Source organism: Hetaerina americana, unplaced genomic scaffold (assembly GCF_022747635.1).
Source record: "Hetaerina americana unplaced genomic scaffold, ioHetAmer1.1.p SCAF_9, whole genome shotgun sequence".
Classification (NCBI taxonomy): Eukaryota; Metazoa; Arthropoda; class Insecta; order Odonata; family Calopterygidae; genus Hetaerina; species Hetaerina americana.
Window position 1 is genome coordinate 32967774 of NW_027287538.1, and position 118582 is coordinate 33086355.

General features: G+C 37.5%; 5 protein-coding genes across 5 annotated transcripts; all 5 read left to right on the plus strand.

Moving 5' to 3' along the window:
• The first annotated feature begins 7928 nt into the window (after positions 1 to 7928).
• LOC139698890 (UDP-glycosyltransferase UGT5-like) lies at positions 7929 to 14191 on the plus strand. The gene is made up of 4 exons (XM_071597842.1): positions 7929 to 8766; positions 10760 to 10988; positions 11599 to 11818; positions 13550 to 14191. The coding sequence occupies exons 1-4, from the start codon at positions 7933 to 7935 to the stop codon at positions 13845 to 13847; spliced, it is 1581 nt and encodes a 526-aa protein (XP_071453943.1). The 5' UTR covers positions 7929 to 7932; the 3' UTR covers positions 13848 to 14191.
• A 15342-nt stretch (positions 14192 to 29533) lies between these two features.
• LOC139699044 (UDP-glycosyltransferase UGT5-like) lies at positions 29534 to 35941 on the plus strand. The gene is made up of 4 exons (XM_071598046.1): positions 29534 to 30370; positions 31632 to 31860; positions 32517 to 32736; positions 35632 to 35941. Exons 1-4 carry the CDS (start codon positions 29534 to 29536, stop codon positions 35924 to 35926), a joined length of 1581 nt encoding a protein of 526 aa, XP_071454147.1. The 3' UTR covers positions 35927 to 35941.
• Positions 35942 to 40721: 4780 nt separating this feature from the next.
• On the plus strand, positions 40722 to 65118 carry LOC139699045 (uncharacterized). The gene is made up of 10 exons (XM_071598047.1): positions 40722 to 40924; positions 43782 to 44620; positions 47540 to 47768; positions 49086 to 49305; positions 50227 to 50516; positions 50759 to 50791; positions 59848 to 60689; positions 60940 to 61168; positions 62237 to 62456; positions 64716 to 65118. The coding sequence occupies exons 2-10, from the start codon at positions 43784 to 43786 to the stop codon at positions 65116 to 65118; spliced, it is 3303 nt and encodes a 1100-aa protein (XP_071454148.1). The 5' UTR covers positions 40722 to 40924; positions 43782 to 43783.
• Positions 65119 to 73117: 7999 nt separating this feature from the next.
• Positions 73118 to 84601, plus strand: LOC139699046 (UDP-glucosyltransferase 2-like). The gene is made up of 5 exons (XM_071598049.1): positions 73118 to 73231; positions 77819 to 78667; positions 79789 to 80014; positions 81595 to 81814; positions 84298 to 84601. The coding sequence occupies exons 1-5, from the start codon at positions 73118 to 73120 to the stop codon at positions 84599 to 84601; spliced, it is 1713 nt and encodes a 570-aa protein (XP_071454150.1).
• A 7085-nt stretch (positions 84602 to 91686) lies between these two features.
• Positions 91687 to 116931, plus strand: LOC139698654 (UDP-glucosyltransferase 2-like). The gene is made up of 5 exons (XM_071597512.1): positions 91687 to 91738; positions 107943 to 108792; positions 109814 to 110039; positions 112261 to 112480; positions 116016 to 116931. Exons 2-5 carry the CDS (start codon positions 107947 to 107949, stop codon positions 116317 to 116319), a joined length of 1596 nt encoding a protein of 531 aa, XP_071453613.1. The 5' UTR covers positions 91687 to 91738; positions 107943 to 107946; the 3' UTR covers positions 116320 to 116931.
• Positions 116932 to 118582: the final 1651 nt, after the last annotated feature.

The window sequence follows — 118582 nt, forward strand, 5'->3', positions numbered from 1 at the left end:
CTCTTACCTCCCTAGAGATAACAATGCAACTGATTTTCGTGCTCTGGAAGTAGAGTGATGCTTTCTCTCGATAAACGGCACTGAATCGAGGCAGGCCGCTTTCATAAGTGGCGGTAATCCTCCTCCTCGATCTCCCTCCCTCGCGAAACACAACCGCCACAATAAGTTTTACTAAAATGGCCGTAGAAATTCTTTTTCGCTACCCTGCCTCTATGAAATAGCAACCGTTCTTTTACCACGAATTATTATTATATTTTCGATGGGCACATTGCTTAGTCATGCAACTCAAAGTAATTGTCCTACTCTTAAAACCCCGAATAGAAATCAAGACTAATCCTGAGGCAAATCTCCATTATTTCATGTCAAATACTAATCCCCACCTCTTTTAAGGAAAACTTTAATTTTGCTTTAATAAATTTCAAAATTAGTATTTATTATATGCCCGGTACCAAATTTTATTAAAATTAATATAATCAAGTTTGACTTCATGGTTAAGATGGATTATCATGAATAAATTATAATTTGGTAGTTTGTACAGGCTATGTTAGCTACTTAATTTAACTGCTTCCCTCATTATGTGGGTAAAAAGAAACTTAACATTTCCACCAAAAGGATTTAATATTTCACGACCATAGTTTTGCTGCTGCGCATCATCATCAGGTGTTGGTAATGTTAAGTTCCTTTTTACCCTCATAATGAAGAAATACCACAAAGTTAAACCTAAAACTGTTACGCTTTCTTCGTCTCAGAGAATTTATATGACTATGGGTTAAATGGAAGAAGTGACAATTAGATCTCAATTTCGCCCAAATAAAGACCCATATCTATTTTTCCATAGAATTATCAAATGAAAGCACCCTTACAGGCTGTGGTCTATAAATTAGTGTATTTAGTTTCAAATTTAACCTTGTTTTTAACAATGCAGAAAAATGTTATAAACATTTTCTAGGTACGCTACTGGCATGTTGTCCTCTCAGGCAATGCTATCTTTATTCTATTAGTTTGGCGCAAGTGTTTGCTCTTTGGTCTTATTTTCGGACTATTTTCCCTTCTAACACGTCAGCAAAAACCAAAGGGGTGCCTAATGCAACTTTTCCGTGCAGTGCTCCAGCTTGAATACTTTTCTATCTTTTTGAATGCTTTCTGGTTACTTCGATTAACTGCCTTCCTCTTGATATTCTGCATTTATTTTCATCACTACTTTCTGAATGATCCTCTTCCACCGTGGCCTGTTTCTCCGATGATAAATGCCTCCGATACATGCAGTACCACACTCCACAAAAATGTTTAACATATTATTCTCTTGTTTACGACCATCTAGTTTTTATTTCAGAAGTTCCCTTTCATCGAGAACCCCTTCTTAACTATTCTAAATTTGAGATTTATCCAACTTACTATCCATATTACACTGCGTTCGAGTTGTGGGAAATATTCTACTTTCTCTTATTCTTCTCCTCGCTATTCGAGGTTTTCCTTCAGGTTTCTTCTTCCGCAAAGTTAAATTTCAATTTTCTTCCTATTGATTTCCACTTGGTATTCCAGAAATACTTAATCCATTTCATTCAAAAAATTACTCGAGACTGTTAGATACTCTATCTGCGTTGCTAGCTGTAATAGGAGGAATGATGAGTTTCACTTTCAATTTAATTTCTTTGATTACTATTCGCTGCCGTTCTTATCGCTGGTCTCTGTTATAGTTAAAGATAAACCACTTAAAAAATCTTTTTATCGTCACCGTTTTAGGAATTAATTGAGTGTCAGAATTTTCTCTAGAGTTCTATTCAAATCATACCGTGAATAAATTCTTGAAGCATTGGGGAATCATCTCACATAACTCTTTTAATGTGCCGTTAGTTAAGGCGCTTAATTCATCTTTGATATATCAGAAGAGGCCACAATGATTTAGTTGCCACGAAAAAACAAACATATAAATCGCAAAATAACACTCGTCTAAGAGGCTGGGGGAATGGATGGATTCCATCACGATCTACGCAAAATTTGAAATCTGTTGTCACGAATGAGATTGAAATTATGCTGAAAGCTGATAATATATAGCACCCCATGCTACATTCCCTACCGGCGGATTTTTGGGAGTTTATTTATGTTTAGTACATTTAGTGAATGTATTCATTCAACTATTATAGTGTGCAATTTCCGGGTTTCGGGTGGGGGGCCTCGGAATTTTGAAATTAGGAGCGAAATAAGCGGGCACATTGGATTGAGCACGACAGTTTTGAACAACTTGTAACAGCATTGAAAGGATATGTCCTTGGATAAGATAAAATTCAGACGTGGATTAATAGATGCTTCAAAAACCCTATGATCGTGACGTCACCCGGTGAGAGCCTGCCGCGTACCAATAAGCGGCCAATTAGAAGGACAGGGAGCCTAGAAGCCTTCCTTCGTATGATTGAACGTTGAGGCCAGCAGTAATGGAGACTAACTGAATGACGGGTAAAGATTGCTTTTTAGGTATTTCTTACTTGTAATCGTTTCGTATTTTAACTGTTACTCAATTTCTACTCGTGTTTTCAGAAAATATGAGTCATATTTTCGCAATTGTTTAATTTTTATTTTACTCTCGCACGATAGATCCAATTCTGTTTTGGTGGAATTTTTTCCTGCTTATGGAGGAGGACTGCTTTCCCCATCGAAGCCTGCAGTTTCAAGACACAGTTCTCTTCAAAACCTTCAAGAATAATAACCTATAAAAACCAACCATAATTATAAACCCGAAAGTCGATTTGTTAGGTGAGGGTAGAGCACGCCAAGTATTTAGCTCAAAGGTGCGTGAAACTCACGCATCAGCGTAATTAGGGGGTCAGTTCCTTTACTTGTGACGCCTGTGGTTTCTCAGCAAGACCTGGTCGCCGTAAAATCACACAATAATCTCACAGCTTGGGTAAAGCTTAGGGCCCCCTGACTGAGGGGTCAGTAGACCATTACGCTGCCCCCTGAACGGAAATATACATGTATCTTAACTAGCCATCTATATATTTGTTTAGCATCCATTTTTAAATATATTAACCTCTGCTAAAATACTAACTTTAAACAAAAAGATCATAGCAATTTCTTCTCGCACAGAACCCATTACTTACACCCACTTTGATTACCAAAATAAATGCCAAAGAGTCGTGAGAAAGTTAATTTTGATGGGTGAAAGACCTCTGAAACATTTTCGCCCAACATGCCAACGATTCGACCGTTTCAACTAACTCCTGTTCCTCGCAGTTGTCGCAGCGAATAGCGATGACCAGGCGTTCGCACACTCTTCTATTTGGACGGACATCGCGGGGAAGGGGTAGCCGTTCACCGCGAGGCTCAGTCGTGACCTTTAAAACTCATGATTACATGCGAGAGAGATCAAGGCACTTCCCCCCTCCCCTCAGTGATTCGACCTTGCTCTCGACTTGCGGGAACGCCTGCCATTGCGTAACGACGAAACATAGAATTTGAGCATACCCCGAGGAGGTGAATCAAAATTTTGGAGACGACCAAAGATATGGTGAGGAGGGGGGAATGGAAGGGGACCTATGAATAGAGCTAGAGATAAGGAAGGAAACAACGATCCATTCGATAGCGAAGGACACACTTGAAACTCACAAAAGAAAGACCCGGATCGCTCTTTGTCGAGTTCGTTTTTGGCAGTGAGGAGTGGAGGTCCGCAAAATTCTCTCAAAACGACCGAGGAAGTATAACATTGCTTCAGGTAAGCAATTAGCAACACCGTCAAGCAAAACCCTTAAGTCTTCTTTTCCCCAAGCATGCATAAAAATAAAGTGGCGCTCTTTTGAATCCATCGAAGTTCAGAGGAATATTTATAGCCAATCCCTGCTTCGCTTGCTCCTGTCGAATGGGCATAAGGAAACATTTTTTCTTATCCGCCGAATCTCGCCACTCCTCCGTGATTTTTGGATATTGTAACTCCTGTGGGGCCACGTGAGTGGTAGGTTTTCAACTGACTTCCCTCGTAGACGGCTAGGACGGAGAGTCCCACGTTGACAAGTCGGTAACGTGACAGAATGGAAAACCGACGGTGGTGGGCTCGAACATCGCCTCTGACAGACGAACGCCATGTCTGTTTTATTAGTAAATTTAGGCGTACGATATGACCTTAGCCGTTGGAGTGCTAAAAACCCTAAATATACCAATCCAAGTTCGGTGGCCAACTTTTGGGGTATTTCGATCCCTCTTCTGGAGTCATGTGGAGAGCGATCCAGATTCAGTAATCGGTTCGTTGAAAACGAGGTCAAACCATAGGTTCCGTACTTACTTAGGTACCCCATAGTATTTAAAATTTGGCCGATGCCGACACCGGTTTCCTCTCTATACTGTCTCCTCTACATAAAATCTCTTCATAATCACTGCTGAGCATTCCTTGGATTGGTTTGGGCGTAGCTCTCTTATCAATCGTCCTCCATCGGCCAACCTCTTCACATCCAACATGCACACTAATTTTCTCCGACCTGTAGTTGCCTGTTACTTGAATCATTGCCGTGAAGGCTCTTCTTTATCCACTTTTCCCTTGATGGCTGACTTCTTCAGGCCATGGTGTCCAATAGAACAGTCGAAATTTTCAGAATCTTCACCAGACTTCTTTCTTCTCATTCTATTTGTAGAACTTAATCGGTGGATACATGATCCGGGTCTTGACACTTCATTTTGCTCCGAAAATGCCACATTTCAAGGGCATCATGGTCACAAAATTCTACCCCTTCTGAATTGTTATCTTAGCCTCCAAATGGCCGAACCTAATAAATAGTCTCCTCTTGTAACACTCAGAGGTGATAAAGAAATACCAGTGACGGAATATTACATAAGAGCAGTCAATATGTGAAGACCCGATTGCCAGGAGAAAAACTAACAAATATAAACGACAGATAATTTAAGTTTAAATCCTAGAACATGACCATGATGTGTTATCTGGAGATAAAAAATATGGAGTGGACAAAATTAAATCCCACATGATGGTAAAGATTTGTTGAAGAATCTCCTGGTCCATTTCGGCCAAGGCCATTGATTAATCTGAGGGACTTTAGGAACACCCAGCGATTGCAAAACAGGAAGTGAACATTTAAGCCCGGGAAGAATTTATAGGCATTCGCCAGTGGAACTTTCAATATTCACAAATCAGCACTCAATGATTTCGTAATGCAAGACCAATGGAAATTTTCGCTCTTAATAATTTAGCAAGTTCTGAATGATTAATTGTGTGACGCTATTTACGACAGCTGCAATATATTCATTATTTAAATTAAGCAAATAACAGTTATGATATTTGTTTATCAAGATCCATTTAAAGTAAATTCTCAGGAAAAGAATGATAATTAAATTATGGATAGAGTAAGGATAATTAAAAACAGTCAATTTTTAAGCACATAGAACTATCTCTAACAGCATTAAGGGTTATGTATGCCCAAAGGCTTAAAATGCTTTTTTTTAACAGCAAAGGCTGGTGCTTTTGTTGCTAGATGAGGTCCCATTATACCTTTTTTCCCAAGAAAATAGAAGTGTATGTAACTTGGAGGGAAGAGTGAAAATGCTACCCAAAATTGTAATGTTTTGTGCACCCTGCTGGCTTAAAAGCTATCAAGGAAAAAGAAGCAGTTGGAATGTTCATGTAGTTGAAGCACCTACCCAGCATTATAGAATATCCTCTTCTTTTATTAATGGGAATAACAAACAAGGAGAACTGTGGTACAAGCCACTCCTAGTCATAATCCTCTCCGACACATTATCTAATCCTCACTCAGTCGTAATCCTCTCTAACTTCATGATCAAGGGGGAAGTTGAATTTCCAACCTTCCGATAAATTCAGGTGGTTCAGTCTGGCCAACAAAAGTATTATCAAAGCTGCTCATCTGGATGCTAGTGCCTCATGGATCACCATAGGTGGGCATAAAACAAAACAAATAAACATGAAGTGAACATCTGCCTTTTTACATAAGGTAGGGCATATTTAGATCATTCCTTTTGTGTCACCATAAAGGGCACCAGCCTGAGAGTGTTAGGGTATATCAAAGTTATTATGTTATAATAGGAAATTAAGAATTTACTTAATGAAGTGCTTGTGAAAGGAAGATGAACAACAAGTGAGCATATAGACCAAATGTTAATGAGAAACTCACCATACCTAGCCTCTTAGCTTTGTGGAATAGTTCCTTCCATCACTTTCTTCAGTCTAATATTTTGCCTCAGGATGTTTCTAATTATTAGGCTTGAGGATATTAACTGAAAATGTTAATACAGTTATGTCAACGGCAATATATTTCTAACTGAGTTACCTGAGTCAAAAATTTTATGGCAATAAAATGAATATCAGTAAAATTAATTCAGTGTTAGCTTCTAAATTAATTAACAAATACATTTTTACCCCTACAAAAACTGTTTTCAAAATATTTATCTGCTTCTGAAAGTAAAAATTCATCATTATGGAAGATGTGAGGCAGGTACATTTCTCTTGGGCTTGGTTTAATGTCTCATTAAATTTAATCAATAATTTATGTGAATGTTAGCAGCTGGGAGATTACCAGTAAATCCAATTTTATAAAAAAAAAATTGGTCATTAGTGAATGTGAGCAATTTAACCATATTAGCACTATCTCTAAGTTATTAATCAGGTTGTCTGTTTAGAACTAACTTGCAATGATAAAAATGAGTTAAACTGTTAAAGTTAAAAATAAGGCCTAAACTGGAGGTTAAAGTTAACCTTCATTTCAATGAGACATCATAAAACCTGGCCTAAGCATAGTAGTGTCTTTGTTGAAGCTGAAGTCTTCTCATTTACTCTCTAATTGCCTTTCATTGGTGTCTTCTGTCATTGTCATTTGATTGTATTTCTTTGGCTTAATTCATTCTGGAAGTTAATATGATGAAATATTTTTGAAGAGTAATGCTTTAAACTTTAACACAAATTTTCTCCCATAACCCATTGAAATTCTAAGGAACCACTCATTTAAAAAATTCCTTTCTTTTAATTAAAAACTTTCAGGTAGAAATTGGTACGTTTATAAGAGTCCGGCATGCTACTGATGTTCGTTTGTTGTGTTTGGGTGATTTATGGGTCTCAAGGGTCATGGTTTGATTTGTCTTCCAAAACCTATCACCTTGGCTACATCATTGATCTCTTCCCACACTATAAAGTATGCTGTGGGATCATTATTCTCCCTCAGTTTCTCCCTCCTCTCCCAATAATTTTTGCTTCAGTGGGTCAGAAGTAAACCTGAAACCGCCTCAATCTTTCAAAGTTTCACAGGTTAAGTGGAGGGAAATTCAATTTGGTCTAATTGTGAGGCAATTTATTTTGGAGTCAGATGATGTATGAAGCACTTCACGTTTCAAAGAACCTGAAGGAAATAATATTGATAATCATGTAAAATACTTCGTTTTACTACTGAAAATTTATGTTCTTTTAATGCTGCAATGAAAAATATAGCAGGAAAATCAGAAATTACTCGAATCTCATAAAGTTCTACACTGGAAGTCATTGTGTTCTTGTTTCATATTAAAACAAATTGAAAATTATTCTTTTTCTATTTAATTAACACTTGTGGTTCCTTCAATAATCTAAGACAGTGAGATAAGGCTTTCATCCCAAGTTAACACACAAGTTTCAATTTAACTGATGATTGTGGCCTTATGATTCCCATGTATTCATGGTAACCCCTAAATTGTGCAAACCTTTATTTTAGGTAAAAAATGAAATAATCCAGAGTTGCATTAAATATAAGATTTAACATGTGCAGGAAATGTTATTACAAAAATATATGTATGTAACTTAAAAATAAATGTGTGTTCACAGAATACCCATATGGTATTTCCTATAGTTGATAACTGCAAATGTTCTCATCTAAAGATTGTCCAGATCTTCATTGAATATGGCACTTAACTATTTATTTTTTTCTTTCTAGGTGCTCATAGATAATTTCAATCATGGGGTGTAATACCTGTGTGGTCATGTTGGTAACATCATTCATGCTACTGCAATGTCAGAACTTGGAAGGAGCCAACATTCTTGTACTGTTTGGTCAAGGAAGTCGGAGTCACAATAATATCTATGTTTCTGTCACAACAGCTCTAGCAAACAGGGGACACAATTTAACAGTCATCACACCTCTCCCTATTGCCTCTCCACCTCCCAACTATAAACAGATTGATACTTCAAGTACTTCATTAAGCCATTTTTCAAACTTTACTGCTTCAAAGAGGGTGTCAATTTTTGGACTTTTTAGAAATTTTTCTGGATTGGCTTTCGATAACTGTAATGTTACCCTGAGTGATCCACGAGTAAAATTATTAATGGACCCCACAGTTGAAGGAAACAAGTTTGACCTCTTAATCACCAGTACTGTGCTGGCAGAGTGTTTCTATGGATTTGCACATGTATACAAAGTACCAATTGTTCTCATTTCTCCAAATGGACCAATACTCACTACAATTAGTGCAACAGGAAATACAGCGTTGCCATCTTTTGTCCCACATATGCTGCTAAGCTACACCGATCACATGACATTTTATGAGAGATTATTGAATTCAGTTTTTTATTGGGGAAGCTCTTATATGTACTCATTGACATCCATTAGACAAATGAATGCTGTCATGAAACTTTCTTTTGGGGAAAGCATACCTTCGATTGCTGACCTAGAAAAATATGTCAGCTTAGTCTTGGTGAATACTCATTTTTCTTTCAATTACCCACAGCCACTATCACCTACTATAGTAGAAGTTGGAGGAATACATATCAAGCCACCTAAAGATTTACCAAAGGTCAGTGAGCATCTCTACAGATAATTTTAATAAACAGGGTGTCTGTTAGATGAGAGATAAAATTTCTGTAACTGGGTCATCATCAATAGTAAGCATCCAAAGATTCGCTAATACATGGCAGCCTCTCAACTGTGTTGTTTTCTGTCAATCTTCTCCCCCCCTCATAGATTATTGAATTCATTCCCTGTGACATTGACATAAATACTGTATATGTCGATGTTTAAGACATTTTTTTGCCAAAATAATGGCTCAAAAATCACCTACAAGTCTTAAATCTGAAGGTAAAGCCTTCTGCAAGCTACAGCCATCCTAAATAATCACTACTCTGAACTAATTTTACCTGAGATGGTCAGCACTATGTAGACCTATTCCAAAATAATATCATTTGCTTAAACAATATGTTGTTGTTATTATTGTTGCTGGTGAATAGACAGAGTAACAAATGATATGGTACAGAGATCTATACTTTTGTGCTGACTGTAAAAACGTTTTTTCCAGAATATACCCTTCTTAAATGACAATGCATCTTACAACCTATGTGTCAATATGCCCATTATATATATATATATGCTGGCAAACATGGCAATTCATCTTTGGTCTCTATATATGTTTTTTTCAATGAGATCTTTTCAAAATTAAAAACGTAACTGGGAAATAAAGCACATTTTTTTGTAGCATTGGCAAAACAGCAGAATATCATGCATGGTGAAATATATATCCATTCAATACTGATGCCGTACTTAAAAAAAGAAATACCTACCTCAATGAATATTTTGGAGAAAATCTTTCCCAAAAACTGGTGTCCTTCCCTCAATATCAACAAAAGTAATGGCAAATAATTTTATAGAATCAATAGAAACTACAAAAGAATATTAGTTAAGTCATCCTTTGCATCACCTGGCTGATAACAAAGGCTGATTTTAATAAGAGATAGTCTTCATTGCACTCCAAACCAGGGTTTCTTAATATTTTCAATGAACCCCTCCATTAAGGATAGTTTTAATGGCCATAACCTATGGGCATTTAAGAAACTATTTCAACAGCCAAATGAAACGTTAAAATCAACTGCTTATAGTTGAATGGAATATCAAATCCACCCTTGAAACTCTATGCACAGAGATAAGGGCACATATATATATGGTCCATCAGGATAATTTTTCCTGTGTATCAATTTTGTATCTTTTTGCAAACAAAATTAGATTCCTCTTACATCATTCATTTCTCTTAAGGGTTAGGGGATTTCAATTTCCAACAATGGAGACCTCTCTAATTAGGGCTCCACCATGAATCAGGTACTCAAATGCTGATAATAACAATGAACCCTATTGGTCACAAAAGATATGCTTTATGTACATACAAATTTCAAATGCACATGTAACAAATAATCGGCATGTAAAAAATATAATTGATGTTACAATAAGTGTATGATATTCCAATTCTCTACTAATTATTTCTATTCTGAGAATTGTCGTTATCCAGTAATTCATCCCCGGTGTCAAAACAGTTGTCCAAAAGTTATTGCTTAAATATAATTTTGAATTTGCACTGCATTTCTAACATTTATGGAATTTGGAAGCTAAATATTTAATTTGTAAATCGCTGTCTCAGGTCTATTCGTATTGCCAACAAAATCAAAGTTATCCTACTTCATTTATGAATTCTGCTTATTTCTAGTTTCATATTTGTGTATATCTTGGTTTGTTAAAAAATTAAATTTTTGTTTTTTACCTATTTTTGTGTTTACTTTTCTTCCCATCTTTTTTTTGCTCATGACATTCTCTCCTTGTCTTCCTTTCCAATTACTATCATTATCTATTGCTCATTATTCCAGTGATGGAATTGCAGTTTCCAAATACATTTTTCAGTTGAAGTAATCATCTTTATTAATAGGTTGGGTCTCAAAATTCTAGTCACTTTGGTCATTTGTTTAAAACTTTTAACTTATAACTTTTGACTATTTATATGCATTAATGATATAAAAACAATTTCACAGGAATTGAAAACATTTTTGGATGATGCTTCAAAGAATGGTGCCATATATTTTAGTCTTGGGTCCATTTTGAAAAGCTCAGGATTAGAAGATGAAACAAGGGATGCATTTATTAATGCATTTTCAAAGCTTAAACAAAAGGTGTTGTGGAAGTGGGAGGGAGCAAACCCTCTTCCTGGTCAAACCAAAAACATTCGACTGGAGAAATGGTTACCGCAACAAGATGTGCTGGGTGAGTGTCTCTGGTTTTCAACCTTTACATTTCCAAGTAATTTTATACATCAGTGGTCATCCATACCAGAAAATCCAAGGAAAATGGTGTTCACGGTCCATTAGATATTACAAAGTGATGAAAAGGTTTTAATTAAATCTGAAATTAGGCCCTTGTTTAATATTACCACAATTTACTCAACAAAATACAATAAGCAATTACTTTTCATTTTGGAAATACTTATAGAAAGGCAATATTTTTAAATTCTGAAATCTATCATTACTAATCAAATGACTTTTAAGTAGTTTTCCACAAAGTATGTTTCTAAAACAGTTTTTCAACATGAAAAAGACCTCACTAATTAAAACATTACTAATCAAGTGAATCACTAACTTTGGCTTGCATTAAAGAAAAATAATATTTATTCTCTTTTCTTTTCGAACTGTTAAATACTACTATGGCTTTATAACATGAAAAATAAAACTCGATCATTTTTATGAACCCATTTTTCAAAAATATGTAGACATTTGGAGAAAACTGCAACATGCGATGGATTTTGTGGTATCCAATATTAACTAAAGACATATTTCATTTCCATGTGTTTTCAGATAAAAAATTTTCTTTTTTCCAGCTCACCCTAATGTAAAACTCTTTATCACTCATGGTGGGCTCCTTAGTTTGCAAGAAGCAACAGCAAGAGGAGTTCCTGTGGTAGGGATCCCTTTCTATGGCGATCAGGATTCAAACATGGTCAGAATCAATGACTTAAATGCTGGAGTAACATTGGATGCAAATAACCTGACTTCAGATAATATTCTAAACGCAATCCAAACTGTGTTAGATGATCCCAAGTAAGTTCACAGAAACTTTTCACATAATTATTTATTGCATTACTCTCATTATCTATGGAGATTAATTCATACCAAAACAAGTTGTAAGGTTAATTTTAAAATGTCACAAAAATGGATCCAAAATTTCTTACCATGATCTGGGTTTTATGATCATTTCAAAATGCATAAATTGAAATGTTGCTCAGGTGATGATATTGGTAGTGTTTTTAGGACTATTTAACTTGATATTAATGTTGTCAATACATATATAAATCCATCTTGTATTGTTGCAATGAATCAATCAATGACAAAGCAAATCTGAACTTTGTGAAATTTTAACTGATTTGGGAAAAGTTGAATGACACGATATTTTTGAGTTCCCAATGTAAACACAAGACCAAAAGTGTAGAAGACAGTCTCAGATGTGGAGGGAAAGGGAAACTATATAGACTAGATGTTATGAAAAACAAAGGTTAACACTCTCTGGTGAGTGGGGTTCCCTAGAGCAATATATTTGTTGGCAACAGCTGCCACCATGTCTGTATGGTTCATACTCAGGCAGAATGAAATATTTAACATTTTCAAAATTCAATTATAGTCATCTTCATGAATTATAATTTACCATCTACCTTCAGACATAAGGTGATGTTAAGGGCCATCTAAGAGTTGTAAAGATTAAAATAATCTCCCCGCAAATGCAAATTAACTCATTGTATGTAAGGGATTACTTTTTATCTCTCTCTTGCATTATCCATAAATATTTTCATATTGATAAGGATAATGCCTTATTGAGATAATACATCTTCCCTGTATACATATTCATTTTTCTATGCTTGCTATCTTAGACCTTAAACAACATTTTACTTTTCAAGTTTAGGCCTAAACAGTCTATTTCAGATTTAACATTCCTTAATGGTAATACTTTATTAATTGAAATTGTTTACTTTCACAAGAATTTTCATAGGGACTGTGAGTCTTCATATTATACCTCTTCCCCCTCAACTACTTCCAGGCCAAGTTTTTTTAGTCCTCCCCAGGATTTACTTAAGTAGGACACTTCCCTAAAAGTTATTACTGTAATTAAATAATGAGTGGTGCAGAGAGGACAAATTAATTTTTGGCATAATGGTCCAACATTTAAAATGTAAAATTCTACTGTATAGTATCTTATAATTTCAATTTTTCCCTGAAATATATCAGTTATCAAAATTTGAAATATTTTTATACTTCAATATTTATCATACTGAAGATGATAGAGCAGTTATGATGATCTTCAAGTTAAAGGTGAAATGAAACCTTATGGGGATGGTAAAACTGAAATAACGTGGAAATCAACTTCACAAGGGGGAGGATGTGGTAGGTTTCTTTTGAGAATGGCGCCGAGAGGAAGGGTTCCCGTAGGATCTTAAAGGAAGAGCCGTGTTTGTGGGGGAGGGGGGTGAGGAAGGAAAGGATTGAAAGAGGATGGGAGGAGGGGAGAGAAGGATTGAGGGTGTGGTGTCTATGAGGGGAGCCTATACGAGGGATGTTCGGGGAAAGGAAGGGCGGACGCGGAGGTTGTTCGTCGGTGGCTGAGATTTTTTTTTTCTTTGGGTTTTGGAGAGGGGAAAGGGCGGGGCATCTCTTTTCGGTTTCGTTGGGATTATCTAGTAGATATTTACTTTAAATTATCTTTCTTTGTTGAATTATAAACTATGAATAAGTAAAATAAGAACTAATGCTTATTAAATAATTGCATGCTTATTTATCCAGGTATGCAGAAAGTATGAAAAATCTGCAATCCATAGTGACCGACCGTCCTCAAGAACCAATTGACACTGCTATGTATTGGATTGAATATGTTTTAAGGCATAACGGAGCTAAGCACATGAAACCATATTCATCCGAACTCCACTATCTTCAAATATTCCTGGTGGATGTTGTACTAATTGTGTTTGTGCTCCCAGCATTAATACTTTTAGCCACAATTTATTTTATCATCAAAAAGTGTTTATCAAATAAAAGCATCAAACACCGAAAAACGAATGCCTTATCAAAGAAACGCCAGTAGTGAAATGAACGATTAACACATGATATTAGTTTTTTACACTGCCAGATAATAAATCAGCCTATGTTCAAGCTCCACTTGTATAAACCAAAGATAAACAACTCAAGTCAGCTAGTATTAGTGGAAAACCTCTTGGAGAATCACTAAAATAACATGAGGATGAACAATAATTTATATTGATTACAAATAAATTCATGAGTGTAAAAGTGTAAAACATTCATTGAGAATTAAATCACCAAGTACTAAGCTGGATATAGTGAGCAGAGTATACACATTCCCCATTCATAAAAGTGATTGCGGTGGTAAGAATAAATTATATTTGAAATCATCAATCCATACAAAATGAATAAAAGCCATCAATGTATTCCCTTGTGTCAATTATTTTCTCTCAAAATGAATAAGAGCCGGGAAATGTTGGATGTGTCAAAGGTAACTTCAAAAATGTTCTAAATTAATTTTTAAGGTTGAATCACTGCAAACCTATTTTAACACCATTGCATATATTCACTTTAGCCTGCATTAAATATCATTTCTTTATATCACTATACAGTTTATATTAATTATCACTATACAGTTCTTGTATATATTCCTTCCATCTCTCTTGGATCTTTCCTGCGTCAGCTACTACCTTACCCACCTTATCTCTAACTGTTAGCATAGATCTTCCCTTCTTACTTCCCCATAAATATTTAACTTTGCTTTAACTTTTACCTTAACTTTGCAACTTAACAGAAAGTGATTATGATCTCTAACAAAAACCTTTCGATTCGAATTATTTTCCACTTTAAGAATGTCAATTATGATTGCCCCGAGGTCGACTATGGCGGTATGTTTCAAGTAGAGCGTACCCATTTAGTGTTTCCCCTCTCACCCCTCCAACAGTGATCTCGTTGGTCGTCATCCATTCATTGAATGGAAAGAGGGTTCTCAAGGTCATCAAGGAAAGAGGGGAACGTCCGAATGGAGATGGCCAGTCTGAAGCGAAGAAAGGCGACTAGAATACGCCTGTATTGGTTGCCATTGAGTGTGGTTAGTGTTGAGATTCCGCACTCTACCATGTGATAGTCAGTTATGACGATGTTTTCATAATGGAAATCATTCGAGACATGCCTAGCTTTGGTTAAATGCACTCTTCGCTTGCCACTTTTATTTTCATTTTTTCCTTGAAAAAATAAATCAAGATGTCCAATTACATGGTTAATTATACGTGGCATTATCACCAAAAATACCAAAGCAAAGGAGAATAATGGAACGATATGACTCTTCGAAATTGAGTGTCTATGAAATGAAAGTAATAGTTATTATTTTTTAAAGAGTGAATACGCCTTTAAATAAAATATGAAAAAATTTCACAGCTATTTTTTGGCAGATATGTTCATGGTTTACAAGGCATTAAAAATTACTTCCGGTTTCTCCGTACCCAGAATTTCCCATGGCATAACTAGAAGTAATTTCACTTAATTTGTTTTGCAATATTTTGAATACATCCTTCTTCAGGCCAAACAGCATACTCCAACCGTTGAAAACTTACCAAAATATATCCCTTTCATCTTTACGAACTGTCTTCCCGACGAGGACGCTACTCTGAAAGGAGAACTAGGCCTATAAATTTGCTTATCTACGATCCGGCATAACTTTCGACTCCTAAATTGCGTAATGAAAGGTGTAAGGAAACGAAAATCCACAGACGTGGTTTGATTTAAGCCCGGAGAACACATTTAGAAAAGGTAAACTCAAGGCCTCATAATGAAACTCTTATCTATTGATCTTCCCATCATGGTCACCGGCTGTTTAGATAAGTTGAGGCCATCACTCTTTGCCCAATATCATCGACAATCTCATTAATTTCTGGAACCATCTCATTAATTTCGTTAACTAAGCGTAGAAATCTGGCGATGGTATGGACCAGAATAGAAAGATATCCCTGTTAAAGGAGTGGAAGGGATAAAGTGAAATGAATGATTATTGAAGTCCTTCTGTGTCTTTCAACGTAGATTAATTTTGCTGGTACTTATGTTCTTATATAACTCCAGACAACCCTACTTAAAAAATCTTCGACTTATTATCAAAGTTGGTTCCACTAATTCCCTATTTTTATGATCTTATAGTGTCCCCTTGGGGACCCAGCCTTAATCCAAGCTTATATACGCATTTATATGCCAGTGGCCAGCAATTGTCTCCTAATCTTTCCCGGTAAGTGGATGATATTTCCATCGCCTCGGTACTTTTCCTCACAAATTTTGCCATTGGTATAACAATGGATCACGTCATAGACTTGGAACGCTGGCTGGGACAATGGAATCAGTTTACGACTGCCAGGATCAAATATTATAATTGATAATTTTTTCTTCTCCATTTTCTCTCCATATTCTAAATACTTCCGAAATGACATAACTCTGCGCATTTAGGTCGAGTCTCAACAAACGGTTGGTCTTACGTATTCCATGAGCAATTACGATATATTTTTAAAGGAGATATATCGACACGATTCATTTATTTCCAGGAATGATTATGCTATCATGACGTATTTTAGAGCATTTTCATGCTCTTAATGAGTAAATTTTGTCAAGAGGTGAAGGATTTTAAAGTTGTCTCGACACGCCATTAATCAGCTATTTTGGTCATAAGTTATGCATATATATTGAAACCAACGCATCTTGAACCGTATGCATCACCTTTAATGATAGGCATTGGGTTCGCTATTCAAGTACGAATATCTTCTTGGGTATTCTTGAGTTTTATCGCCTCAATCTTATTGAAACAACAAACTACAACCCATATCCATAATAACAACAAAGGTAATCAACGTATGACGGATTGGTTAAAGACAACAAATTAAGTTATCACGTGAAAAAATAACTAAACATCTAAAAAAATAAGTAACGTAGCAGTATACCAAAATTGTCATCTGAGGACTCTGTCCCGATGCTCTGGAGAAACATTTCATTACAAATAAATGGTCCATAATTTCCTTATATGCTTACTGACATCGTCTGCGTCGTGTCCATTGGGCGAAGGAAAGGAAATGAAAATAGCTGAGCAGCAAAGCAAATCTTGGGCTAGTCTTGGTTTCTCAGTCTCAAAATCGCTGATTATTTATTGAAGCAGAGGCTATATTTCCTTCCGGGATTCTCTGATAAAGCATTTCCAGTATTTTTAAGTGTTGGCGAACTGCACCGTCACTGTCTCCAATCGATGAAGAAACGATTTGAGGCAACGTCCGCATGACACACAGATCCTCCGGAGATATCGCGAGGAGTGCACATCAAAACATGCACGATACTACTCAGGACTTATGAAAGAGGTCGATAAGATTGTAAAGAGAAGCGCAATCCGTAAACTCATGAAAACCCTCGACTTTTGATTTGACCGGGACGTCTCAAAACGCTCACTTTCCCCTGCATCTCGAATGGTTTAGCTTGGCTGTTGCACATATATAAACTGATGGATGTTGCAATTTTTCACTATACTAAGCAGATGAGAGGGAGGAATAGGAGATAAAAAGGTGCAGGAGGGGGGTATTCAATCGGCGTACACCTGTTTTACGTACACATTATATGAGCAGATGATCACTTCCTCCACCTTATACTTTTCAGAACATCAAAGTTGCCTAAGAGGTAGACCAGTATGATCATATTAACGGGTTCTCAATCCGAGAAATATCATAGAATTGTAGCAAGTCTCCAAAATATCCTGTTGCCTGTCAATCTCTTTATTTCCTTGCACCAATATTTTCCGATACATTCTGTGCTTAGTCCTCCGTCTTTCTCTCTAAGTGTTCTCCTCCATATTTCCTTCAATAATCATTTATGATTTATTTAACCATCGTGCCACGGGATATATTCAATAAATGTCCCTCTTCTTCTTTGAAGTGTCTTCCAGGAACTTCTTCACCAGTACTTCCTCATTTGTTCCTCTGTCTATCCGTTTTGCTTTCATCATTCGTATATTGTGCCACGTTTTCATTGCTTCGAATTCCCTTCTGGTCAACCGCCCCTATCGCTCACGTATTACAATCGTAAAAAGTAAACTCGTAAAAAAGTAAAAAAAAAATAATGAAATGCTTCCTTATGTCTACGCTAGGATTATTTTCCCTTAGCAATGTCTCCTCAGAGAAATCATTCGCCATTCCTATTCTGCTTTTTATATCCCTCTTCCTTATATCTCATCGCTAATAATCCTTCTGTCTTAATATCAAAACTCTACCGGGCGTTCACGTGTGTCGTTTGCCAACCTTACTTGAATATTATCTTCTCTATTTCGACTGAAGACCATAGCCTTGCTTTTAATCTTGTTTATCTAAGGATTGAACTTTTTCACCCACTTCTTCAGAGTGACATACATGTATTCTGCCGGTAAGTACAACATACTTATCGTTTCTCCTTGTAATCGTATGCGGCCTCTTATCTTATCCTTGATCTCATTAATTACATTCTCAGTGTAAATATTTTAAACCGAGTGCAGCAATGAATGACCCTCCCTTACTATTATGTTTATTCTAGCTTTTTCTCTGATTTTAACAGGTCTTTATTGTAGCTTTGTCTCTGCGCTCACCACACTCAATCACTGTCGTCTGCTTGGGCAAGCTTTATCTAGATTACACACATGCATCAAAAGTGTTATTTTCTTTTCGTCTTTATTCCCTTCGCCTATATTCCCACCGCTACAATGGTCAGATGGACTTCAGTCGTTTATTTTCATCCTGCTTACAAGTGTCCGATTAGATCCTGATATGATAAAATCTCTAGCTACCTTAACAACCTAACGTTATTGTTATAACTCCAAACTATGGAATTTTGTGACCAAGATGATCAAAGCAGTACAGGCATTAAAAGAATTTCGTAAGGCAAAGAAACTTACCCACCATTTTTGTAATATAAGGACAATGTGATCGAAATATTAACTAAATGATAGCCGTAACCTACAAGGAAAGGCTTTTGGAAGGTGTCGCCCGGAATGCTCCTAAGCTCCCTCGTCACGGTCAGTTGTATTGCTTCCACTGACCCGTGGTGACGTCCTTTCAGCATGGATTGGAAAACGAGGTCAGAGGGAGAAGTCCGGTGGGGCATTGTATAAAAAAATTGGATCCTCACATGATCAAGAAGCTCGTGGCAGATCCGCATGCGAGTCTTCTTATTTTCGTCCGAGAGCATTCGCGGCACCAACGTCTCACGCAACTTTCTAATGCCCATATTTTCAGCCAAAATTCGATGCACATCACTTATAGGGATGTCAAGTTCATCAGCAACCATGCGAACACTTAATCGGCGATCCCTGTCCAAGAAAAATTTCTTCTTGCAAGATTTTCGTCACTTTTTAAGTTCGAATGGCGTCCTGAACGTTCGGCGTCTTCAACATCTTGTCTACCCTCCTGAAAAAACTTGTGCGACTGAAAAACACCCGATCCACCCATGGCGTTATCATCATAAGCTGAATTTAGCATATAATGAGCCTCTTTCCCGGTTTTGCCCAGTGTTACGCAAAATTTGATGGCAAAGCGCTGTTCGAATAACCGGTTCATGACGGAGCGTAACGAGGTCTGGTAATAGAGGTTTCGCAAACGAATGATCCGCACACCGCGAAGGCTGGGAACCAACTGTCACTGGCCTCCAGCCTTTCCTGAGACTCCCCTCCCTCGAACCCAGCCGGAGAAACCGCTGCCCGCCCGTCCGCTTATCTGGGAAAAAATATGTTCAACTACTTTTGGGGCTGACCGTATATTCGCTCCAGCACACGGGCCAATTTTGATAGTGAAATAAGTGCTGCGATTGGAGTAAGCATCCCAAACATTTCTGATACAGAGGACCTCATTAGCTTACTGCAGTTGAACAAACAATTCTTACTTCAACACCTCCGTCGCCTGCTTCTCAATTTGAACGGTGCCTAAAGACCTCATTATCATATCAAGGCATACGTTTTCTGGCATTTCCAAAACGGCTTCACGCCTTCATCCCTTTTTGACCAACTCCATTTCGTATGAATATATGCCCTTTCCCCATGTATATTTTATTCTTCCTCCCCGACTCACCTACAAGTATGTTATCTCACCTCCTTTCCTCCTTTCGCCGCATTTCGAACAATGACCCATTCACTTTTTCTCCCAACTGCTATTAATCTAGATAATGGCTCGCAGACCCTTATCTTTTCACCTTGACAATGACATTCAGCCTCAAAATCTGGGCGGAACTAAAACTTGTGCTCTGTGAACTATACAAATATATTTTTATATCGATTTTTATGACATATACGTTAAAAGAGGCGGGCTAAAACCGGAGCCGGTGGAACAGTTTACCTATCTCGAAAGTGTTTTGGACCAAAATGGTCAAAGTAGCAGGGGCATGAGGAGAAGAATTGCGTTGGGCAAAGAAGCTTTCACATTCAGGAAGGAGTTGATGATAGGGATGTTGAGAAGTGATGTTAAGAAAAGGATCGTCAGCAATTTTATATGAATCATAGTTATTTGCGGCGCGGAAATATGGTCATTGAAGTAGGATGATAGGCATGTATTGGAGGCTTTTGAAAAATGGGTACGGAGAAGGATGGTGAAGGTGAAGTGGATAGAATGGAAAACAAACGAGGAGCTGCTAGGCATGGTGGGAGAGGAGGGGAACTGTTAGAATAAATCCAAAGGAGGCTGAAAAGCTGGATGCAGAGCATTTTGATCGGCAATGGGATGTCGAAGATTGTGATAGAGGGGGGAACATTGTGCAATCGAGGAAGAGATAGGAATGGTATAGATATGTTGGAAGTTATACGAGTGTACAGGGAGACTACATTGAAAAATAAAAAAGTTTCACTGAGGTAAGTCATTTATTTCTATTCCATTCCGAGAAATTTTCAAATTACCCTGGTATGAAGAGAGAAAGAAAGTATTTGAAATTGAGAAAGGGAATTTTGCAGTTTTGGATTTTATGAGATGAGGAAAAGATATTATTGTTTTTCAGTTAGTGCCCATCCAAAACCTACCTTAAACGGTAGAATAACAAAAAAATAATTAATTTCCCATCAATAGGGGAAGTTTTTCAAAAACTTCAGCAGCTCTCCCGGACCTATCCTATATTCCGTAAACTGGTCATATCTGCAAGTCACCATCTTCAATAGGAGAGGCTTAAGCTCAAGTACCATATAATGAGCTGTTTATCAGGAGTTTTCATTTACAGTCCGAACGGGCCAGTATAAACCGTCCCGGCGAGTGAAGTCTCGCCTTAACCAGCCATTGTAGGTAGGAAATGCATGGCATTGAAAGAAAGAAACATGACTGAAGTGTGGTTTACGAGAAAGAGAAACTTAAAACTTGGAATAAACTGAGAAATCTTAACCCAAAAAGAAAGAAAAGCCAACAGGGGAGGGCTTTTAACAAACAAGTACAAATAAGAACCTTATTAACAGTACCAACTGCCCACCGGCGTACTCTGAGCGTAGAGCGGTACAAAAAGGAAACGGAGGCGAGGGTCGCCCATTTCCCACAGCGGGAAACCACACTTGGGCAAGGGGAAGAGGGTGGTAGCAAGACCGTGAAGCGGATAAAACGATACCAAAAATAACATGGAGGACGGAGGAAGAGACCCGTCGGGCCCTGAAGCGGCTTATTGCTATCAAGAAAATTAAAGACTTAAGAAAGACTCATAGGCGAGTAATATCTTTACGCAGTGAATACGTGTGCTTCTCTCCGGGATGGTAGTCCCAGATGGTATGTAACATCGGATTTCCAGACGGTGCGAGGGGGGATTGAAATGACGCGACTTGCGAGCGAATAAACTTCGCGACGGACGTGAGTTAATGCGCCGCTCGTGCATCAACCATTCGAGTGAATCGACTCACTTGGAGTAGCGCCCGAACATCCTCATTTTGGATGGTCTTAAGGTGACTCCAGAGGGTTTTCCTTATGGCAAACACGGGGAAAGTGTACAGAAACTGCGCGCGACTGATCGACCTGTAAAGTTGCATCCTTTCGACGTGACCCAGAGGAGAAATCACGGTGGAAAGGCAACCGAGTTGGCTCCTTGCGACCATTGCCTTCTGACGGCAAAAGTCGAGGTGCGGCTGAAAAGTGAGCTGGTGGTTTAGAATGACACGAAGAAATCGGTGCGAAGAATCCAGCTAACATAATCACGTGGCCAGAATAAAGAGGTTGTTCCATAACAGTTTAAGGTTTCTCATTGACATTGGAAAGAATCATACAACATGACTCTAGCTCTGGCAATGTAGACATTACTGTAAGTGATTATCAATTTAAGGTTGTGGTTGGGATTCCTCCAAACTATCCACTTCCCTTCCAATCTTTTCATTCCTTCATTGCTCCTTTTCCTGAAGTCTTCAATTTTCCGCTTCCTATCGTTTTCCCCCTCAACTCTTCACCTCCACGCTTCATTCACCCTGATGCCGTATGTAGTAGCAATTTACTATTTAAAGGAAGCCGATAAATCTCGGCTCGCGGAATACTTTCCACCGTAGTTTTACCTTTAGCATAAATTTTAGCATGATTTAGCATTTATTAGCATAAATGCTAAATCATCAAAGGAATTATCATATTCTCAACCTACCCTTTTCCTTTCTTTTACATTATTATGAACCCAGTAAGGTCCAAATGACATCAGTCGTCAAGGCACATAAAAAACTAAATTACTACTCTATGCATGCTGGGAACAAGGATATGGGACTCATTATGGGCACAAAGTTACTAGCGGGGATATTTCACACATTCGCTCGTACATATTTCAAGGCCCGTCAAAGTAAGCGATATCATGATAACCGAGACCATTAGATTAGAGTGGGAAAAGAGTGATATGCACGCAACTAGCTAAAAGGCGATTCATCCCATGTTTCGTAAACAAGAGCTCGCTAGAAGTAGATCGTCGGAAATAAGTCTCACTAAAGGCAGGCGTGAAAGATATGTTTCGGGTTGGGGATCCTAAGACTTTCAATTATAGTTTGACCGATGAATACGTTAGCAACATTGTGGAACAGCCACAGTACTAATTTAGTAAATGGGAAGAACGGTAGCGACGGTAGGTCAGGTGAGCAATAGTGTTTTGTTGAAAGAGTTAAAATCGGACCCGACCAATCCGCAAGTAATCCAAATGCACTTTTAGACAAATTCGTCTACTTTTTCCAGGAGAAAGAAGCAGGCAGTTTGCACGATCAATCGGAAGAAATGATTGGAAACGTGTCTGGAAGGAAACATCTAATATGGGATGGGGAATTGGAAGGCGGGAGTACGAGATTAGGGGGGAGAAATAGGATTGAGGGTGGAGAGTGTAGTTTCTGACAGAGTGAACGCCACCTAGTTTTAAAGAAAGAGTTTGCTAATAGACAACACCTAGTTCAAAATCCATTGATAACAAATAGAATACACTGAGAGAAACAGGTTAGAGACGGCTTCCATGGGGCGGATGCAGATTCGAGCAATATTTCAGTTGTAATGGATTCAAAATTTAACTGAGTCAGGTGTAGAAAAGTGCAAAGGTTGAATTTAGAAGCTTAACGGAAGTGGAAATGAAAGAGTAAAAAGGAATACTAGATAAATATTTGCACTGAGTGAGTGGTCGGGAACTATAGAGGAAAGTTGGGCAGACCTTAAAAACGGGAAAGAGCAGTAAACTGCAAGAATATTCAACACTCAAGAAAATCACGAATGCGTTAATCAAAAGAGATACCATGAGGATCAAAGAAATAAGGATATTGGAGAATAAACTGGGTAAAAGAATGCCCAGAAAACTAAATAATGCATTTAATCGAGAAACTAATAAGAACAAGGAAACGATTTGGAAAGAACGACGTGAAGGGATAAAGAAATTGAAGACATAAGGAAATATAGGAGCGCGACTTAAGTAGTTAAGAGAATTGTTACTGTGTAGTAAGCCAAAAGTGATACCGAATGTACGAGATAAGATGGGAAGATTATTTATGAAGCCGGAAGAGATTCAGGGAAGATAGAAAGAATATATTGAAGATATTTTGGCTAAAAAAATAATTAAGCCAGCCAGCATAGAAATAGAAACGGAATGTGATATGAGACGAGAGTAGCTAGGCCCAGGAATACTAGATTGAAAGATCGAAAAGGCAATGAGGTAAATGGAATCGAATAACACAGCACGATTGAATAATATTCCCGTAGAATTAGTGAATGTCAGCGGTAATTGGTAGAAAGAGATTTCCGGGCTTATACTTGAAATGTACGAGTTTAGACAAAATGCCTAATCGGTCACTTGTTTATCCTCAACCCCGAAAACAGAAGAGAGAGTAAATAGACGAGGACCATAGGACCGTATATTTAATTTTACATGAACGGTAGAAGTAGTTCCGAGAATTACAGTCTGTATGAACAGAAGGTTACATAACAGCGTAAACGACTGACTGCCTCGGGAGAGATCAATTATGGGAAAGGGAAGGTGTACAAGTGACGTCACTGGGGTAGTGGAAATATTAATGTATGATATTTACATTAGGAAATGTAACCAGGGTGTTTTAGTATATGCTCCGTGTACATATAACCTGATATGGTCGACAAAGCGAATGAAAGCATTGCGTAATACAAAGAGAATATTTGCGGTGTAAATAAAGCAGGTAATTGTAAAGCACTCTTACAAAGGTTTTTAATTTTACCATTAGTTGTTTTTATTAATAATTTTACTGTTTTTTACATGTAAAACAAAATAATATCCACATTGCTTTTATTACGGATGCGCATAGCTATGACAGACGGAAACAACTGACTTTAGAAAAGTGTCTCATAACTTGAAAATGTTCTCCAACTTTATAGGATCGACATTTTTTAATCAATTACCTATGAAAATCAAATCGATTGTACCGTTTTCACATTTTAAGTAGCGCTATGGCTTTACTTCAATGTAAACTGCTTTTACTCTGTTAATGTATTCTTAGAGGCTATAATTCATGTTACTAGTAAAAAAGATCATTCATTTCTGACCTATCCTATACTTGACGTACCAAGTCCTGGGCTCGCCAGAATATTTTTACTGCAACATCCTGGACAACAGAGAATAGGAGACGGGAGAAATAGGCTAATTATTCGATACTTGTATATGAATCAGACGGTACAAGTAAGCACAGGAGGAAGAATTTTAACGGGCTGAGAGGGCAGGGGAGAGGAACAGATTTTACCACTATCTTCGTTGCTCTTTTACTTACGAGGCCTGTACGGAAAGGATCCAGCCATGCAAAATTTTGAGAAAAATAGCCTACTCAGAACAATGAAGCCTTAGTCCCCTTCGATATTCTCCCCATGGGACCTCACACAACTATCCCAGTGTCATTTCCACTTTTCAAAACAACCAGCAAAGTCCTTTTTCGGAATGGTAATCAGCTGCCTCATCGAATTCTCTTATATATCGTCCCATAGTTGCAGGGGACTTGCTCCAGCCCGCAAAAGGTTTTCTAGAAAAGATCATAACTGGAGATGAGTCATGGACCAACGGTTATGACCCTGAAATAAAAGCCCAGTCTCCCCAACAGTCGGTTGACGAGATAAAGGAGAATCCGACTAATGTAGGATTTTTAGACAGTATTAAGGGAGGCAGAAGTTATGAAGACATGAAAAAGAAATAGGAAGTCTCCACGATACTTAGAAACAAATAATAGTTTTGGACTATCCAAAATCCACCTTTAAAATCGGTCGACTACTTTAATTGAAGTATCCCTGAGTATCATACATTCTAATCTAGAAAGTGGGAGAATTCCACGGTGCAAAATCTATATTGAGGGTCCCAATCCCGATAAAGGCGAATGATTTTTGCCTGATTTTGTAAAATTCTTGCCTTTGTGTCATTACCATCGTGCGAATTCACTTAAGTTTCCATTGCGGCATTTCCACATTTCATTCGAATCAATTTAGAAATATTTTCCACGTAATCAGACGTCCAGTACCAACCCACATCGATTTGATTAGCATCGAGTTTTAACGGAGTGATCGTATGACGCTCAATGACTAACAAGGGCACATAATTGGTCGAGGAAAAAGATGCTCCCCTACTCCTGCAATGCAAAGGCATCGACTCCTCCTTACGACACGCAGTATTTTACACTCGCCTTATCGAGAGACTCGCGGGAAAGTGAGATAAACAGTTGCTACTCGGGCACCGGAGAGACAGGTCCTTAGACCTCATAACTCCCAGCTATTCACCAATGCTGTGCATTTCCAAGTGATCCATTACCACTCTACTGCACCAAGTACTGGTCCAGGAAGGCGATAAAACGAAAGGACATTACCAGTGAGGATTATAGGTATTTCTTATAGTTTACCTGTTCATGTAGATTCCATTTCACGATCGTCAGGTGACACGTCATTTAACTGTGCAAATCAACTATGTCAAGTTTAATATTGCTACAAATTTTAAATTTCATGTTTATTAAATTATCGTTCTGACAAATTTCACTGTTTGATTCAACCTTGGTTATCAATAGCTCCATAATTCCGTGGCATTAAGGCATCATTTAATCGAGGGTATGAAAATACTTTTTGTGTAAACTCATTCAGATGTGCCAAGTGAAACGAGGTGGAGTGGCGTGTTAGAATACACATTTATAAAACATTGGTTATTCGGAGTACTTTTTCATTTTGGACGTTACAAGATTGGGCGGGTATACATAAAATGTTCTCGGACATAGGATTTCATCCTTACGACGAGTAGTCCATTTAAATAGGGGACCCGCCAGCGGATTTTTATTTACTTTAGATTAACGATAGTGCAGAAAATTTGTAATAAACTGAGTTTAACTATAAAACCAGATGGTCTAATTGATTTATGGCTTTATTTTTCTCAAAAGAGCAATCAAAATTTTAATAATAATTATCATTCAAAGTAGAAGGGCAGGTATTTTTCAAAATATTAAACCAGGTCGACGTCGCATAAGTAAGGATACTATCTAAATTATCCATTTTAAATCACAACTTGTAGTATTTACACCGAAAGACTATTTCAAGAGAAAAGAGTTTCAATTTCTAATATACTAAATACAGTATTGTTTTCTACTAGCAATTTATACTGCAAAGTAATGAAAAACGTAAATTATAAATTCCTTCATATACTATAGCGGGTTATTTGTAAGTTAATTCATTGCACAATGAAATGAGTGATCTTATGAAGATCTTATGAGATTTGAGGCTTCTGGAGATATTGCTACGAGGATATTAAAGTTATTTATTAATTCATCATTAGTTTCCATAAGCTATTATAATGACCTATGATAAAACGCCGGGATTTTTCTGGAATTTTAATGTATAGGTAGATAGAGCTGAAGTTATTTCAACATGCACCGTTTCAAACTTAGAATATAATATTGAATTTGCGTCCCTTTAACAACGTCATCATGATTGAAAACAACAAAATGTTCATCATAAGTTATGCAAACTCATTTTTATTTACATCAGAGAACTTTCATTTCATAAAATACATTCTTCTTATTTGAAATCTTTAAATGCTTTTTTAGGTTATTCTTGAACAAAATAAAGATCACAGTACTGGCAAACCACGGAAGGTCATTAAAACCTCGTGCACCAATTCTAGCAAAATATCATTCCACTACAATGAGGATTGAAAATAAATTAAGCCTATCCAGCATTAGTGAAACAATTTGTAGATAGCCTGAGTAAAGCTATACAATATTTTGCAAAAAATTACTTTCAACTAAAATTCAGCATGATCACCAATGGACAATATTTCTGACAGATGCTGACGGAGAAATATAGATTTAAGCTCACCTTTTCTTATAGCAAACAAAAGATAATATACCGATTCACATAATCTAAATGCGCGGTAATACTCACTCTATAAAAATACAGAAATTATAGCATGACGTTCTTAACTCATTGCTTTTAACATTTTCGTATGTGATTAAAGTTTGCTTAATACGTTTTTGCGTAAACTGGTGCGACTTTCAATTCCAAATATTGGTTGCAATACTCGATGGGAGATATAAGTTCTATTATCGTTAAACATTTTTTTTATTCCAAAACTTCTCAATCACTGCGTTCTCAGACCGATTTGATAAACCAATTGAACGTATCCAGGTTGGTCCGGAAGCAAGGCGAGCCAGCCAGCCCGTTAAAGGAACCAATTTGAGATTTGAGATCGGCCTGGACCAAACGGTCTAAGTTATAAACGAAGCTATAAGAAAGGGGATCTGAGAGGGTCTCTAAAAATGTCTTGGAATATGGCATATGGAGCTAGGAACTATGCTGAGTGATATTATGATTTCTGAATCTGTTCATTTACTTCAACTATCCATCTTATTTCAGCTATTAATTTGGCTCAGAGTCGAACCATTTAGAGTTATTTATTGGGATTTTGAGATACAAAGCCATCATAATAAGGTAAAAACATGATTAATTTTGGTTCACCGTAACCTGCAGTACGGAGAGCGTCCGCCTACACCCAGGCCGCGGTTAAAAACCGAGTGACTCAGTGAACCTAAACCGTTTAATTTTTCGCGTACAATATCTTCCAGAGAACTTCATGCACCAAAAGGAGAGGATATGTTTCTGATTACTGATCATGCGGATTTCACACACCTGATTGATTAGTGCGATATATACAGGGCTGTTATTAATTGGAAGAATTGAACAACTCAGAAAAGTTTTTGGTTATAAATGGGAGGAGCTAAGCATAGCTACTCCACTCGTCGACATTGAAGGGCGTAAAATGCTGCATTGTCACTTCTCCTTGCTCCGTGCGAGAGAAATGCAAGTCACTAATCATCAAGAGCATATATATAGGAGTCGTAGTTTCCTCTATATTTAAGTATAAATATGCGATTTGCCGAACCTATTATGAAAAATCAAATCCAAAATTTCCGAAACAAATTCCAAGGTCAATTTCAATAATATAGAGAGAATGATTCGAGATCAAAGAGAAAAATCTGACAACAATGTTGGAATGATTTTGATGAGGTAGGAATAGGCGAGAAATCGGGGATGGGGCAATCTTGGAGAAACATATCCTCCAAAGAGTAGTGCGCGATATGACTGCGCAGGGTCATTTATACGCGAACACACAATTGCAAGTATTATTATTAATTGCTAGCATACCTTTTGGGTTAGGTTTTGGATGGACAAAAACAGAATACATCTGCGTTTCATAGGCAAGCCTAATAAGATACAACCCGACAACCCACACTTAAATAAACCTTCAATTCTGCATAATAACCACCTCACTTCTTCCGTCCAACATGCTTATACTTTTCCTCCGCCCATCTCACCTGCCTAACCACCTCCCCCTTATCACAGTCTTCAACATCCCATCGCAAATCAAAATGCTCCGTATCCACCTTTGCTGCCTTCTTTAGATTTCTCCCAATAATCCCCTATCTTCACTCATGCTTAACACTTTTTCATTTGTTTTACTTTCCGTACATTTTAACTTTTCTATCCTTCTCCACACCTGCATCTTAACAGCCTCCACTCTACGCCCATCAACCATTTGCCATATCGATGTGTTCACTTATCTTTTCTTGGCATTCTTACTCAACGCCCCGGCCATTAATTCCTTTCTCCTCGTGAAACTTTCTTTGAGCAACGTGTATAGAAAGTATTTGGAGTTAACAAGAATGATTGATCGAAAGGCATTTTTTTAGTGTGTTTAGTATAAAGCCTACCCCTCCCGGTAGAATATTTTCCAATAACTGAACAATAATTGTATAAATATTCACTTCAATATTCACTTGTTACAGGCATGGAGCCTAAGATTCGAAGGAGCACCTGGGCTTTTATCGCCATATCAATTTTTCTGCAGGCAGAGGTCTCGAGTTCGGCCAACATCCTCGCCTTGTTCCCATTAGCCAGCAGGAGCCATAATAACATCTTCAGCACCATTACCAAGGCTCTGGCTCAAAAAGGACACCACTTCACAGTGATCACTTCCCAGCCAATCGATTCGCCTCCCCCCAATTACCGCCAGATCGACATTTACCATGTAGTTGGGCACCATTTAAGTTCATTTAATACAACTAATCAACTGGGAGTTCTCGAAATGATTGGAGGACTTAAGGGGATGTGTTTGGACGTCTGCAGGGAGGTAATGAAGCAGGAAGAAGTGATGTCTTTGGTCACACCTAAGCTTGGCACGAAATTTGACCTGATTTTGATGAGCAATTTCTTCACCGAATGCCTTTATCCCTTCGCACGCGTCTACAACGCACCTATAGTCCTCCTCTCGCCCGGTGGCCCCATGCCCTCCACTTACAGCGCGGTTGGGAACGTCATGCTACCATCTTACTTTGCCGAACCCATCCTAGGCTTCAACGACAGGATGACCATGATGGAACGGACGCTGAACACCATGACGCACATAGCATTTTCTATTTTCTACAAGTATTTTATTCAAAGGTCGATGGAGTACGAAATGCGGTCGGCGTTCGGAGAGGATACCCCGTCCATCGCTGAGCTGGAGGAGTACGTCAGTCTCGCTGTACTGAATAATCACTTCTCCCTGAACGAACCTCGCCCAACTGTCCCGTGCTTAATTGAAGCGGGAGGATTGCATATTAAGCCACCCAAGGAACTCCCCAAGGTGAGAATCAGTTGTTGAGGAGATAAACTAAATTTCATGTTTCTTCGGTGCAAACGTTAACCGTGCAGCGACTGTAGCGGTCGTAGCATTCAATTTTTATGGTGCGCAGATTTCGAGCTTCTCGAAGTGTGCAGGGTTGCCATGGCTTGTTTAGTTACCCCAGTGCCCTCATTATACTCTGCGGTAGCTGAGAATAAATAGCCAGGAAGCAATAACAATATGAGTTCCTTTGGATGTGGATCCCTCCACATGCTCCGTGGAGACTTAACTTAGTTGCACCGTCCTAAACTATTATTAGTGATAAATGCTTGCTTAATAGAGCTATAGATATCTCGTCTTTTTTTCAAAGCCCATACAACGTCGGGAAAAAAGCTTTTATGAAGTAATCGTATGCATGGTATTATGATTAGAGTTATACTACGTTATGCCATGCTACAATGTTATGCTATGCTACCATGATCATATTTACTCGTATGTACAATTAAAATTATTTTTGATTAAATTCTGCTTGATTATATTCATTTTCTGTGGATCAACAGTTGATCAGTTCTATATAGCTATATAAGAAATGAATGAGGTTAAAAGTTAATGAATGAATGCATCATTTCTAGAGCAAAGTGCAAACGAATCAAAGCCTTCAACTCGTGCATAACGTATGAAAGCGTATTCACGGCCATCACATTGTGAAAATAATTAAAATTACGAATAAATAATTGTGTGTCATCTCCACTGCTTTTTTATTTGACACAAACAGTTCCAACTTTACAACGTTTTCATTATGCTTATCTAACTTTGAAGATAACCTTCCCTGGCAACCGGTTGTCAAATAAAAAATACACTTGGAAATGGGTGCAACAGTATTCGCAATTCCTTGGAATTACTTCCCTAAAACAAAAATTACCCGGTTAAAAGGAAAGGAAATGACTAACATATATTACGATTTTAGATCATCGCAAAAAATTTGACCCGGCAAAGATTTTTAAAGATTTGCGTCATGTGATATCATAATTTCATTGACCACGCTATTAATCAAAATAACTTGATGCGACTGCAATAAGGGAAACTTTTATCCAAGCATATCATGTTTAAAAACATGAGCTCACTAGAAGTTTTTCAATATCGCAATTCAGCGTGAAATAAAATATAGAAAAATATAACATTTCGTTGAACCATGCGTACGAATTATTAGTGCTGTCCAAAGGAAAATGTTCATCCCTTACGTTACATTAACTTCCCTCTAACTTTATCACATATTTTTCAGGACCTTAAGACATTTCTGGACGGGGCAGGTAAAGACGGAGCCATTTACTTTAGCCTGGGTTCTGTCCTAAAGAGCTCTGGCTTCCCCAAGGAGACACGAGATGAGCTCATCACCGCATTCTCCAAAATTAAACAAAGAGTTCTCTGGAAATGGGAAGGCGATAGCCCCATTCCAGGGCAATCCAAAAACGTGAGGCTTGAGAAATGGCTACCTCAGCAGGACCTTCTTGGTGAGTTTTGTTTCTGTCACACTTTTTCCTTCTTTCGCGCTAAATTGAAGCAGGAATTTGCAGATGGATATTAAGTAAGGATGGCAAGGTCTGAAAAAAGGAATGCTTTAAGCATTCAGGAATTTTCGCTTAGGATTGCAATGCGGTAGCGTACGAGCAACAGTCTAATGATTGATTCAATCCGACTCAATAGATTCAAAACTCAGCTTCCTGCTTCTTTACAGAGGAGGAATTAAACTACTTCTTGACTTCATATTTTTGCGGGATAATATGGGTTACCAAATGCCTCTTGTACACTCGATAGGTGAGCACTGTATTATTCTCCCATTTTAGTGCATATAGGCAGATGTCTTCGTTACAGAAACTAAAAGGGCATTTTCCGTAGTTTCTTTGATTTTTTTATAAATTTGCATCAAATTTGAAACGAAGTCTTATTTTTTAAGTGGCCTAACTCAAAGGCTGCTGAAATATGTAGTATAAATGTAATCCATCCCATTAAGATAAATTTTGGTGAAATTTTTTAAATTTGAAAATCAAACGAAATTATTGCATTTTTTCATTATGCACACAGTTTTGTATTGTGTAGATTTAAATGTTGCTACGTTACTTATAATCTTTTAAGCCTCAAAATCATATACCCAATTTTCTCCCTCCAGCTCATCCGAATGTTAAACTTTTCATCACCCATGGAGGACTCTTGAGTTTCCAGGAAGCGACCAGTAGGGGCGTACCCCTTATTGGAATCCCTTATTACGGAGACCAGGCGATGAATATGAAGAAGGTCCTTCATCACCAAGTAGGAGTGGCACTTGATCCGAAAAATTTAACTTCCACCAATGTCCTGAACGCTATAAATGAAGTCTTGGGGAACCCTAAGTAAGTATGCGTTTAGGCTGTGGCTTTTCCTGCCCGGACACAATCACTCTTTTCTAAGAACTTTCCTCCCGGAAATCATTCTGATACCCCTGGGTACTTGCCAATTCCTTTTCCGGATAATAATGAAACATTTCTTGCCTTTATTCCTGTCATATAAATATGGCAACCGCTTGCAACTAGCCCATCTGATTACAAGTAAGCCAAACAATGAATTCTACTTGAGCGATGATTTGCGTTCAGTATGACCATTTTGTGACAGAAGAAAGGAGTTAAACATTTATGACTCTTTGCTTCGTTGTTAAATATCCAAAGTAAATTATATTAAGGACACTCTATTGGCACAAGAAGTACCAGAGTTTAGGTAAAAACATGGAATTTAAGTTTCGAATGTTTAAGCTACGACCTAAATTGATAACAGCGATTGATATAACAATACGTATTCAAAAGATAACGTCCACCCACATCTCGTCATCCATGATACATTACACAATAATATGCGGGATCGGGATGGTGCGGAGGCTAACGTAATGGCTTCCAACCAAAGGGCTTGGGTTCCAATCCTGGAGACGGCAGATCTTTTTCAGTGGTATCGTGATCCCCTACTTGAGGTGCATTGTGGCGAGCACTTTGAGTGAATACGCTGTCCGTCGGATGTTAAACTGCGGATCCCTTCAGTTAAGAGTAGGCTAATGCTGACTCCAGGTTTCTGTCCTACCTCCCTCCTCCCCCATCCATCCCTGATGGCGCAAACGACCTCAGCTGTCGGTCGCCTCCCCTAAATCTACTATTAATATGCAGCTATATACGTCAACGTGAACCTCTCCATGAAACAGACAGCATTAAGAAAGTTCGCAGATGGAGATTAGGTTGGGGCTTGTAAATTCGAGCTGTCCTTTATCTTTCATGATTTGTCACACTGTCACAAAGTAAATGGTTGTAGAGATATGGGAAGCTTTAGATATGCAGTGAAAGTGGGTTTTGCGTCGATGAGGTCACTCGAATCTGCGAACGATATGGCTGGCATTAGTCACTCAATTAAAGGACTGACATTATCAGCGAAGTTATGACATGATCAAGCAAAACACTTAGGATCTAGATGGTCAATCAAAAAGGTTATTTTATTTTAGTATTTAACTCGTACTAAATGTGTGTGAAAAATCAGGCTTGTTTGGAGTTTTCCGCGGAATGGATTCAATGGTCTTCGAATATTTCTCGGTCTTTAACCTAAAGAAAAATGGATTTCTGAATGAAGGAATACAAAATAACTACGGAGAATAGTTTAGCTCATCCACTGTAACGAAACTGTAGGCGGCGAACCAGGAAATGCATCAAATTTGATCGAACGAGAGTGATAGCCAAAGAGAAGCAATGTAATCCAATATTGAGATGAGAGGCAATCGAGGTAGTAAAAGCAACCAAGTTTCCACCGAGAATATGTTTATTGCGTGTAATAGAGACGAAAATGTTTTCTATATAACTAAACGAACGCGGTAAAATATTCAAGATATCCAAATATACAGCGTTCATCGTGCCTGAAAAAACATTAATTGCATATTTTTAACTATATTCTACTATAATCTAATACTCAAAATATTCGTTTCTTTGCTAAAGTTTCACATAAATACGTAGAAATTTTGCTGGGTTCCTTTATTTCTCGGAATGTAAACAAAAGAGAAAAAACTATTTCTGTATTTGAAATCGTTATCCTAAACAGGCCTTATACTATATATATGCTATAAACGCTATTCTTCTTGGGATGCAGAGTACTTCATGTAAAAAATCAAATATCGCATTTTACTATTCTTTCCAAGTGATATTAATTCACTTATGTTCTCCAATTAATCGCGAACAAACGTGAAAAAGAATTGTTGCATAACAACGCCAGCGATACCCTGCCGCGACGTCATTTGCTGTATCCTACATGAGTCCATGTTTTTATGCCGCCAATAACAAACGATCAATTAGTTTCCACAAATTTTTTTATTTATAGTTTAAAGTATTAATTAATATTTAAGTTATATATGTATCAAAATAAGGTTATTCTTCGAAAAAATACGCCCATTATCGACTAGACATTTTCGCTTCAGTATTCCACATCCAAATAGATAATACCTGTACCTGATTAATACCTGTAGTTCATGTTCCTCATTTCACTTTTTTAACTGAGCCAGCGTTTGCTATGAGACTATTATACATGCATGATATTTTTAACCTCAGGCAAATAAGAAAGAGCATACACGTTAAGGAAGTTAATTTGACATTTGTGGATCATAAAAAGGCCAATAATTTTCTACCTATTAGTCAACTCTAGAAAGCAATGGAAAAGATTGGTACTGATTGATCTCGCCGAGCCTCGTTCATTTAACGTGAATACCAACAGTCTCAAGCCGCAGTTAAGATAGAAAAGAGGCTCTCCGCATTATTTCAAGCATTTAAAGGCCTTAGTCAAGTCTGTGGCATGTCCTCCACCCTGTTTAAAATGTATATGCTGAATGTGTTGTAGAATGTAATCGATCCTGTGGATATACGGGCGGCTATCATTCTAATCTTACGTCTAACATAGTCTACACGTATACTCAGTATTAACCTTTATATTTACTGAAAGCACTAATTGATCACCATTGATAGAATTGAGTAATAATTGAACGTTATCGGTAGAACTGAATTATAAAAGAGATCTTAAAATACAAAATGTCTAATATGTGCCAGGCCAGTATACCATCATATTATCCACTATTTAAAATTTGTATTGACAGAATGATTCAATGCTTGGTTCGTGATTACAGTAATTAGGTGTATTGTTTTTCCAATCACAAAAACAGTGCTTATACCCTTCCCACACATAGGGATACTAATATATTTCTATTCTTTGTGGCTTGAACTGATCTTCCACAGTTATGCCACGAAGATGAAGAAGCTCAGCTCTATAATGATGGACCAGAAGGATCAGCCATTAGAGAGAGCCGTTTATTGGATAGAATATGTCCTGAGACACGATGGAGCCAAACACCTAAAGCCAGCGGCCTTTTACCTCAGCTGGTACCAGATCTATTTATTGGACGTAATCTTCTTGGCAATTGTGCTACCCAATGTTGGTCATGCGGTGTTTGCCATTTTTGGTTTGAAATTAATCAAGAAAATATGGAGATCCAGAGGAAAAAATAAAACCTCAAGACCAAAGACTGATTGATTCATATTATTTGTCGTAGGGCTATTGATTATTTTTTAATAAACTAACGTTTTTTATTGTTTGCAATAAATATTTATAATTTTCCAAAGATTTCCTGCATTTATTTTTAAATGTACACACAAGATTTTCTGGAAAAATTACATTTTCTTGGTGAATCTAAATATAATATCCATTTCACTTTTTAGGAGCACGATTGTCTAGTGTTTAAAAAAATAATAATACTTATTGATCTTATAATATGATATTGACTTCTTAAAGATTCGTCCTAGATCATCAGAGAGATGCACATGTCCAATATCCTTTAATTCCATCGAGATGTTCATGGGCGTGATCACATCCATCACTTTCACCGGCTTAGAACTCCTAGAAGAAAAAAGTTATTGGGCACAATCCTTTCCTTCCTTAAGGCCATCAAAATCAACTCTATCTCAACATTTTCCCTCATTGCTCCATTTCAAGAGTAAGCATATCAATATTTCATAAATGCTGCAATGTATTTGCTAATTTGTGTTATGCCGTTTCTAATATTTGTTTAAAATGGCGATGGGTTATGCGCAGAACTTTCTGCAATGCAGTACTTGTAATTGCTCTTGCAGAGTAAGATTCCGAACAGGATGCACCAGTGCAGTACGAGTAAATTAGACTGATTGCTGGCCCCTTTATCCTGAAAAGCCTAAAGTCCATCGTTATTGTTCACTTTGAATGAAAAGAAGTCAGTTTTGACAGCAGTAAAATATGCTGATTGGGTGTAATATGTAAAAGTTTTGGCCAGCTTTTAGTATTAAGTGAAAGAGTCCATATTAATTCAATCTAATTACCTTTTATAAGATATCAGGTCCTGGATTTTCGGCTCTTTGTTTATATTTCTCTTAAATTCGGATTATCTTACTGAAAAAAAAACAAATTTCGTCCAAATACTTAACTTACTTCATCTGCTCCAATTTGCTCCCTCCTTAAATTTATCTTATTTATTTATGTAACCTGCAAGCCACTGCTAGGGTGTGTGGCAGGGGGACCCCACACCAGACTAAATTTTACCCGAACATGACCCTATTGCGGTCGGACATTGTTATTATGATCCCTTATTTTTGTAGAAAAAATGACATCTTAAATATATATGTTCTACACTTGATCTTTATAATTTTATCGGCATGATCTTTCCCACCGAAGTACGATTGGGATAATTATACATTTTCGAAATCACTGCTAAAGAGACCTCCTTCCAATTTATGCAAGAGCTTCAATCTGTAATTTAACCTTCGCTCCGTGAGTGATTCCCAGTCTAGCTCCTACGTTTTACAAATGTAGCTCCTCTACGCTGCACGCGATCCAATTCGGCAATCAATTTAACTTCGTTAGGATCCCATATACTAACAGCATGGCCTGAGTTCTAACCAGCGAAAAACAACATTCCTCTCTAACCTTTTCATCACAATTACCGAGTACTCTTCTAAAGCTTCCTGATTTTTTGTTAGGTTGTCCACATATTCCCCGTATATGTTTTATCCACGAGAGGTCGTGAGTGAGGTTAACGCCTGAGTATTTGTATTTGATCGAGGCTACACATTCCATTGTGGCAATCCCGATTCAGTACGCATTCGTGTGGGAATTGCTCTGTTTCCAAAATAGATCCCTAGGCACTTTTTTAAGTTTAATTCTTATTGTCAAGTGTCGCACTAGCGCTGTATAGCATTTAGAGCATCTGATAACGTTGCTGTGCTCTCAGGGATACGGATATCTCTGTTCACTACTATATAAATGGCAAATAAACGTATCTTACTAGTTACTAATCAGTGACTTAATGTCGTTAACGTAAAGACGGAATAAAAGAGGTACACAACACTCCCCTGGAGAACACCTGAAGTAACTTCTACTGCATTAGAGCTAACTCCAATTATGACTACTCTTTGTACCGTTCAAAAAGTCTTCAATCCAATCCAGGATATTTTTATCGATGCCATATGCTTCTACATTTGTGAGCAGTTTACTATGAAGTACTTTGTTGAAAGCTATCTTAAAATCTAGAAAAACCGCTTCCCGATATTAACCTCTCCCGAAATGAGGATATCATGAACAAAAAGCGCAAGTTGTGTCTCGCAAGATCTACCCTTTCGGAAACCGTGCTCATTTTTCATCGATAACACCTGACTATCGAGGTATCTCACAATCGAACTAGCAACTATATGATCCATGACCTTGCACGAAATGGATATGAGGAAAATAGGTCTGTGATTGTTCGGTTCCTTCTTGTCCGGTGCAATTTCCGGCGTTAGGTAAAATGTACGAGCGGGTATTTGATCGGGCCCGGAGGATTGGGCTTAATATTTTCCAGCAAATGTTCTATTCGATTATATCAGATTTCAATTTAGAGTATCACTTGACCGGCAGCATTTGGCAAGTTATCGGGGTCATTCGGCGAAACATTGGTGAATACGCTTTGAAAAAAGGGAATTTAATAAGTTAACCTTTTCCAAACTGCTGGTTACTCTTTCGCCTTTATCGTTTTTGAGTGAATTAACTGTTGAGAAATTTTTTCCTTTTGAATTTTCTGAACGCTTTCCGATATTCTTTCTTGGCATTCATTCTAGATACATTGTAATCATAAGTGATCTCATTCCTTTTGTCGCTAGAGATATCATCCCTAGTATTTTTATCTTGGCGTGACATAGCCTTTGACGTCGCAATGCTTTGCTAACTTCCGCGTTGCATGACTGCGACCTCGTAACATCTACTCTCGTAAGTTCCGTGTTATCTACTATAAATTTCCTGGGAATGAACTTGTGGAATGCTCAGCGCGTGATCTCATGGAAGTGATTCCACGTGTCTTCAGTATCTCGGTGATTATTATGTTTCTTAAAATTTGCAAATTGACTCTGAAGCACGCATTTTATACCTTTATAGTCCCCTCCTTAAAACATGTAAATTTTCAATTCAACAATTTCAGAGTGTAAAAATCATTTGCCTTGACCGGGATTGTCCGTTCGAGTGCTTTAGCCAGTTGAGCTATTGAGGCGTCCTGTTAAAATTCGAAATTTTGGGGGCTTTGAAGGAACAAGATGTGACGAAATACCGTACGTACAATTCACAGGCATGCGTAGTCGTGCGCAACGCGCCACAGTCCACGTGCGCAACGCGCCACAGTCCACGAGGTTAGAGCCAACTTTAAACATGAAAGGCATATTAGCGGATTGTTTTTCCTAAAAAACTTTTTTTTAAGTTTGTACCCTGCAAGCCACCGCTAGGGTGTGTGGCAGGGGTTGATCGAAGGACCTATCCGTTAAAATCGGTTGCGTCACGCGAAGCACCGCCATTCACGTCATAATCAAACTTAATTATACACAAGTATACAAGCTATATGTAATTACCAGCATACAGGCCTTTTGGCATGTAGATGTGGCGTGTGCATGGCTGGATTTTTAATGTTTAATATGGAAATAAGTATACCTAGCTTGTAACCCTACAAGCCACCGCTAGGGGGTTTTCCAGTGGGTTAATCAACACCAGGAACACAATATCAAAGATTAAATTTTTCTAAATTTAAGACGATACATAAAATTAATGACATATTTATAAATTTTTGATGGGTATAACAGTTCACGGCCATGTAATACCTATTTAAATAATTAAAATGGGAGCTACTAGTTGACCTTAGGTTGAAATACAGGTTAAACTTTCTATGTAAATTTGAGGAAGGTCATTTATCCGAGGATCTGAAAGATATATATTGCAGATCCCATCTCAATATGGCAGATCAAATCACGCACATAAAAATCAGGGAAATAGATAACAGAACGAATAGATTAAAACTATTTTTTTCCTCGCACGATTAGAGATAAAATAAATGTGACCGCAAGTGTGAAGATGATAATTAGTATTGGTTACGTTCATACGATGGTAAGTCAATAAATAACTCGCAAAAGTGGATAGAGGCAATAGCAATCAAAGGAAATTCCGGGAATTTATTTCATTTTGCTACATATTTACCCTATACATTCAGACACTTATCCCATCTCTTTACCAGCCCTTGATATAAATCAGCAAAGAAGTCTTTTGATTACTGTCGTAGCCTACGAGTAACCACTTAGATTACGGCATCAATTTACAAAACGTCGGCCAGCCAATTGATTTCTTAGGGGCCCGAGCAGATGAAAATCACTGGGGGGTAAGTCGGATCTATGCGGTGATGTTCCAAGCATTCCCAATGAATTATTTTTGATAACTCTTGCGTTTGTCTTGCTGAAAACTGCGATTTATCGACTAACCCTCGTATTTTGTGGTTAATATGCATGCATTTTAAATAGACTTATTTTTAGTACATCGTTTCCGAATGATTTGAATATTATCCCGTTTTACTGAATATTCTTGCATGTAATTAGCTTCTTGTATGGGGACTAACTCTGCTTGATTGCATGTTTGAACTAATATCTGTGTAGATGGAAGTTGAATGATCATGCATGTATGACTGGTAATCGAACACCTCCCGCCACAAACCTTTACGGTGGTCTCGTGGGTATTATTTAGAATTATATGTAGAAAGCAACAGTCAATTGGCATGAGCGCGCAGATACAACCGATGGCAATTGAGAATATCCTTACCCAATTTGAGGGGAGAAGACGGATAGAAGACGATGGAGAGATTGGCTAAGGAAAACTTAGATAGAAGGCATGGGAAGGGAAATTAAAGAGGGGGGCGTTAATATCAGCTCGATGCTCGGTTAGCGTCGGCTGCAATGGCTCGAATACAAAATCGATAGATCGAAGTGGTCGAAAAGATGAACACTCGTCTAGGGACTAGGTTAACACGGGAGAAGGATACTCTTACCTGGAACTCAAACAGTGCGACTCGTAAAGATCTTAACACTTCATCGGCAACATTATCGAAAGGCTTGAGTTCATGATAAAGTATAAAAAGCCTCCCAGCTCTTTCAATTCGGAGGGTAAAACCATCCTACAACCCATCTTCAACCAATCCTCATCTCCCCGGTTCGGATCGAAAAGGTACGTGACGTCACTTAATGGACATTTATCTACACGTGTACCTGAATGACCCCTGGACTGTGATGAGAAAATATAGCGATCCGAAGAAATGATAACAAAGAATTACGGTTTAGTCAATATCTTAATCAATATGTTAAAATATTATTTCTCCAAAGCTATCCGATTCAATACAATCAGGTGTTTAAAAAGAGGGTTTTTATTTCCTCACAGAATTTCCGCCGAAAGATAGAAAAAAGAAATGTTGCAGTTTCTTTTTTTCTACCATTGCAAATGGTTGGCAAATTGTGAAGTGTCTGTGGTTTGTATTAAAAACGCCCGTTGTTCTTCGAGTCTGGTGTAGAAAAAGCTCTCCGTGTGCCCGATGTAAACACTGTTGCTTTCGTCATTACAAAGTTTTTTTACACCGCTTTGCGTTTAAATATTTACTTTGTTATTCTTTGTCTCAATTGTGTATCTATCATAAAAAGCTGTTATTCATTCATTCTTGGGTTGCAGTCTTTGAATGTTAAGTGAAAATCAACCTAGAAAAGGGAGCCTCCTTCATTTGGGTATTTTCCCTTCTTAAATTGCAGTCGAATAAATTCCATTCCTAGCCATTTGTGTTTTTTTCCGTCTGTAGAGTGAGTTCCCAAATGTGCAGAGTATCCGCTGTTTTCCGCTATTTGTTTTATGGTCTAGAGTTATGTGTATTTGTTTGTGTTTGATATGGGAATGCTGTATAATCTGTGTATCATCAGGTGGAAAGAGGCCAGTCTCTTTGAAATGTGGTATCTTGAATTTAAGTGTGTCGCTTTCTCGGTATAATACTCTATATGGTGGATAGAACTCCCTATTTAATACACAGATACAAATAATTTACCAATTCCCCACTTGCTCTTTCACATCTGAAACTGATATTTTCTTCTATTGAATTTCGTAATTCCTAAAAGCTATCCGATTACCTCTCCGTTCCTCTCCGCACACAAAACAATTATTTAAATATCGGTGCCAGTGTACCACGCCCTTCGTCAGTGGATGCTCGGAGGAGGATATGTTGTGTTCAAGTTTGTCCAAACCCATCGGTAGGCCATCAATGTTTTGGTAATGCTTCCCGATGTAACTAAGGCTGTTTTCTAGCACACAAGTATTCAGTAAAGAGAACATTCCATTTGTGACTGGTACTGGAACTTTTTCCCTAATGAGTGTGCTTCCCTTCTGCTTCAAAATGTGAAATTGCGGCACTGCATTGTCATTAAATAATTTTGTAGCACGCGTAGCCAATACCTTATTATGGTAATTTTTCTCAATTTATAATGCAACAGTTTCATCAGCTATCCCATCACCTCAAGATAAAATTTACTAAAAACTAAAATGACTAAAAAAAGACACTTAAAATGGCCCTTATGGACTTCACACCTCTTGAGGGCTCATGAAGTGTCTGAATGGTAAATAAGCAGGGATATAATATTCAAATTGCCACTTCTATTGGCAAAAAATAGCAGCTTGAGACGGTCTTTAATTGGGTTGCGAAGGCTAATGCATTCTCCTCTGATGTTATACAAGCTACGTTATCTTTTTCCAAAAGATACGTGTCACAGTTAGAAATCTGTTGCGGCATGTAGCCCTTAGATTGTACATTTTTCTTGAAGTCGTCAATGAAGTTCTCCCTTGCCTTTGCACCGGAGCTTGCTGCTTCACCGTTTCTCACAATATAATGGATGCCGGTTCTCTTTAACTTCTTGAACCACCCACAGCTTCCCTCAAAAACTTCTTCTTTGACCGTTTCCGATCCTGGCGCCTTCTTAAACATGTCGGTGAAAATCACTTTCACATTATATGAAATGGTATTCTCATTAATGCTGTTGCATTCAATTGATTTTCGTTTTATGCAGATTTTACTTTTCATTTCTATAATTATTTTATTCTTTTACGGTTGTCTTCTTGTGACTTTTTCTTCGGTGGCTTTTTGCGAGGGTTAAATTTGCACGTGAAACCACAAGAAATATGTCTGACCATTTCTGCATATGAAAACCAACCTTTCAACATCGTTGAGAATATGTAATCGTTGCGTAGATATTCTTGTCTCTTCCTTGAAGCGTATATCTCCTTAATCTTGACCTTGAGGATATTCCAATCGACCATCTAGGCTTGGCATGCTGGATCAGTCACGCTCATATATTATTCTAGCTTTTCAATGATTTTACTTTTTATGCAGATGAAAAGCAACCTTTCAACATTGTTAAGAATATGTAATTGTGGCGTAGATATTCTTGTCACTCCCTTTCAAGTATCTGTTTCATTAATCTTTGTCTTGACCTTGAGGATATTTCAGCAGACGATTCAGACTTGGCAAGCTGAATCAGCTACGCTCATATATCATTCTATCTTTTCATTTATTTTACTTTTCATTTCTACGGTTATTTTTATTCTTTTACGGTTGTCTTCTTGTGACTTTTTTTTAGGTGATATTTTGGCGAGGGCAACTAAATTTCTCACATCAAATCACAAGTAATATGCCTGAACACAAGTTTAAAACAACGTGTAAACACTAGCGACACGAAGATGCTAGTGGAAGGAGTGCTAAACCTAGACTAAAGCAGCAGTGGTACAACCATTCTGGAACTTTCCATTTCCTCGTCACTCGTTATGCAAAACTTTACTCTTTAAACGATCAATTTAAAAAATATATGCACTCGTTACGCGAATTACTAGTGCAAGGGGCTTGGTAAGCATGGTACCACGGCATATCAACGATCAAATTTTCTTCGACCAACTTTATATTTCAACAACCACCTTTATAATAAAGATTATTATTGGTAATGAACTTGAAGAGCCAGTTATTCATTCCACCGTATTTCTTCTCTGATATTTTTTACAGGAATGGAAAAGGCAAGTCCGCGGAGAATTTGGGCTTTGCCTCTCCTAGCCATTTTATTGCAAGTAGAAGTCACAAGTGCAGCCAACATCCTTGCCTTTTTTACATTTGCTGGTAAAAGCCACAATGCCATTTACGGCACTATAACCAAAGCACTTGCTGAAAAAGGACATCAACTCACAGTATTCACTTCCCAACTTATTGAGTTACCCCCTCCAAACTATCATCAAATTGATGTCAATGATGTTGTTGGTCACAACTTCAATATATTTAATTCTACGAGAAAAGTGGGAATAATTGATCTGCTGGGTGAGATATCTGGGTTAACAGATAACGTTTGCAGAATGCTGATGGAAAAAAAAGAAGTGAAGGCATTAGTCAAACCCAAGGATGGAATAAAATTCGACCTGATTTTATTGAGCAATTTCTATGGCGAGTGTCTATACCCTTTTGCACAGATTTACAATGCGCCAATCGTTATAATCTCATCCATGGGCCCAATGCCCTCAACATACAGTGCCATTGGAAACGCTCTCCTCCCATCTTATTTTGCCGATCCCATCACAGGCTACTTTGACAGAATGACTTTGAAGGAAAGAATGATAAACACTGTGGTACATATTGCATTATCCCTTTGTTATAAGTATTATATTCAACAAAAAATGGAAAATGAAATGAGGAAAACATTTGGAGAGGATACACCATCCATCTCTAAGCTGGAGGAGTATGTGAGTCTTGCTATAATAAACAACCACTTTTCACTAAACCCAGCTCGTCCAACCGTTCCCTGTCTAATTGAAGCCGGAGGATTACACATCAAAGCGGCCAAGGAACTACCAAAGGTGAGCATGATTCAGAAAATCGACTTTTACCAATGTTAGGTGCACTCTAGATAAAGATTCTTTTACTTTTAGCTTAGGAATCAGTATTTTAATTTTACTTAATTTACATTTGATTTTAACAAGGCAATTGGTACATATAATTATAAATTTCAACAAGTAATGGAATTGTTGACATAAAGGGTAGCAGTTATTCATCTATCGTCTATATTCAAAGCTCATTATGTGGACACGATCAAAATTAGTAAAGAAACAACCCTGTAGAACTGATGTTTCCGGGTTAATACCTGTATCTACATGGAAATTTCCAAAAAAATGCGCATGTTGATAAATCTTGAATTTCAATTAAGTGAAGCAAAATATTACATTATAACAGTAACAGACCGATATACGAGGTTTGTTCAGAAAATTACCAAACTCTACTTCTTAAATTTATTATTGATCTAACAGGTTATTAATCCTTGTCCCCTTCAAAGTACTCCTCTCCCCTATTCACACACTTTTCCCAGGGGTGTTTCCATTTTGCGAAGCAATCCTGAAAGGCTTCATTTGATATGGCCCTCGAGGTCTGTGATTAATTTGCTTTTATGTCACCAATACTCTGAAAACGTCTTTTCAGCACGGATTTTAATTTCGGAAATAAGAAAAAATCACGATGAACTAGGTCTGGCGAGTAAGGAGGCTATGAAAGGACAGTCATCTGATTTTTGGCACAAAACTGACGGATTGACAAAGCTGAGTATGCAGGTGCATTGTCGTAGTGCAAGAACCATGAATTGCCTCGCCACAACTCTTGTCTATTTTGGAGAATTTTTTCGAATAACCGTTGCAAAATGCGTTTATAGTACACACGATTCACTATTCCACCTTGAGGGGAAAATTCAAAATGCCCAAAACCATTAAAGTCGAAAAAAAAGGTTGAGTTTCACTGTTCGAATGAGTCATCTGTTGAAGTGGACGGCCTTCACGGTAGAGCATCATCAATTGACTGACGATCAGTTTTAAAATGTAGAAACTATGCGTTACATTAGATACGACCCAGAGCATCATCTCCGCAAATTTGTTTCAAAAGTTGAAACGTTTCTGTTAAAGTTTAATCCAGTTTCACGCAAAAATTTACGTTGCATTGTTGCTCCAGAGGATAGTTCATTTAAAAAATGTGCCGCTAAGAGTACTGAAACACAATGCAATCAAATAAAAATATCATACTAACTACACGATATATCAACAATCCAAAAGCACTTCCTTACCAAGGAGGTGATGCGCAGGGCAGTGCTGCCAACAGCATATTACTGTAATATGATATCAGCTACCAACCACATTTCTGCGCTGGCGTGAAATACAAAATGTTCGATCATTTTCTGAACAGACCTGGTATATATTTACACACACATATAAGTGTGTGTGTATGTATATATATATATATATATATATATATATATATATATATATATATATACATATATATATATATACATATATATATACATATATATATATATATATATATATATATATATATATATATATATATATATATATATAAAATATCTTCGAAATGGAACGCTCATCGGCGACACACAAATATATAAAAACACAGATGTAGATATCCATTATTGAAATAGAAAGAAAGACTCGTACTTTTCCACAGATTTTATTATACGGCACGACGCGTTTCACCGACTTGCGGCATCATCAGGTACAAATTTGCAAAACAGACAGAGCAAGCATATATACCCTCAGGACAGAGTGGGGGCGGGGAGGGTTGGAAGGATTTGAGGGGGGTGGGGGCTCGCAGGTGCGTTGATGGATTGTTTTGACCATTTCCAGGCTAATTTCTCGGAGAGGAGTGGGGAGGGGTATGGGAATAATTGCTCATTACAACCCAACCCAACCCAACACGACACTTTGTAATGAGCAATTATTCCCATACCCCTCCCCACTCCTCTCCGAGAAATTAGCCTGGAAATGGTCAAAACAATCCATCAACGCACCTGCGAGCCCCCACCCCCCTCAAATCCTTCCAACCCTCCCCGCCCCCACTCTGTCTTGAGGGTATATATGCTTGCTCTGTCTGTTTTGCAAATTAGTACCTGACGATGCCGCAAGTCGGTGAAACGCGTCGTGCCGTATAATAAAATCTGTGGAAAAGTACGAGTCTTTCTTTCTATTTCAATAATGGATATCAATTACTTCCACGAAGTGAAGCCTGAAACAATAGAATATACAGATGTAGATTTTTAGAATATAGAGACACAAAGAAAGGACACTCACAGTTTGTTATTTTACGTTTCGACAGCACGGCTGTCGTCTTCAGAATCAATCAGATTCTGAAGACGACAGCCGTGCTGTCGAAACGTAAAATAACAAACTGTGAGTGTCCTTTCTTTGTGTCTCTATATTCTAAAAATCTACATCTGTGTTTTTATATATTTGTATATATATATATATATATATATATATATATATATATATATATATATATATATATATATATATATATATATATATATATAATGGGCTGACACAATATAACACAAATAGAAAAGAATAGACACATTTAAAAGAACAATTTACCGTGTGAGTGTTCTTTTAAATGTGTCTATTCTTTTCTATTTGTGTTATATTGTGTCAGCCCATTATTGTGCCGCTCGTGTGAGTTTTTCCGTACAATCGTTATATATATATATATATATATATATATATATATATATATATATATATATATATATATATAAAATATATATATTTACAATAACGCTGAACTAAGGTGTAATAATTCTTTTAATTATATTTGCATCTGGCTCAAAATAAAAGTTAAATCTTCTATTTTTGCATTCCGCAATAGAACTACTTACTGAGATTCAGTTAAAATCACATAGTAAGTCACTAAATCGTTAAACCTTATCTCACATCCTCCAGGATCTCAATAAATTCCTCAATGAAGCTGGAGAAGATGGAGTCATATACTTCAGTTTGGGTTCTATCCTAAAGAGTTCTGGTCTAACCCCAGAGACTAGGAATGCATTTGTCACTGCATTCTCAAAAGTTAAACAAAGAGTTCTCTGGAAATGGGAAGGAGAACATTCCATTCCAGGTCTATCCAAAAATGTTCACCTTAAGAAATGGCTACCCCAGCTGGATGTTCTTGGTGAGTCATGCTTAGAGAGAAAATTGAGATGAATTCACTCTATGCATTGAATTGTTCATGAGTAAACTCAACCAGAGCCTCATTGATAACAAAATTAGAATCCTTGTAATATTCTGATTTGAGATTAATTGAAATGAGCAATTATTTTAGGATAATTTTTCCTTACACATTCTGGTGCAAAGACAAAGTCACCAAATCCTGTAATATATGTATTCATTATTAGTGTTTATTTTCTTAATTTGAAGCAAATATGTATAGTCACACTCCAAACTTCATATATAATTCCTCATTTGTGTGTTAATGTAGGGAGTCATAGTCCAGCACAAATTGACTAGTGGGCTCTTTACTGGTGGGCTCAAGTTTTATTATAGGTCAGGCTCTGGGCACCATCAGCTGCACCTAAACTACTAGGCATAAATGAGGGAAGATTAACTTTGCTAATGCAACTAGAATTTTTACTTTCCATGACCACGGTTTTGTTGCAAGGCAACCTGATAATATTACCTCGAGATGAAACTATGGTCATGAAATGTAAAAATTCTATTGTAATTAGCAAAGTTAGTATTTCTTCTTTTGCGCCTAGTATGAAAGACCTCCACCAAGTAACACCTGAGAAAGTGTCTTGCTCCTAACCTATTTGATTATTTTGATAACCATGTAGGAAAATGAACTGGCACTTCTACCTAAATGCTAGTTGTATTATCTGCCCAACAGAAAATTGTATAAAATGCAACCATAGCCTTTCAGGATCCTCTCAAGAGAAATTTCACCAATGCTATATCCCAGATATATATTTCCTAAATTATTAAAGCATAGGTCTACTTTAGGGGATGTGGAAGTCCAGTGGGTTACAGAAATTAGGATAACAATAATCTTTACAGTAATTAGAATTCTCACATAAAGATAGATAGGTAAGCCTTTCTCTTTTTTCTCTGGTTTCCCAGAAATTCTGGAACCCATTAAAACTGGGAACCCATAAAATCCTGGGTAAAGTGTGCCCAGAGGGATCACATATTTTTTAATTTTCATTTGAAATTGGTTCTTTATTTTATTAAAAATTATTTTCATCTGAAATTAGTTAATGAAAGTTTTCTGTGAACTAAAGCATTGAAGTTCAGTTATTTTTGTTTAAATAAATTTCAAGTCAGAAAATATGAGTTTATGGAGAAAATATGCCCTTATATTTTGTCCACATGTGACAAGTTCATTTACAAAGAGTAAGCCACAGTGACAGGAAGACAAGTTTTACTGCATTAAAAACTCCACATCCATTAAACTTTTGGTTGCTATAAAACAATCCTGTTTAATTCTTTCCAGCTCATCCAAATATTAAACTGTTCATCAGTCATGGGGGACTTCTGAGCTTCCAGGAAGCAGCCAGCAGGGGTGTGCCCCTAATTGGCATCCCCCATTTTGGAGACCAGATTGTGACTATGAATACAGTCCTCCATCATAAGGCAGGATTGCAACTTGATGCACAAAATTTAACAGCAAGCAGCATCCTCAATGCTATAAATGAAATCTTGGAGAACCCCATGTAAGTGCATGTGAAACCAATAGAATGAAATTTACTAAATAAGATACATTAAAAGACAAAATATAAGGCATGCAATGTTTACAACAACCATTATTTTTGCTATTTCACATTATATCACTTTTGTGCAACAGATAATATGATGATTTAACTAGAGCTATTCAGTTTTCTATTCTGTCCAGCTCTCTCTCACAGACTAGGACAAGACTCAGCTTATACATTGTTTTCCAAGAGCTGCACTCCTAGAAATTTATATATTTTGTTTTACCTTTTGGTATTTCTCTTATTTTTTTTTAAATATAGTCCTGAAAATACTTGAATGCATTTTGTATGAGCAAGTTGTAGCTAACTCATATAATGAAGAGTTACTACCTTTAGAAGTGAAAAGGGGCAATGTATTGAATATTATATACCATTATAAAATGAATAATCCTCACCAATCTAAATAGGTACCCATAAAGGCTACAGTAATTAAAGATAAAATGTAAGGTTTCTAAGCGCACATTAAAAACTCAGTATCTAGTTATATCCTATTCCAGCACTCATGCAATGCTCATATACATATATTTCCACCATAGTTTACTATTAATAATGATTTGGGATGATATATTAATCAATCTAAACCTCACCAAACAATTGACAAAGCCTAATTGTTTTCCCAAAGTTATATTCTGAGAGATATCATGTTCCGGTATTTCTAACTACAAGTTTACATGTTGAATGACGAAAAAACTAACAAGAGTGTAAAAATGTACAAGTCAGAAAATTAAATGCAAATGCATTATTCTTCTTCATTTTCAGGATTTCAATGTTCATTTTCCCTGAATCAATGAATAATTGCTTCAGGTTTTCTAATTATTCATCGGTAAAGAATATTTCATTGAAATATTAACTGGTTTTATTGACTTAAAGTTCTTCTTTCAGTTATTCTAAGAACATGAAAAGATTGCAGTCTCTAGTAACAGACCAGATGGAACACCCCTTGGAAAGGACTATCTATTGGATAGAGTACGTCATGAGGCACAAAGGAGCTAAACATCTGAAACCAGCAGCCTTTTACCTCCACTGGAGTCAGATCTACATGCTGGACATTTTATTCATACTTGTTGTTATGCCTTTGTTTCTTATGGTGGGAATTGGCTTGGTCTCTTCAAAAGGCTTCAAGAGAATATGCAGACCAAAAAGAGAAAAAAATACTACAAAAAAGACTCGATGATTCCTTCATCTTTCATTGACAAAATTCTTTAAAGTTCCTCCTGAAAATTTTCATTTGTTCAAATATATGCTTATTTTACATTGGATTTTAAAAGTTACTGCTTACATATTATATTTTATTTGAAATAAAAAAATCGAATGCATTTGCAAACTATTGTGACAAGTATGGATTGGCAGTGGCATCATTTATATTCATAAGTGCCAGGAGTGATGAGCTGCATCATATCTTATATCTGGCCAGGTTTAATGAAGAATACTGGATCTGAAATGCTGGGTAAATGAGCCTAGTGTATGATTTTGTGTGTACCAGGTTATTTTCAAGAGAAATGCAGACTTTATGAAACATACCCATAAACATTATAATGTATAACAACCTCCTGAAATTTGATAAACCTTATATAATAAGGTACAAAATAGAGAATAGAGGATAAAAAATAAGAGTATCCAATGGTTAGTTACATTAATAGCCATCAAGAAAAGAGTCGCCTAAAGTGATGGGAAAAAAATTCAGCAAATTTCATTCCATGTCCCCATTTATGGGAAAATTCATCAGCATCATTCACAGCAACTTTGGCACTTGAAGAGTTGGTGCTTATCACTCAGAAATTATGAGCCATATTTTTCAACACCTTCATGATATTTATGAACACTTCAGGAAATGAATAAAGAAAATAAAATAGGTAATCGGCGATATGGAGGGAGTTGGGACTGGTTTTTTTCAATACTTTTGACAAGAGCTACAGGTATAAGTGTCGAATTGCCTAATATACTCATATAATGAGTCTTCTTTATTTTATGATACGTAAGTTTGTACTTGATGGAAAAGTTCTAAAATTCAAAATCATCAATTATGATTTGAAATAGTCACACACATCAAACTAATTGAGGTTAGCATGATCACCCAGTTGGGTGATTATTCTATGAAATACTTCTTGTATATGGAGGCAGAATTGTGATGCTGTGTTTTTTAGGTTTAGGCTGTTTTAACCTTGTGGACTCTAGTGCGTTGTGCACGACTATGAATGCCTGTGACATTGTTTGCATGGTATTTCGTCACAACATCTTGTTCCTTTAAAACTCCCAAATTTTCAGAGTTTAAGAGGATACCTTGATAGCTTAACTGGCTAACGTACTTGGCCGAACATCATGAGATTCGGCTTCAAATCCCAAGTAAGGTGAATGATCTTTACACACTGAAATTGCTGCACTGAAATGCACATTAGCAGATGACTTTGTTAAAAGCTACTGTTGCGGTATCTCCTGCAGTTTCTTGGAATGCTTAGAAAGTTCATGAGGGTAAGACTAAGGCCAATATAATGAGGGATACGACAGTAAGGGCAAATAAAGAGGACTTAGATGGAGTACCTATTGAGACATACAAGGGAGTCAGCCTTATGGAAAGTGAATAGTGGAGGACTGTCCTCAGTCAAACTTTGAATTGAAATAGAGATGTTCATGAGTCATGTTATTAATGAATAAAGGAAATTTTATATTGTATTGACTCAATGTGCCAGCTCTTCTTCCTTGCAGTGGGGAGAAAATTTCAACCTACACTTGGAAAAAATTTTGAAATTTGTGAGTGCATTAAGCAGGGGTACCAACCTCTCACCTCCATTCTCATTGGAAACAGACAATACATCACATGGATAATCTTTGTACTATTTCATCTCGCTATTTTTTGTAAACAGAATGTTAAAAGGAATTTCATTCTACCAGTATTGCACAAGCAGAACTATAGCATTATATTCCATATAAAAAACAATAAACAATCCATAGGGCGGTTTTTCCGGGTGATGGTAGAATCCACCCATTACCAAGCCTGACAGCATGTGAAATTCACAGATCAAGATAAGGAAGCCAGTTCCTTTTCCTGTGCCGGCTATGGTTTCCCAAGATCTAGTACCTGAAAAATCACACAGCTTTGGTAGAGCTGAGGGTGGCCAGAGGGGTTTGCTTGGGAATCAAATCTCCAGCCATTAGTTCAATACCCTACCCCTAGACTACCTTGACCCATATAAGTCATATGCCAACAACAAAAAAGATGATTAGGCACTGTTTTGTTGTGATGTAAAGTTTGATGAATGATAAATACTATCGCTCAAGCAAGACATTACACATATACAGCAATTTGTTAAATGAAAAATGTTCCTTTATCTTAAAACTTTTGTACTAAATTATTTTTCTTTATCAACTCGTTTTCTCTCTTAAAATATTTTAATGAAACAATATAAGCCATGACGCCCTACCTCTAACCACACCTGTTTTAAGAGAGGCTATGAATCACATGGGGACAAATAACTAGATAATTTTATTTGCCATGGGGGTGGCTCAATCATAGCTCCTAACACCTATTCAACCCTTTAGGTTAATGCCATCTGGATGAGTAGCTCAGACTTTATGTGCAAAATATATCTTCCTGAAACGACGACTGTCCTGAACTAATTTCCCTTATCAATTTCAGAGTTCCCCCCCGAGTTACCCGCGATCACTCTTTATTCCACCAACCCGTTCCCAGATTGTCCCTCACCAAACGGTCCCTTTTCTTCCGTCTCCCCGCTTTACTGAATTCCCTTCCCGAAAGTATTGACCCCCTCTCACTCCCAGCCAACACATTTATAAACCTTTCTCTGACACATCTCTCACACCTCCCTCAATAGTATAGTCTTGTTGATGTTTGTATGTTTGTGTCCTTATATGTTGCTGTTATACGTGTCACTGTAAATTGGCAATCCTGCTGTATGTGCACAATTTTTACCAAATAAATAAATAAATAAACAACCTATACCAACTTTATGAATTCAAACACCAAAGAAGAAAACTGTATATAGCATTCCATTCAATGTTTTTTTTTAGCGAGGAAGTGTATTTGAAACGTGCACACAGTTAAAATTGAATCATTTAAGATTTCACTAGAAAAATGTATCGAATGATGTCATATATTGAATTTGGTAGGTTTGTAATTGGTATCGATATTTCTTAGAGCACTTTCAGGCTACTCAACTGTTTTCAAGGGCAATAGAACGAATTGGGGACAAGATATGAAAAAAATATCTTCCCGCGATTCATCGCTTTCAAAACCGATATTTCGTCATTTCTTTATTCACTCGGAAGCTCGAGACTTCGAACTTGCGGAGAAGTGATTTGCACTCCCGGGCGCCTTCCCAGTTCCCGTTCGTTCGAGTTCTACCTTGGCTCCCACCGAATCGTGTTGAACCCACCTCTTTGACAGGTAAGTGACTAGCAGGCCCTGCAGATTGTACTGGTTTCCATAGCTATATATCAATAAATAGTTGCCGACGGAATCGCTTGGACTCTACAGAACCTAGTCAGTCAATCATAATACAACGGTCTATCAGTTGTCCCTCACGCTAAAAATTTAAAAAGGTATTTGCTGCATTTTAGTCAATCACAACTAGGAAAGCATATAAGTCTGTTCGTTCTGAAGTCAATTAATCCCGGGGAATAGTCATCCTTTGCCCTGGAAGGACGTGCATAAATTATTATCAAGAAGATATCTAAATTCGACGTATCATGGATTTTAGGGGGCGATAATCCATCAGTTCATTACGAGCAGTTGTGGCAGGAAAGGCTCATTGGCGCTTGAATCAAGATTAGCTCAATTGCTAAGGATTAGTTCACAGGCTCGCTTATGTCATTTTCAGTTCTAGGTGATCAAAATACCTTCCTTTGGCTCAAAGTCAGCTAAAGTAACTCGAATACATTAACTTACGTATGTACGGAAGGGCTCATACAAACCTCAGCAATCGCTTGCTACCAACAAGGTGCTGATAATGAGTCCGAGGATAACATCACTCGAAGAGAGAGAGACGTGTGTACAACAGAAGACAGACAGGCCAGGGATGAGCTGGCTAGCAATAAGTTGGTTTGATCGCGTATGAGATGGATGAAGGAATCTATTTTTGATCTTCCTATCGCGACTCATGATCGCCACGCGCAACCTAGGTTACCTTGGTTTGATGTTGTCTGGGCAACTCTGGGAAGAGGTTTCTCTTTCGCTGCTGATAAAAAGAACAGCGATGAGTTTTCTTCTTTCACCGAACAAAGCCATATTATCTAAGTTATCCCATGGCGGGAGATGTGGAATAGGACGCTTTCATTTTAAGGAGCTATATTTTGCTTGAGAGCAGTGATGCTGCACTACGTTTCCGTCCGGATGACTCGTCAACTTGGTTCTCGAAAATCGGTGCGGCCTATTTAGTTCAAAAACACAAATTGTGTGGCTTAGGAAAAAATGGAACATTAGTATTTAGTTGGTTCCAAGGTGCTCTGAAGGTGAGGTCCCCATCGCAACGTTAAAACTTGAAAGGACGATATTAGGGAAGGCGTGGTATCCACGCTGCTATGATCTCATTGTTAAAAATATCCCTAGTCGGAATAATAACCATTCTTCGTGGTTACTTCTTGTTCCAACTGAGTTCCCCCTTCTCCTTAAATGACTGCTCGAGCAGAATCATTGATTGTTCAACTGGGCGAAAATTATTTGCAAAGTTCTTTGGGGACATTAAGGTGAAATTTCACTCAATTCTTCCAGGAAATCCAGTTCAGTAACTATCAGATTATAAATACGAACAATTGCTTAAGTTAATGCTAAATACGTATGACTAGATATGTCACTCATGTATGGCATTTGGTTATCCAGACTAATTTTCGAGTAGATGTGGGATCTTTTGTGCATGAAAATGCATGTAGAATTACCGTACCAAAAGTTAAAAGAAGGTGTTTCATTTACCTATGCATTTCATCAATAAATCCTCAATTTGATTGGTTTGTTTAAAGATATTTTTTTAAGTATATGAGGATTTCAAATAAGGTGATTGACTCTTTCTCACCCTACTTGATGACCGTTGTTATATCTTTGTGCGTGTTTGTGCGCGTTAAGCGCTACGATTGGGAAAACTTAACGAAATATAGAGAAAAGGAGCCAAGTTCACGAAAAGCAAATAAAATACCACACAATTCGTCATGAAAAACATCACAAAATATGGGACAGGAGTTTCTGAAGAATAAGAAAATGCTCAAAATTAGTCACTTCAAAGGTAGTAGTCACGCAATTTTGCCTGCTACTTCGGGAAATTATGCAATCCAACCCTGATAATCATCGAAATGGGCAAAAAGAGCGCCAAAATAGCAAAGGTTAAAATTTGGCGAAGAATACTTTCAGAGCGCCCATTGAGATGCACCCAAGTGACAGACAGAAGAAGCACTAACGCTTTGAAAAAATTTCATTTTTACTCACGTCTCTTCTTCATTTCTAAGCCGGGTGTTCTAGCACCCTTGTCACTCGACTTTGCGCGGAGGCTTGCGTGGGAATGCGTAAACCACGGAGTCGAGATGATTAATTAATCCTATTAATTGACTGAATATGCCCAATTAATAAAAGTATACTCCATGCTGTAGAGGTAGGGTGTAAAAGGGAGCATATTGCTTGTCTTAGATAAAAAGCCATGTACATAGTAATCAACCCGAAGGTCGATTTGGTAGGTGTCGGTAGAGTACACTCAATACTCGTACTAAGTGCAATGGCGTGAGAAATTCACACATCATGGGAGGGGGGACAGATGCTTTCCTTGTACCGCCTATGCTTTCCCATGAAGTTCTGGTGCCCGAAAAATCACACAGCACTCAGATAAAAATAACCTATTCAGAATTTGAGAATCAATTTTCTCCTTCGCCGTTTTAATAATTTGCATGACATGATTAATGAACAACCTATGACTAACGTTTTTCAGGTTTTCAGTATCATGAATAATGTTACTGCTTTAAAATTAAACTATCTCATTAAAATAGTTTATATGAGCACGCAAAAAACGAGAAAATTGTTCCACTCTAACAACCACACCGACTTTTCAATATCAAAATGCACACATAAAAGTGAAATACATACGCAATCACCTTATCTCAGTCTGTCTACGAAATCTTTCAATAGGAGACTTTGAAATGGAAGTTACGATATCAAATAGGATTAGCTGAAGATACGGACACTGAACTCTTCTCCAGGTGGGTATGTTATATGTCAAAGGATTTGAGGTATCTTTCGGGACGCAATCAGCTATCCTCAAATGGTTATTACATTCAGTGTTGTCGACGCACTATTCCTTAATGTTTTTGGCGATTCTTTTGATGGGATGGTGAGAATTTGAGGGGTAGGTAGATTTTTTATAACATTAGTACACAAACTTAAAAAAGTCTTTAAAACACTTATGTTTTAAAGTATTCCAAGCAAACAAGTATTTTTTAAACATTTCCCATGGCATTTACTATACCAACCAAATATCTGAGGGAATTATTTTCATGTTTCATTAATATTAGGCGGGTGATAGGACGTCAGCAAGCAGATTGCCATTTTTAATTCCGAGGCATTCGTTTATTTACTGTGAATTAGAACATTCAAGTGAGCTATTATTTAATTACTGCCCCCGAGTAAAAAATTAACGGAAAGTGATATCACTGCGGTTGATAAAACAGTGTAATGTTCTACTGGGTGTAAATAAATACAGCATGTACGGTGCACTACTTTATCTTCAGTTCTCACCAGTTGATGAGACAACACATCGAGACCTCGGCCGATATTAATGATGTAGAATTGTGAGAAAATGATTTTTTTGTTTTTAATTATGTTCAAATCACCCAACATTGCGTCTGAATCTTTGAAATCTCGCCTCGGTCGCAATAATTTTCTACTCAGTGAGAAATGGTGACTAAACCTTCTCAATTTGTTTCTCAATTAATCTCAAACTGAATTTTGTTAAAAATATCCATGGCCAGCCGATATTTACTGTCGCGGATTTTTACATGAGTTGGGAGGCGTATCTTTCCACTTAGTACGGAGAACCAGCAGCTGATAAAAATATGACTATCATCGCAAGCCAAACGTACAGATTAAGTGAGCCTTCGGAGCCACCAACCTGAGTGTGATGCAGAAGAGATGAGACATATCCTTTACAAAGAAAAGTGGCAGGAATACAAAAACACGTGAAAACATCAATGGCGCTCAGAGCATTTTAATTACTTAATGGTTTCAGCCCGTACTATGTGAAGAAATTTGTTTTAATCCTCAGACACATCATCTCATGATAAAAATCTCTAATTAGGTAATTAATAAAAGTAAAAATAAGTCAAATATGCATCATAAAATATAAAGATGAAGCATATATTTCACTACATTCAATTTTTGAGAGTTGCCATACTTAAGAAGGAACAAAATTTGAGTAAAACCGTTGGATCTTATTGACATCAGTTCTCCTATAGTTTTCACAATTTGAACTTTGACATATTTAAGCGAAGTTACTCTTGAGAAAGTAGGAGGAATTTTCACATATGATCAGAGAGAAATAGTTAGATAAATCAAAAGTAAACTATTAGGTACATTAGTGGGTTCATACAGCATTACGGTTCTGGCTGAGAAATAAATCATATCTCCAACCCCAAAAGGGCTCTGGAACCGCGCCTACCCTTGTTCGATTTATTACTTAAGCACCTAATGGATTTTATTCGCTAATTTTCGCATACAGAGGATTGGGATAAAACTAGCATTACAAATGACCGCCATTGTGAGACTACAGGAGGTCCCATGGTGTTCCTTTGCCTTTTCTTTATATCTATTTCCATTTGAATGGAAATAGATATAAGGAAAATGGATAGGAACACATGAAAGACAAATACAGAAATGGCGGGGAAGGCGGACACGAGCCAATGACAAGCGCATAAAGGTTTCCTTGACCGGGACTGGAACTTCCGATCTTTTGACTTGCCGCGGCGATGCCCTTAACCACTTGAGCTAACAAGGAAACTTAAATTACACTGAAATCTGCGGGGGATTTATGCAACCAACTGCCCTTATTCTTTGGCTAGGAGGTGGCGTTCGGGAGCTGTTTTACCCACCAAAGGAGAAATGGACGAGGACACAAGGGGAAAGGATAGTAGCCTACTACCCTTCCTATTGTGTCCTGCCTTGGTGGGTGATATATATAAATATATATATATATAGTACAATACACAGTAACACACAATATAGAAACACAAAAAAAGAAGAACACTCACAAGTTATTTCTTGATATTTCGACGGAAACACTTGTGAGTGTTCTTCTTTTTTTGTGTTTCTATATTTTGTGTTACTGTTTATTGTACTATTCGGCACTTCCGTGTTACGTCTACAAAAGCATATATATATATATATATATATATATATATATATATATATATATATATATATATATATATATATAACCATAAACACAGTAATCAACCCAAAGGTCGGTTTGGTAGGTGACGGCAGAGTACCCTCAATACTAAGCCCGACGGCGTGTGACATTCACACATCAGAGTAATGCCAGTTCCTTTCTCTGTGCCAGTTATGGTTTCCCAGGAAGCTCTGGTACCCGAAAAATAACATATCTTGGGTAGAGCTGCGGGTGCCCAGAGAGGCTTGCCAGGGTATCGAACCCGGGCCCCCGGTAAGTAGTCCAACGCTCTACTCCTGGAATACCGCGACCCACATATACAGGTAAACCTGTATATAATAATATCCATAAATTGTTTACAGATGCAGATGAGTTCACTCAGACTTAAAATCTCATATTTAACTAAAAATGTGCTAAATTCTACAGAAAATCATCTACTTCCAATAGTCAGTGTCCAGTTCATTTAAGCATATGATTATACCTTATTCTATATTACTGTGTAACAATGTTTTAAGAGTGACCTCGCATAAGTCAATGGCTATGGACATGTTGACACCCATTCTTTCGGCCCAACCCTTATAATTACCCTAATCCTTAAACGCTGGGGAAAACCTGAAAGGGTTTACAGATTGGCATGGGAATTGGCTAGTATGGTTACCTACTCGTAATTGCGAATTTTAAAACTGTCAGCAAAATAAACGGTGAATCAAAGTTGGTGGACAATAGAGTGGTAGCCACTCTTTACGCTTTACTTTCGTTGAAGTATATGTACGAGGTTAACTGCTTGTTAAAGCACGAAGTACTCGTTCTTTAACAAGCAGTTTGATTTCTTTCGTAAAGCCCGTTGTACTATTAACCTACATTTTAATTTCAAGTTCGCGTTCACTAATGATTCCATTTAATGAGACATTATAAAACTGGACCAGGAAGGAACTAGACGCACAAATGGCCCAGGATAATACTCGGCAGTTTATCATTAAAACCTCGTTCGTCGTCGGTGTGGGTATATATTAACGGAGTGATAGTTAATTTATGATATGATTTTAATGATCAATTTTTAAAAACCGCAATAGACTTCCACCTCATTTTTAGTATAAATCCATCAATTAAGTTTTTTTTCCTTTTGCAGAAATGGAAATCAAGATACTGAGGACCCTTTGGGTCTCGGTGTTTCTGTCCGTTCTACTGCTGGGAGAGGCAACTAGCGCAGCCAACATCCTTGCCATTTTTCCATTATGCAGTAGAAGCCAAAACCAAGTATACACGGCAATAACCAGGGCACTCTCCCAGAAAGGGCACAACTTCACGGTGATCACACCCCAGCCCCTGAATACACCCCCGCCAAACTACCGCCAGATCGATGTAAGCGATATGGTGACCCTGACTCGTTTTAAGGCATTCAATGTCGGTAACAAAATAGGATTCCTCGACACGTTCATGGGGCTCAGAGAAATCTCGGTGGGGGTGTGCAGGGAAGTACTGCAGAAGGAAGAGGTGAAGGAGCTGGCCGAGGCCAGGAATGGGGCCAAGTTCGACCTGATCCTCGTAAGCAGCTTCTTCAGCGAGTGCTACTACCCCTTCGCTCGCATTTACGACGCGCCGATTGTCCTCTTGTCGCCGGGTGGACCCATAGGTAACACTTACGTCGCGACCGGGAACGCCGTGCTGCCATCTTACTTCGCGGAACCCTTGGTAGGATTCAACGATCGAATGAGCCTTGGGCAGAGGGTGGTGAACTTTTTGGCGCACTGCGGGCTGTCGCTCTTGTACAAGCACTACTTCCAGAGGGGGCTTGAACACGAGATGATGGAGGCCTTCGGCAAGGAAACCCCGTCCATCTCCGATTTAGAGGAGTACGTCAGTCTTGCGGTGCTGAACAACCACTTCTCCCTCAACCAGGCCCGCGCAACCGTACCGTGCCTCATAGAGGCAGGCGGACTGCACATACAGGAGCCTAAAGAGTTGCCCCAGGTGAGAAACCTGCGGCCTACAAATTGACATGAAAATGAGACGCCTAAGCAGGACTTAGGTCGCCTCATTCATATTTGTTTTTACTAGCCGACCCTTGCGATTTTAATTGCGCAATATTTTGTGTGCAATGCATTTTTGTGTGTTTTTATGAGATGATATTAATTTGATAAGAGGAAATTATTAATACATTTTTATGTTTTAACGAAAATCGATATCCCTGTAGCCTTATTTTTCACGCAAAATATTTCAGGATCTCAAGGCTTTCTTAGACGGAGCCGGGAAGGAGGGAGCCATTTACTTTAGTCTGGGTTCATCTCTAAGGAGTTCCAATTTCTCAGACGAAATCAGGGATGAGCTGATAAACGCATTCTCGCAAGTCAAACAAAGAGTTCTTTGGAAGTGGGAAGGGGATAGTCCTCTTCCGGGGAAAACCGAAAACGTGAGGACAGAGAAATGGGTGCCGCAGCAGGATGTTCTTGGTGAGTAGACAGCTTTTCACTACTCGATCAAACGATTTTGGATCATCTAGTATGTCGTTGGTTAGAGATAGTCAAGGCGTTGGCATTCACTTCAATGTCAAGTACTACGATCTAAATTGTATCAATTTCAAAGGTAGACATTGTCATCAAAGAAGCCAAAGAAATGAGACAAAGCGATCGACTTCACATAATGTTAATTTCATAATAGATTAGAAAATACATGAATGCTCTTGTTAAAGCCATTCGGATAGAATGTACATAATTTAGGCGTACAAATATCATAGAATTCATTTAGCAGGCAAATATGTAGGTGTGTACGTGCGTGTATGTATGTATCCAAGTGTCGTTTTAAGCTGGTACTAGCTCATTTCTAGGGTATAACGTATTTCAGATAAAAACATATATGTTCAAATAAAATTTCCTCCTTTCAAAGAGAAAACAAAATTTTTATTTATTCTATCAGTCCATCGGTGATGGACACTCAAAAGCACCTGTCTCAACATGGTCGGAGTCTCAGAGAATTATTTTGAAAGATTGTGAAATAGCCAACGATATAATACAATAGGTGTCTATTTATTAAAACCCTTAGTAATCATGATTGCAGCAGGATTTAAAATTTAGATTGGGTTAAAATTAAATTCTATCGAAAGCTAGAGAGAAACATTTTTTAAATGGCAATCCTGTGTGGGAATCCTATTAAAACCATCAATAAAACCAATAATTATTTATTACTAATTCAAAAGCGAATAATAATGATTGTAATTAGTATATATTAGTAATCTAAATATAAATAATGATGATAACAAAATTATTTTTAATTTTTACAAAAAATAATTGAAACATTAAATAATAAGATTAAATAAGCTACCGATTTTAACAAAATATACTGGAAAAACGATTAAACTTGCATTGATTCTCCGACTGAGATTATCACTGAGGAATTCACACCATACTCCCTCTTGAGAAATTTAATCTAAGGTCAGTCAAAACTAAAGTATTGAACATAATAAAAATTGAAACCTCAGAAGAGAAACCACTTATATAAGCTACCATTTGCAAAATTTCCAGCTCACCCGAACATAAAATTGTTCATCACTCACGGAGGTCTTCTGAGCTTTCAAGAGGCTGCCCACAGGGGCGTGCCCCTCATCGGAATTCCTTTCTTCGGGGACCAGCATTTGAACCTGAACAGAGTCTTGGACCTCGAAGTTGGAGTGAGACTCGATTCAAGAAATCTAACGGCAAGCAATGTCCTCAATGCCATCAACCAAGTCTTAGGAAACCCAGAGTAAGTGCGTGCTTGTTTGATGACAACCGAGAGCGTTAACGAAACATCTAAGTTCCCTTCCACCCCATCATAATTTTCAACTAGTTGAAATCAAGATCAATTGGGTAACAAATGGATATGTTATTATATAAACCAATGTACGTCTAATCCCCAAATTGGAGACTATATTGACCCAGGCATTCATTTTGTGTTAAACAAGCCCCGTTTCCTGATGCTCCAGTCTAACGAAGGGGAGAATTAGTATATCATAGGCACGATCTAGGGACCCTAGAAATAGTCTGAAAGGAACACGCTTCGGTCAAGGTGACTTGTCAATGGAAGTATGTTCTTTTCCTTGTATTTTCGCTGTCTGGTTCTTACGTAAATCCTAATTAATTTGATTCATAATTATGCTCCAGTAGTAATTGCACTGTTCTATGCAATAGTGAAATATTACCCTAAAAGCTAGAATTGTTTAGCTCATGAGTAATATCAATTGTTTTAGTCGTGTTTTATTTGTCAAGCGTTTTTATATTATTCGTTAAGAAAAAAGTAAATAAAGAGTCCATTTTCTTTCGCTCCAATCAATTAAATTCAATTTGTAAAAAATGCGCTGCCTTGGCAACCAATTCTAATTGCATTCCTTATTTGTTTCTTTGCCACATTTTGAAATTCGGTTTGCTGCTGCCGGCGTTTGTAAACCCACAAAAATACCACTGTCGTTGACTTCCTGGTGAAAATATTCGAAATTGTTTACCAGCAAATGTAGTACCCTTTGCAATTTTCCACTTAATAAAGATTCATTTTCGACAAATTTCGATATACGACACAATTTTCAAGTTCTGTTTATATTTACACTTGAAATTGACATAGTACATCGAAAATAGTAAAAAATAAATCTTTATTAAGTTTAAAATTGCAATAATAGTTTTCGTCTCTGTTATTATGGCGCAGTTCCACCAAATCACACCTGAATCAATAATTTAAATGTAGTACCCCTCATAGTAGATATACGAGGTTCTCTCAGGTTAATGCACTAATTTTAAACTCTCTTCAAAGTAAAATTGAAGTAAATAATTATGTTATTATGGCGTCCAAGTCATTTACTTTAATTTTTTCTTCGATTCGATGTCATACCTCAAAAAATATCACAGCCTGCTTTCAGATAGGTCCAAGACCTAAGCTCGGTTAGGAATGGGTTCTACCTTCTCTTATCAACCTTAAAATGTATTGATTTTACTATGGATTTCGGGTTGACGGTAATTATTTGAGGGACACAACTTATAAATCTATTATTCGTCTTTTAAAATTAAGAGAGTCAAGTATATTAAAATTGAATTGACCGAAAGCATATACCTGCCAAAAGATGGCTGTTTGTCCACCCCTATAAATCACCCTGGAGCCATAGAAATTATACCATTCTATGTGAAACGATGTTAACCATTATCAACGGTTGTATGCAGAATAATTTGAGTTGCATGATAGAACAATTAGCGACACAATAACTACCAAACATAAACACTCGAAGGCTCAAGGCTGGTACAATCTCATTACAAAAGGTATCAACTGTACGAGTTTCCGCATTACTTCGATAAATCTTTGGACAATGGCAACAAAACTAGAGGTATACATTTTTGGTAAGGTGGGAAATAAGACGAGATCGTAAGTTTAATTTCGAAGATAGGAGGAAATGTTGAGTGGTAGCCATTGAACGCTGATGACCGAAGAGAAGCCAGAATGTTAGGTAATTGGGGAAAAGGAAGAAGTAAATAGACTTATAGGACAGCATGAATGCTGTAGAATGCCCGAAGAACTTCAGTGAGGAAACAATGGAAGGCAAACAAAAGGAAGTGCTCATGATAAGTACCTAGTAATAGCCTGAGACTGTCGAAAACTTACGTTTAGTTGGTAGATTACCTATGATGATGATGTTTTAGAATCGAGCCCGAACCCTCCGGTCAGTAGCCCAGCGTTCTACCCACTGGATTTTCACGTCCCCGAGAATATATTCCCAGGAGTAAATTTTAAGGATTCATTTTTCCCCCTTGTACAAATCCCCGGAAGTACCAACCTTCCATTTACAAGTTCATTGTTCTGCATTTTCAAGGTTGGCACTAAAACTTGTAGAAACCAAGTTACAAGTATCTCCTGCCACATTCCCTTGTATCTTCAGCGTTTCTTTAAATATTTCATGGGAGAAAAGTGGGTTTAGTAATATTACTTTAGGGCAGTGTTCTTTTTTTAGCGAGATTATGAGCCGATCTTTCGTTCCTCCCGCAGGTATTCTACCAACATGAAGAGGTTGCAGTCGATAGTGACTGACCAGAAGGACCACCCCCTGGAGAGGGCCGTCTACTGGATAGAGTACGTCATGAGACACAACGGAGCTAAGCACCTGAAACCAGCAGCCTTCTACCTCCACTGGAGTCAGATATGCTTGCTGGATGTTTTATTCGTGCTCGTAGTGATACCTTCCTCTCTCACATTAACCGCCATACTTTTCATCTCAAAAGTGCTCAAAAGATTTAACAAGTCTAAGCAAAATATTAAGACTAAACCGCATGCTAAGTCTGAAAAAAAGATTAAGTCTAAAGAGAATATTAAGTCTGAAGAAAAGGTTAAATATGAAGAATATGCCAATACCAAGGGTAGGGGTAACAAGTCTGATAAGAAGACCCAATGATCGACCGTATCCCACTTCTCAACAACCTGCTGTTATTCAGTATTGAAATATATTTTATGAAGCAATGTTATTTTTTGTACATTATATTCCACTTCACATAAATGCCAAGACCATTTCAATTAGGGTTACTTCGTATTTATTATCTGGGCATGGATATGCATTACCTGGACTATAGACCTGCTAATTAAATTAAGAATACAATGTATCTTTCAACTGTCCTTTATTCACGTACAACTAGTTACAACGCTCAAGCGTCATCATAAGGTACTTGATGATGACGCTTGAGCGTTGAAACTAATTGTACGTGAATTAAGGACAGTGGAAAGATACATTGTATTCTTCATTTCATGAATTTCCACAAAGTTGAGCCGGGAACAATTTAATATTATGGACCTGGTATTTTTTTAGTACTAACCACAAAACCAATAGCCTCCACGATATTATAACTTCTTGGAAGCCTTGAACCGAAAACAATTAGATACCGAAACTTTAAGCAAAGCAATATTTCGCCTCGTTCGATAAATCGACTAGAATGCAATTATTTACAAAGATTAAGGACCAGTTTTTTTGTAACGCGATGGAAAATAGAAGAATTATCACTGTTCTCCAAAGGTCATCTTACGGAATCTGACGTGTAAGCATGATACACAGAAAGGTATCGCGTGTGGCAGCGAGTACAGCTGCACCAGGCATGAACATAGTATGGCCATTAGGTCGGATTGATGGGTAGCTATCAAGTAGCACATTACATTTGTTGTTATCCTACCAAAATAAGTGTATGCATTTGCTGTTGATTAAATTACACGATACATTTTATATTTATGGGTTGGTTGTAAATAACGAGATAAGAGAAATGTCATAATCAAGAATAAGAAACGGAATATTAAAATGTAATATCATAAATGAGAGCACGTGGAACAACTGCTGAATGTGAGTGAATTTTAAATATAATATGACAAAATTGTAAGTGCCATTCAAAGAAGAGCTTAGTAAATTAATTATTTACTAAGAGAAGAGAATCGATAGAAAAGACAATTAGAAATAGTAAATACGAAGACAAGGAACTTTTGTGGTCGAAAACTTTGTCGTTAAGGAAAGGAGACGAGCGTAAATAAGAGTTTTGGTAGTAGGTATCCATAATGATGAAGATGATAAACTGAACAACGGGAAAGGTAAAAGAAGTATTGCATGCTTGGAGGGAGAGTATTCGGGGCGTATTCAAAAAGGAAGAAAAGATAGATTAAAAATTTGGAGAACCAACGGGATATTGAGGGCTTTGAAGGAAGTATGAATGCAGGGGAGAGGAACGAAGAGAAGTGGCTTTTTGGGCAGCGTGGTGTGGAGTTGGAAGTACAGGGTCGCACCCAAAAGTGGTAGGACTGATTTTCTCTGGCGCGAACGGAGCGGTGGAGGGGGTCTGCCTGGCAGGGTAAGGTGGAGAAGGTTCTTAGCAACAGACCTGTATGACGAATTAAGAAGAAATTATGAAGGGAAGAAGATATTCTCGTACAGATACGCTTCATAGTTCTTCAAAGAGCGGTAAAAATTTTCCAGGGACAAGCCTGCCATTAGTAGGCAAACCAGTAAATAATTATATCTGAGAATTTAAATTTCTAGCGATTCAATTTTCCATTCATTTACACAGAGTTAATGTTCCCGTTACTCTCATTACCTTCAATTCTTTTTTTCACCATTTATTTTATGTAAAAGCGAATCTTAACGGGTATATGGTTGATGCGGTTGCTGGTGTACTAGATTCGCACCTCGTGAGCTCGGGTCCGAATACCGGCGATAACAGAAATTTGCAGAAGTTGAGCCGGACACGGAGGCAGACAAACGTATAGGTTTAAAAATAGGGTGGGTGAAGAGTTGAAGTTACGGGGGGAAAGTTTAAAAAGGCAAAGGAAGTGGATGGAGGAAATTCTGAAAGATAGTGGTGGTATGTTGAAGACCGTGATACAGGGAATTAGTTGGGTAAGCGTGGTAGAGGGCGGAAGGTGGCAGGTTTTTTAACTAACTATGAAGGCAGGCAGGAGTTATGGAGAAATAAAGAAAAAATAGGGATTTTCACGATGCTTGGAAAAAATGAGTCGTTGAGGACTATCCAAAAACCAAAAGTTCAAATAGATAGAACACCTTGATTGATTTCTAATGGCGCAAATGACTTAGGGTTGCCTACCCTAATATCCTTCAACTACTATCAAATCCAACTGCAAATCTCATTCTGATCGACTGCAATAATCCTAAATCATCAAGAAACGCGTTCTGCATAAACTGCCTGTAGATATTAGTTTTGCATTAAAAACCACGTGTATTCTATGAGGGGTGGGGGGAATTTCGGTGGGGATTTGTAAATATGGCGCTGATTCATATGCAAGTTTGGAGCGTACCTACAAGTTAAACGAATAGCTCACGGCTTAATAGAAATAAAGATGTAGGTGCTACATTATTTCATTTTATTTATTTATTCTGTACCTTTGGTGAGCCACTGCCGTGGGAGTGATTCCCCGTTAACCTTGAGCACGTGTGCTTTTTCGTGACTCACGAGGGTCACCGTCAAGAACAATCTCGGGTGGGGAAGTATTTGTGGCGAGATTTTATGTGGGCGTCAACTGTTCCTCTCCAACCCCTCCTGCCTCTGCCTGCCTCATATAGAGCGCCGATTTCCACGATTCTTATTCCAGTACTGAATTCAGGATACTAAAAACCGTATCATATTAAAGAGTGGGATCATATTCATAAATAAATTTAAAATTGAAACTGAACTGAATTGTTAACTGAATACCTCATAATGATGAACCATCAACAATAGTTTAAGATGAAAACAAACAAGAAGAAAACAAAATATTTAATTTGCGGAAGAGAAAAGTTTAAGTCATATGCTTCGTTGTCAGGAGGGAAATGAGAACAAGTGGAAACATTCACCTAACTCAAAACCACCATGGCATGGTATGGAAGAAACCAATGGATATTGAGTGCAGAATAGCTTCAGCTAAGAAGGCATTTGTAAAGAAAAGAAAGTTTCAAAGCTGACAGAATATATGACTACAAATGAGAGAGAGATATTCTTGAAAACATTCCTGTGGAGTGTGGAATTGCGTGGTTAATAGACATGGACCATATGAAAAGGTGACCAGTGAATTGAAGCCTCTGAAAATGGTGGTTGGAGGAAAATGTGGCGGCCAAATCGATATATGAAGTCTGGAATAAAAAAGTACACAGAAGAACTGAAAACAGGAAAATATCATATGGAACACCTTAAGGAAAAGAAAAACTATATGAATTGGATACAGCTGGAGAGACAAAAACTTAAATAGAAGACCAAAGGACAAATATATTGGCCAGATAAAAAAGAATGTAGGACAGATGAGCTACCAGGGCATGAAATAATTGCATGGGATTGTTGAAGGATGGGCGAATCAAAAAATCTTCGAAATTTAGACTTAGCATAGTGAAGTGATTGATTTTCAGTCCTGAAAGCAGAAATAAGTGTGATAATATTCACTCAAGTATCTCAACAGAACAGTCTCTCTATCGAGAGACTGTTCTGAGTAGCTTATTCAAATGAAGAGAGAAATGAGCTCCGTATCCGTATGATACTTTCAGTTCACACAACTTACACTAGGATTAACCAAAATCGGTATTTTATCGTTAAATAAATTCAGCGGGATTTTTTCTCATCCTACTCGAAGTCACTTGGCCAACCGTCTAAATTATAGAGCTGAAAATTTGCCAAATGAATTAGGACGCCCTCCAACAAGCGCCTTCCGGAAGGTCCACAAGCCTACATCCTAGTTTGTTTTGATGGCCTTAGACGTATCGGTATAGACTCATGGAATTTTGAAGATCCGCATTACAATTTGAAGTTGAGCCCCAAGTCCTGAGTTACAGGAATGAAATAATGGTAAAAAATCGTGTAAGGAATAAATTTCTAAAGAAAAAAACAATAGCTTTACTCACTAGATGCTGCCAAATGAATGGAGAAGGAAATCGATAAAAAAATTGCTGGTGCCATTCTTCGATCTTCCGGAGAGGAATGAGTGACCCATATGCGAAAGGGTAAACTAACAAACAATATTCCTCAGGAGATATCACATGCGAAAGTAATGGAAATGTGTTGTTTTATGAAGAACATCATAGAAAGAAGTATTAATATTGAGGGTTTATTAGGTAATAAATTACTTCCCAAAAACCAATCATTATGCTTTAACATTGAACTTTATGGGCAAAACAATCGTACATCACGTTAGTTGGCGAAATATCATGGTTAGCCACATACTGCAAAAGTTACCGTTGGCCGTATATTATTTTATGGAATGAGAGTAAAAAATTCTTTAAAATTTTAAATTGCACTAAGGGCATAGTAGCAAGACTACACCGTCGGGCATTTAAGCACACAGCACACGCGCTGAATGTAAGACCGAAAAACACACGGGCAACTTCAATTAAGCAATTTAAAAATGTGTGAAAGGTCACCACGGAGAAGATATTGCATTTAAATTGCTGGTTGAAGAACTAGGATATCCTATAATCAGTTGAAGAAAACAACGCCTCTAAAAATATCCCGACAGGGACCCTTTCACAAATGAATTCATGGCACTCCACCGTGAGCAATAGAAATGCGGTGTTAGAGTAAGGTGATGGAAATAAAATGGACTCGTGGCGACAAATGAATAATATTCTTCGAAGAGAACATGAAAACATTAGTCTATTAAGGACAATATCAAAATAAGAAGGGGGAAAAGTATTGGACCCGTCCTCGTACTCGATGATTTACCGAAGACCATATTTGACCATGACCAGATACACATACCATGTCTGTTCATGTACGCAGTAAATTAAAATGATTTCTCCTATTTTCACGTTCACCTGATGATACCAGGTAAGATCAAGCTAAAACAATCTACCCAAATAATTTAGCACGCATGTAATCCCGTATCTCTTGATAAACTTGCATTATACTACAGAATGAAGTGCTGCATATTTTCCTTGAAGAATCCTGTCACGTAGTATGTAAAAAAAACGGCAATTATTTATGTGATGAAAGTTAGAAGACAACAAAGTCAAATGTTTCAAGCCTAGTCGTATTACTCAAAATATGTAGACGTAAAATTCATTTCAGTGTGCACCGGGGCACTGAGATCCTCCGCAATCATTAAAACTACTGCTTTTTATTAGGATGGCCATATGTTTGTTTACATTCACTCGCAATAGAATACGTTAAGTGGACCTGACCGTAACTTAGTGGACAAATTTAATATTAGGATTAAATAATTTTGTACCTATTTCCACACATTTTTTATTTGCCATGAAAACTTTCAATATTAAGGTGTGGATATGATAATTTTTTTAACATTTAAATCTATTGCGTTTAATGAAAAATGTGTGGAAATGGATACAAAGTTATTTATTCATAATATTCGTAATTGAGAATACGACTGACACACCAACGCGAGATTTCATCAATTTCTTACGTGCTTAAATGTCTTTATGATGACAAGTGTACCCATACTACGACAACGGTGTAGTGCATCATGAATTTTTGCCAGAAGGCCAGACAGTAAACAAAGAGTATTATTTGGGCGTTATGAGACGTTTGCGTGAAGCAATTCGCCGAAAGAGACCAGAAATGTGGGCAGAAAACTCGTGGATTTTGCACCATGATAACGCACCGTCGCACAGTGCTATCATTATTCGTAATTTTTTGACGAAAAATGCAACAAATACCATCCAACAGCCACCGAATTCACCTGATTTGGCTCCCTGTGACTTCTTTCTGTTCAATCGAGTTAAAAAACCATTACGGGGAACGCGTTTTAGCAGCCGAGAGGAAGTAATAGAAAAATCGCAGGAAGCACTGATGGACATACCGAAAACCGAATATAAAAAATGTTTCGAGGATTGGATCAAGCGCTGGCATAAGTGTGTTGCAGTCGATGGGGATTACTTTGAAGGGGACAATATAGATTTAGATGAATAAACTTGTATTTTTAATTTTCTGAATAAATTCCGGGAAATTTTTGATCAAGGTAGTATATGAACATAGTGCTCTGAAACCCACCGCAAGGCTGTGTGGAAGAGCATTATTTTTGGATAGCTGTAATTTTAATGGATTATTTCAATGACATGTCCACAAAAGGAAGGGCAGAATCTGCAGACGCAGTCTGGGAGCAAACCCACTTAGACCAATATTCCTAGACCATAAGGAATCGGGTATAGTAGAATTCAATGCCGTTACGATTGGGACTTGGTTGTTCCTTCAGAAAGCGAAGTTGATATTACTCGAGGAACCGGATGTTCTGGATCAAACCGGTAAAGCTGGAAAATATGTTCGGGTCAGAATTTCCTTGAGGTCTTCTGTGGGTGCTCACTGTGAGGCTGATATTTTCTGTCGAAACTAGTGAGAAAAACATTCACTCACTTACATTCAAGTCTCATAAATAATGATTTCTTAGCTTCATGACTATGCAATGTTCATCATATAGGGAAGTAATATGTATTAACTTTTATCCTAATCAAAAGACGTTCCTATTAACCTCTGAAACTGTGGCACGCTCTAATTAGTGGAAATTCAAGATGAATAAATAATTTAGGTCTGTACTTTTCCAATACTTTTATTACTATATACGCGTTGTACTTTAATTTGTTCATATTAATTTTAACCCTATTCCTATTGTTTTCATTACTCCACCCAATTCACGGGGTCTGTAAAATTGAGGTATACCAATTCAATAAAAAACTCATGAATGATTGCGATGCACAATTTTATGTATTCCAATGTCGACGAAGACAATTTCAAAGAACTGCTTTCCCGGGATCCGAATCCGGATTGGACCCGTCCTCGTACTCGATGATTTACCGAAGACCATATTTGACCATGACCAGATACACATACCATGTCTGTTCATGTACGCAGTAAATTAAAATGATTTCTCCTATTTTCACGTTCACCTGATGATACCAGGTAAGATCAAGCTAAAACAATCTACCCAAATAATTTAGCACGCATGTAATCCCGTATCTCTTGATAAACTTGCATTATACTACAGAATGAAGTGCTGCATATTTTCCTTGAAGAATCCTGTCACGTAGTATGTAAAAAAAACGGCAATTATTTATGTGATGAAAGTTAGAAGACAACAAAGTCAAATGTTTCAAGCCTAGTCGTATTACTCAAAATATGTAGACGTAAAATTCATTTCAGTGTGCACCGGGGCACTGAGATCCTCCGCAATCATTAAAACTACTGCTTTTTATTAGGATGGCCATATGTTTGTTTACATTCACTCGCAATAGAATACGTTAAGTGGACCTGACCGTAACTTAGTGGACAAATTTAATATTAGGATTAAATAATTCCGAGAAAGGCGAATCAGCATGATGATGTTAATTTAGAATCATCGACGGTGCCGTGAATCATTCGATGCAGCATGATCAGCAACTCATATGAGATACATATAAACATTAAATGTTTTTCGAAGTGTAAGAGGAACGTCTCCTCGGTACCTTAACCCAGTAAAGAACTCGGCCGGACATCGAGGGATCCGAGTTCGAATCCCGGTCAAGGCGAATGTTTGTTTACACTTTGAAACTGTTGCATTGTCACGCAAACTAGCGGATGACTCCGTTACAAAGTTACTATCGCGGCACTTCCCGCAGTTTATTTGAATTAGCCAAATTAAATTTTTATAGTCAGTTACTTGAGGGGTGATTCAAGATTTTAAGTGTTTTAACTCAAATGATCGCTACGCTTATCTCCAAGGTTCGGTTTACTGACGACTAGAATGTTTGCTGTACGCTTAGAGAACCCAATCCTGGCGGATAATATTATTTTTCACTCGGCCCTCATATAAATACTATATGCTATAACATATTCTAGGTTGCGTATGGGTTCCTGGGACACTTTTTTAAAATCTACAAATATTATACTTAATAAAATGCTATACATTATAGATGTTGTGTGGGGAGGGGGGCGGTTTCTATTCGGGCAAAAGTGTAAATGCCTCAGCCGCCGCCCAATGAGGGTGATTCGGTATCCGGCACGAGCCCCACACCTACCAGTGCCCGACGGAGGCTTCAGGTCACTTGCCAGTCGAAGCCAGGCTGCCGCAAGGTGAGCATCTTCGTGGAGGTGGTCAAGCCCCTAGTCGGCGGTAGTTCAAGTTAACGCGGTGAGTCTTTTCAACATTCTGTATAGCACTCTGGGTATCGAAATTGTAAATTTAAATTTTGTTCGCGAAGCACGCATTTGGCATCCCCCCCCCGTGTCGTAACTCAAAAGCGCTGTGGTGACTAGTGTGGGCCTTGCCTGATCAACCTCTTATGTTCGAATCGAAGCATCTGTTGGTTCAAGTAAAGAGGTTGGGAAATCGAGTGATTATCTCCAGCTGAAATACCTCTAGTAAAAAACTAAATATTTTTCTTTTTAAAAAATTCTATTTATTATGCATATCAGCCTTTCTTTGTTTCCTAAGCTCACGTTATTTTGCATTCCCACCCACTTTTGTGCTTTGATTTTGTAATTTCATTTTCGGTTTGAAGTACATACACGAGCATAAATACTTTTTTTAAAATGTTACCAAGTAACCGTGGGATATATTCTGGTTACAGGACAATTGAAAGTTATATCTGGCGAGAAAAATATCGTAAAATAAAATATGGGATTGGAGGGTATTATGTCCAGGACACAATAAATGAGAATGCAGACTAAAATATTTATATGCTCTATTTAAAAATTTTTCACGTAAAATAAAAATATGGATTCTAATAGGGGTTGAGGCAGTAAAATAAATCACTGTTATTGCCAGTTATGACTTGTTTTAATCGATCCATTTCATCCGCAATTCAATTTTTTTAAATATTCATTTCCTTGGTAATTTTAGTTACTCGGAATTAATTTTTCACCACCTTCACATTTGGTAATAACTAAAAAAATCCCCGACATTTTCTACGTAGTTACGGCCTGAAGAATATGATTCATTCGCAAAAGAGTGACTGAAAGATAAGAATGTTACATTTTAACGCAGAATATCCGATTCGGAATGATTCATTTTTAGAGAGGTAATAATTGACTAACTTGACGCTATTTTTTGGCCAGTAATTGATTTCCCCTTGGCCATTTTATTCGCTAAAATATCCAGAAAAAATGCATCAGAATTTCCTTCAGAAGATATTAAAACAAAAGAAAAATTGGTTACCATCGCAATAAAAAGCACAAAATTACCACGAACAGTCCTCTTCTCTCCCAGATAAACACTCGGCTTTACTCTGAATTTGGCGTAAAATTAGGATCATGCCATATTATCAAAAATACGCAAGTAGCAGAACGAATAAAAATAAATTAATTTAATTATGATTTTGAACTATTATCTGTTCTTCAATTGGTTCTAGGCGTGACAAGAAAATTTTTAACTTGACCGATGCATTGCATAGAAGAATAATTAAAGGAAAATATCAATTCTGAAAGTATTTTTTTCTGGTTACAGCGACTAGTGTTAGAATGACTAAGCCGTGGAAAAATTTCAAAGAACTTCTGTCAATGAGACTAAATGTCTCCTTTTTGGCTGTCGCGGGCATGGTCGAAGTGGAGCCCATGGTATTAATTTTCAGTTTTAAGTCACAGTAGCTCAATGTAGTACCTGAGTACAATTGTTTCATAGCTATGGTCATTAAAAATAAGCCAAAATTACAGATACCTGTTTACGTGTGGATGTTTTGAGATAAATTCAGGAAAGTATAGCAATAGTTACAACCAGCAGATGTGAAGTGCAATCAAAACCTTATTCGATATATAAATACCCCTAATGGCGCAAATATTTGTCATCCAAACGAAATATCATTGTATGCTCTCATTTTTTACTTGAGTTTGCCAATAAAATGAAAATTCCTTGTTATGACGAGATATTGGAAGAGAAAATTCCGTCGTTCGTAATGATAAAACGAGAATTCCTTGTTAAGACGAGATTTTGGAAGAGAAAATTCAAATAAAAGAACTATGAATATAAGAAATAATATTGTACAATCAAATATTTCCCAACTGATGCATTGGAATTGTGTGCACGAGTACCAAACCATTTTTTTCTCATTAATATTATGCCGGTTCTCGCCCGCCCGTTATCACTACATTAAATCACCACGTTGCTATATCTGCTAAGGCAGAAAGAGGTTCCACTCGAGTAAAAGCTTCCTGTGCCACTACTGATAATTCCTCGAATATCACACGTAGACACCGCAAAGTTTTATTCCACAGAAGGCTAGGGGATGTCATCATTTGGACGAGGGAAAAGCAGGGCAGATCACTGAGTTTTGCAGTCCTGCACATAATAATGGCATTGAACAAAATAGCTCCCATAGTTTTCGCATATAGATGAATAGATGTATGACGTGAAAAATTATCTTAATTTAGAGCAAAAGAGTATGGGGAATTTGACAACGGTGGACATATTTTTCTCCTGAATGTATGACTAGTTAGGTATAGGGTGATTTGTCACCCACTGTTTTATCCTTTCGCAGTAGGCAATCTTCTGTCCATCGTGTCAGGGTGAATGAGGTGCAAAATTACACCGCGGAAGCCACTGCCCTCGAGATTTAAAGACAGAACTTTCCATCGACAAATTTTGAATTGCGTGCATCGTTGCCACATTTCTCAATAAATACGATTGTACACCTCCGAAACGGAAATTCATCAAGTGAACGCGACATGTGACAACAATGGGCGCACTTACACTGGAAAAATTATAGACGAGAAAGCTTCACCTGGGTCACAAATGTATATCCGAACTTTTCGTCCGATAGGTATCGAGTGAAACACAGTCACCGTTGCCACCTATCGATTTCTACCTACCGTTTTGTTACACGAGCGCGGGAGAGACTATAATGTGATGAATTAGACGGCAAAACCGTATTTGCTCACGGAATTTAAGGATGGAAACGTTCTGTAACGGAGAACCAGTTCAAAGCGGACAAGAGGAAAGGGAGTGGAACCCCCAAATTCGATGGGCGCGAATTCCTTCCAAACGGAGTTTCCGTTCCGAGGTTGAATTTTTATCCGGCGTGCCGCCCGTCACATGGCGATAGGAACGGGAGGGAGCAGAGGAGAAAAAGCTGAGGGCGAAGGGGGGCGGATGATGTGAACGACCTTCCGAATACCTCCAACCCGTTCTGTCGCCTCCTTAACCGTGGGGGGTGGGCCGATGCGGAGGCGCAGAGATCATTATAAACTTTGATACCGTTTGCATGCCTAGTGCGGAATCGCTCCCCCGGCACGCACCCTAGAAGGGGCTCGCCGAATAATATGAAGATGTAGACGAAAGGCAAAGGATTGTTGGTTTTATTCTGTTGCAAAACCTCTCATTCCCTTCTCTTTGCCGAATTCTACCAGGCATCCTTGCTATCTATTCTAGATAGAAAGGACCCCTGGATTCTATCCATCCACTTCCAGCTGGTTTGACAGTTGAGAATAGAGTTTATCTCTCAATTAACGAAGTATAAATGCTTTAAGTATGGGTGTACTAGTGCTTTTAAATTTAGATATAGCAGTGCATGTAAAGGTGTTGGAAAAACCTATTCCCATCGCATGAATTGTGTAAATTATTCGTAAGTCCACAAATTTTTATTGATACATAATTTTGATGATGCATGCAATGTATTGAATCGCCCCAAATAATACACCCCATGGGTGGCTTTACAGCGTATATTGCCGACGTAGGTGTAGAATCCCAGTAGATAGAGAGGAAAGTTCCCTTACCTGAGTCGACTGCACTTTCCAGGTGACGCAAATTCTAATCCTCGTAAATTCATGTAGCTGGGAGTTTCCAAAAGTATCAGTCGGATTTAAACCAGGGACCTCCGGTCAGAAGCCGGACGCCCTGCCATTCGGTCAACGACGCTCCATTCATGAATCCATTATGGCGCATAAAAATGAATAGAAGTCGTTCTGAAATACAAAAGAAGATTTTGAAATTTAGTACGGGATGTTAATCACATTATTCCAAAATATCTTGCTTGATTAGGTTATTAAAATACACCAGTATTAACTTTAAAACACAGGTTTCTTTAACCAAAGGATAACTGAATATTTCAATGTTAATACCTATTGGTTCCTTTAAATCATTCCACAGACGAGAATGATTTTAGCTGGAAAATCACGAAATATTTGTCTGGCACTTAACACGAGATAATCCATTATTTTCTTTCTCTTGTAAGTTATGTGTTATGGTCATCGATCGGAAAATACATCTCATGGTAGACCTCAAAGATTGTGATGAACTATGAGATGATGATTAGGTGATTAGTATTAAAATTGGTCCATATTTATTACACTAGTGATCTAAATGTGCTGAAATGAATGTCTTACGAATTTGCGAGTAGCATTTTATTGCAATACAGCGGAAAATCCATTTCCCGAAAACGGAAGTCAAATGTTTGACAAATCAAAATAAATTTAAATCCCATTGATAGTTCTTTACGCTTTTACCAAGATTTTCGCTGATGTGTTAATGTTCTGTGTTCGTTTCTACTTACGTGGAGTTAAAGTATTGAATCTTTTCCTTGGTCTTTCCGTTGACCAAAGAGAGAGCGTGGCAAGTGTTTGCAGGCTATTGGGATTCCCTTTTCGACCGCCATGAGTAAATAAAATCAACGGGTCAAGCGAATGCTTTTTAAATAAAAGCTTTGACGGGACGACCTACTCTCATTCTAGGCCATGGAGTACAATGCACCAGCGCACCGCGGCGGTCTCTTGAGCATCCTGACACTGATCATCCTACTCCACGCTGAGGGAATACAACCCGCAAAGATCCTCGGAATGTTCCCCCTGTCGACCAAGAGCCACAACAATGTCTTCGATGCTCTGACCATGGAGTTGGCCGCTCGAGGGCATCAACTGACCGTGGTCACACCCCACCCCATCGAGAATCCCCCGGCAAACGTAACACAGATCGACGTGTCTCGCGCCGTGACCCCCCACTTCGGCACGTTTCGCAAAGTGAGCGTTATCAAAGTGACTGAGGCGTTCGGGCGCATTTTGAACATCACGAGCACGGTCTGTGATGCCGTGCTGTCCCTTCCGGAGATGAGGAAACTGATGGACCCCGAAGAATCCGGCTTGCGGTTCGACCTAATGCTCATCAGCCACTTCTTCTCCGAGTGCTTCTACCCGTACGCACACATCTACAACGTGCCGGTGGTAGCCGTCTCGCCGGTTGGGTACTTCCCCTACACGGCCGGGATAGCCGGGAACGTAGCCCCTCCATCCTTCGTCCCGAATACGTACCTGTCCCTATCGAACAGGATGAATTTCGCTGAGAGGACAGTCAATTTCGTGAGTCTCCTGGCCATCAACCTATATACGCAGTTCTTCATGTACCCAAGATACGAGAAGATCGCAAGGGAACACTTCGGGGACGTACCGAATGTGTCCCAGCTTCATCGCCGGACCAGTCTGATCCTCCTCAACAATGACTTTACCTACAATTACCCTCGCCCTCTGACTCCGAACATTATTGAAGTGGGCGGGCTCCACATCAAGTCTCCAAGTCCGTTGCCAAAGGTAATTAATTTAAAATATAATGATTCATTGCTCTATCAGATCCTTCAACGCAAAACTCTCTCTCTACTTCCTTTGCAGTCTCATTTTCTGTCGCCATCGAATATTTCCCATAATCTCATCGAAATTTTTCGCTGCCATCAACTTATTTAATCTCATTTCTTCATTTTTCTCCATCTATATTCATTCTTCTTATCCCTAGCTTCTTCATCCTCTATCATGCTATTTAATGTGGCCAATATAAGCTTCTTATAAAAGGTTAAATGCAATCTAGATCTTCTAAATAAAATAAGGGTAGCTTTTTTCTATGGATTTACATGTTAAGGTGTTGTGCTATTAACAGGAGTTTTGGAATCCAGTGATTCTCATCAATTACTGCTGTTGCAATAGATGTGGTCGTGAATTATGCAAGGGAATGAGGAGTCATCTGTCAAAGATGGAGTCAAATTTTCATTTATTTTAATTTCATTCATGACGTCTGACTTATTGACACAGTGGATGGTCCTGGTAATTGTTTCACTGTCAAAAACTTAAATGTCCCTTGCATGTGTTAAATTATTCACCCTTGCTTACTCTCCTTTTGTTTACAATTGGTCATATTTACTTGGCATGAAGAATAAGAATATATGACTTTGATGCTGAGACTTGGTATGTGGCATTCTTTAGGTATTGATCAGGGTGGAATCGCCACAATCTCTAGGATAGGCTCAGTGTCCAGTCAATTTGAAGTATACTTATTGCAGTTATAATCACAAAGATCACAAATTTGCTATCATCAACTTCCTGTTTGGTATTCATTTCATTCTGCTATGGCCAATTATATCAAATTAATTCTGAGCAGTTGAACTCAACATATAGTCTTCATTGCTAATTTATTCACACTTTATTTTATTTCTTTCAAAAGTCTCAATCTTAAGTTCTCTCTCCAATATTCAAACATCCCTTTTTTCATAAAACTATTCATCTCTCTGTGCCTTTACATTTCTGTGATAGTTTTAATTTTTTTAGTACTACCCATGATCAAGACTTGTTACACCTGTTCTCATTAATGCCATCCCAGCATAGTGGTTTAACCCAATCTTTCCAATTTTCCAAAATAACCCGGCTTGGAATCTTTTTGACAGGATCTACAAAGATTCATGGATGAAGCAAAGGAAGGGGTGATATATTTCAGCATGGGGGCGACCTTGAAGAGTGTCAACTTTCCCCCAGAAGTCTTGGACACCCTCATGAGTGTGTTTTCAGAGCTGAGACAGCGAGTGGTCATGAAGTGGGAAGGAGAGAAACCACTTCGGGGGCAGCCTCCCAACGTGAGACTGGAGAATTGGCTGCCGCAATCCAATCTTCTGGGTAACTTGCATATTTTGACCTCACTTCTTCACAACTGTTGTAGTCTGTGTATTATGCTCATACCTGATTATCAGTAGTGTAACAGTAGGTTTAAGATGGACCCAAAGGTCTAAGCACCACTACATTTCTATGCCCTTTCTAACAAAACACTACAAGTAACTACCATAATACCCCTATTTACAGCAAAACTTTTTTCAACCACGCATATTTTCTACCTCTCTTCAATCAATCCAAACTGCTAAGATTCCCACCATTATTCTGTCGCAATTTTCAGCAGTCCATTTTCTTACAAAATCTCCTGCATTTCTCTGCAAAATCTTTTCCAAATTTCCTGGCCTTCTCCTAAATTCAAATCAAAGTACAGACATTCTTATTAAGAAGGTGATAAATCTTATATACTGGTTAAAAGATGTTGACATTAAGCACTAAATTGATTACCTGAGGGAATGGAATAGTCCATGTGACTATTGTGAATGGCAGATGTTCCGTTGCCTGTTATTTATCTAGGCACTTTTCCCATCACTGTGCATTTAATGGCATACTGTAACTCTGCAGTTATTCCATTTCCTCCCACAACATCCCAATGGAAACAATGCTATGCATGTGCCTCTCTATGCCCATTGTGATAATCAGTCCACTAGTGGGGAGTGTTGAATTTAAGATCTAATGAAATACTTCCTTTCTCACCATAAACCAATCTGCAATGAGCAAGCCAGATAATATTCTCCCCAACCACCTAACATATTTAAATCCAGTCCACTCGATTTAAAACAAACATCAATATCAAGGAGCTAGACAAATAAGGAAAACATCAAGATTAACTGAAGAAAATACTCCTAGTTCACTTCTTAAATTTAGTTGTGCTCATCTTAACTGTTTGCATTTCCAGAGAAGTCTCATTTCTAAGGAATAAGTGCATCTCTGTATTTGAAGTGAAATTGCATGCAATTGTTCCTTGCATTCTAGAGGCCAATCCCTTTCAGTTTCCCATCATTGGCTCTACACATAACTCTGTTGCAATAAACCAACAATGTATGTTACTAGACATATTTATTACAATGCAGAATATCTCCTGAATCTCCAAACAATATAGTAGCATTGCAAATATTTTATTTATTGGAGAAAGGAAAGTTTTCCATATATGTATCCTGTAAGGTCAGTATTAAATGGGGTCTAAGTCTAAGCTGGAAGTACATGAGAAGTGAACCATATTAATATAACACCACTACCAAGTGCATAAAAGTAACCCTTACCAATTACTATACATTTATTAGTACTATATATTCTGCTCAGAATCAGTTATTCACACATTTGATCCTCCCTCCCCATCTGTGCCCATTTCTCCCTTCAAATTTTCAAGTATCATTGGTTGATATTCAGGAAATCATGAGATCAAGTTTTACTATTCATGAAAAGGGACACTTGATTAGTAATTCATAATATGCAATAAAATGAAAAAATACACCAACTTTCATGTGATTACTGTCATGATTTAGAGGATTTTACAGTATATCAGTATTAATCCAATGAGTTTGAGTGAACTTGTGAATAACAGTATTTATTCTCTTTGATCTTTTCAGCTCATCCAAACATGAAGCTATTCATTAGTCATGGTGGGTTATTCAGCTTTCAAGAATCAGTTGTGAGGGGTGTACCTTTGATTGGAATCCCATTTTTTGGGGACCAAGAGTTGAATGTGCAGAAAATAATGAATTTGGGTGTTGGACTTCATTTACCGTACAAAGAATTGACCAAAGATAATCTTCTGAAAGCCATCAGGAAAATTCTTGGAGATGCAAGGTAAGCAAAAAATATAAAATTAAGGTACAATTACAAATCTCACACATTTTTCCTTTTTTATATCCTTGAATATTATTTAAATTAATTACCATATCTGAATAAATACCACACATCAGTTATTTCGTGATTTACCATTCAAGGAATCAACATGAATTTTTCATACCAATCAATGAATCTTGACATCGGCTTAAAACAAAACTATCTGGTACTGGGGATATTTTATCACAACATAAAGATAAAATTTTACCAGGTATTGGCTTTTTAACCTGCTTTTCATCTCTGAATGAATTAAAGCCCCAGAATTAAATTCGCGTCCTTTTTTAAGAACATATGAACTTGCTATAGCTGAAAGATGCAGAGGTATTCAGAAGTGTAACTCAAAAAAATACTATCACCTATGCTTATGCAGTTTTACTTCTATATGAACTACCTGAATAGCTCTAATTGGATTTTAGAATTCCACTGTTGGTAGCATTCTTTTTTTTTCTTTATATTGAGGAACGTAAGGGTTTTGAAATGCAGTAAAAACTGTTTGAGTTACAGCACAGAATACCAAAAACTTTGAGTTTTAATAGCAATAGATTACACAAAAATCAATTTTTTAATTGCTGAAAAAACTATGAGCACTATAAGTTTATTAAATACATTTGGACAAACTATGATTGCTCATAGTGGGGACCATTACAAGCAACTTTTGAAGTGCACTGTCCAGACTTAGTTTTTTTTTATTTAATAGCTCTGCCAATTATTGACTTCACTGAGGAGTTAGATGAGTGCCTTGTGTATCAACTACAAAAAATAACACCAACCTAAAACAATCAGTATAAAAAATCACAGCCTACAAAAGTGAAGATCGCCTAACACAGAAGATATAATTCATTATATTTTTCCCTGGGTTTGAGCATGCATTTGATGAACTATTCTATCACAAACAATTTAATGTATATATAATTACATACAAACATAGGTATATATTCTGCTTGCTAATATTGCTCCCAGTATTTCCTTATAGTATCTTTCCCTCTTTGGGAAAGATGAAGAAAGCTCCAATCCCTCTCTGTTTAACAAAATATTGTATACTAAACCATGCAGTGCATTCAGGGGAAGCTTTTAGTCATAGCTTGTTCTGCACAAGGGAAAGCCATATTGGAGAGAATGAATGACAAACATTCTTATTCCACTGCAATGAATATGATTTATATCTGTCACCAACTCATAACTTTAGGGAGTGAGTATGTACTTGGCTCAATAGATATTATAGCAGAAACTATTGGATATTGTCTTCAATACAAAAAATCTCAAGGTCATCCCTGCTACAACATTTCAAAGTTTATAAAAACCCCACTCCGGTGATTGGGAAAAATATCACTAAATTCTGACTTCCACCCAAGATTTATCTTGGGTACCAGGACATAGTTTTCATAAAAGATCTGTTCATTGCAGTGCTACTGAAGTTTGTCATAGTTTGTAAAAATGGTTCACTTGAGTCATTTATTTTGACTCACCTATATAATGTATTACATTCTCCATTGAATCAAGTCTTAACTATGAATTTTTGAGGAAAATAACACATAGGAATCCATTGCTTTGTGTTAGGAAATGGAATATCATAACTTTGTAAAATTAAAAAAACCGTACATAATTATGATTCAAAATATGTAGATATAATAAATGGCACAAGATATTCTAGCTTGTAAGCTTGTATATTGTTGCAGTAATCATGGTTTCAAATTAAAGTACTCATATCTTAAAAAAATGGAACTAAGCTAAAGGAATCCTATCCAACCAGTATTACCTGAAATTTCAATATCTAATTTGAGCAATTAAGTTAGATTCCAAAGAAACTGCGGGAGATACCGCAACAGTAACTTTTAACGGAGTCATCCGCTAATGTGCATTTCAATGCAACAATTTCAGAGCATATAAATCATTCGCCTTGACTGGGACTCGAACCCAGATCCCTCAATATCCGGTCGAGTGCTTTAGCCACTTAAGCTACCGAGGCGTCCTCTTAAACTCTGAAATTTTGGGGCTTTTAAAGGAACTAGATGTTATGACGAAATACCGTACATACAATGTCACATGCATTCGTAGTCGTGCGCGAGGCGCCACTGTCCACGAGGTTAAAGCCAACTTTAAACACTTATGGTGTTTTCCCTTTGACAAATTCCAAAGAAACTGCGGGAGATGCCGCAACAGTAACTTTTAACGGAGTCATCCGCTAATGTGCATTTCAATGCAACAATTACGCAATTTCAACGCCTCGGTAGCTTAAGTGGCTAAAGCACTCGACCGGATATTGAGGGATCTGGGTTCGAGTACCAGTCAAGGCGAATGATTTTTACGCTCTGAAATTGTTGCATTGGAATTAAGTTAGATATCATCAGGAAATTTATAGATTTTAAACAATTCTAAAAAATAATGCTATGTTAAGGAAAATTATCAGTGATACTTTATTTAAGCAATGCTAATTTTTGTTTCAGCTTCCAAAATAAAATGAAAAGGCTTTCTAATCAGGCAATGGACCAGCTGGAACATCCTCTTCAAAGGGCTGCTTTTTGGACTGAATACATCATACGTCACAAAGGAGCAAAACATATACAGCCAGCATCTCAGGATCTAGGATGGTTACAGCTATACTCAGTTGATGTCATTTCAATACTTTTTTCTTTACCAATTTCTATGCTCATATCTTTCTGCTATTTAGGATGCAAATGTTGTTGCGGGAGAAAGCGCAGCAGTAAGAAAATTTCTTGGAAGGCTAAAACCAAAGTTAAAAAGAATTAAGGAATAAAAAAGTATTAACAAAATGTCAGCACCAGAGTTTTCATTTCATTTATTCATAGTGAAAATTTGTTTCTCCAGTAATGAATGAAATTAAGAGATTGAAATCTGTCTAGCAGAAGCATGATAACTTCTTACGGCAAGAGTAATAATCTTAGTTAATGTAACCTCATTGACCAGGCAATGTGGCCTCTTATAACAGAATTTATGCCACCGGTGAAATATCACTTTGAAAAATCTTTTATTAAATATTGATGTATATGGTTCTATGTAATAATATTCCGGATGATCTATTTTCAAAATGCCATGAATAGTTTGAGTAGTAGTAGTAGTATTGAGGGGAGGCAACCGACAGCTGAGGTCATTTGCGCCATAGGGGATGGACAAGAAAGGATGAAGGGTGGAGAGAAATCTGGCGTCGGCATATCCTACTCTTTACGAAAAACGCCAAGGGGTCCGCAGCTTAACGTCCCATCCGACAGACTGCGTACTCACTCAAAGTGCCCTCCACAAAGCACCTCAAGTAGGGATCAAGATACCACTGAAAAATATTCAGCACCACCAAGATTTGAACCCGAGCCAGTACAATAGCCACCTAGCCACCGCATCATCTTGATCCCCTGTAGAAGTCTGTCTTCCTAAGTATGTCCTAATGAAATGGGGATGCCTATCTTGTATCCTGTCATTTGCAATAATCTCTCATGACTGTGATAAAAGGAAAATGCAACAATCAGTAATGGTTGGCTTTTATACAGAAATTATGCAAACTTTACATTAAGTTACAGTAATATTATTATACACCTGTCTATTTATAGGAACACTTAAAGGAAGCTAGGCATAAAATTCAGTGATGTCCTAGTACTCATCTTGCCTGTTACTATATATGTACAATTCATTACACAGTTCCCAAAAACTACCCATTAACTGTCCGGGGTGAAGGAGAGCAGAGAATAGTGTTTTAATTATAAATGAGCTGTAGTTTCATTGTCATCATATATATTTTTTTGAAATATTTCGATATTTAGGGCTGGAATTGACTTCATTCAATCTCTCCTGGCACTTGAAATTTATTGTCATAACTTGTTACTTATTGGAATAGAAATGGAACAAATTCGTTTAAATCTCAATCAAGGACAGAGACTTGCTGGTCACAATACTCATTATAACCAGAAATCATTATAATCTTGAAAAAGTCAGAGGAAAAGGTCAGATTAAGTTGAAATTACTTAAGTGTGGCGCAAAATATCATTTGTTACCGATCATTCAAAGGTTAAATTCCAATGAATTTCTCATATATGGACCGTTCAATATTTCTAATAGTGGTATACAATGTTACACCTACTTCAATTTTGTCTTCTATAAACTTTTGAAAATTTTTATGAATTTAATTACAATGAGAATATTGATTATAATTATCCAAAAAAACTCTTTCTGTAATTGACCGCACATACTTCCGTTTCGGGGTAAAAAAATAACGCAAACATCATTCTCGTCCATTGAATTAGGCAACTGCGCGAGCTAAAGGGTATCATCGAAGTCAGCCCGACCACGGATTCAGATTTGACCAGGGACTTCTGGCACGATAGCCAACGACAAACATCTCAACTAATCTCAAAACTCAAAGAAACATCGTTCTCACCCAAATCTCCCGATTCCTATAATGTATTCTCTATTTACACATAAAACTCCTAACTTTAGAAAAACGGCTCTTTCCCGCATTAATTTTCAAATCGAATAATGATTTCTGACATTATAGTAAAGAGATCGGACACACATGGAAATCTGACTACCCGATCCATCGTCTCATGCTATCATTCTTCGCGTAACAAAAATGCTAAATTTACTGGATCCCGCGTTCGTGGGTCTTCTTCCAGTTGACAGTCGTGATACCGTACCATACAGATGATATGAAATAATGTAATATATTTATATACGTTCATGTTAGGCTGATTTAATATAAGACATACAATACTTCCATTTCAAACGGCAATGCGATTTTCATATTTTCCAGTTACCCAAAATTATTTCATTTTAAATTACCTAACAGTCAAAATACACGTAACGACTCCTGTTCAAACGTTAAAAAACTATTTTTTCATGAGCATAAACCATTGTAAAAAATGGAAATCGATTCCTTTACATTCAAATACCTTACTTCATTGCCTACATCAATACTTATTCAAAATAACAAAGACAGGGAAAAATACGGTGAGTTCACAGAAGAAGGGTGAAATGGGTGCATTTTACAAGTAGGTAAATAAACTGTCTGATTATTAGAAGGAAAAATCTGGGCACGCCATCAAAGATACTATAAGGAGATTGATTGATTGATTGACCCAGGAAATATTCAAGAGATATAGGATCAATGGTAAAGAATTAAGCCCAGTAAGTTTAGGAAATCGAAGAGAATATAAAGTCGATGAGGATGGCTTGGGTCCAGATACGAGTATATGTGATGGCGAGATGGGGCATTAAAATAATTGAAATCGAGCAAGACTGGGAATAGATAATATCTCAGGAGAACTAATGAAGAATTGAAGAAAACCGAAAAGGAAGAGTTTTTGTAGGTTGATTCGTATCATATCAAAGAAAGTCATTTAGCCCGAAGACGGGCCCGATAAATATTTACAACAATGCCAAAAAAGAGAAAAGACATTCATATGTGTGAACCATAAGGCCATGAGTTGGATTTTGCACAGAGCTAAGATATTGATTAGAATCATCAAGAAAAAAATGGAGAAGTGTACAAATGAACATTTAGTGGATGATCATCTCGTATTCGTAAAGGGAAGAGCTAGACGTGAGGCCATAGCAGTAATAAAGTCAATAGTAGATAAACATGCAGAATAAAATTAGGATGTACTTGTATTTTACGTGAATTTTGAAAAAGTGTTTGAGAGAGTAAATAGGGTAGAAATAAAGAATGTATAACAGGAGATATGATTAGAGTAGACTGGAGGGTTAAGAGACATACTACGGGGCATGTGCGCATGGAGGATAGAGAGGCTGGCTATAAGGGGAGTTTTAGGCAGGCAGGTAAAGTAAGGCTGTAGGTACTTTTCGAAATATGAACGGAGGAAATTGCGAAAGAATCTCGGAAAGAGTTGGATATAGGAATTAAAGTTGGTATGAAATCACTTAAATCAGTTTGGTTGTGGGTCATCAATCTTCGTTTAGCCAGTAACCCAAAGGATTACAATCACTGCTGGGCACATAACAAAAATCAGAGTGATAGCCAATGTGAAAAAAACAAAATTCGTGAGTTTTTCGAGAACTAGGAAGACAAATGTAAACTCGGTAAGTGCATTAGTTTTGGACAAAGATGGCCAACTTTGTGGATACATAAAAATAAGAATGGCGTCAAAAATAATTAGGGAGTAGGGAGCGGGGTAGGGAGCTCATGGAAAGGACATTGATTATGAATGCCAAGATTAATGAACACTTTGAATAAAGCGTATTTTGTACGGGGCGGAAACTTGATCGATGATACAAGAGGATAATTTATGGTTGGAGGATGTAAAAAAGTGGGCGAGGAGAAGAATGGAAAAATAAAATGGAGGGGAAATGAAAATAGAGGAGTAAAACTATTCGATGTGATAGGAGATTTCAGAATGTTGTACTATGGTAATTATTGTAAACAAACAAAGAAGTTACTCTGTTCAATTAAGTATATCTTCTATGTTTGGTAATGATGTGCATTTTAACATTATTTTTCTTATGCAAAATGATAATTAATCATCAATATTGAAATCCTAAAATTGGTTCCCTGAAGCCCTCCATTCCTCTCTGTCCTGTGTTCGTTCCCTCTTCTCCTGATAGCTTCTCTACATGCTTCTTAATCGGTCATATTTACTTTTATCTTGGTCTTACTCGCTGAATCTTTCCTTCTTTTATGTTTTTGGCTAATCTATTATGTCTCATGGTGTGTCCAACCCATCTATTTCTTCTTTTTCGTATAGTTCTCCTCTATTTCGTTGAGTATGAGGTTTGATAAATCATTAAACTACAATAACTATACACATGTAAGCTTCACTACTTAAACTTATTTTAAAATTTGCAATTAACGGATAGAACTGAGCCAAATAATTTTAGGGAGATACTTAGGTTTTTAAATGAAGTCAGTGATTCTTATTTAGATTAGCTAAATAGTAGTGCTGCAGAAGATGGTGTACCTCCATTGTTCTTGCATCAACATTATCATTTTGCTGGTTGATTATGACTACTCGCCAACGTTAAAAAAATATGTACGTACTTGTGCGAGTAAATATGGATTAGGTATCTTGATCAATTAGCTGGAAACGTAAGGGTAGTTGAAAACACCTCAAGTGGAGATATGCGAGGCCATGCTATAAGGAATTAGAGAAAGTAGACTGAGATATGCCCACCATTGCTAATCAGGGTATTGTTAGTATTTGGTTGGCAATATAAATTATAATTGCATATAAATACTGTGTGTCAGTTTAAATGGGCCAAAATAAGTAGTGATAGCATTTAATTATGTAATTACTTCTTCTTGCATTCAAATGAATGATATGCTTAATTCAAATATTGTTTCTAATATAACTAAAAATTGATTCTGAATACGTATTTACCTTTTAAAAAATGAACATGAATAAATACTTATCTCTTAAGCAGGGTTTCGTACCGCAAGAAAGTTGGTACACGGCAGCCAGTACTAAGGGCAAGGGCAATAATTCTACGCACCGACACAAACCCATAGAATTAATATAGCCTCCGCCGGCCGGATAAAAAAAAATGCGGACGGTAGTTTAATCTGACTCCAGATAGAATCATTCCCGAAAACGGTGATTCAGACATTCCGCACGGTTCATTTGACACTGGAAAGGAAGTGGATGAGAACTGCGAAACATTCACTAGGGCCATTAACACCATGAATATTCAAGGGACCTGGATAATGCGGAAAATACAAGAGGAGTTGTGATACCCAGAGTTGCCTAGTACAAAGCGTAATAAGCGACAGGCGAAGTGTAATTATAACAGTTAGAACCTTCCTCCTGATAGGCAAAAGAGCGAAAATTTGAACTGTGCAGGTGATCCAAATATAAGAGGGTCGGCTCATAACCCAAAAGTTTTATTAAATACGGGAAACGAGGGGGGTATCTTAGCGAGGGAATGCATTGAAATAGACAGCCAGGCGTCCAGCCCAAAGAAGAATCGTCACAAATGAAGCGATGAGTTCCCAGATATTTTATTAATTTGCTGAAGCATGGCAACGACTTTAACTTACTCGTCATGGAGTACTGTATTTCACGTACAATCGGTGCGCGATAAATTCTGTTAAGCGTGATTTCCAAACGGAAATGAAGATTGATGTTTCTTTTCCGCAGGTTTGGTCAACCACCGACCAACGGTTTAAATACTAGAACGTCGTCCTAAATGTATTTTGAACAAAATTCTCTCTCCCTCTCGCGGTTAAAAAGGAGGAAATGCAGGACGTGAGAGTATTCGCGTGGCCTGTGGCCCTTTTTGGATCGGATACACGGTTCACTGAAAAGGAAGATCAGGGAAGAAAATACCGAAAATTTCGAAAACCGATAGTGAAGGCGGATGCTGAGGGAAGGTATGGTTGAAAAATAGGCATGAAAAAGTAGAAATGGCAACATTAACCAGAGCATGGAAAAGAAGAAGCATTTACAATGGGTCACCTTGGAAGATAATTCATTTTTTTATTAACATAATCGCAGCGAAGTATCTGCGGGGAAGAACAATGGACTAAATCATAGGCGGGCATCGAAAGAAGCAAGAAAGTTTAGGTAAATAGACATAGGATGAGTTGGATGGGTAAGAATCTTGCTATAGTCAACATATAATTAATACGTGTATTCATAGCCCAGGTCGATTCACCAACAAACCACAGAAGCTAAGCCGAAGAATGGTTGGATAGGCGAGGGTAGGGCTAGCCTATTACTTAGCCCTGCGTCATGTAACCCCTCGGTCACGAAGGGAGTAGACACGATTGCCTGCAAGACTTTTCGGTTGGTTCAGATCCCTCGAGTTTCCTGGCGACACCGAGGGAATTACATGTAGCCCTCAGCAATCACATCAGTAGATTGGATCAAGAGCTTAAAATAAGAGAGACATTTCCAATCGCCAACCATTTCAAGTACTTGTTCATCCCTTGCACGATACACAATTACAGCGCAATCAGACCTAGGCAACCCTAGATTATTAATTTGCAAAACATTTAAATCTTTGCTTGAGCACTCTCAATATTGCAGAGCCCATTATTGTGCCGCTCGTGTGAGTTTTTCCTTACAATCGTTTTATATATATATATATATATATATATATATATATATATATATATATATTCAAATACATATTCATATGTATGTACAAGTACATGTGTATATATTAATGACTGGTGCCTAAGCTCGCTACGCCACGCCATACGTACTTTTGGTGGCCTCTGAGGTTTTTATACTGAGGAAATGTAAAAGTGATACATTTGATTATCGCCCATAATTTCCCAGGAAGATGTGGTTCCCGGAGTTTATTATAGCTTGACCCAAGCTTGTGATGTCCAAAGTCACCGAGATTCGAACCCGGCTCAACCATTTAATTTTCAAACGTTCTATGACACTACTTCAAGCTGTAAAGTATCCCATTTTAACAGGAAAAAATTATCAAAGGTTACAAAAAAAAGACTGATTCCATGAATTTGGACTTTTGCATTACCTGGGATTTTTAAAAAAATCCAAAATATCGTAGTCTAAGCCATTTTCTCAAGTAAAATCATATTTGTTTTTGAAAAGGATCGCAAATTAAATTGTTCGTCAGCGGCCACTCCCATATTGCGTCGGAGGACTGATTAAAGAGAAAATGTGTTACACATCTTCCGTCATAGTGTATTCACCAAACTTAAATTTATTCCCAGACCCTCAAAAAATTCTACAGTTGCAAATATTCTGATAATGGTCTTTCTCTAGTCCAGTGGTTGACAAAAACTTTGTCAACCGCTGAACTAGAGGATACTTTGGTGCGTTATCAAGCTAAGTGTGTGCGCGCGCTCCTTACACTCCCCCGTCCGTATGCTAAGATCTAAGTTTTGTTTTCATTCGAGGTCCGTCCTTCGCTCGGAGAACATCGCTAAGGCTGAAGGGGGAATACGGCAAGGAGGTAAGAAGTGGAGATAGACGCAAACCTTTCCCGTTATCCCGATCGCTCCCGTGCTTCGCTCCATCGTTCCGTGAATGACTTCTACGGTTTGCGTAAGGCGTTCTAACGTGTCTTCGCCCAAAAGTTTTATAAGAGCCTTTATATTCGTGCTAACTCCTGTCAGCGCAGTCACCATACTATTGGAGGTAAATTCTTCAAGGGCTTTGCGACAGTGCAACTTTTCCCTTCATTGAAACACGTGCATTCCTCCGCACTGGAATTTGTTTTCTTCTGAGTGACGGCGAAGAAAGCTACGGTTCTGTTCTCTTTACAATTTCCCATTGCTTATTTCTATGTCTAATCGTATTTTTGTTCCGCTTCTTTCCCGGGTTTGTTTTCATCTTGTCCCTCAGTGTACCTCTGTCACCTTCATCCAGCCTCCGGTGAGTACCCATGTTTCTGCCATCAATCATATCCCAGTTATTTAAGTCAGCCATCCTTTCTTGACCGGATAGCTACCATAAAAACGTCTGAGCATCCAAAATACTTGGGATGTTCAAACATTTTTTTAAACGGGTCGAAACTTAAGTCATGCAAGCCCTTGTACTTAGTGTGTAATATACATTTATGGGAAGGACGTTTGTGGGTGCCTAAGTTCCAAGGTGCCCTTTAAATAACTAACGCGCTACCCATTAAATCGAATCAAAAACAGAATCAGGGTGAGTCCCCTCCGTCGCTACGCTATGATGCAATCTAAGAAAATATCTAAATATGGTGGTAATGTTTAATAGTTACCTTCTAATCGTAGAAAACAAAATTTTAATTTAATTCTGGCACGCAAAAGCCTTCCGATCAGAAAGACCACACCAATACGAAAGAGAAAGGAACGCTTTTCAAACGCGCGCACTGATACTAATTATGGCACAGTGGCCTTGGCGTGTAAGTTCAGTATTTATCATTTGTTTTGCCATAAAACTTTAGTTCTAATTAACAGTTCCATATCTGCTTTCCCTGAGAACAATAGACAGACATAATAATTTTTGGGTTACGTTACCAGATAGGATGATTAGAAACTTGAGCATCGTCTTCCACCGAAGCTTATCTGAAGACCCACAGCTTGAAAAAGCATAACCCAAGTAAAGCATTATGAGGAAATAACCAAACAAGGGTCATCATACCCCTAGATTTTCCTTTGGGATCAAATATTCAACCCATAGAATATTTAACAGCAGTGATGTGACGTTAGACAAACTATTTTTCTTTGTGATTCAAAATGAACACTACCAAAAAGTTTGAAGCTGGCCACAAATGGCTTTCTTAAAACATAATTTTGAATACGTCAATATTTGATGTGATTCTTGCTGAAAATCTTGATATGACGATAGATAATTGGGGATGGATTCATTAAATCAGGTGCCAAGATAAGAGTTAATGAGTGATTTAGATAAACTTCAGGTGCGGACTTTTGGCAAAATCGAAGTCATTATGGTTCGTTAAGTGTTATCCTCTACTATATTGCATTGGATTATTCATTGGGAATTAAAATTCAGTAATTTTCACAGAATTTTAGGGGAAACTAACGGTCTACAAACATTGCTTAGTTGATTATTTAGCATTCATCCAAAAACAGACAAGTGTTTGCTTTTTAACATCAAGATAATAAAGTAACAATCGCCCACACCTAAGCCCTAGATAGAGGAAAACTAACTTAGGCGGGAATCGAAACTGCAACCTCAGGTGAGGACTTCAGCCCGATACCAACGCATCGATAAGGAGAGTTGTGGTACCAGATCAAAATGAAATCATTGTAAATCTATTTAAAGATGCGTCCGTTTCGTTCTTAAGGTGTACAATGGGCTGAATAATTCATCTTGGGTTATCTTGGGTTCAATGATGGAATCAGTCGAAAGTTTTACAGGAAGCTGGCCACTTCAACTGTTTTTGAAATCGAAATTTTACGATCACAGCACCAACGTATCTTTCTCTCACTGAAGGAAATGAATAAACGCATCCTTTCACCTTTGTCCTCGTGCGAGGAGATTCCGAATTCGATGATTGAGTTCGTTGTCAGTAAGCTAGCTGTCTGCCTGCCCGCTTCAGTCCAGATCGTCCCAACCAATAAAGTCGGGTCCACGATGTGATACACTCATCCATCCTTTGACTCTAGCCAAGATTGATCGAGCGATTGTGGGACGATTGGGTCATGGTCGCGTAGAGACCGGCGCCGAACTCGGGGGCGAACTCGTGTTCACAGTCGTCATCTACTTAAACTTTCAACGTGTCAGTATGTCACATCGAGGGTGGCCGGATCAAAAATTATAATCTGGAGATCAGGCGTGTCAAAATTAAATTTTTTGGCATTCATTATTGGGTTTAGAGATAATCGCACTAACAAATATTAAGAACGAAAAATTACAATAAGAATATTTTTGTTCATATTTAATCAAATAATAATCACGAAAATATTAGTGTATTTTCACTTGCGCGCTTTGAAACCTCCACGAAGTTTTCTAATGCATAGTTTTAGCTTGTATTGCCAGTTACATGCTGAGTTGTGGGTGCTTCGACAACGTTGCACATTTCTGTTGTCGTGTCATTATTGACGTACTCGTACTAGAAACGCCAGGCCACCTTACTCGCTTTAATGTCAATATTCAATATTTGTTCACTCAGTACAGGTGTATCCCGATACCTACTTGGGTGGAATGTGGAAGGCATTTCAAGTGTAGCATGGCGTCCGTCAGATGGAGCATTATAAACTGTGTGTGGCCCCTTGGCACCTTTCGTCAAGAGATGACTAATACCGAATAATAATGACGTTAGCTGCTGGCCGCCTCCCCTAAGAAATAACAACACTCGTTCTATCCCACAAAAGTGTATGCCCGAAGCCCTGAAAAGGGAGCATCACACAGATTTTGAAGTATTCATTATGGACTTTCGGATATTCGTACTATCAAATGTAAAGAAGGATGAATATTTTTGAGAGATGGTTGAGGCCGGTACTTCGTGGAAATTCATTTGTAACGCACGAAAAAAGAATCAAAGACTTTGCGTTTCCACAGGACATGGAATTCGTTTCCTGTGGATACGCAAAGTCTTTGATTCTTTCTTCGTGCGTTACAAGAAGGATGAACTTTAACAATACTGTATAAATTCGAGCCGTAACTCACTAATTTTTTTTCGAAACATTGAAAAGGGGTATTTTTCGCGTTCTATCTCAGATTTTTTAAAAGAGATATTTCGTAAATTTAATATATCAAATGGGGTATAATATCTCGAAAATGTCTGTCTGCCCCATACACAACTTTCATTCTCGGAGTCAGCTGGAAGGAAATTTAGATATTCTTCGGGCGAGAGAATTCAATTTTTTTCGAACGGTCTGATATCCGACCTATGATGACATCGTCGGAAGAATATTATGTCATATCCCAGTTGCCACAAAAAACAGTTTGTGACCAATTAGAGTGCACTTGAATTTTCCATAATCTATAGGCAGTCGCCGAGACGCGCTCCGATAATTTGGGAAAGATGAAAAAATTCCCCGTGTTTCGTTAGCATTCAGTGGCTGGCAGGCGCTTGTGATGGGATAGTTTTACTCTGGAAGGACAAAGTGCCTGGCAGCCATTGAATATTAACTGAACGAACGTTTTCAACTTTTCGCAATCCTCGATACGCCTGTGATTACCTCATCATAATCAGTATTTCAATCCTAGGATTGGTTTACTGCAGCCCTCCATTCTACTCTATTGAATGTCAATGCCCTCAATCCTTGATACCTCCTCTGTTTTACGTCATTCTTAAATTGTCCTATGTACTCTTGGTCTTCCTCGTGGAATCTTCCCTTCTATTTTTCTTTCTATTATACGTATTCCCAATCAATCCATTGTGCCTTAATGTGTGTCCAATCCATCTATTTCTTCTTTGCCGTAGGGTTCTCCATATGGTCCTATCCTCTTCTGCTCTTCTATATACTTCCTTGTTTTTTCTGTCCATTTAATCTTCACCTACAGATACTTAAATACGACCATACATACATTTTAAATTTTGGCGTTTGATAAACCGAATATTGGGGAATTACATACCAATTCTTTTACCGAAATTTTCCTATCAATCTCAAATGAGAAAAAATGAGCTATGATTTGATTAGCCCAAATATAGTGAATTAAGTCAACTCAAACGAAGAGTTTTATCATTAATTTCAGACGAGCCCACTTTAAGAGCTTTATAGACAAATTTAAAATTAAAAAATGAATTAATTATCAACAGCTACGACGGATGATCTTGTACTATTTTGTACTTAACCAAGATTACAAAATAATGTTTAGACTGCGTAATCTTACAGAAAGAAAAAACAGAACTTAGTGAAGAACTTACTGGAACGTACTGTTTTTGTCCAGTGTTTTCCAAATAAGATAGGCACCAAGAAAAATCATAAGACCACTGTTAACTTGGGAAGTTCAGAGATATATTTCGATTTTCATTCTGGATTTTCCGGTAGGCAGTTCGAAAACCCATTAGCCTATCACATAACTCATATTTGTACATGATTTCGTACACATTCAGATAGATCGAAATGATACAAGAGTCAAGGTGATCGGTTAATGGAGGCGAGATTTGTCGAGGTAAACGTAAATCAAGTTTTCCTACGCTCACTTCTGCTTTCCATTTGCAGAGGAATGAAATTTTCAAGGCACCTTGAATAATTAATCTATCCTAGAGACATTTGAACCGGTTAGAAAGTCATCACAGTTGTATCTGTAACACCATGATAATTATTCGTAGCGGAACAATGTATCAGTTCATTCGATTCCATTAAAATTGCGCACACCAATGGAATAGGCTACGCAGTATTTAAATTGCAATTAACATTATCGACGTCGACATCGTGTTGTATACTTAGATTTAAAAACAACAATTCCTTGATTCCACGATTTAGGCTAGCACTAGAGGGGGCCCAAAGGAGTAGAGAGAAACTTGACATTTTCAAAGGATCTTAATTGCAAATGAGCCTACATAAAGAAGCCTAAATACGTGCCCGGTTAAGGTGGGGAAACTTTCATTACCCATCTGTATTTTCCAACATTTCGGCGATAGTTAAAATCTGTGTGAAGCTATAACAATCATAGCGTTTAAAAACAGTAAATAAGAGACTTTTACAATAGAACATGGCGTCGTAAATGGTGGAAGGGTTCGAAGTAGTAGCTTGAATTTTTAAGACTCCCGCGATGAGCTCATAGCGCGCCCGTGACACGTGTTAGCGAGATCCATATTGCAAGAATACAAGATTGTTGTCTGATAAGTGGTTCGAATCATCCACCTTCGAGAAGACCGGCATGCTATCCGGAGGATGTCCTTCAGTCGCGTATGACTTTTGCTGGGAAGGGAGGCGGCTTGCCATTTTATTACTTATTCTTACATTGTATGGGTCCTGGGTTAACCTTACATCAGATTATTAATTGAATTATTTCAGCCACTGCTATTAAGAAATAGTTTGAACAATTCTTGATAATTAGAAAAAAACATTTCTCAAATGCCCATTAATGAAACAGTGGCTTCAAAATTATTTAATCATTTATCAACTTGATCAAATTTTTTCGAAATATTTATTTCATTCAACTTTTGAAAAAAATTGTTATCACTAAAATAAGATAAACACGGCATTTATGGTGGTGCACTTTTCTGGGGACAGGTAATTGGAGTAATTTGCAATTGTGGTTAAATAATCCTTCCTCAAACAACAAGTATACGTACATGTATACGTGGTTTTTTCTATTTTAAAAGATGCTTGTTTTTTATAATAATGATAGCGATGGCGATTATGTAATATGGGGAAGGAGAGGGAGGATTAATATCTTAGAGAAGAAGTAAAAAAACAACCTTAAATTGCCTTGATTAATTTAAGAACGACCTTCCACCGACCTAATCAACAGTGTAATCGATTACTTTGGGTGAATCACATACTCGTACAATCAAAAATGTCTGAGTTCACATTAAAAACTTTAATTTTGTTTTAGCTTGATCCCGGTGGAGGAATGGCGACAAATCTATTTGCAAATAAAGGGTTCCGAGTTCTAATCCCAGGTGAGGAGAATGATTTTAATGTTGTGATAGTCTCGGTATTTCTGTGCAAATTAGTTGGTGACTACTCTTTAACAATAACAAAAAACAATTTTTATTGCTCTGGGAGCAAAGTCCCTTGGAGCAGAATACATGTTACATGAGGTTTTGAAACCTATGGAGTGAAACAGGTTTACATAATGCATAGAATAAGGTAATTAAACCAGTCACAAAACACAATTTAACATCATTTGAACAAAACATATAGTACAATACATACATACAAATACAAAGAACAATAGTTAAATATTTAACCTGATAGAACAGTAATACGGTCATTTTGGTAGTGAGGTAGACAGATATTCAAGTAACCGTCGCAGAATTCGCCACAGTTCTTTGAAAACTTAGCAAACTTTTGGTTATTTTAAATCTTAAGTCAATCAAATAACAAAAAGGATTGCGCCTGGGAAATCAAGACAAGTATAAACCCCTTTTACACCTTGAGTTACTCCAACGTACTCTCCATGCTCTCAAGCCTCAGTGAGCGAGCCTTTAAGTATCCAATGCACGAAGACTTATCCTCAGCACCATTTTTTCTCCCTGCTATTTTGATAGGTAATAATCAATAAAGTCTATGACAAAGGTGACGTAGAAAGTTTGAAATGTACGCCTTTTGGATTTGATAAAGAGATTATGAAATCTTTCCCAATCGATCTCGATTTTTTTTTATTTTCAATTCTCGACGCTTCGGGAGAGCGATGACCTCCAATGTAATCTTCCTCAGACGGCGAAATTCCTCTCAGATTCGGTGGAAAAGTAACGTTACGAGGCCTGGGCCACACAAAATTTTCCATCATTTTCTCTCGACGCCAAATTTTCTTTCCGTGCCTCTTTGAAAAGGCCCAAATTGGCATCTTGTAGCGAAACGGTTTCCTTTGGGAGTGCCGAGGGCACCGAATGGCGTAAGAAACTAGGGGCGAGGAATGTTGCGTGTGAAACGGACGGTTAAAATGCGAATAATTGTATTTTATTTCCCACCGGCATCCGTCTCAAGGAGTGGTTGTTTTTTTACAAAATATTTTAACGTGGATAGAGTTACGCTGGCTCACAATCAAACGAATCTGTATGTAGCTCTGAATAACTTCATCGAGGTGATGGAGAGAATGGATTCGAGGGTGAATTACTGAAAAACAAAAGTAGTCGAAAAGAATGTAAAGCAGTAATGTATAGCGAGGGCTAATAGCGTTTAAAACCTCTAAGAGGTGAGACCACTTTCATTTATATGATAGAAAATAAAGTATAATTATTTCAGATAAATAATTTTAATATTAGGTAAATAATTTTGGAACTTGTTGTTTGTATGTTTGGCGGGTCCCTGGCTTAGGAGGAATCCTAGTAAACCCTGAAAAAGTTAGTACTTGTGTATCGCGAAGGTCACTGTTTTAGGATAAAACACACCTGAGTGATTGAGTGAATGAGCGTAAGCGTGCGTGCATCTGTTTTATTACTTTGTACTCATCTGTGCGATTGGCCGGTTACTGCCATAGGAGAGATCCTTGTAAACCCTGAGTGTGTGATTGTAAATACGATTCGAAAAGGTCTAACACACCCAACTGATTGAGTGATTGCTTATTTACGTGAGTCCGTCCTATTTTGTTACATCTGTATTGTTACTTGGCATTCATTTGTATGATTGGCGGGTCACTGCCGTATGAGGGATCCTTGTAAACCCTGAGTGTGTGTGTAAATGCGATTCACAAAGGTCTAACACAGAGTGATTGAGTGATTACTTGTTCACGTAAATCCGTTCTGTTTCGCTACATTTGTTTTATAATTTGGCTTGCATCTGTGCGACTGGAGGGTCACTGTCACAGGAGAGATCTTTGCAAACCCTGAGTGTGTGTGTGAATGTGATTTACGGGAGTGCTGTTATTCCTTAACACACCCTAGGGATAGAGAGGCTGTAAGTTTGTTTTAATTTTTATTTTTTATTCATTTTGACTTTTTAGTGTGTGATTCAGGTATACGCGGGTCACTTTTTCAAAACCACATCCAAGTGATCTATTGTGTTCCCTGTCCCACCCCTTACTTGTAACTTTGTTTTTTCCCACCTCCTTTCAACTTTGTGCCAATCAAGTTTACGGTCTCGGCTATCCCGTTTTCATCTCCTTACTATTCTATTCCCTGCCAATTTTCTCATTACCTCATAACTCCTTACAACAACATTTTCCATCGCCTGCTTCTCATAGTTCGTTCTTGGCCTTCCTCTGCAATTCTTGCCCCTCCGTCTGCCCTTCAATTATCGTCTTTAGTCATCCATCTTGCTCCAGGATATGTCCAATTACTTTCCCTCTCCTTATTGTGAGAGTCCTCAAAAGAATTTCTCTCTTCAATCACTCTTCGAAGTACATTGTTACCTTCTCATTCATTTCAGTTTCAGCATCCTTCCGTGTCACCACATTTCCACCGCCTGAGATCTTCTTTCATCGCCCAAGTCTCAGAAGCCTCCGCAGAAAACTAAACTTCCTTGCTTAGCTCCGTTTTTTCTGACAAGTGTATACGATTTCACTTGTTTTTTCAACGAATTTTATCGCCGAATTTTCACCGAGGTTTGCTGTGATAGTACTCTAAGTTTCTCTGCGATGAAAAATCATGGCTGGTGATGCTGCGTAGATAACGATAGTTCAATACGAGAGAGAGAAGATCGAGGATTCACTTTGTCAGAGACAGTTATGTAACTTCCGCTTCCAATTGTGTCAGTTATGGTAGAGACACCTAAAAGATGGCATGCCTCATTCTCTAGTTAAAATGAATATATATTAATTTTAACTTAACTAATCAATGACCCATAAAACATTATTAAATAGCATTTTGGTATTAGCTTTAAGTTTAAATACTAATTTTAAATAGCTATTAGTGTATATTGGAATTAAGATTAAAATCCATTTCTCACTCAAAGAACTAGTGCTCAGGGCGAATTAAGATGAAATTGATCAAGTTGCCAAGGACAACGACAGCGCACACTCGCCAGACTAGGGCGTGCGAGAATACTAGTGATATCAAACGACCTCCAGCGTGGTCGCCGGCTGAAATTAATGTCTCCTTGCCTCTTCCCCTTGTCTTTCGTGTTGAAGGAGAGAATTTCATCCTGTAAAAACTGAAGAGACGTCGCATTTTGAATCGATTCCATTAATTGTCATCTGATACTTTTGAGAAAGAAGAACGAATAAAGACGTTAATCTACGACGCATGTTCACTCGACTTATGTAAATGAACATATAATAATTATGAGATTGATTAAAAATAAAATAAATTAATTAAAACTATTGATATAAATTTTTGTCAAAAGCTGAAGCCCACTATAAATCTCATAATTATTACATGTTCATTTACATAAGTCAAGAGCACATACGTAGTAGATTCACGTCTATATTCGTTCTGCTTCGCGTTTTGATCAGTTTTACAATTTAAATTATCACTTCTTTTTCACAGGTGCGTTTAACTTTCATCCTTTTTTCATGAATTTTACGTCCAAATTCCTTCCCTTACTTCCACTCATTTTTTCACTAGGTCTAAGCTATTATTATTATTATTGGTAATCTACCGGTTATGGCATGTTTTGGATGGACACAGGCTACGCAACGGTCCAACAATTATTCCCATGCCTCTCCTAAGATAACACAGCGTTCAATCCGACAATGCAAAAATACCCCCCTTCGATTCCCCATGGCATACTCCTCTCTTCATTCTGTTCAACATACCCATCACCTATCCTTTTCCTACTCTTCCTCCTTTCTTAATGTACTCGGCCAGACATCGAGGGATCCGGTTTCGAATCCCAGTCAAGGCGAATGATTTTTACACTTTAGAATTGTTGCACTGTAATCCTTTCGCCAATCATCTCATCAGTTAACTAAATCGCGGCAGCGTCAATTTTAATTATCTGGTTCGTTTTTCAAAACTGCATTCAAGTATAAAAATCCTCTAAAATAATGTCAAATGTAATATAAAATACTTAAGCACAGAGTCAGTGTGAAAATTTGAAGTGAAACGGGTTAGCACAAATTTATTTTCATTGGAAACCTACGCTTGAGCGAACTACGGCGACTTCTGCTCTAATTCTAAACTATTAGCCTTGGTATTTCTTGAATTTTCTGATTATGGGAATTTCGGAAACTCTGAGTAACGGGACCATTTGCTTCCACGATGCGCTGTAAACCCCCCGAGGCAACCGGAACCTAACTCGCATATTTCTGCGGTAAATATGATCTCAGCTGTGTCAAAACTGGTTAGGCATTAGGAAGCATCTTTTAGGTGCCAGAATGTTTGGCGCCCAATGAAAAGGCAGCTTGAGTTTGGACACCCTACGCAGTAACATAGCCGTAGCTAAGCTTGTAGTCGCATGTAGCTAAGAATAAGGAACAAACAGATGATGTCCGAATGTAAATATTATGATATTTAAGATGGCTTGTGCAAATATTTGTTTGAAGCTGCAAAACCACGTAATTCTGAGTTCACTTTACAGTACATTCGGCAGTCTTTTATTAAAGTTTTAGGATATGCTTTATGTCGCTACACTTTTTGAGTCCTAAGTTCGGGGGTCTAAATAGGTGCCTAAATTTGCGCCCTCTCGCTGCCTAACGAGTTTGAACACCCTTCAAGATGGTATCCACCCTGAATCGAGCGATTTAGACGCCTAAAGAAAGATCTCGGGAGTAGAGCGTTCTTAAAATCATGGGATGGAAGTGATGGAGAATATGTGGAAATGAGTCAGTCAAAGGTGCAGAAGTTTCTTTGCCTTAAAATTAGTTGAGGTTGGCAGCAGGGGTTTGAGAAAAATAATTACAAAACTTACGATGCCACGTCGCAAAATAATAACGGCATGCGTTTCGGAGTTGGTAGTTATCGTATGTTTTGTGACTGAAATTGAAGTAGTACGAGTTATTTCTTTGCTTCCTACCAAACTAGTCATGTACGTGTCAATCTTTTGAGAAGGAAACAAAATTTCACAAGAAAATTTTGCTTGCCTGGCACCTGGATGTCTATCCTAAAACGTTAATACTACGTTAATAATACGTTAATAAACGTGCGTCATGACTACTGTATCGTCGTATAACATTGTTATAATATAATGCATGATGTATTGTAGAATGTGAATGTGAATGTATTAAAGTAAATGTGTAATTTAACATTTTCCGACCGCGGTAGGGTCATGCTCGTGTAAAAATTAGTCTGGTGTGTATTCACCCCCTGCCACACACCCTAGCAGTGGCTTGTAAGGTAGACAAAATTTTAAAAAATATATAATTTATACTGCTTCTACACACTCGTGCATTCCACTTCCATTGCGTCAAAAACCATGAATAGTTTCTGGACTTTTCGGTTATCGCACAGATTATCTATACAAATCTATTTTGTGTTTTTGAGCTATTTCAAACGAGAAAACCTATAAAAACACTCATTCGTGATTCCGGAAATCGCAGTCACAACAATTACTTCAGGTAATTAAGTTTATCATGGTTTGAAATATTATGTTGGTAGGTATACGTAGTAAAAGAATGCTAAACGCAAAGCCTACCTAAAGTTTATTTTAACTATAAAACTAACTAAGCCTCTGTAACTTGTGGGCAGTTCGGTATTCTGTTGGTGACATGTTAATGTAGTAAAATATTTATGACAATGGTGTGTGTTTGCAAATCATTTTGTGTTTCGGCCTTCTTTCAGGTTATATTAAATTTTTCGGCGGAAATAAGTAATATGTAAATCATCGGTGGGCCTTCGACAATTTGTCCTTCCGGCGAACTTCGAATTTTATCCATGGCACGAAACTTAACGCCTTGCTCGTGATCGAAAGGCCCCAAGCTCTTGTAGCACATCCTCCATGTAGCCGAGGCAATGTGAAATAATACATACCTTTTACTTTTTCATTTAGGTTGCCATTTGTTAGCGAGGAAGTCAATTTTCTATCGTATTATTCGTAAATTTCCTTTGCATGAGCATTCGACAATATTTTATACGACTGTGAATACATTTCCTCGACTACGTTCTGAATGTGAGATTGGGGATGAAAGGCACTCAATATGCCAGCAGTCAAATGTTTCCCATTTCTTTTTCTCCGATACGTTGATCCTGCAGGTGAAGAACTCCCAAAGTAGGAAGGGGAAATGTGATAAAAGGTAACAGAGAAATTTTATCTTTCGCTTGTTAGGCCTCATTTAGAATATGGTGCTAGTATATGTGATCCTCTTGAATTTGGATTAATTGCCGAATTGGAGCTCGTGCAGCGTAGAGGAGGACCCCTTGGCACCTTTCTTTAATAGAGTAGATTAATTCCGACGCTGGGTTGGTCCCTCCACCATTCCCCATCCCCTGAATATCCTATCCGCACCAAATTAGCCACAAACCCCCGATGAACCCAAATGTTGGTCGCCGAGCCTAATTACAAGTACCATTACAAACGTGCAGGATTAAGGGCACGAGGGAACATGAAGTGAATGACCGTGATCTACGAAGAAAAATTTGAAGGAGTCCATTCGAATACGTAAACTGTTACCGCGACTGGGTTATGAACCATGAACCTTGAAACATGACGTAATATTCCACCACCACGCCCGATTGAACTTAGGCTAAGAATTTTACTTATTAGATGCCGTCTGGAAGCCTAACCTAAGCCAGCAGTTAATACATGTCCTGTAGTCGTAACTCCCTTCTTCAAACTCAAAAGCGTTCACTCTTTCGGACCGGTCGTACCTTTTATGATGGTATTTGAGTTTCGTCCGCAGTCCGACGAATGAAGAGGGACAAGTGGGACATAACGGTGGAGTGGAAGGGGGCGATAAGGTCAGCGACCTCGCCCAGAGCGTGCTTCGTACTTGTACCGCGCATAAATACATCAGACGCTTTTATGAGAGCTGCCTCTAAATACGCTGCCGCGCGGATAGGCCGCCTGCCAAGGATCCACCTAACCGTATTTACAATTGTATCATTGTCGTGTGAGAGACGCATGGGTGTCCCCCGAAGTTTTTACATGCATCGAAGGGATGAGCGTAGACCGAAGGCTTCCGAATGCAGAAGAATTACACCCCGCAACCTTACTTCCGAGGGGTTATTCCCTAGCGGCTAACGTTCAATGTAATTCCATGAAAACTATCCTTCAGTTGAAACAAAAGGCATTAGCATCAAGGTGGGATTGACTTTGGGAACTCTCAGACCCGTAGTTGTTCATCCGCTCCAGCTAAGTGCGAGTATTACGAATACTCGTATTATGTATCTTTAAATTTATTGCCATTCTCAGGAATAGGTAACTGGTCAATAAGGCGCACAAACAGCTTTGTAATGGCATTAAATATTCCCCCACAAAATTAAGTCCTAGTTTCAAAGTATGCGCAGCTTGGAATCACTCGTTGCTTTTTCAATTATCTTCTTAGAACTTATTGACTATATCCACGAGAAAATTTTCCCAGTTAATGCTCTCCTTATTATGGGCGGGAACTCATACACATACGGCAACTGACTCGCGATGACACTTGCTCTAATGGTTGAAATTGTAGTACAATGGCAAATATAGCATTATATTTTACACTCAGGCGATGTCGCTGAGCAGAAGACAGCCTCAGAGATAGCGCAGCAAGTGTTTGTAATGTCGTAACTAACTCGTGGCATTGAACCTACAGTGTGGGGGACCTTCTCCTTGGCGCGCTGATGTCGCTCGACGTAATATCGAGCTTCCTCGCTGCCAACCACAGCAGTTAGCATTCATTAAAATTGTACATATTAGGAAACATTATCTCAACCCGACATTCTTAATCGATGCAAATCTTCACTAATTACTATCGACTTGTGACAGCGATTGAAAAAAAAAGTCAGAGATCAGTGAGAAAAACGCTCGCAAATTGTTATCCATGGAATTCTTGATTTATGAATTATTCACATCCCTTATGACACACTCGAAAAAATCATTATCCAGGAGGCCTCGATTTTCGACCAAAGCATAAGTCTCATCCGCGGTAACTTAAGTGGCTATAACACTCAACTGAAAAATGAGGGATCCAGGTTCCAATCTCGCACAAGGAGAATGATTTTCCCACCGTGAAATTTTTCGAATTTGGGCGCATATCAGTAGTTGACTCCGTTAAACTTATTGTTGCATCTATTCCCTTTATTTCTACGAAACCATATCTTTTGACGATACTTTTAAATCGAATTTTGCATGATGTGTTTCAACACAGAACCAAGGATTAAAAATGGGAGTGTTTACAATTTATCCAACCGATATGACCCAGACGTTTTCGTTTTCAACCCTTTCTCATATCCGTGATAGAGCTCCTCCCTGTGGGCAGTACAAACTTCTTGGGAAGAAGTTATTGCATCAGACTGAAGAATGATGGATCAATTTAAATCAATATCAAGTTAAACTTTAAATTTCATCCAAGAGAAACTTTTTTTAAATATTGAACCAAATGCATGATAGATGATCAATGTTATATAATATTTTCTGTTCCTATTATTTAACTTAAACAGATCAATATCAGGAGTGGGCCTTATAAACTGTTGGGCTTGAATGAGGAACCTGTGCATAAAAAGTATGGTTGTCTTGATGAGTGAGATTTAGAGCTCAGTGTGCCAACTTCACACATCAGAGTATGAAGGTTAATTCCTTCCCCTGTGCTGCTTCACTTTCCCAGGAGGCTCTAATACCCACAATCACACAACTGAAAGCTGTGGATGTAGGGGGTACTCAATTTCATAGAATCCTCTAATTTGCAGCCAAATACTTGGCCCGCTAGGCTACCATGCCCTTGGGTCTTTTGAGGAACATCTCATGTTATATCAGGTTAAATGTTTCCTGCAGTCTACTTATGCAAATAAAGGTGAAATTATATATTTGATTCCATAAATGTAGCTAAGAAATGTTAGTAAAATAATCATTAATGGGCATCCTTAGGCTGAATTAAAATTAAGATAAGCAGTAAACTATTGCTATACAATATATGGCATCTTAATCATGGGAAAAATTAATTATTGATTCTTACCAGTAATGCAAAACTAAACCAAATAACAACTGTCTAATGCTGACTTTTTCAGCAGTTCCTCAGTGCCCAGCAATTTCCCATAAAGACAGCAAGGAAGGGTTACAATTTTAAAATACATAATCTGATAGAACTTGATAAATGCAGAGCCATAACCATCTGCAACGTCTACGTAAATTTAAATATCATATAAAGCCAAAATGGTGCCTCTAAAAAATTATGATATCTGAACTTATGTTTAAATTCCTAGATATGTGCGGTACATATTATCCTCACTCCTGAAGAAAAGCTATTGATTACAAAGATGAATACATGAGTGTGAGCCAAAGTTGTGGATTCCTTATTTGAATTTTTGTAAGAGGAAAATGAGCCAAAAGGGAAACAAAGCAACCTCAATTTGCTGTAGGAATTAGGATGTACAACTTAAGTAAAAAACAATAAATAATTTGAGGCTAAAGTTTAATACTGATATATTTAAAAAAAATTAGAATGTATCGTCCTTAATCCTTGCAGTTAAAACCTCAGTTAGTATGATGCCTATGAGACAGATGTGAGGTTTCACTTGCTGGGTTTCTTTTAAGCACTCCAGAAACAATAAAAGCAAAAGCATTTAAACAGTAAAGCTCTGGGAAGCACTTATTTATTTAATCAGGAATTCACATCCAAGTAAACTATATTTAAATAGCACAGTTTGCCTCAGCATGCATCTCTACACTAAACACAGGAATTTAGCATGATTGGAGTTTGGAGAATGATTAAGTATGAGTTTATTTGTAATAAAGTAATTTTACTGACATAGATGAGCTAGAGTTAAACGGTGCAGGTATCCAAAAGTTGCTGCTCCTGACCCCTGAGGGTCAGGAGCAGCAACTTTTGGATACCTGCTTTGGGTTGTTTCATCTTTCAAGATTTTAATTCCAAAAAGTATCAAAGGCTCCTGAAATGAACCTACTCCCAATACCCCAATAATGATTTTTACATCAAAATATCCCTTGCTATAGCTTAAGCTTTTGTATACTTTTGTTTATGTCAACAATTTAGGATTTTGCAAAATATTGATATAATGCACATGAGTAGTGTTCAGTAATGACTATTTTCCTAATTTTAGATCCACTGAATCCAGTTTTTTATCTTTTCAGAGCCATGGCCAGAAAAGGAGCATGCTGTATCAGCCAATTATGTATCTTCACAGTAGTAATTCTTTTGCACCAAACTCATGAGATCCAATCAGCTAAGATTCTAGGAATGTTCCCTCTGTCTGCCGCTAGTCATAATAATATCTTCAGTGCTCTCACCAAAGAACTAGCTGTCCGAGGACATCATTTAACCATTATCACACCTCATCCCATCAAGAATCCTCCAGCCAACTATACTCAAATTGATGTGTCAAAGGTTGTAGGTCCACATTTCAGTAAATTTGGCAATATAGGCATCATGAAAATGGTGGAAGCATACGTAAAACTCCTAAACATAACCACGAGTATTTGCAATGATGTACTGTCAATGCCTGAGATGAAGAAACTTATGGACCCAAAGGAAATGGGTGTGAATTTTGATTTAATGCTCATCAGCCATTTCTTCTCTGAATGTTTCTACCCATATGCTCACATATATGATGTTCCTGTGATAACCATTTCCCCAGCAGGATCCTTTCCAACAACAGATGGCATGTTTGGTAACATAGCTCTTCCTTCTTTTGTGCCCAATTCATTCTTCTCCTTCGCAGACAGAATGAACTTTGTTGAAAGAACTATCAACTTAATGAGTGTTTTAGGTGTGAACTTTTACATGAATTTCTTCATATATCCTGGCCACGAAAAGGTTGCAAGAGTCTATTTTGGAGACATTCCACCACTTACTGAGATAATGAAACGAACAAGTTTGATCCTACTCAACAATCATTTCACTTATAATTATCCTCGTCCATTGACTCCAAACATGATTGAAGTTGGAGGTATTCATCTCAAGTCTCCAAATCCACTGCCAAAGGTAATTAACAATAGGAAAATAAGGCATTCACTCATTGCCAATAACTTATGTCATATGATTTCAATTTTTTAAGAAGAGACAATGAAGTTTCCACTATCTGAAAATACATTTAGATGTACATTAAATGAAGAACACAATGTATATTTCCATTGTTCTTGAAGAACAGTGGAAATATATACTGTGTTCAAGCTTAAAATTAAGTCTTTGGAAAATTAAAAACTCATTTAATAAGTACATTTAGATGATTTAAGATAAAAAAATATGCATTTTTACAATAAAAAACATGCCAAATATAGAGTCCTAAACTCAGCCCAATGAAGGGGTGTCAAATTTTCTCACAATTCTCTTCAGGATGTATCTACTTTTAATCCAATATTTCTGCAATTGATGAGGAGGAAATACATATATAATGTATGATACTTCAAAGTAAAGATTTTCATACTCCTTAATTCATTCGCGATCCCCTTAAATTCATTTCTGCCTCTTAGCAAAAATTTTAAAGGAATAGATAGAAGTAATACAGAATAAAAATTCACTTAAGTCACAATTCAAAGCAAATCTAACCTGTAATAGATTGCATAGCAATCTACTCAGTTGATAACAGGGTGGGTTTCCAGCAAGAAGTGGAAGTAATACTTCAAATTCTAGAATCTATTAAAGATACGTTTTTAAATTAAAAGGATAACTTTGCAGATTCAACATAGGGAAAATTTCTATTTTCATATTTTTGTCATGTTTCTCAATGTATCATTTATTATATGATTTATGTATCTCAAAGTTTCTTGAGCAAACTAGTACTTATGTGAATGTGTTGAAAAACCTATCTGACCTAAATGTTTCAATCACATTGATATTGTAACCAGATACTAATAGTCCTCTGTGGAATCTAATACTCAACATGATCACTAGCCCTCATTGTGCCATCCATGCCCACAAAGGGAAATGTCTCCCATAGCATTATTTCATTAAAAACTTCACATAAATGGAAAATTTCTCTATAAGGCACACCATTCATTCACAGGACCTCCAGAAATTCATGGATGAGGCAAAACATGGTGTAATATATTTTAGCATGGGATCAAACCTGAAGAGTTCAACCTTTCCTGTACAAATAAGGGATGCCTTGATGCAAGTGTTCTCTGAACTGAAGCAGCGAGTTCTCATGAAATATGAGGGCGAAGGACCAATACCAGGGCAACCACCCAATGTGAAGCTGGAGAAGTGGCTCCCTCAAACTGATCTCTTGGGTAAATATACCAAATGCTTCATTTGGAAGACAGGAAATATTATATAACTATGCATTTCAGAGGGGAATATAAGTATACATACCATATTTTCCCATCAATAACGTGCACCCAGAACTTTGTAGTTATCATAAATTGTATAGATACCGCACGCCCAGGGCTTCATAGTTATCTTGAACGTGTATAGATGCCTTGAATCTGTGTACGCATATTTATATATGGGCGTAAAAATTATATGTAGTGTGTGTAACAATACTTCTATATCAGTTGTGTGTATGTAAAAATACGTCTATGTTTGGGTGTTTCAATTTTCATTACATAACGCGCATTGTCATTTTTTCGATCATCTGAACATTTCTGTGTAGATAATGCATATGTAATTGATGGGAAAACACGGCAAATAATTTTTATGGAGGGATATTGGGTACATAGAATTTTCATTTTGAATCACATGAAATCTAGGAAGTTGGTACAGAAATTTCATAATGCATACGATTACATTTATAATTTGGATGAAGATGAAATTACACTCCACACAAGATAAAAAATTAAATCCAGGCAGTCAGTCAATTTGGAATATATCAAGCTATACTTTTCCTCAATTTATCTTTTTGAAAATATTTAGGCAAACCTGACTTATTCCCAATTGGTCTCTTAAACCTCCAATAGCTCTTGAACTTTGCAATTTTTAAATAATTGAAACATCTAAATACCTAATTAGCTATATTTTTATTTTGGGTATTGTATAACCATTTTTTGATGTATTTCATGGAATTAAGGCTGATAAAATAATACTGTGATTTTAAGAAATATGAACCTCATTACCTGTGAATTACATGATTGTGAAATATCTCTGTAAAAATAACCCTCTGGTCTTATGACCTACACAACTATTCTACAACTCATGGAAACACTCCCTCAACTCTTTATTAAAGAGGCTAAAAGTTTCTTAGACATATTCATCCAGGTAAATATCATCAAATCTTGCCCTTTTAAATATAATTTTATACTACTTAAATGACGGAAGATAAAGAGAATGCCTAGGGAATACATATATGATCAGATATGTAATTCCTTATCTTCATGATGTGAGTTATTATCACAATTTATCAATCCAAGGATTAGTTTATAGCAGCTCCCTAAACTGACCTGCTTCCTGCCAATCTCTCCATTCTCTCATGACCCCCTGCAATAACATTTGCCATTACTTTCTTCTGATGCGCGAAGTTCACCCAAGACCTTTCTCTCTGCAATTCTTCCCCTCCATGCTCCCTTCAATTATGGTCATCAGATAGTTTTCATACCACAGGATGTGACCTCCATGGGCTTTCCTTTCTCATCCATCCTTAATTGCACGAATGACCTTAGCTTCTGATCACCTCCCCTAAAACTACTACTATTTTGCTTACTATATCCCTATTCTTTCTTCTGCCTCACATAATCCTGCAGCCTGAGGTGCAAAACCCTTCCACTTGCTCTAGTTTTTCTTTCCTTAGTTTCAGAGATTATTTCCTTACTTCAACTGAACATAGCATGCATATGTAATCATTATTGCTTTTAACATGATGACACAATGATAAAGGAATTCTCAGAGCTATCCTTCAATTTCTGTGGTATGTATTCCAAAACAACACAATTATTGGTACTACCAAATATTATTGGAGCTAATTAGCAAGATCCATTGTCACCACTTATGAAAAAGAGGAAATTTGTTTAATAGATAACAACAGAGATAATGAGAAAATAAGAACTATGAATGCAACAATGCCACCCACAAGGTTTTTTTCAAAGCTAATATTCCTGAATGGGAATGCACTGTGGCCAGTATGTATGTCGTTGCAGTTACTGAATGTACTCAATGACAAATTTCAACATATCAATGTTGGCACTGGATTACAATTGCCACCAGGATTGTGTGTTAGTCATTACTTTTGAAATGTTTCCCTACTATTCATATGAGGTATGATTCTAAAAAATTCATCATGAACATGAAACATTATGCCTAAATTAGCACTGGGCAGGAATGAACCATCAGTACCCTTGAATTAGCTCTAGACCTCAGTCATTTATTTTTTAAAAAGTATGGTTCACTAATGGAAAAGTGAATGAATAATAAGTATTCACAAAGTAGAAGATTATTATTGTGCAGAGTGGATGACAATATTGGTTCTTGTTACTAATTTTAGTTCTGTATTGATCACGTGTCTTATTTTTATCTTTCCAGCTCATCCAAATATGAAGTTATTCATCACACATGGTGGCCTGCTCAGCTTCCAAGAGGCAGTGGCAAGGAGTGTGCCTTTGATTGGAATCCCATTTTATGGTGACCAAGAACTAAACATGCAGAAAGTAACAAAGTTGGGAGTTGGTCTCCAAGTACCCTACACTGAATTGACAAAAGACAAACTTCTGAAAGCCATCAAGGAAATTCTTGGTGATGCAAGGTAAGAGAAAAAAATGTAATTTTCCTTTTTGGGTACTGTCAGGTGATGTTGTAAAGTTGATACTTTCAATGACAATTACCTAGTTCTTACCAATTCTGTTTCATTTAATTTCATGAGAACTTTTGGTTCCAGTAAGGTGCAAATGCTTCCAGATAATATTTTTTACTCAAACTGGATAATTTTTTTGAAATCTAAAAGCACTGCATAGTCAAGATTAATTGGCAGACTTGAAACAAAATCTAGAAGGAAAATTCAAGTAGCTTACGCATTTGATAACTACTTCCAATTAATGATGTTTCAGTTAATCCTATTTTCTGAATTGTGATGTGTATGAAAAATAATATATTGAAATTATAAAAACTATTTTAAGTTAGCTCAGTAAAGAAATTCTGACAAGTTATTGTTTTTTGTAATCTGCCATCTTCAGGACCCAGAAATCAGCATTAAAATAGTGATCTTTTGTGTCAAAGAATCATAACTTAAAGTTCAAAAATTAACAACAATTGAATCCAGCTCAAGAGATAACCATGTGTAATATGAAAAGTAGTATGTGCATGTTCTTGTCTTTGCCTCCTTTCTTTTCCCTCTTTCTGAAGACTCTGCCCTCTGACCTGCCAGCGTAGCTATGTAATCACTTTAGAGAATGACAAAGGTCCTGCATTGTCTCAACTCATATTTGCAAACTTTGCATACTAAATGTGGCCCATGGTTAAAAGAGATGAAGTACATTAAATATTTTACTAGCCTAATTCCTACAAAAATTATACCAAAAGCTAATTGAGTAAATGAGGGGGAAATCCAGTCCATCAAATTAATTTATCCTTTTTTATACCAACTCAATATTACTTGACAGAAGCATATACATATTAGTGGGCAGAAATGAAGAGCGATAAGAAAAAAATAGTAATTTTAGCATGCATGAAATTATATTTTAGAGCTTTAACTATTATAAGCAGTATTCTACTTAGTAGGATAGATTTTTGATGGGACTTGGCATTACATAGCATTATACATACTTATAATTCCAAACTTACATAACAAAAAAACCTTATACTTCACAGTACATGATCATTTGCTTGCCTGGTATATATGTGGTGTGAAATCCTTTCGGATCTTCCACCAGGTTAGTGTCCCCATATCTGCCAATGCTTCAATCATTAACTCGGACATCATCCTCAGGGCTTCTGTTTCAGAAGCCCTGAGGATGGAGAGACTAACCCGGTGGAAGACCTGAGATGATATCACTCATAGTACATACATGTCACAATAAATTATTCTTTAGCTCTGCTTGCTTTCTACTTCCCTTAATTTCACAAAAGATTCCTATTCTTTTCCTCCCTTTGCCTTGCTTTCTCAGCATTCTCCCCTCTGTTACAGTCTTCAACATACCTCTGCTTCTCAGTATCTCTTGCATCCATTCATCCTGCCTTCTTTGAATTTATCACAAGAAATTTCTCCTTCCCATACCATGCCAAGAACTTCTTCATTTGTTCACTTTCCATCCATTTCATTTTTTTTTCATGATACTGGCATATTACAAGCCTCCAATCTAGACTTATCCCCATGCCTCAACATCTAACTTTCTGAGCACTACAAAACTTTTATCCAAATTAAAGTTTTTGTGAGTATTTTTTGTACACCTTTAAATCTGTGTCTTTCACTAACTCCTGTCTTTTTGTAAATGCTTTTTACCCATTACAATTATTCTTTTATTCTATTTCAACATATTTATTTATTCTAATTCTTGTTTTATTATGCCCCTACTAATCTTCAAATCTTCTTCCCAAACACTTCCTAAACCAGTGAGCTGTTCTACCCATTCCAGCTCATTATCCCCAACATTAATGTTTACCTCAGGCTTCCTATTTCTTGAGAATCTCATTACTTTCATTTTAGTATAATTGATTCTTATCACAAACCTATCACACTGATTCTGTAAGGTTCCAAGTAATGATTAATACCGATTGGCTGACAAAATTACCCATAATTCCAGCTCTTATATTAAAAAAAAGTCTCAAATTACAAATATTTGGGAATAATTATTGGCATTCCTTATAGATTTGATAGTCAATTCAAAAAATTATAAGTCGATTAAGGACGACTTAAAATCAAATTTATCAGGCACAAGATCTCATACCAGTTAATATGCAGAAAATATTATTCATGAAGAATCATTATTCTGCCATGGTGTAACAGATGGGGTAGCACATAACTGTTCCTTTCCCTGGGCCAGCTATGGTTTCCCAGGAAGATCTGGTACCCAATAAATCGCACTGCTTGGATGGAGCTGAGGTTGCCCAGAGAGGTTTACCCAGGAATCAAACCCAGGCCTTCCAGTCAGTAGTCCAACGCTCGACCCCTGGACTACCACGAGCCCCCATATACCAGTTGATGTCTCTTTTAGTTCCTTGCCTAATACTGCCATCCGAACTGAAGTTTGAAAGGTGTGCAGGTTCCTCATCTATCTCTCCAGTCTACAACAGTCTGCAAAATGCTCATTCATTATGCCTTCTCATAATCTACAAAGCATACAAATACATCCTAGTTGTACTCTGTGTTCCTTTTAACAAGTGACCTCATTACTGTAATTGTTTCACATGTGCCTCTCCCCTTTTGGAACCCAAACTTTTTTCTCCTTAGTACTAACTTGCCCTGCTTTCCATCCTCTTATTGATGACACAGAAAAACCACTTTAGCTGCATGTGAAATAAAACTGATTGTTTTGTAGTTTTCACATATCACGTAGGCTGCATTTACTTTTTTTGGGGAAGGAACTAACACTGATAAGACAAAATCTTCTGGGCAGATTTCTTCCTCAAAAATGAATTTATCCAGAAAAGCATTTCCTAACATGTTTTACTAAACCTTTAAGTAGTTTCATGGGAATGTTTTACCACCACTGTCTTATTTGATTTCAATTTTCTCAATATTCTTTCTGTCTCGACATTGAGTAAGCCTGTGACTAAGCTACTTTCATGTACATCATATTCTCTTTCTACATCTAAACTGGCTGATCTATTTTCTTTACTACATAGTTCCTCCATTTATTCCTTCCATTACTCTTAAATCTTCCCTGGTTCAAATAATAATTTTCTTGACATATCTTTAATTGTATGTTTGGATATTTCCTCCTTCCTCATACTTCCTTACAGGACTTTCACCTTGTTGTAAAGTGCACCAATTCCACCATTCCATTTTAAAATGTCCATATCCTGGCACTGTCTTCCTACATGTTCCTTTCTTTCTCACCTCAGTTTATTATTTATAAGAAATTTCTTTAGAAAAATTTATAACCCAATATTGCTTTCCTTTAATAGGGACCTATGTATGCTTTCAAGGACTTTATATCATAAAAGAAATTTCATATGAGATTAATTTATTAGATCAGAATCTGTAAAAAAGATAATTTTACTTTTAAAAAGACTTTTTATTACCTTGAGCATACTGCACTATCATAATTTGATTAAGTAGCATTAATATGGGTAAATATATATGTGAGGTAATTATTATTACTTATGAAAGTATTTTGCTACAGCTATCAAAATAAGATGAGATTGCTGTCAGCTCAAGCAATGGACCAACCTGAGCATCCCTTGCAGAGAGCTGCTTTTTGGACTGAATATGTCATAAGACACAAAGGGGCCAAGCATATACAACCGGCATCATTGGAACTTGGATGGTGCCAGCTCTACATGGTGGATGCTATTTCAGTGCTTGTGTCCATACCTATCATTCTACTGTTAGGACTATATTATGTAATGGCAAAATGTTGTTGCAGAAGGAAAACTTCTGCCAAGAATGTTCCTTCAAAATCCAAAGCCAAAGATAAAAGACAATGAAGCTAAAATACGAAGAAGGCATTAACGTTTGTTTGCCCAAATTTTATAAAACTTACAAATAAAGGATTAAAAGGTGATTATAGGTAGATCAACCTCCAAGACTGATAAAACTACATAACACTAATGCATGGGATCAGTAATATTTTAACGATATAGTATCTGGTTGTCAAATGAAAAGAAATACATTTCGTACAAATTTACTAAAAAATTAGAAAATATATCCACAAATTTTTTTCTTCGTGAAAATATCTCAGGTAATCAAAATAAGGTCATGTATTAAAAAAATTGTTGGGAAAAGTAATATAAAATTTCATTTGCTGAACTCTTCAATTAATAATTCAAGTAAATTTTTGTTGTTTTATTCAAGTAAATACATAGTTAAGCTGGTCCCTCCCCTATGATCCCCTTTATTTTTTTAAGTAATAAAAAACTGAAGCACAGGGTGCAGCAGAGTAACTTCCTTTTTTCAAAACCAAACCCCTTTAAAAAAAGGAAGTTATGTTGCTGCATCCTGTATTATAGCATTGCAATCACCATTCTCGTCAAGAGTTTTAATAAATTATGAACAAGAAACTTGTATTCCTGCTCTGTACATTTTATCATATTTAATTGGAAACCGGGGATCGAGATGGTGCGGGGGCTAACGTACTGGCTTCCCACCCTGAGGGCGCGGGTTCAAATCCCGGCGGTGTTGAATATTTTTCAGAGGTATCTCGATCCCTACGTGAGGTGCTTTGTGGAGGGCACTTTGGGTGAGTACGCCGTCCGTCGGATGGGACGTTAAGCCGCGGACCCCTTGGCGCCTTTCGTAAAGAGTAGGCTAATGCCGACGCCGGGTTTCTCTCCACCCTTCATCCTTTCCTGTCCTTCCCCTATGGCGCAAATGACCTTAGCTGTCGGTCGCCTCCCCTCAAAACTACTACTACTTAATTGGAAACCTTACTAAATGTTGCGAATTGCTGTATTATTTGTTAATTTTTTTGTGATTCAAAGACAATAAAACTGTTGATTATTTTAATCCCTTTCTATTTTTAAAGTGTGACAAAGAAGTTTATAGTTTCTTGCTGCACGTAGCACCTAGTTACCCACTTTTTTAATCTGAAAATATATTCATGCAACTTTAATTATTTCCAGTTCATACATTACAGTAATAATATCTAGATTGCTCTTGAAAAGGCAATTTTAAAATTTTGAGGCACTATATGATTGATAAAATGGTTGTTTTAGGATTAACATATCAAATTAAATATATGGACAAGAGACAAGACAAGAGACAAGAGCCATAAGGAAGAAACTTCTCTTGTTGGTACTCCTTCCTTGTCAATCCATTTAACACTTCTACATTCCATTTCCTAACCCGGCGCCCTTGCCTTATCCTTTCGAAACGAACGCTACACTTCATAACAAACTAAATTGTGATCAGAGCCTGCCCTCACCTTCGGGAAACAGTGCGAATCGATTACGCTGTTCCTAAGTCTGTGCTCAACCAGAATTAACTGACTGATAACTTTCTGAGTAACCTGAAATTTTTCATGTATACCTACGTCTTTTGTGGTGTCTAAACCAAATGTTGGTGATCATTAACCCCTGTCTACTGCAGAACTCGCAATTGCTCGCCCCACACGATCATTCCTCGTACCTAAACTGTAATCCCCCACCTCATGACATTCTCCTCCTCCACTTAACGTCGCATTCCAAACTTCCATCTCTATCAAATTTTTTCCCTGAAGAAAAACACGCGATTATGCCCCATAACTGTTCGTATACCCTATCGACTTCTTCCTCCTTGGTTGATTGGTGGCATAAATACCTGTACAATGACAAAGTTCGTCGGTTCTGCTGTTACCTCTACTATTAATAAATCCTCTGCTTGCTCTAAGTTGACTACGCTTCTTCCCACCGTTTTATTCAATATTTTGGCAACCCCTCCTTGGCTTTCGTCCCCTTCGCTTTATATTACTCTATAATTATCACTCCAATAATCCCCGCCATCCTGCGATCTCCCCTCGCATAGTCATAAAATATATATATATATATTTCTTCTTTCCTCTCGCTTTATATTCTCTAATTTGCCTGTACTCAACATTGCCCTAATGTTCTAAGTTCCTATTATAACTAATTTGGTCTTCTTCTTCTGCGCCTTCTCTTCTGCTGCTTCGGTTTTCTCTTGCTAGGGTTTCGTGAGATGACGACCGCGGAAGCCTTGCCTCTCCCGCTGCTGGGCAGGACCCACGGCCGATTGGGCCGAGTTCCGTAGTTGTCA

What these genes read in the sequence shown, in the direction of transcription:
- LOC139698890 (XM_071597842.1), top strand. Translation starts at nt 7,933, where the DNA reads ATGGGGTGTAATACCTGTGTGGTCATGTTGGTAACATCATTCATGCTA. An exon ending in CACCTAAAGATTTACCAAAG is followed by an intron (nt 8,767 to 10,759) that starts GTCAGTGAGCAT and finishes ACAATTTCACAG; the next exon opens with GAATTGAAAACATTTTTGGA. An exon ending in ACCGCAACAAGATGTGCTGG is followed by an intron (nt 10,989 to 11,598) that starts GTGAGTGTCTCT and finishes TCTTTTTTCCAG; the next exon opens with CTCACCCTAATGTAAAACTC.
- LOC139699046 (XM_071598049.1), top strand. Translation starts at nt 73,118, where the DNA reads ATGCCTCAGCCGCCGCCCAATGAGGGTGATTCGGTATCCGGCACGAGC. An exon ending in GCCGCAATCCAATCTTCTGG is followed by an intron (nt 80,015 to 81,594) that starts GTAACTTGCATA and finishes TGATCTTTTCAG; the next exon opens with CTCATCCAAACATGAAGCTA. An exon ending in AAAATTCTTGGAGATGCAAG is followed by an intron (nt 81,815 to 84,297) that starts GTAAGCAAAAAA and finishes TTTTTGTTTCAG; the next exon opens with CTTCCAAAATAAAATGAAAA.
- LOC139699044 (XM_071598046.1), top strand. Translation starts at nt 29,534, where the DNA reads ATGGAGCCTAAGATTCGAAGGAGCACCTGGGCTTTTATCGCCATATCA. An exon ending in CACCCAAGGAACTCCCCAAG is followed by an intron (nt 30,371 to 31,631) that starts GTGAGAATCAGT and finishes CATATTTTTCAG; the next exon opens with GACCTTAAGACATTTCTGGA. An exon ending in ACCTCAGCAGGACCTTCTTG is followed by an intron (nt 31,861 to 32,516) that starts GTGAGTTTTGTT and finishes TTCTCCCTCCAG; the next exon opens with CTCATCCGAATGTTAAACTT.
- LOC139699045 (XM_071598047.1), top strand. Translation starts at nt 43,784, where the DNA reads ATGGAAAAGGCAAGTCCGCGGAGAATTTGGGCTTTGCCTCTCCTAGCC. An exon ending in GAAATCTTGGAGAACCCCAT is followed by an intron (nt 49,306 to 50,226) that starts GTAAGTGCATGT and finishes TTCTTCTTTCAG; the next exon opens with TTATTCTAAGAACATGAAAA. An exon ending in GCCGCAGCAGGATGTTCTTG is followed by an intron (nt 61,169 to 62,236) that starts GTGAGTAGACAG and finishes CAAAATTTCCAG; the next exon opens with CTCACCCGAACATAAAATTG.
- LOC139698654 (XM_071597512.1), top strand. Translation starts at nt 107,947, where the DNA reads ATGGCCAGAAAAGGAGCATGCTGTATCAGCCAATTATGTATCTTCACA. An exon ending in CTCCAAATCCACTGCCAAAG is followed by an intron (nt 108,793 to 109,813) that starts GTAATTAACAAT and finishes ATTCATTCACAG; the next exon opens with GACCTCCAGAAATTCATGGA. An exon ending in GAAATTCTTGGTGATGCAAG is followed by an intron (nt 112,481 to 116,015) that starts GTAAGAGAAAAA and finishes ATTTTGCTACAG; the next exon opens with CTATCAAAATAAGATGAGAT.